The sequence below is a fragment of the Nothobranchius furzeri genome, chromosome 5 (genome assembly GCF_043380555.1).
Source record: "Nothobranchius furzeri strain GRZ-AD chromosome 5, NfurGRZ-RIMD1, whole genome shotgun sequence".
Classification (NCBI taxonomy): Eukaryota; Metazoa; Chordata; class Actinopteri; order Cyprinodontiformes; family Nothobranchiidae; genus Nothobranchius; species Nothobranchius furzeri.
This window is the reverse complement of record NC_091745.1, coordinates 6,128,237-6,272,415: the sequence shown is the minus strand read 5'-3', so window position 1 is coordinate 6,272,415 and position 144,179 is coordinate 6,128,237. Positions and strand designations below refer to the sequence as shown.

Here is a 144,179-nt window from a genome sequence, read left to right as displayed (position 1 = left end):
CATAGGACCTTGGGGGGTGGGCAAGTCAGGGAGTGCGGGTATGGACCCCATTTCCGCATTCCTGTGGCAACCTGCCCCCCAATTTTATTTGCACCTTATACACTTCCACTGACGACATTCCACACAAACACACACTTAGGGCCTTGGGAGTGAGCACATTCAACGGCATTTGGCAGGGGGATATCTCAGCCTCCTCCCGGGTGCCGGTGCCCACTTGCAATTTTAAACCGCACTTAGACACCGCTGGCTGGAGGTGTAAGTGGGGTGGTGCGGTGGCATCAGCTGGCATAGGCCGTATGATGCCCGCACTGCCCACTCACCACAGCCATGGAATACACCTCATGATCACACAACACTATATTGGAGCAGGTGGAGGGAGACTAGGGGTCTTAGCCACCTCTGTTGTTGCTTGGCTTCCTGGGGCTGGAGGCTAGGAGGGAGATCTGGCCGTCTGGTTGGGGTCTGGGGTGGTAGGTTGCTGTGCTCAGCGTTGGGCGGGGGAGCCGGCTCATCAGCACCCCAGCAGAAAGGGTCAAACTCTGGTTACCGGTGATGGTTGTACCCAATGTGCAGCAGTACCGGGACCAGAGTGAATAGGGTGTGTATGGGGAGCATGAGTGGGTGTCCGGCGTGCATTTTTGTAAGTCTTGGGTTGTATGTGCATGTGTGAGCATGAGGGAGGGTGTGTGTGACTGTGTTTGTGTATGACTGTATATGTCAGGTGGGGCCTTTGACTCCTCCCCTCTCCTGGAACTTCTCTTGATGATATAGATCTTCGTCCCCCCTCCCCCTGCCACACCTGGTGTGAGGGGTTGTACCTTGGTCTGCCTGAGTGTTCGTGGTAACCGGGTCTGGGGGTTTAAGATTTTGGCATCTGCCTGATAGATCCCGGTGGCTGCCTGGTGGGGTCTGGGTCCCTGGGCTCTGCTGGGTCCCCGGCGGGGGTGGTCACCTCTGGGTCCCGGGTCGCTGGGTCCCGGGCTCGGCCGGCTAGGGGGTGGGAGGCTGCGGGCGGGCCTGTGGGCTTGCCGCTGATGTCTCCCGGGACTCTGCCGGATGCTGGTTGTGGCCCCCCTGGGGCGATCCTCTGTGCCTCTCGAGGGGGGCGGGGGCCTTTCTGGTTGCAGTCTCCTTGGGGTTCCTATGTTCTGGGGCAGCGCCTGGATCTCTGGGACTTGGAGCTCCCCCCGTCTCCTGCGCATCTTTGGGGGGCGGATCTGTGGTCCCTCACACTCTCTGTTGGGCGTTCCTATAGAGAAACCTTAAATAAACAAGCGCATGTACACACACAGGTGCTCACATGGTGCTCTCAAAAGTATGGGTTTGGGCACGTTAAACACAGGTCTTAAGACTATGGTGGGCACTTATTGCATTGTGATTTATTATCGTGATTCTTCAGTTAAGCAATGTTGATTATATATTTTTTTCATCAAGTTGACGCAGTGATAGCTAGATCTTGTTTTATTGTTGTTGTAACTGTCCCTGAGACAGTTAAAATAAAGTTGTTTATTTCAAATGTTTCTGTGATAGAGAGATGCTTAATTTGGTTCATTTAATTACTAGATAAGATGATAAAAGTGTAACATTGATTTAAAAAACATGTCTAAAATATGTGATTACAAAATATGGGTTTGTTAAATATGTAACGTGCTGTAAAGTTTGTATGAGGTAGAGTTTGTAATGGTCACATGATCAGAGTTTGTTTGACAGCGCTACCATAGCAACCATAGCATGGATACAGATGCGTCTACAGCCTCGACGTTAATGTCATTCTGCAAGTGGTCCAAGAGGCGCACACGGTATGGTTTCATGTATAATGTTTGTATAATGTTGCATATGTGTTCTACACTGGTAATGAGAGGACATTTGTGTGATTCATTATTGCGCATTTTCTTTCTGTTCTGCTTGCTCGAGACTGTTTATGGACAATGACATTAGAGACTGATAAGTTCAAACAGTTATGGTGTAAACTTTGTGTTTCTTCAGTTTTCACAGTGTCTGAAGACATTAAGAGAGAGAGAGAGAGCAAAATAAACATCCGAAGACATCAGTATGATGCGTGGCCATTCTTTGTTGGACCCCTGTAGTTACAGTTGTTGTGTCCCTTTTTTTGTCCTTTTGCTTTTTTTTGTCTTTTTCTGCAGGTCTAGAAGCAGTTGTGGACCCCCCCCCCCCCCTCTCTCCCCACCTATTCTTTTCCTTTCTCTTTCACCTCTGTCTCTGTGTCTGGTCGGAATTACAAAGCATTCAACAACAATAACAATAAAGTTTTAAGTATCAGGCGTGACATTAAAAGCAGACGCTTTGATACTCCACCTGAGAGTAAATCTGCAAGGCTTGTCACCAGCATTCAGACATCAATTCTGCTTGCTTCACAGCCAGACAGGACACGGTAAAAAAAAAAAAAAAAAAAGGTTGTCCTGGGGTCTTTTGTGACCTCTCGGATGAGTTGTCTCTGCACTCTTGGGGTAATTTTGGTCGGCCGCCCACTCTTGGGAAGGTTCACCACTGTTCCATGTTGTTGCCATTTGTGGATAATGGCTCTCACTGTGGTTTGCTGGAGTCCCAAAGCTTTAGAAATGGCTTTATAACATTTACCAGACTGATAGATCTCAATTACTTTTGTTCTCATTTGTTCTTGAATTTCTTTGGATCTTGGCATGATGTCTAGCTTTTGAGGTGCTTTTGGTCTATTTCTCTGTCAGGCAGCTCGTATTTAAGTGATTTCTTGATTGAAACAGGTGTGGCAGTAATCAGGCTTGGGGGTGGCTACAGAAATTGGACTCAGGCGTGAAACACAACTGTTGGGTTGTTTTTTTAACATGGGGGGCAATTACTTTTTTTTTTTTTTTACTTTTTCACACAGGGCAATGTAGGTTTGATTAGCAGCAGATGGAGGCACATGCACACAAACAGATGAACTAGTAGTAGCACATTCTATGGTAAAGTAGCTTTCCTGAGTTTTCCCCTTTCAGAAATTATGTATGATTTTTCAGAAATCCGTAAAAGTGATTATCTTATCATGTACTGTGACAAATTGTAAGCAATATACATCTTTTTTTTTGCTAACCATGCCCCCTGTCCCGCAAAGCTCTGTGCAATAGGAAACTGAGTGCCGACCAGAACTAACCAATAGCGTTAAGACTACCGCTTTCTTTCTTCAAATTTAAGGAAGTACCTCGGCTGATGCAGAGTTGAACTTTTCACGGACAAGTGAGTCTTTCAAATATAAATATATGAACACATGACATGAGAATAATACTTGTCAAACAACATGTTTTAGCTCTGTTTGTCGGCTACAGAAGCACATTCAGTAACAAGAAATGTGAAGTCGCCATCTTAAAAAAACGGATCGACTGACTATTTGTGCAATATGCTTGTCAGCCACTAGATGGTGCCATTGGATAAGAGAAATACTCTATACTAAGAAAGTAAAAAGTTAATATCAGGAGAGGGAGAATGTTCAGTGACTGGCAGTAGTAACTATTTTTTTAACTAAATTAACTTTCGCCCGTCTTGCGCTTCCTTGCCATTTAAAATTTAAAACGTCTTTACAATTCAGACAATATATGTCAAATCCATGGCACATATCAGATGGGATCAGAAAATAACTATTGCTCCTTAGACTTGTTCATATTTTTTGACTGAGTAGATTGGCGCAACAGTAGATTTACTCAAGATTTTTGTAGGAAGTGCAAACTACCTGTTTTTAAATGTAAACAAACTATAGACTGGTTTCTACGGCATGAAGCAAACATGTTTCCAATAACAGACGTGTGTCAGGACAACCTCTAGTCTAGTGTGAAAAAAAAGCAGGCAGACTAAATTCATAGTTGGTTTATTGGAAAACTAAAGATGTAACAGCACGTTTAAAATAGCAAAACTAAACTGAGTCTTGTATCCAGCTACATCCTCTGTGCACACACTTAACAGACACATCAGCTGCTGCGTTTCCTCAGAAGGACGAGTTAACAGATGTAGACCAGGCACTTGGAGGACGGGGGGACAAATAAAGTACATTCAAATAGGAAGACAACAGATATAAAGTGAAAACATATTGGTAACACAAGTACTTTGGAAGACAGCTGGCCAGATTTCACATCAATATGAGAATAAAATAATTTAAAAGCCTCTTAAAACTATTTGTTGCTTTACATTGTTTCCATGAAAACACACACATACTAGTGCAGGAGTTTCTTCTACAACGTTCACTTTTCCAACCAATCTATTTTCAGTGCTTCCATCACAAATAAAACCAACAAACATATTTACTTTTTAAAAATAGGTGTTTCCTCTCAACGATGTCAGTGCAAACTCCAGCGTCAAAGTGACGTGGCCCCATGGGAGCTGCAGGATTGTTTTCTATACAACAGTAACATACAGGTACACACCAGCTACACAGGTAACAGTTAAAAATTCTGAAAACACCACGGGTTCATCAATGCTGTTAAATAGATTTACGTATCTATATATTTGTGAATGAGTGTGGGGCTTCTAGTGCAGGCTACTGGGGTTTTCACCGACTGCAATCAGTCCCAAACAGTAGCTTCTTAGTCAATAATCTACTAGACCACAGACAGATGTCTGTTTGTGCCAACTTTGTTTCAGTGAGGCTGAAAATGATTGATTAATGCTGCCAATAATGAGCGTTCTACTCATTATCATTATATGCGGAATAACTGCCCAGGTTATGAATACTTATTGTTTTTCTAAATACATAGCAGGTTACATTCAAACCTCCTTGAGCTGCTGAGTTAACCAGGATGTTGTAGTGGTCTGTTGGTTGTCCAAACTGGAATCATGGGACAAAACTGTTGATAAAAGTGGGATGTGCAAAATCAGCTGCTTAGGCAACCACTGGTGCCCAGTCGCTTGGTGTCCGTCCATACTGGGAGAAACAGGGGATCCAGAGAGCAGAGGATCAGCCAGTCAAACAGGTGAAAGTGTGGTAATGATAATAATAACAATAAACTTCATTATACAGCACCTTCAAACAAAGAGCTGCACAGAGAAGTGCTGAAAACATCAATAAATGCAAAAGATGACGACGCAAAGCAGAGGATAAGAAACAACGTGAGTGTGTGTTAAGAACAAATTAAAATCAACAACAGATCTAATGAATAAAAATACTAAGATGCGGTGAAACATAAAAAGCAAATCATTAGTGATAGTTATTCAGGGTAGCTGTGATAAGCAGGTCTTCAATCTGGCCTTGAAGACCTCAACAGAGGCAGCATGTCTATTGTCCGAAGGGAGCGCATCCTAGTGCAGTGGAGCACAACATGCAAATGCACGACCTCCACTCGTCTTGCGCTTTATTTTAGGAACGCATAGGATCCTGCAGCGTTTGAGCGCAGTGATCTATTTGGGAAATATAGCTTCAAAAGCCCCACAACATAGTGGCGCCAGGTTGTTCAGCGCTTTATAGGTCAGCAGTAAGACCCTGAAATCTGCCCTGACATCACATTGAAGCCAATTAAGTGATTTAAGAACCGGTGTGATGTTATCAAACTTTTTCTTCTTTGCCAGAATACGTGCTGCAGCTATCTAAGCCATTTGAAGACCATGGAAATGATTTTGTGATAGAACTGATAGTGAAGCATGGCAATAATCTATGCTTGATGAAGGGCTGGGCAATAAATCGAAAATGTATCGTTATCGAAATGTCTGACTCTTATCGGGATGATTATTCCCATGTCAATAAATATGATAATAAAAAAATGAAAAGATGTGTGCAGGTTGGCAACGTTCATTTCCCTCATAAAAGAGCAACCAGAGACTCTGAGTCGTTAGAGTATAATCACTGATATGAGCCAACACTGTTAGAGTCCAGCCATGTCTGCCCTAACAACTAATAACTCCACGGTGCATGACCCATGTGACCTTCAGTAGATGCAATTACATCATCATAAAGTTAGCTTAACATGATAAGATTTTTTTTTCTCTGGACAAGAAATAAACTATATGGACCACCTCTAGATGAAATTTAAATAATTTTACATCAATTATAAATGTATAATTAAAAAGTGCCTGTGGGACATTTGATACACCTCTAGCTCTCAACTTTGTGTGTGTGTGTGAGAGTGTGTGTGTGTGTGTGTGTGTGTTAACAGACAGCTGTACCAGTGTTTCTAAAGCTCAAACAGGTAGAGAGGAGGCACTAAGGCTAAAGTTTGACAAGAATGAATCAATACATTTTTATGCAATTAATCTACTGACTTATGTTTATAATCTCTCAGGACAGTTGAAGTGAATTAACTTGTAAATATTTTACAGGGGGAAAATATCGAGATATATATCGTATATCGGAATTCAGTTAAAAGATAGAGATATAAGTTTTGGTCCGTATCGCCCAGCCCCACTTACACATGTAACAGACTTACCTGAATATCAGTAAGCTCTGTGTAGAATCTCTTAGCGAGATCTGGACCGTTCTGCATGGTGGGGATCTGATAAGTCTGAGGGGAGAAACTTCAGGTGTAAGCGCCTCATACATTTGTATTTCACTTACAGCCATTAAAAAAACCAACTCAACTTTGCACACACTGTATTTTACACCCTATATCATCACATATGATATTTCAGCTCTATCAAAAACAATTGTGATTTGTCTGGCTAAGACATAAGAAATATACATGGCTGCCATTCCTTCAAAAATACATCAGTAGTACACATTTTAGTTCTGCGATGAGCCAAGGAAACTAACGGCAGGAACACAGGAATGAAAATAAAATTGAAAATAAGAGCTGAATTATGACTTAAAGGCAAAGTGTGACCTCATACCTTTCCTTTGTAAAGGAGGCTGCCAACAGGACATACAACACAGGCCGTCCCCGCTCCAAACATCTCCAGGACTCTTCCAGCATCCAGCGCATCCAGCAGTTCCTTCATGTTCACCGTACACTCCGTCACTTTAAATTCACCCTGACACAAACAAGCACCAGGAGCAGATCAATATTCTGAGGACAAATGAACTCTTCTTAACGTTTCACACCGATAGGTGAGGATTGTGACAGTGGTTGTCCTTACCCAGGACCTGCTGAGGTCCAGCAGGGACTGTCGTGTTACTCCAGGTAGGATAATCCCATCCAGAGGAGGAGTAACCAACTCTCTCTCTGCAGACATAAATCATTTCACTCATACAGGAAGGAAAAGCTGAAACCTTAAAGACTTTTCTGAGTCTCACCTCCTTTGGTGTTGGTCCAGTAGATGAAGAGGTTCATGGTGCCCACCTCAGTGATCTGCTCTTCCTCTTCATACAGCCAGAGGACCTGCTGACAGCCTCGCTTCTGCGCCTCATTCTGAACAGCTATCGTAGGTCCATAATTCCTGCAGGAGAGACACCAACATACCGTAAATCCTCTAATACAGGCCCGGGCCTGTATTTGACTCAAGCTCATCAATCTCCAGGCCTTTATTGGAAGGAGGACCAGAATTAGAGGCAGGCCTCAATTTCTATTTGAGCAAAATGAACTAATGGTTTGCTGGAGTTTTTGACAATTAAAATTGCGCCCACATTTTCTAAGTTAAACACATTTCTTTTAACAACGGTAGTTTCTGCTTCAGCCCTCTCCCCCCTCCCCCTGCGCAGCGGCCGCAAACTCACTGATGCACCTGCAGCCTCTCGGAGTTCCTGCTGCTCTAAACATTAAAATAATTATTTCATTTTCTGTTCCTCACTTCTGATTACCTTCAATGGTGTCTGTTTGTTGCAACCACCAGGTACAAAAACTAACTTGTTTTTATTTGACTATTTTTCTGTCCTGCCTGTTTATCTTCCTGCATCTCCTCTCAATCCTAAAGAAAAACTGCTACCTGGGTTCATTTATATTCACCTTATGAGTTACCTTTGAACTGCAGTTCTAAAAGAGCTACCGACCGCAAAAACAGCGGAGTGCTTGCCGGCCACATCAGTTAGGTGCGTCACCTAGAGCCCTGCACGGGCCTAAAATCTGAGCCCGTGTCCGGCCCGGCCCGAGGGGGTGGAGCTCCAGCCCGACCCGGTCCTAAAAGGTTTTCAGGATTCTCTGGCCCGGCCCGACTTTTTTTTAACCAACTAAATGAAAACAAAGTGCGTCAATCCTGACCAATGTGTTAAAAGACGAGCAGGATCCGATCAATTTGTTTTTCCCTCGTTTACCGTCACGGAGAAAACGGCGCACTGGCTTTGGTGGTAATTAAGTTAAATTATATCTCTTTGCAACAATTTTCACAAGAAAACAGAACAGTTAAAAGCAGGGCTTGTGTTGACCGGATAGTTCCCGTATTTGACGGTTTATTTTGACGGAGAAAGAATAGAAAGAATTACCCCGATGCATGCAGACGAACTGACACTTTATTCATTAGACACATTGCAGATGTAGCTAAATCACCCAAGAAAAGATTCCCATCTGAACATCTGAGCTGCTCAGCGCAGCTCGCTGTCAGCGCATATGTGCACAGCGAGCTGAAGTTGTGGAGATTGGCTTGGAGCGCGTTGCAGAACCAGAGCACATGCGGGAAGGTTCCTCCCACTGAAGCGAGCGTTTTCCAAACCCTGTCGCTCAGAGAGACTTGTCACTTAGAAAATGTTCCCTGATTATGAAACTTTGGCTGAATAGTGCTTGTTCCTGTCTCCAATGTGGCGACACATCCAGGAGCCGTCTGAGAAGCCCAGAATCTCACATCTTCAGCTCAGAAAGTGCATATGATTACGCACAAGCGTGACCCGTCAACCCGGTCTCACAGTAAGACTGGGTTGGACCTGTTCAGGTTTACGCAGACAATCTTTACATAGAATTGACTTACAGATATAAAATTAATTCAAAATATAAAGCATTTTATTTAAATATCCATTCATTATTTTACAAGCACAGAGAGCCGCATCAGATGGATGGAAGAGCCGCGGGTTGTGACATGTTTTCTCCAGGACTAGAGAGGACGCAAACTCAATACATCTCTTTTATTGTGAGGTTATAATTTCTCCGAGTTTTGCGGTTGCGGGCGGGAGTAGACATGCAGGCTACGGGTGCGGGCGGGAGTGTAACACACACGTTGCAGTTGCAGGCGGTAATGGTCAGAAATTCAGCGGGAGCAGGCAGGAGCCGGATGAAGAAAACAGTCCCGCGCAGGGCTCTACTGCTGCGTTTGTGTTTCAATTTTTTTTTATGAATTCGATTAAAAATAAAGGCGCCCGGCCCGTGTCCGAGGTGATTACACAGTCGTCGGCCCTCGGGCCGGGCCGACCCGAAGGCCTAGGGCTTCAGTGCAGGGCTCTAGCGTCACCGAGGACAAAACAGGTGATGCGCCCTGATCCACAGCAGCGAAAAGCATCAGGCACAAATAAAAGAATAAAAGACAGAAAACATAAAAGGAAATGAGCCGACATGAACGATCGCGTGTTAAATTAGTTTTTGAGGTGGCGACACCTGATTTGATAATGTTACTGTGGTCGTGCTCAGGACGCAGATGTCTGGAGCGCGTCAACAATCAGAGCTTTGCATGCACAAACTGGTTAAGGTTAGGATGGGGGTGAGGGGAATGTTAAATTGCAAGAGGGTAAACGTCACAAATTGGTTAAATGTCCGTTTTAGGGCGGGTGTCAGTACCGACGCTCTGGCACAGCGCGTTGCGTCCCGACGCGCTGGAGCTTGTCACCTGCTGACAGCAGGCTGCTGTCTTTTCCGTGGACTGCATCTTGCCGGTCATTATCACGTGACAGCGACTAGTCGATGACAGGCATAAAAAGTCACTATAGAGCGTAGGGCTGGGCGATATGGCAAAAATAGAATATCACGATTTTTCCAATATTTTATCACGATTTCGATTTTATCACGATTTTTTATCCATGATTAGCATAACTTCAATTGCGTATTAAAGAAGAGAAACATTGAATAAATAAACATTTATTCATATTAGGGATAATCAACACAGTGCTAACACACTTATATTTTAAACTCACACCAGAGATGATAAAAGCCCTGAGAGAAACAATTACAAAAATCGGTTTTTCTCGTTTTTCAAGTAACTTAACATAAATTAAATTCGTAAACATATTTAAAGTGCAAACATGTCAATTGCAAACATATTGTGCAAACATTAACTTGTTCAAAATACTGTGTAGCTCCCAGTTGCTCATGTAGTGGATAGTTAAGCTCAAATACAGCTCTGATGTGCGGCTGGGCCAGAGATCGCTTGTGGTAGCAAAAAACTGCGAATTCTGAATATTTTCTGCAACTCTCACGTTGCATTCAGCGTACATGCGTGGAATGGCGGTGTTCGAAAAATACTTGCGGCTGGAAAACTCATAGCGTGGATCCAATGTTTTTATCATGTTCTTAAATCCCATTCCTTCTACTGTTCGCACGGGACACAAATCTTTAACCAAGTGGTACGTCACTGCATCGGTCACGCTGTTCCATCGTCTGCTGTCTCTGTCGTAAGGAGTGAGTTTTGTGAGTGTTTCAGTTAGCGTTTGCTGCCTGGAAGAAGCACTAGCCGCTGCAGCCGCAGGCTTTTTAGCTTTAGCTGCCAGCTGGCTCTCATTGTATTGTTTGGGATGCCTTCTTTTCAAGTGATTAAACAAGTTTGTGGTGTTGCCATCACTTGCCTTGACGCTCTCCTTGCAAATGACGTTTCGCTGCGCTTTGTCATCTGGTGAAAAACCAAACCAGTTCCATATAATGGACGAGGCGTTCCTCTTCGGAACGAAAACCTCGTTGTCGCTCTCAGCCGCGGCCGAAGCCATGTTTGTTCACACACCGGTGAAAACAAGCGGGGCACTAATATATTACTATGACTCACTCTGATTGGTTAAGGGTCAAACAAAGGCGTGTTTAGGGATGGGTACCTTTGACATTTGAATCGATCCGGTACTAATTCCTGGTACCTACGAATCGATACCGGTACTTAACGGTACCAATTTTCGATACTTTTGAGTGTTTATTATTTTAATTCTCTTTTATAATTAAATATATATTTTTCTCATATAACCATATTTGATAAATATCACGATAAATAACATTCAACTGTTTGTATTTTAACATCGTCCTTGTAGTTTTATAAGCTAATAATTAAACTGAAGCAAACATCTTTACTGTGAACTAAATTTACTGTCTATCTTCATTCCTTTTGCCGTTTTTTTTCATTTGACTTTTTCCTACTGGGAAGTTAGAATTTCCGAGGAGAAAGCGAACGCACCATCAGATGATAACAACGGTGGCAATGGAGGCTAACATATCAAGCTAACGTTATCTTAAACAGTTTATTTAGCTGTTGGAGCAGATTAAAACGATGATGCCTCACACTTAGATCGTTGTCGCTGGTTTCATCTTCACCCAATCACCCGTCGCATTTAGTAAAGTGAAGCCAAACTTTAGAGCGCGTTCATGTTCTTCTAGTCAGAAATTCGGAGTTCCGAGGAGAAAGCGAACGCACCATTAGCGAAACGGAAGCTAACATATCAAGGTAATGTTATCTTAAACATTTTATTTACCTACCGGAGCAGATTAAGATGAGGATGTCTCACTTAGATCGTTGTCTGTCGCTGGTTTCATCATCACCCAGTTACCCATCACATTTAGTGAAGTGGACCCAAGCATTAGCGTGCGTTCTTTCTACCCATGCTGCTCTGTTTACAACTCGCTCGCAGGGACCGACGACATAACGCTCTTGCGCATGCACAGCTGTCTTGGCAAGTTCTCGTTATGAAGGACGGGTACCGAAACGAGGCACCGTTTGAAATGACGTGAATCGGTGCTCGGTCGGTACTATAATAATAATAATAATGCATTGAACTTATATAGCGCTTTTCTAGACACCCAAAGACGCTTTCACACACTCTCACATTCACACACTGCTAGTGATGAAGCTACTTGTAGCCACAGCCGCCCTGGGGAGGTCTGACAGAGGCGAGGCTGCCATTTGGCGCCGTCGGCCCCTCTGACCACCACTAACACAGGCAAGTTGGGTGAAGTGTCTTGCCCAAGGACACAACAGCGGGATACCCCTGGCGGGAGCTGGAATCGAACCCATGACCCTCCGATCATGAGGCAACCCGCTCTACCACCTGAGCTTCTGCTGCCCCTATGGAATTTGGTCGATACCATTCGCCTGAGGTAAGTTCCCTTTTCATTCAGAGGCAGAATTTCAACAGCAGAGCTGTGAATTGTGATAAAAAGGTCTCTCAAAAATGACAGACCGTCAGATGTGTAGATCGTAAAACGGTCTAAAATCGTCATATCGCCCAGCCCTAATAGAGCGGTGAAGTCGACTAGTGACTAGTTCATACAACCCCTGCTACTGCTCCGCAGAGTGTTCTGCAGCATAATCAGCACGTTCTCTTTGAACTTGATATCAAATTTTCGCCTCCTCTTCGTCTCCGCACGGTTAAACTTACCCTCGCGGTCTATCACTGGCAAATCAAAAGTGAGACGGTTGACACAACCGCCCCCCGTACTTGCTTGTTACCACATTCCACCTGGCCACAATAAAAAACCGGCCGTTATACACCTCTGCCGACTCCGACCAAAATATGATACCCGGCAGTTTATTAAATACAGGCTAATATTAGAGGATTTACAGTAAATACATAAACTGATTCAAACAGTTCAGACTAGATTTAATTTGTTTATTTGACTACCTGACATTTTTACTGTGCAAACTATTCAAACAGACCCAAAAAGTTTCCTGAATATCCATCTATCTATCCATTTATCTTCTTTCACTTATCCAGAGTTGAGTCGCAGGAGAAGCAACCTAAGCAGGGAAGCCCAGACTTCCCTCTCCCCAGCTACTTGGACTATCTCTTCCGGGAGGGGGAGACGAGGCGTTTCCTGGCCAGCCGAAAGACACAGTCCCTTCAGCATGTCCTCGGTCTTCCTTTCAATTCAATTCAAAAATACTTTATTAATCCCAGAGAGAAATTGATTGCTGTAGTAGCTCAGAATAATAATAATAATCAAGTCATCAAATAGTTATTGTATATTACAATGGCTGTTGCCATGAAGGATCTCCATTAGCAGTTAGTGTTGCAGCGAAACTGAACAAGCCTCTGACTGAAGACACTTTTCCGTTGTCGGACAGTCTTGTGAAGAGAATGCTCAGGGTTGTCCATAATTTTCTTGATTCTCTGGAGAATACTTCTTTGCATTATCTCCTCCAGTGGTTCCACAGTCGTCCCCAGAACAGAACCAGCCTTTTTTATTAGGCTGTTTAGCCTTTTCAGGTCCCTGCTTCTGATGCTGCTACCCCAACAGACGATGGCTGAAGAGATGACACTCTCAACAGACTTGTAGAAGATCTACTGCATCTTGCTACAGACATTGAAGGACCTAAGCGTCTTCAAGAAGTGCAGTCTGCTGTGTCCCTTCTTGTAAACGGCTTCGCTGTTCTTTCTCCAGTCCAGTCTGTTGTCCAGGTGAACTCCAAGGTATTTGACTCCAAGGTATTTGTACTCCTCAAGCACCTCCACTTCTTCTCCAATGATGGAAACAGTGTTTGACTCCACCGCGTTTCTTCTGAAGTCTAAAATCATCTTCTTTGTTTTGTTCATGTTCAAGGTCAGATGATTATTTCCACACCACGCCACAAAGCGCTCGACCAGCTCTCTGTACCCAGCTTCCTGTCCATCTCTGGATGCTGGGTTTGTTCCTGAACTGAACCCATTGAAGAACTTGTTCAGTTCATTGGCTGTGTCCAGGCTGCCATCTGTGCAATCCTTCCTCTGCTTGAAGCCTGTGATCTTCTTCATCCTTGACCAGACATCTCTGATATTGTTCCTCTGTAGTTTGTTCTCCAGCTTCTTCCTGTATGCCTCCTTGCTGTCTCTGATCTTGATCTTCAGTTGCTTCTGTATATTCCTCAATAATTCCCTGTCTCCCTCCTTGAAGGCTCTTTTTTTCCCCCTCATTTAGCAGATTCTTCAGTTCACTGGTGATCCAGGGTTTGTTATTAGTGAAGCATCTCACTGTTCTGGTGGGTATGATGTTGTCCACACAGAAGTTTATATAGTCAGTGACACATCCAGTCATGGCATTGATGTCCTCTTCATATCCTTGGCAGAGAGTCATCCAATCTGTGGTCTCAAAACAACTCTGCAGGGCTTCTTCAGCATCCTGTGACCATTTTCTCACAGTTCTTCTTGTCACACATTGCCTCTGAACAAGTGGTTTGTATTTTGAGCAAAGAAAAACAAGATTGTGATCTGATTGTCCCAGAGGAGGTTTTGTTTTGGACCTGTATGCATTCTTTACATTTGCATAACATAAATCCAATGTCTTGTTTTCTCTGGTGGAGCAGCTGACCAACTGTTGAAGTGTTGGAAGTGTAGCAGAGAGCGAGGCATGGTTAAAATTACCAGATATAGCCACAAATGCATCGGGGTGCTGGGTTTGTAGCTTATCGACAATGGAACTGATGGCATCACATGTATTTTCAGCAATGGCTGAAGGTGGAATATAAAAGGTTGTCAAGACAACACTGGTGAACTCTCTTGGCAAATAATATGGGTGACAACTAACTGCCAAGAGTTCAACATCTGGGCTGCAGAGGCGACACTTCACTGAAACATGACCTGGATAGCACCATCTGTTGTTGACAAGCACTGCCACTCCACCTTCTTTTCTTTTCCCGCTCCTCTTCAGATCTCTGTCTGCTCGTACAGTCAGGACTCATGGCAGAGAGACGCTGGAATCAGGGATATGGTCCTACAGCCACGTCACTCACTGAAACACATAACACTGCACTGCCGAAACTCTGGCTGAGTCCTTGAAAGGGTTTGGAGTTCCTCCATCTTGTTGGCCAGTGATCTCACATTGCCCATTATGATCGGTGGAAGAGATGGTTTGAATTTCCTCTTTCTCTGTCTCCGTTTTGCTCCCGCTCTGCACCCACACTTCTTGCGTTTTAGCTCATTTGGGATTTGTGGCTTCAGTTGAGGTATTATTTCAGCCTTTTCAATGTTAATCAGCTGCTCCCGATTGTAAACCAACTTGTTGCCATGGTTACGCATCATGACAAATGCTCAAAAAGTGAAAAAAGTTTAAAAAATAGCAGCAAAAATCCTCCAAGCTTCACAGCACCAGAAACAGAAAAGCAAAACATCCAAAAAAATAACACTGTTCCCCTTGAGAAACTAGAAGAAAAAATGTCCAAGAAAAGGCAAAACTTACATATAGTCAACAGAGCTACTCCAACGTGCAGCCACCCAGAGCAGCGCAGTTCCGGAATGGTCTCCTCCAGGTTGGACGTGCCCGGAAAACCTCACCAGGGAGGCCTCCAGGAGGCACCCTGACTAGATGCCCAAGCCACCTCAACTGGCTCCTCTCAATGTGAAGGAACAGCGGGTCTACACCGAGCTCCTCCCGGATGACTGAACTTCTCACCTTATCTTTAAGCGAGAGCCCAGCCACCCTGCAGAGAGAACTCATTTCAGCCGCTTGAATCCACAATTTCGTTCTTTCAGTAACTACCCAAAGCTTGTGACCATAGGTTAGGGTAGAAACGTAGATCGACCAGTAAATCGAGAGCTTTGCCTTCCAGCTCCAGCACACTCTTCATAACAACAGATCGGTAGAATGCCCACATCACTGCATCCAGCTGCGTATCGATCTTGTGCTCCATCTTTTCTTCACTCGTGAACAAGACCCCAAGATACTTAAACTCCTCCACTTGGGGCAGGACCTCATCCCATCCCTGACCTGGAGAAGGCATTCTACCCTTTTCTGACTCAAGACCCTTCTTCCAGCCTTTTCTTGGAGTGTCTTGTAAAAAATAGCCAAAAAAAGTCACCACCTGGATTTAACTAGGCAAATAGGTAGGAGCTATTTATCCTGTTGTTGTTTAACCCCAACTGGTGCAATGAGTTGCTTCTAATTTCTTAAACAAACACGTGGAAAGACAGTGAAAGAGTGGTTCAGCGAGCATGAGACATCATTTTCACACAGATTGGCCACCACAGAGAAGAAGAAGAAAATATCATTTCTATAGCGCCTCTCAAGATAAAAATCACGAGGCGCAGAGTCCAGACCTTAACCCCAATGAGAATCTTTGGGATGGGCTGGAGAAGGCTTTGTGCAGCGGTCAGACTACCATCATCAAGATCTTGGTGAAACATCAATGCAACACTGGAAGAAATTTGAAAATGGTCTAATTTTATTGTTTATGTAATATATGTATGTGTGTGTGTGCTATGGGGGGTAGATGGCCTCAAATCAGTATCACTATAAACTGAGCAGCTCACCTCTATAACGATAAATAGACAATAATAACCTGTACAGCGGCTGTTAGGGGGAACAGCGGTAACTTTAGTGATAGTTCAACAACCATTTGGCAACATTTTGGATTTGGCTGCCATCACTGGCTCCTACTTGCTGTCCCAGCCCACTACAACATTTGAATCATCCTCCATTTTCTCACCGTCTTTCCCTTCTTGTTACAGACCGGAAGGGTTTGGGTCATGTGACTCCACCCTATCCAGCATCTTAAAGGATCATGATCATCAGGACGTTGGTGCTGTGTTGAAAAAACAACTCTGAACTGATTCTTTTACAAATTCCCAAAATCACATTGAATCAATGTGTGAGTTCAAAAATGGATTTAATCGTTTAACGCAGTTTGATTGTTTTACAGCTAAAATGGGAAGGACTAGTCCAGATGACCATTTTAAGGTTTAGGTCTGAAAGGGTTAACGCACTTTTTCCCCCGAAGCACCGTGACTCACCCAAAGCTGCATCATTGAATTACAGGCATATAATTAAGGTAACAGCTAAAGATGTTTTAATGACACTGACTCTTATGAATATCACATTAGAACAGATTGGATTGGATCACGACGGTCGATTCTAACTCGTGACAACTGGAATTGAATCTTGAAATTTGAATAGTTACCCAGCTTTAGACATACCTTACATTTCCAGTATATCGCCCACCTCTACCCTGAATTACTTTACTGTTAAATCAGGCTCTAGGATGACATTTTCTCTACTGTAGGGGGGAGGAGAGCTGACGTTTGTTGGATTAGTGGGTTGACAGGGTGTTCACTGTGATTACGTAATCTTACAGGAGCTGAGCAGGTGCTACATTAGGACAAGCAGAGTCATGTGGAAGCCTGAATGATCGCACACAGAGAGGAATGAGGAAAGATTAGAGAAGAGAAGAAGGGAACCGGTGATGCATAAAGATGAAGAGGCTCAGTGTTTGAAAACAGATCGGTTCCACATTTAAAACTCTTCGCTTCATACAGTAAAAGCTCATATGAATAACAGATCTTCAAGCTCTTGAGCATTCTGTTAAATCAGGATCAAATCTGATTCACAATGAAACCCCTACCCACCCAGAACAGTACTTTAATATCTAATTACATTACTGTCACATGATATCTGATTTAGCTCCAGCACTCCCTGAGATTAGCCGCCCCGCCATGCAGGAACTTTGAGGGAGAAAACGAAGAGCCTCAGGCGTTAAACCTTGAGATTCCAAACTAAATGAACCTTCTGACCTCAGAGCTTCAAAGGTTCTTTGACAACATGTCCACGGGACGTCCCGAAGGCTCAAATGCTCAGGATTCAATGATGATTACTGATTTTACCAAAAGGCTGATTTTGACTTATTTTCTCAGCTCCTTCTTCGCTCCAGTTTTAAAACATTTTTCTGATCCTACCTTTGACAGCAGCCTCAGGTCTGCTAATCTAATGTTAACGGAAACCCCTTAAGCCAGCCAGTCAGCGACTGTAAATAAACTCATGACCTCTTGACTCGTTTCTTTAGGACTAGCTCTTCCTCCTCACTGTTCTGATTCTATTTTATATTATTAAAGCTTTACTTGCATTACAGCTGGTATAAAAAGGTGCATATACTCACCCTCCCATCTTGTACGCCCCAACGCCTCCTTTCCAGGCCCGGACAAACGACGGGTCTGCCAGCAGGGAAACCGGGTTAAAAGACCCAGTGGCAAAGTAGGGTCCCACTGGGCCGACAATCACAAATATCATTGCTTTTCCAGGCCGAGCCACTCCAAGAGAAGGCTGGAGGAAGGGTGAGAGGACGTTACTGCAGCAGTTCAGGAGTATCCACCACATGAGCTTGTGGCTGAAGCTCACCTCAGTTCCTATGAAAGTGGGTCGAATGTAGAGGCTTGCAGTCTGGGAGTAAGGAACCCACTCCTGGTCCACCTCCACCAGCTTCTTGATGCACTCCAGCAGTTCATTCTTATCAAATAGCTAAAAGACATGTCAGGAAACGACAGTTTGTGAATAAAAACACTGAATAATTAAAAATGAACTGGAACATTTTTCCAAAATGAATAAAAAAAATGATGGGATGTTGTTCTTAAAACAAAATCTCAGTCTGGTATTTTCCTTTTTTTACTTTGAACACCATTACAGGGTATCTGCAGGTTAAAGGGAGCCAAATTTAAGACTTTTTAAGACCTTTTTTAAGGCCACTTTGACCAAATTTAAGCTATTTTTAAAATTAAATTTAAGCTATAATTTCCAGCTATTGCCTGGAACCGGTGCTAACCACGTCGCGAACGTGGGATTAGCCATCCAGTTACCATTAAACTTCCCCATGGTGCAAGCTCCCACTAGCTTAACCAGCTAATGCGCTCATCTAAAAATAGCCCCCTTTCACAACCAACTGAATGTGTACGGTTCCGCTTACGCCAATATCACACAAAAAATCCTGAACGCTAACTAGAAATTCACGAAATTTCTATTGAAATAAAAGAATCTTGTTTAGTGGGCATTTGGTAATTTAAGACCCTTGGAAACTGTATTTAAGGATTATTTGTCATTTTTAAGGATTTTTAAGGCCTTAAATTTTGAAAAGCAAATTTAAGACTTTTTAAGACTTTTTAAGGACCCGCAGATACCCTGCATCAAGCACAGATGGAGGATGAACATGTGAACACAACATCATAGGCTAACTTATGTATAAACAGTGATATTGTAGCTGTGTTGTTATTAATGTTATTGGTCCAGATCAGACATTGAATGCACTTTATAGCTACGCCACATTCATAGTGTTTTAGATCTAACAACGTTTTCTTTTCATGTACTTCAAGTTGTTTTGGTACCCATAAAATCTTTCTTAATGTACTTGGCTTTAACTTAAAAAAAATCTAATTTAGCAGATCTGATCACAAAAATGTAAAATAGAGATTTTAGAATTATGGGTCTGAGCGTTTAATGAGGATTATGATAAACTGTAAAGAGCCAAGGTTTTAAAAAGAGGTGAAATGTGTGACAGCCTCTCACAGCTCCTTCCCAGATTATTACCATTGCTTCGCCAGATGACCCAGCGTTTTTCTCTGCCTGCTTGGCAGCCTTTCTTCAGCCCCAGACTGACGAAGCAACATTTTGTTATGCAAAAGCCGCGGTCGGCCTGAACAAGGCTCCATGTGTCCTCTGGGTCTTTCAGGCTTGTTTTTGATCACATTCAGTGTGTTTTCATAAACACCTACTGTACATCAAGCTATGACAATAATCAGGCTTATATGTTAACCAGAGTGGAAGCCTTTTTCCTAGTTTACATATTTGTTAGAAATGTTTATTGAGTGAAGGGTGGTTAACTCCACAACCGCAGGTGGCAACGTGCGCCCGTTTGTGTCGGCATTCCTCCGGTTAACCGTATGGCCTAACACGGAGTAAGCAAATGCTGGCGAGAGTAAAGCAGACAGAGTGACAGCAGGATTTGCACACATATATTAAATGATTGAGAATATTTATTTGTGTTACTGATGGGTTTTTTTGTGATGAGTTGCCTTACATCTGGTTTGGCTGTAAGTGATCTCTGTGGTCCAGAAACTTCCAGAAAGGTTCCCAGGCTGGCCAGTTTGGCTAAGCTGGGATGTTGTGTACATGCAGAGAACTTTTGTTCTCTAACCGCATTATCAGGGTACTAGGGTTGTCACGGTAACCGGTGTAGCGGTAAACCCCGGTAAAAAAGTTGACAATAATAATAACAGTCTTGTTTTTTAAAAAAAACTATATTATCTCGGTGGATTACCGTGGCTGCGGTGTAGGCGCGGTGACCCTTACCAGCCACCGTATCATCTGCTGAAGTTGCCGGCGGCACATGCGCGCTTTGTTGTTTACAACCGAAACTTTCTTGAAGCTAAAGCTGAAATAATGGCCAAAGGAGGAGACGGCAGCACTCAGGAGGACATTTTTTATCCCTCAAAGAAGACAAAGTGGGAAGTACGGGCATCTTTTGGATATCTGAAGAATGCCGAGGGACAGTTGATAGAAGACGGCTATCCTGTTTGCAGCAGTGCAGAAAAAGTGTCTGTGAAAGGCAGCAACGCTTCAAATCTCATGACACATCTGTGTGACCCTCACCCACAACTCTACAGTCAACGCAAGGCAAGCTAACGTTAGCGCTTTAGCTAAAATGCGTGATCCGAGGATTTGGGTTGAGGGAGAAAGCAACGAGTCGCTATATAAAGCAGCCGCAGCGCCGCTACCTGCATATAAACCGTGTCGCGGACACCCCCATGTTGAAATGACGCTATGCATTACGGGGCTCCCAGGGACAGATAAGAGTTGGTCTCTCTCCGAGAATATTTATGAATGTAACAGTGATTACTGCCTGATGACATTTTCCCACATCTGCAAAGCTCACTGGAACACAAACCGAGGACAATATTTTCCTGATATAGGGTTTATTACTCAAGTAAGGGTAAAAAAGTATCTGATTAGAAGGCTACTTGAGTACTGAGTATCATCTGATCTAATATTTTTTAAATGATGACATCAAACAGACATAAAATAAGAAGTTATGGGCAAATATTGTATTTTAAAGACTAAAGGGGAAATATGTAAACAAATAAACAACATAATTACAAAATAACACATTTTAGACTAAATTTAGACACAAACTGAGGACAATATTTCCTGACATACAGGGTTTAGTTGTCTGAAAATGTAACGCGTTTAAAAAAATACCACGATAATACCGAAAACCGTGGTAATTTTGGTCACAATAACCGTGAGGTTACATTTTCACACCGTGACAACCCTACAGGGTACCTTAGCTCGATATGGAGTAGGCCAGTTCGGTTGTACTTGAGCTGATACCCCAGTTTCCTCTTACCCACGGAGTTGAGCACTGTGAAGAAAACAACATGAACTCACGGGAAGGCAGCTCCTCTCTGCACTCCGGTGCATCCTCTCCATGTTCAGCATCGGTCTGAACAAACGAATATGGTTGTCAAATCCCCGGAACGCCTTCATGCCCTCAAACAGCTAAAGAGATGACAGAGACGTACAGAACCTCAACACCAGTTTGGTACGTGTTTATGACATTCTTTCGTACTTGATTAGAAGTAAATGTTGCATTGTTCATTCTTAGAGTACCAATCTTCAGGTGCTTTGTTGTGCTGTACCGTTTTTAGTTGAATTGGGTGAACAGTTTCTGCATCAGACGCCAGTAGACGTGATTTTTACCTCGATGGAGTAGTGCAGGGCTGAGGTTGCAGGATGCAGTGACAAGTTCTGAAAGGGTTTGATCTCCGGAGCCTCCCAGCCGCCCTTCTCCGACCAACTGATGGTCAGCATGTGGTCGGAGAACTGTTTGCCAAACAACAGCGTGGATGGGTCGGGCTTCGGCTTGCATGCTGGGTTGCGTTCTATGGTGAGATCTGCAGCCTGAGGTGAAGTCGGAGCAAAGGAAGAAGACGACAGAAACGCAGAGCAGGCGGCGAGTACAGTGATTGATCTCAAATCAGTTATTGACAGAGTTACACAAAGTCAGGGGAGATGCTGACTCTCCTGGCCAATTAGTCAGGTTCAATTAAAGGTTCAATTAAACTGAATTAATTAATTACAACAAGAAGATAGTGACAAGACGACAGAGGAGGAAAGGCATTTCAAACGTTCTTAGTAAAATTCTTTAAGTACAATAAAAAAAAAAAAGAGTCACATTAGAGAGTAAATCAGTAACGTTAACCCCGGTCTCACCTGCTGAGCAAATAACAAACATTTTCCTCTTTACCTTGAAGGAGCTGGCGAGTCGCAGTGAGCCAAAGGAAAAAGGGAGCGTCTGAACCAGTCGTGCATGGAGGGCCTGCAAATGGAACGTGATGAAATGAAACACCGTACCAGCTTACATAAAAGATGTAAAACTTTTAGCAGACACTTGAAAGGCTCTTTTACTTCAAGGTGATCATTTATCAAGCCCACATACAGATTGACGGTGGGAATGAGAATGTTTGGCTGAGAATCATTTGTTTCGTCTTCGTTTCACAGAACGTTTCCCTTGATAACCGCCTGTAGGACACAGCTGAGGGCGGTACTGTAAACATTTGGGGAATGAAAGTTTGGGAAACTGAATGGAAAAATGAATATAAGTTAAGTTTAGACATGTTTAAGACAAAACACATGACCATTTGTTCATGCCACTGACTTAAGGTAATAGACAAGTTTTCTTTGTTTATAGCATCAAAAATGGTGAGATTTTATGATCGTACTTGTAAATTATATTCCATTAGCATGTACCGTATTTTTCGGACTATAAGCCGCTACTTTTTCCCACGCTTTGAACCGTGCGGCTTATAATGAGGTGCGGCTTTAGTCAACCAGAAAGGATGGATGCTGGAAAGTCTAATGAAGGAATGGTTAAAGGAGTGCTACGGAAAGCGCCCAGGAGGATTTTTTTTATCACAGTAAAACGGCGCTGCTTGTTTTCCCAGCTTCACCCCGGGATGATGACAGCAACACGGAGAGCGACACCGACATCGCCACAGAAAAGGTGTGTGACGAAGTTCTTCTGAGGCTGTTCAACTCCGACACTGACGAAGATGATGACTTCAGTGGTTTCAGTGCGCAGGAGGACGATGAATAAACTAATCAATAACTTTTATGTTTTGTTTGATACTGATCAGTTCAGTTACGTTCAGTAAAACTACGTTTTCAGTTCAGTAGATATCTGCGGCTTTTAGCCCGGTGCAGCTTATACTGAGGTGCGCTCTATAGTCCAGAAATTACGGTATATTTATAATATATCACTGGACTCAGTTTGCGCTCTGCTGAGAAGGTGATTGGCTGCAGCCTTCCATCTCTCCAGGACCTGTACGTCTCCAGAACTCGGGGGCGTGCAGGTCGGATAGCAGCTGACCCTTCGCACCGGGGTCACAGACTTTTTGAGCCGCTCCCCTCAGGCAGGAGGTTACGGTCCATCCGGACCAGAACCTCCCGCCATAAGAACAGCTTCTTTCCATCTGCCGTTAGACTTGTGAATAGATTATAAACACACAACCATGCTGGTCTTCTGTACTCGACACAACGTCACGTTATCGGCCATGTTACCATTACCTGCCATTTTTTATAGCTGAAAGTTTTATTCTAGTTTTTTTAATTATATTTTATTCTATTTTTAATCTTATTATTCATGTTATATGTAGCACATTAGTACCGAAGCAAGTTCCTAGTTTGTGAATTTTTTGTTCACTGACAATGGCAATAAACCTATTCTGATTCTGATTTAGTCATAACATTATGACCAAATGTGGAACATTACTTTGTCATTTGAGTTGAGATTTTGAAGAGAAGGAAATATAATTGACGGTGTGTGGATTTCAGACACTTTCATGACTGTGAGATATACAGCTAGGTTGCATCCTCTGCACAGCTGGAGCTCATTCCAGATGTTTTTAGTTGGCAGCTGCCTGGAGATCCCAAATCTAATCCATGAAAGAAAAAACAACTAAAGCAAAACCAGGTTTATAGATGGTAATGGTTTCTGTGAAAAGAGAAGGTTGTTCTGGTTTATAGGAGCTAACAAAAAGAGCTAAACTAAAAAAAAAAAAAAAAAAAACAGTAACAAGATCTGATAGAAATACAGCACAGCACATTTTAGGTGCTGTGTCCACTGCAATAAGAATCTTAACTACCATAACACGAAAGAATAGAGAGTGACCTGGTCTGAGAAAGGAATTTGAACACTCTGTGCATGTGCATCAGCTATGCTGAAAAGGGTTTCCAGGACAAAATCATGCTCTGACTGCTGATCTACTGAAAAACTTCTGTACTTTTGACCCTTAACTGAACAACTGTGGCTTTATTGAAATGGCATTAGTTGGTGACAGAAACTCTGGCATGCTGCAAACATGTTTTGTAATGGTCTGAAGACCCCAACAAATTCTCCTCCATTTCTCAATACCATAGAGCACATGGGCATGTCGGAGAAGCAGATCACTGGGTCCCAAACTTGTAACTGTTAGGAGTCGATTATGGTTAAATAATGCTGCAGATCTGTAGAGAAGTCCATGTCTGAACAAGGCATGGCTGTTCTGGAAGCAAAAGGGGGTCTACAACAGGTCATAATGTTTTGACTGACTGGGCTATAATAGCATGGCTGTCACATGTCGAACAAGATTACAAATCCATGTAAAATCTGCACACTGATCTCTGTGTGTTACATGGATGATGCAAGTCTTCAGTGCTGTTGCACATAATCCAACTGTGACAAAAACGTGTAGTTTTCGTGAATGACGTGTCACCTTCCAAAGGATCAACACACTGAGAAAACTGGACAACCCAAAGTCAGCGATGCATCGTGTCTGACGTCATTAATATAAACAAACGCGGAAATAAAAACTCATTTGGTGTTAACTGTAGCTAGGTGGGAGACTTGGATGACACATTTAGAACATTTTGTTCACGGCGTAGCCACAAAACAACTCTTCAGTTAAACATGCATCAAAACGACGTGTTTTATATTTAGACACGTTTACAAAAAAAACTAAAAAAAACACCATTAAACAGTTTAATCGTTAGATATGATGTTATAAAATAAATAAATATTCTACATTGCAGGCCAGCCGAATTTTACGCAAACATTTAAATAATGAAAATGTTCCTACAGCGGTCGCGAATGCCAGTTATTTTGACCCCGAACACTAAAATTAATATTTCCAACTCCAGGTTCGGTTCTCCTTTTTCCAGCGAGCGGGATAGACTGCAGGCGCGTAATGCCAGGTGATAAACAGGGAACGTTATCTTATATTGTGGTTGGATACACATTTATCGATGAATCAAATTAATCTTTAACCCAGGTTATCAGTCAAAACAGATAAACCCCAGACAGACATAAGTGAATGAACTCACGGTCCGGAGAGCAGCCATCTCTTCTACGTAGCGCTGATAAAAACGAGATTATCCGTTCGTGTGGAAACAAACAAACTAAACATTAGTTCCGCCCAGCTGCTGTGGTGCCAGAAAACAGCAAGGCACCTCACATAAATACTCATACCAGGTTTATAAACAATATGTTACTGGTACTTGTTTTTATTTTAACTATTTACACCATATGTATAAGAATGCCAGTGGGTAAAAAGGGGGACAAAGTTAATGAGACTGTCAATTTTTAAGGCTTTATTAATGTTGAATGGTCTTAGCTAGGAAGTTAACAGAGGCGTGCCAAATGCATGGCATCTGATTGGGCTAGAGGCAGAGAGGTTACTGTAGGTCAAATATGTTTAATACTGATTGGTCTAGCATTGGAGGGTGGTGCAGGTCTAGTTACAATTGGCCTGGATGCCAACATAACCCTAACCCATAAACTCAACCAGGCAGATAAAATAAAGGGACACTTAATTTTTTTGCATCACCAACCTCCCTGTTTTATGAGCCATTACTGTTGATTTTAGTATGTAAACAGGTGATTTTTCAGTTTGAAAATAATTTCCAGCTGCTCAAAAGCCACACGATGCTGTAGAGGTCAGAAAGATCAGGACAGGATCTGACTCTTAAAGCCGTAGTTGAGTTCTGCCCCTCCGCTGAGCAGCAGGTCGATCCCGGTGCAGAAAGTGGCATCTGCAGCCAGATACAAGGCAGCAAGTCCACACTCAGCCTCTGTTCCCATACGACCCATCAGCTGTTGGGAGGAGAAAGCACATGTGACTGGTTGTACCAGGCAGTTTCTTCTGCCATCAACAGCTGTTCACACAGCTACTGCTGTTAAACAAGGAAAATTGGTACAAATTTGATATCAAGAAACATTCTGTTCCTCTATTCTGTCTTGTACAGCTGTTTGTTACATTAACACAAGGCAACTTCTGCTGCATCAGCAAAAATCATCTGCTACATGCTCTTGACACAAAAACTGTACCTAATGAAAAGCTTTTGCTACTTTCCTGAGCTAACCTGAGCATTTTCTCCCACTCTGATGGCCTCTGCAGCATCTGGCGTCTGTGCTGCAAGTTCTTCCCAAAGCGGCGTCATCACGTTACCTGGAGAGATGCTGAAACAAATCAGCTGTAAGCCATAATCATCACAGTTATAACAACTAAAGGCTTGAAATGTCTGGCTTTGCATGCACTGAGTCTATATCTCATTTTAGTTTCACCTTTTAAGTTGAATTACTAGCAGAAAAGAATTTTGCACATTAACTTATTTTTTTCTAATTTCACATGTAGTTTGAGAATCACGATTACTGAAACCGTTGCTAATTATTCCTCAAGCAGCAAGGAAATCACAAAAAGCCATAAATCTAAAAATAATGTAAAATTTCACTGTTTGGCTTCTTTAGCAAATAACATTATTACCCTATTGGATATTTAACTGGTGACATCAAAGAGAGGTTTGCCTCACCAGTTCACTCTCACATTGCATCGACTCTCATCCACAGCCATGGCCTTGGTCATGGCGATGATCGCTCCCTTGTGGAGGAAACGTTACATTACAGAGCAGCTCTGCTGGTTTTTAAAATATTCTTCTAGCATCTATTAACTCACTTTAGTGGCAACATAGGGTGCAGCATCTTTCTGACCAATTGTGCCCACAAGACTGGAAACATTAATAATGTTTCCCTGATGCTGGCGCAGGTAGGGTAATGCAATCTGCAGAGAGAGCCAGAGCTTTCACAAACACACACACACACACACACAAGCATGATGGGAAGGTCTTTGCAACAACGCAGGAGTATAAAAACTATATTATTACACAAATGTTACAAATCTAAGCTGTTATTGGGGGTAGGTTTTATTTATAAAATAAAAATGAGAAAAACGTAATTTCACATATGTGTCAAATTCTTTTTCTCATGATTTTTTGTAAGTTTGAGGTTTGAATAAACTTTATTAATAATTCAAGTTCTGGAGATGACACATTCCCTTTATCAAGTTGTAGTTTTGTTATTTTTATGTAATTTTGTTTTCCCAAATTTCATGAATCAGATTTTAAACTCCAATATCATTTCAAGCCTTCTATTTAAAACAAACGTCTCCATTATCAGACAGTTTGACCTTAAATCGTACATTTTTTAAAATGAAATTCCCACAAAGTTTTAGGACGTGACCAAATAAACTATTCACTTGAGATGTTTTGTATTTTTTAACTTTTCCCCCTTTCTCTTGCTCTCAACTCTGATATATTTTCTAAGGAAAAATAAATAATATTTTTACACTATTTTCCTATTCATAGGTAAAAAAAATTCCTGCTAAATTATTTGTTGACGCACGTATAAAACTTTACTTTAGAAGCCAGGAAGTAACTGATGAGGTTGAGATTCAGCAGCTCTCTGAACTCCTCTGCTGTTGTTTCATCGGTGGCTTTGTGAGGAGGGTCTGAGGATGAAGATGATCTAAAAATTAATCTGCAGCTTCATTCTCAAATACGTCTGCAAGAATCAAGAGGGCGACTCACGCCAGCCAGCGTTGTTGACCAGGCAATCAATGTGTCCATAAAGCTGCACAGTGACTGAGATCAACATCTGAAGAGACAAATAAGGACAAACTAATATGAATAACAACTAAAAGTTCACATTAAACAATTTCCTGTTAAACCATGGGGCCCACTGTTGCTGCAGCTCTTAAGGTTGGTTTATGCTTGACGCATCCGCGAGGTCCGTACGGCTCCGTGCGGAAAAGTTGCGTCATTTTGCGTCATTTTAACAACCACGCCCCTCCACACGGCCCAAAATTTCCGCAACGCGCACCTAGGAAATTTTCTAACCACGCAGACGGTCGGACGCAGAAAAACATGGCGGACCGGCAAGAACTAGTATGGCAGAGGTTCGTAAATACAGACATTTGTATGATTCAGCTCTCAGAGATCACCGTGATCAACATGTTGTTAATAATTCTTGGAGAGAAATAGCTCGCACTGTCGGAAAAGACGAGGACGCTGTTAAAAATGCTGGAATGCCGTGTTGTAAACAGTCATTGTTACTTCTACTATGGTGTAGTGTTGGATGCATGCCGTAGAGCTCCATGCTGCCCCCTACAGTTTGGGAGAATATTGGCTCACCGCAGAGACGAGCCGCACGAACCATAAACGCTGCGAGTTGTGAAGCGCGTTCCATCTGCGAGCCGCATCACCGCGCGGAAAGTGAATGTGTCAAGCATAAACCAAGCTTTATGATCGCATTAGAGACTTCATGCAGATGTGGACATGTTAACTTCATTAAACAACCAAAGAGACACGCATAAAGCTGTAATTCAAGGTGATCTGTGAAACACAAAGTGAGGGTCTTAAGGAGATCGCTAGCCTAGTGAACTAGACCAAATGCGTGCTTTGCAAAGTTTGGTCTAGCAGCGCTCCACTGGAACCTCTGCAGCCCCAACAGCATTCTGGCTGGCCAATCACAGCTCTCTAGAGGGGTTTCAAACACATAAAGAGCTGTGATTGGTCCATAATGGTGGGCCAATCATAGTGCTCTATCTGCTTAGTGAACAAATCACAGAGCTTTATCCGCTTTGTGGGCCAATCAGGGCACTCTATATGCCTGGTGGGTGGGATGATGCAACAGAGTGAAACAAGAGTATGTCACATTCATTGTCCAGTGGAATGCGGAGATCATTTGAAAGACAACGGTAGAACCCGCCCCACAACCGAGAGCCGTCAATGGAGCATTGCCAGACTAAATAATACATTAATTTAGTCTGGCTTGCCAAGCGGAGATCGCTACATGTGAAGCTAAATTACAAAATTGCATGACTAGAATTTGTTATCACATTCATATATACAAAATAACATCTTCATTCATAACTTTTAACGTTTCTAAATAGTTTTTTGAGTGTTAAGGCAGTTTTATGTTGTTTTGTTCTTATTGAACTGTATTTTTAGAGCTATTTAAAAACTCAAACCAGATACAGATGTTATTTTATGGGTCAGAAGCTCAAACATCTGGGATCTCCAACTTCAATCAATCAATCAATCAATCAATCAATCAACTTTTAATTATATAGCATCCTACAATACATGCAACTCAAAGTGCTTAACAAATTAAAAAGGCCTCGCTTACCCACATTCCCTCCCATCCCCAGAATTTTAAAAACAGTCTGACAATAAAAACCCCTTCACGACACTCATCCTCTGGCACACACGCACACATACACGCCCCCTTCCCCATGGTAAAAAAAATACGATTGACTGAGATCAGATGAGCCAGACCAGCTAAGACAAGGATAAGGAAACGCCATCAGGGGAGCCATCCGCCCCGGCAGCAGCAGCCGAGGCACCGACACAGGGCGCCCAGGGCAGGGAGGGCAGAGACCCCCACCTCCACCTAGGCACACCTGGAAAGCATCCAGGCCACCACAGCCGACCACCGCCGCCGGGGCAGAGGGCTCCCACAGAGGAAGCAATGGTAAAAGGTTAAATTAGGGTTAAAATATAAAATCAAAAGAGCTAAAATGAGAATTATAATATAAAAAGTTATATAGATATTAAAATAATGTTGATCATAAATCATGGTAAAAACTGTTTAAAAAGCACAAATAAAGAAAGAATACATTAAATAAATTAAAAAAATAAATAAATAACCTAAGTAATTAAATAGTTTCAAAAGTGATAGTATTCAGTTAAAAGCTAAGCTAAAAAGATGAGTCTTGAGCCTGTTTCTAAAAACATGAACGTTCCCAGCAGCTCTGAGGTCCCCTGCTTCACCCCAACTAGCTTCTCATAGATGCATAATTTCTGTCAGTTCACCCATATTAGATTTATTTTTACTTCTTGCATACATACATAATATGAACATCTTTATAATATATTGTGCCTGTTATTGAGAGTTTAGTAACCTAGCTGAATGTGGAGGATGAGGCATTTGGATTTTTCTAAAGCATTTTCCTTACCTTTCACAAAGGCTGTAGCAAAAATCTGGATTGGCCGCATGGTTACCTGTTTTTAGAACTGGATGCTTTGTTGCAAGATGTCTGCAGAGCTCTTGTTTCCCAATGATAACACATTTTACAAGGTGTGGTAAAATGTCCACAAATGTTATCTCGCCTCAAAATGTAATAATACAACCTCCATTTGGTCTGTTTTTATTGGTGGAAGCTGAGGGTCAGCATGCTTTATTAAAACTAAATTTACCTTAATCTCTTCTTCCTTGGACATGTCACATTTGATAAATTTGCATGAGCCCGGTCCTGCTGAGTTGAGTTCCTCTTCCAGAGCTTCACCTGCAGGACCTAAAACACATGCTTGACTTTCATTAAATACTCTGGATTTGCTTTTGCAGACAGAAAAGCAGTTAGTCACATTAAGGAAACTGACCTCCTCTCGCACAAAACACCACTTTGGCTCCATTTTCCACTGTAGAAAAACAAAAGCACATTAAAGCTGTTAACGCGCCCACTTACTGCTGAAATCACAACAAACGCACTGCGCAAACACGAGTGACTGGCATACCAAAGGCTCTGACGATCCCTCTGCCGATCCCTTTGGATCCTCCGGTGACAATAACAACTTTGTTGTGGTATCGGAGGGACATTTCTGCCAGCGGCTGAGCAGAAAGCCCGAAATGTTTCACTACTAAACACCAAAAAGGCTCCCACTTCCTACCGCAGGCCACTTCCACCCAGTCAGCTGACCGCCGAGTCACCGACTGTTTTGGTTTGTAAAGTGCAAAGTTCCGCAAAAAAAGAGTTTTACTATGATGCGTCCAAGTGCTGACTCAACAATCGGAAATCTGAAATTCAGCAACACAGAGATGAATACTGTTGTAAAAATGTTAATAAAATATAATTTAGTTGCATTATTTTGTGATATTTTTTCACTTTTACATTGGATATTTTCTGAGAAAGAAAAGTTTTTAAATATAAGGCACGAGATGTGGTGCAACAAAGCTGTACTATGAACACATAAAAGTCAAGGTTTTCAAGAGAGAAGAAGCACAAAGGTTATTTGACCTGTAGATGTTTAAAAAGAGGACTTGAGTTTATTAGGTAGAAAATGGGCAGCAGGATAAAGACTGCAGCAGGATCCTTGAGCTGTTTGGTTCTGATTTGAGCATCTCCATTAGTGCACAGCACCTTTCCACACATAGCATTTGTGAAACATAGTACATTTTTATGATTATTATAAATTAAATGTATGTAAAGCAAACACTAGTATAAAGTAAGTACTAGTATAAGTACTAGTTTAAAGTAAGAACTAATATAAAGTAAATAATAGTATAAAGTAATTACTAGCTTAAACTTATGGGCCATTCCCATCTGTACCTGGTCGGCCCGGCCCGGATAGCATAGCTTGCTTACATATCTTGGTGGCCTGCCTTTTTTCAGGGTGCAACGAGACTATTTTTCAGCCCTCTTTCTGAGGTGGTCTGCTTCAGGCTGACCAGGGCCAACACACCCACTGCTGACTGATAAACCAGCTTATCAGTCAGCAAATTCACACCTTCCATTAGAGCAAGCCTCTGATTGGTGGGTAGAATCAGCCCACATGGGCTTAAGTCATGCTCAATTCATTATCATTCATTATCATGCTGATTACCTAGAAGCTGAAAATGTCTCTGACTGCATTCCTTGCATAGCTAAGCTAGGATGTGTGGAACACATAGCAGTGGAAATCCACTGCTATTTGTCAGTGGATTTCCAGCTTCCTGACAAATAGGAGCCAGCATGTGCGGTTGAACAATGTTACGTCTGGCACAAGGTTGATCAGCACCGGTACACCACAGGGGTGCGTCCTTTCTCCACTGCTCTTTTCATTGTACACCAATGACTGCACCTCTAATGACTCAGCTGTAAAAATCCTGAAATTTGCAGATGACACCACTGTCATTGGGCTCATCCAGGATGGTGATGAGTCTGCTTATCAGCGAGAAGTTGAGAGGCTGGTGGTCTGGTGTAGTCAGCACAATCTTGAGCTTAACACCCTTAAGACTGTGGAGATGGTCGTGGATTTTAGGAAGCTTCCCACAGTGCTGCCCCCCCTCACAATATCCAACAGCCCAGTGTCAATGGTGGACTCATTCAAGTTCTTGGGAACTATCATTTACAGGGATCTGAAGTGGGAAACAAACATCAACTCCATCATCAAAAAGGCTCAGCAGAGGATGTATTTCTTACGGCAACTAAGGAAGTACGGCCTACCACAAGAGCTGCTGATCATCTTCTACACTGCTGCAGTCGAATCCATACTTTGCTCATCCATCACTGTCTGGTTTGGGTCAGCCACAAAAATGGACAAATGCAGACTACAGCGTATTATTAAAACAGCAGGAAAAATCATTGGTGCCCAACTGCCCTCTGTCCAGGAACTGTACATCAGCAGGACCAGGAAAAAGGCAGTGAATATTGTCCAAGATGCCACACATCCTGCATCTACTCTCTTCCATCTCCTCCCATCTGGCAGACGCTATAGATCGCTGTACACAAAAACTACCAGACACAAGAACAGTTTCTTTCCTTCAGCCATTTCTCTCCTGAATCTGTAGATTATTTTACCATCCTTTTATCATAGGTTTTAATACTTATTCAGTATGCTTATGGATATGTGTGTGTGTGTGTGTGTGTGTGTATGTGTGTGTGTAAATGAACATGTGTGTGGGTATACATGTTCTTATGTGTTTTTAGGTATTTTTATTCTCATTTATTTTGGTTGTTGTATGTTTTAGAGAGCGAACATCTACCGAAGACAAATTCCATGTAAATGTACTTTTACTTGGCCAATAAATCTGAAATCTGAAATCTGAATTAACCGGGCCAGTCTGGGGCCGACTGGAGCTATCTGGGCAGGGCCGACCAGGTACAGATGAGAATGGCCCATGAGTACTAGTGTAAAGTAAATACAAGTTTAAAGTAAAGACACATATAAAGTACTAGTATAAAGTGGACTAGTATAAAGTAAATGATAGTTTAAAGTAAGTATTAGTAGAAAATTAGGACTGGTATAATGTATGGACTAGTGTAAGGTAAATACTAGTATAAAGTAAGTACAGTATTAAGTAACTGGTAACTCAAACATCCCCAAAACATCAGGAAACTCCACCTCCATTTCACAGTAGGAATATTGCACTTTTCACTTGTTGACTCCTCTCCAAACTTAACGTTTATGGTTTGGTCAAAAAACTCAATTTTGGTGTTATCACTCCAAACGATTTTGTTTCAGAAATGTTGAGGCTTGTCGCTGTGCTGTATGGCACATTGTAAGCAAGACACTTATGGCATTTGCATAGTTATGGCTTTCTTCTGTCAACTCTGCCTTGTAGCCTATTTTTCTTCAAGTGCATCCTTTTGTGCCACTTGGAACAGCCATGCCACTTTCTTTGAGGGAGTCCTGAATGTCAGCAGAAGTTTTTGAGGGGTTTTCCGTAGGTTGTTGTAGAAATCTTTGTTGGTCTACCTCACCGTGGTTTAGTTTAAACAGAATCCCTAAGTTTCCACTTCAGTGAATATGTTCTTATAGTCCTGTCTTGTTTTAAAGAATTCAATCACCTTTTCTTGTAGATCTTGTGACAAGTTTTTTGCTTTCTCCATGACTCAGGAACTGGAAACATCAGTACCGCTCTGGATGGAAGATGCGAGGGTTTGCACAAAAACTCACTAACTTTTATAATCACAGACTGACTGTAAGGAAACATCACAGATGAGGATGGTAAGCAGCCATTCAAACCCATTTCTGTCAAGTTGTGTACATTTTTCAGGCCAAAATTATTGGGGTGTGTAAACTTTTCCACAGGGTCACTTTGGTATTTTATTTTGTTATGGTGATTTGAAATGAGCTGTGGTGGACTGCCAATCTGTCCAGGTGTACCCTGCCTGTTTGTCCGAAGACTGCTGGAGATAGGCTCCAGCTCCCCGCTACCTGCGTGGATAAGCGGGTACAGACAATGGATGGATTTGAAATGAGTTCAGTTTTTTTTTCACAAATAAATGGCTTCAAAACATCATTGACCATTGGTGAAAACAAAAAGGATTTTGTATTTTCAATAATATTCTTTTAGAAATGTAAAAAAAAAAAAAATCTATAAATCCATGTGTTAATTTATTGGCCCTACTCTATTTAACATCTGCAGTCTTCAACTTTTCATCACTTTTCATGCAAAACATATTTTTTTAACATTAACACTGTTGAATGTATGAAGTTGGCTTATCAGCCTGGTGAGCTTAAACTCATTTAATCTACAATGAGTTACTTACTCAGAAAAATACTTCAAAAATGGCCAAAATCTCCATTTCAACAGTATTGTCATGACACTATTTTTGCAAACATGCCTGTGACTTTAGTTTATTGTATTGCAAAGAGGAAAGAGACAGAAATTGTTTAAACTACCTATTTGAGCAGGGCCGCTGTTGATACTGCCACCCCATCCTGATTTATCATAGTAGGGTGGGGCCCCGATGTCAGTGCAGTGGCTCTGCCCCAAACTATTATTGTAAATAATAAAATGAAAGCAAATGAAAAAGTCATAAAAACTTTTTTTTAACTATATTAATGTAAAAAATGAGACAAAGCGTTTTGCAACATAAAGACGGAGATGTGTGTTTTGAGACATGTGCTTTGAAAGTAGAATTTTTTGGTAAGTCTGCAATTTACAAAACAAATGTTTCATACTACAAAATGAAAGATACATGTTATAAAATGAGAATGATAGTAGTTATAAAACATGATACAAGTCATGTGACAGAAAGAAAAGATAAACCTGGGCAGCTGAAAATAAGAAGAAAATATGATTTTCATTACGCAGATGAAGAAACAGTCAATTACAAGAGCTACAGTAAAACAAGCAACATGCATTTCATAAAATAACTTAGACCAATGCAAGATCAGTAAAATTCAATTAAAATAAATCAGCAATAATAACAGCACATTTAAAAATAAAAGGAATATTATAGTAAGTGAAGTTTACTTATATAGCACTTATCACAGAAAGAAAAATCACAAAAAAAAACACCAAAATAAATCATAAAGTCATAAAACAAAATGAAAAAGTAAATAATAAAATATCATAAAATGGTGAAAGGTAATTAAAGGGACTTTACGGACTTTTGAATTTTTATGCTTGCGATTGCCCCCTCAGGCCAAAAGCGTAATGGCAGCTTCAATAGTAGGCTCGTGCACAAGGCGCGCATGCTGTACGTGCACACTCCTTAACGAAAATAACAGCTGAGACAGTCCCGTGTGTGTGGCCTGGAGGACAGAGGACAGGAGAACGCGCAGCTAATTAATTAAATAATTTGGTTCTGTACCTTTCTCTTCAGCACAGCGACAAAGGTTTATGATGGGTCAGTCCTCCTGCATGCTCAGATCAGTCCCTTCCCTTGCTTGAAAAATTGTTCCAAAATGAAAGTTGAACCCACATCTTTTTTATCTGTGAATTCAATGCCGTTCGGCGAGTCTCAATTAAAAATTTGGACATCTTACTGTAAAAATATATACCATTAATGTAAAAAAGAAACTCTAAATAAACTATGTTCACACCCAGAATCAAACCCAGGTCTTCTACTTGAGAGTCAGACGTCTTACAAGGTGAGCTACACTCTACTAGCAATCACAGTATCTGTAACTTATTTCCTTGATGACACCTGAAACAACGTCAAACCAAAGAACGGTTCAGAGCGAAAATGGCTATTTCGTTGTTAATTTGCAGGAAATATCTAGAAGAAAGTTCTACATAAAGTAGCTAAAGGTCCTCAGGAATGTAGCTAGGTTCATCACTAGGCGTTAGGAACAGCGGCAATGTCGCTGAGTTGGCACTGCCTCTCTCTCTGCTGCTAAAGCTACTGATAGCAAATGCTACGGGCTATGCCTGAGCGTGAACGCGCATGAAGCTGCCTGCTCGACCCGAGCATCTCTCTTTTTCTGTGATTTTACAGAAAAACAGGCAATCACAGTAAAAATGCCAGGGCTCATTCTACAGGACCAGGGCATTGCAGGAGAATATATGAAGAAGAAATTTATTATTTCTATACATGTTTTGGCTGTCGAACTTCCATAATGCCCCTTTAAAATCAGAAAACACAAAATATTTAGACATTTAACTCATTCACTGCCAGCCGTTTCCTGATCGCTAAAGGCCTTCGCTGCCAGCGTTTCTCGCTGTTTTTACAGTTTTTTTAAGAGTCACAGAACGTTGCGAGCAAGGATGATGTTGACACCAAAACAACCAAAACAAAGAGTAGACTCACTTCTTACATCAGGAAGAATCAGCGTGTTTCGAGCGTTATCCGTTCTTTCATAATCCGTTGTCGATTTGTGATCGGCAGACGCTTTTCCAGTTTGCGCCTCACTTTATTTTACAGCAGCGGCCCAAAATGATCTCCTAACACATGGATGTTCTGCTTCCTGATCATGTGACGTGTGACGTATGCGGATGAAGATCAGCTTCAGAGCTGAGATGTTTGTTCTCTCGGCGCAGGGGCTCTTTATGATGCCCGAACAATAAAAAAATGCAAATGACGACTTTATTTGTCATTGGCAGTGAGCGGTTGGATTTAAAATGACTACTTTAATCGTCAATGGCAGTGAATGAGTTAAATAAAGTTACATAAAAATAACACAATTATTAAAATGATCATAATAAAACTACAAAAACATCAAAACAGCAGAAAGTTAATTAAAAAGTCATTTTACAGGTGAACCCCCCCCCACTAAATATTAATATATTATATAATTATGAAGTCATATAAATAATGAACTGTTCTGCGTAAAGAAATGTGTTTATAAACTAAAACTGTAAAAAAAGATGTGAATGAACAAAATAGTTTATGCTATTGAATACAAATAATCATCAAACTGAAGACTGAGACTGAATTTAAGGGATTAAATTAATTAGAGATGAACAAAAAGCAAAATTTCATGAATTTTCACCAATTTATAAATATAACATAATTTACTTTGCAGTATATAATCTATGAGACACAAAATGGCAACATTTACTTCTGGAATTTATATTTTCTGTGCACTTATTAATACTTTTATTAACTATTTATTATTATTATTATTATTATTATTATTCAAGTACGCTGATTAGGTTACATGTAGTAAAATATGTACAGTATGTTTAGGGGTGTGTGGGGTGGGGGTAAGAATTCTTGGACAAGGAAGGGTCGTTGGGGCGGCGGGGGGGTGGGGGGGGGTGGTGAAAGAAGAAGCTGCAGCGCTTTTGGAGCAGGGTCAAAGATTAAATTTCAACCCTGCAGCATTCCCCTCAGCGCTCTGTAACAGAGCGACAAGCCTAACTTCTCCACGGGCAGCAGATTAACACCACAGCGGTCCCTGACGGAGACACATGGCTCCCCTCTGCCTCCTCCTCGTAGATCATGAAGGAGGGACAATTGGGAGGTCTTTTCTGGACATCAAGAAGACGAGGGAACCGATGCAGAAACTGTTGCAGAAAGAGGGAAGGGTCAGCAGGCACCTGGAGGTGGAAGTACAACAGCAGGGTCATGGCCACTGTCTGTAGGTGTGATTAGCGGGAGCAGGTGGACACGCAGGTAAAGACGGAGACTTTTGTCACTAGAGGCTAAAGTTTATAGAAAAGTTTCAGAATAATTAAACATGTTTTGCAGGTTTAATTACATTATTTCCTAAACCGTATGGCTCATAAGTGATAAGTAATTTCTGTAAACACAAAAATGATGTGCCAATAATTTTTTATTGCAGCTTCCACTAATCCTCTTCTGTTCAGCTGCGTCTTTGCAGCAGGTTTAACCTTGATTCTTCCTTCTTTCAGCACAAAGACTCAACAAAATTTACAAGCAAATAAAGCCTCCAAGGCTGAGAAATGGATAATCAAGACAAGCAGAGAGTCTCAGACAAAGAAGGGGAAAAGTCGAAGGCTGAGGAGGTCAGTGATGAACAAAAACAAAGCAAAGACAAACACAACAAACTGGAGAAGGAGAGCAGTGAGAAGGAGGTGAGGGGGGAGAACCGTCGCCCCTGGAGGAGTAACTGGGCACTGGCTGAACGTCTGGCCATCAACGTTTCTGGGATGCGTTATGAGACCCAGCTCCGTACCCTTGCCCAGTTTCCAGACTCCCTGCTGGGTGACCCCCAGAGGCGCCTTCGCTACTACGACCCCATGCGTAATGAACTATTCTTGGACAGGAACCGCATCTGCTTTGATGCCATCCTCTACTTCTACCAGTCAGGGGGAAGGCTGCGGAGGCCCGCTAACATCCCCCTGGACATGTTCCTGGAGGAACTGCACTTCTACGAGCTTGGGGAGGAGATAATCGACCGCTTCAAAGAGGATGAAGGCTTCCATAAAGAGGAGGAGAGACCATTACCCCCCAAAAAGTGGCAGCAGGACATCTGGATGCTGTTTGAGTATCCAGAGTCTTCTGGTGGAGCTCGAATCATTGCCATCATCAGTGTTATGGTCATTATCATCTCCATTCTCATCTTCTGCTTAGAGACTCTGCCGGAGTTCAGACATGAGAAGGAACGAAGGGAGGTGAGGAGGAAGTGGAGGTTGTTAAAACAGATGAATGAAAACAAGTCACTGAGAACAGTTAGAAAAGAAAAGAGGGCTAGAAACTCATCTGGTCCTACAAGTTTGTCTCCGTCAACAGTATTAAACAGAGGCTAACAGCAGAGAAGAGCTTAGTATGAAGGCTGAATGTAAAGCTAAATTCACTGTAAGAAATCATCTTTAGAAAAACAGCTCTAACTCAATGCCATGGCATTTTTCATTCGGTAAACAGATATTTGCATTTCTGCTGACGTAGATTTTATTTTAATAACTAAACACACAATTAAACAACAAAAATGTCCCTCAAGTATGTAGTCCTACTTTCTTAGAGGTTTAGTTTATAGCCTAGAGAGAAAGGAAGAGCATTTATTTTCTGAGATTTTTATTAAGGCTGAATGAGATGAAGTTTATGAACAGTCAGTGTCTTACCTGCAGTAGACAGCTGTCAGCAAAATCTTAGTCTGGGGAACCAGGGAGACATTGTTTACTTGATCAGTACGCTAGCTAAACACATTTATGTTGCCTCTTGTAATTATGTGGTTCGAAGCTGCTTATCCTGTCGTTGGTTAGAAATGAGTTGTTATTCCACTGGTCTTGTGCCAGACAACACACAGAGAAGCTGAGTTGCTGTGAATACAAAGACAACTTACTTTGCTTGAGAAAAATTAGATGAAACAACACCATTGTTTAGAAAATATAAAATTCTGATGAACTTCGTTTATTTATGGCTAACTGAGCAGCAGGAGTGCACGCTGCTAGCACAGCGTGCTAACAGAAAAACAGAAAGCAAACAACTGTTTCAAAGAGATGAACTGTAAAAACATTTAACCCAACATTCATTCAAACATCTAGAAAACCTTATTTAGAGCTATTTTGCATGGTAGGACTTCATCCATAAATTGGTTTCGCTCTAGCTGTCAGACATGACCTCTTTCTACAAACGGTAGGAAACTGATCACTACACCCTGCTAGACAAAAACAATGCAATAAAAGCCCATGCACCATCTCCATGGAGCAGTTGTTTACATTCATAATACTCGATGCTCTGAACGTCTGTGGTTAGATGCTGTGGTTCCATTACGAAGGGCGTAATGAAAACTGAGTTTTCACTTCATAATAAACTTTATTTTAACTACCATTTTGAACAATATTAATAAATATAAAAATATGATATTAAAATATGTTTTTTTCCTACTCAAGGCCTAAACTTAATGCCTGGTGACCTACACCCCAATTTTGGGAACTGGCGCCGTACAGCATCGATGGAAAAAGCATGGATCTCATGAAATGTACTGTAAAAATGTAGGTTATTATTGTTGCTATAAATCAAAAGTCAAAAGGAAAGAGAGCGTTTTGCTGTTGGGGGTGGGCCATGCAGACGACATGCGATGTCTCATACACCTGCCGGAGCCATTTGGATGAAGTGGATACTTTAAAAATAGTTAGAAGTGAGAGTGAATGAAAGGACTTAGAAGTAGAAGCAAGTGTGAATGCGGAGAACGAGAGCTTGTCTCACATTACTGCTTGGAGACCTACAGAGCTATTCATAGACGGACAACCCTTAGAGTGCATCAACACATAAACTAATGTCCATATTAATAAAGGCTGTGACTCACAGGCGTGGAAGAGACGGTGACAGGTCAGTTTTTCTGATGACGACTGCAGAATGAAATTAGCTGGTGGATGCTTGTGTGGCCAAGAGACAAGACGGATTCTGGGTTAAAGGAGCAGAAACGATATGTACCGGCACCCAATGAGTTTCTGCTTCATCGTTTGTTGATACAAATCACACTGTAGGAGATCTGAGCTAATCTGGGCTCCATCCAAACCTGCATACACAGCTGTTCCAACCCAATCAGATGTCCACCAGCTGGAACATCTTAAAACAATCAGTTGGTTTTCTTAGATCTTGACAAATGATTGCTATTGCTTTTTTTATTTGACACATAATTGATTAGAATTATGTTAGCAACAAACCAATCAAGCCGTGTTGTTCAAGGAACTTTGGTCCAGAGCCAGACGTCCAGGTACTCAAAAATGTGTTTTTTTAAGATAACAGGAAAAAAATAAGGACTGCCCTGCACAGTCATATCCATGGAATCATTTTTTAACTTTTATTGTAAAATTGAGAAACTGCTGGACAGCAACTGGGAAACAAGGCTGGAGAGAAACTAAAAAAGTAAATGGCTCGGTTTGCAGTTTATTGGGTTGATCCAGCTGAAACTCATTTAATGAAATACCTCAGACCTGCATGAAATCCTCCTATCATCAAGGCTATAATGTACACCAATGGCTTAGGAGAGGGATGTTTATTCAGCTGTGCGGTTAACTTGGACTGCGTAATGCCTGTATCTGAAGTAAATGACAAAACCACCTATCTGAAAAGTTAAATGAGGCGTGTAAAAACCTCAATCACCTCTTTCGAAATGGTCACTGGGTTGATCGACCCAACTAGGTCATTAGATCAACTCTCAGTGAAGAACAGTTTCACTGCAAAATGTTCAAACACTTTGAGTAACTGTATCTAACTTATTAAAAGACACTGATGCTCAGTCATCTGTCCCTGATAAAAACAAACGGCTGCGTTAAACGAAGTGCCAGATGACTGTAACACAAGCCGTAGTCACTTGAACTTAAGGTTTATTTGTGTATTTAAATATAGATAAAGTGATTTATATAAAAGTCTCTGGAAAAAAAATGAACGCTGGGAGGGTGAAAAAGGAGAGGAGTGAAAAAGTTAGCACGGTATCACGGTATCCTGATGACCCAAATGTTTTCTCTCCAGTAAACACCGTCTCCATGGAGCTACTTACTACCAGTCTACTCTTTTATTCTCACCTTTCTGTCTCCAGGTCATGTTTGATAAGCATAAAATGAAAGGAAATTATTTAATCAGAGTCTGATCACTTGTGTTTGCCTTACAGCAATTCACCACCACGCCTCATCCCACCATCCCCAACGAAACCATCTTGATCCCACCAAAGTTCACTGCCTTCCACGACCCCTTCTTCATAGTAGAGACTGTCTGCATCTTCTGGTTCTCCTTTGAACTCATCATGCGCTTCATCAGTGCTCCAAACAAGATACGCTTCTTCAAAGACATCATGAACATCATCGACTTTTTGGCCATTTTGCCCTTTTTCGTTACACTGGGCACAGAGCTCGCCAAGGACAAAGGCACACAACCCTCCGTGTCCCTGGCCCTCATCCGGATCATTAGACTGGTGAGGGTCTTCAGGATTTTCAAGCTTTCTCGTCACTCCAAAGGCCTCCAGATCTTGGGTCAGACACTGAAGGCTAGCTTGCGAGAGCTTGCCCTACTGATTTTCTTCCTTTTTATTGGGGTCATCCTCTTTTCAAGTGCTGTTTACTTTGCTGAGGTGGACAGTATTGGCACATCATTCACCAGCATACCCGAGGCTTTCTGGTGGGCGGTGGTTACTATGACAACAGTGGGCTATGGGGACATGAGCCCGGGGACGGTTGGGGGAAAGCTGGTGGGCTCTATGTGTGCTATTGCTGGTGTGCTCACCATCTCTTTGCCAGTTCCTGTCATCGTGTCCAACTTCAGCTACTTCTACCACCGAGAGATGGAGTGTGAGGACAACAGGGTGTACAGCCACGTTCCCACATCACTCTGGGAAAAGGACGGGGAGAATGAAGACGAAGGTGAAGAGGAGGATGGATTGGATGAAGGTCCGGAGTACATGGGGGATTATGCACTCCTGTCACAGCAGAACAGGGCCACGAGCCCTCCTCTCAATGGGCGTCTACTAGGTGGACTTTGTACAGAACCGGTTGCAGGTGATCGGCAAGGGATTACGTTTAGTCTCAAAGAACCTATGGTCACCCAAGTTTGACGGACAAGAGACAGATTGGACACAACAAAGAAAAAAATGCAAGTCTGGTGTAAAATATTGATCAAAGACGCAGCTGGGTGTAAGAGAAAGAATAAAAAGGAAGATGGACACAAACCAGGTTCGTGACTATAGTTGAGGCTTTGTGTGATTTTGTTGAACATACTTATGAAATAAGCTGTTTGCCCCAAAAATAAACACAACTCTTTGTAACTTGTGTGTCCAGATCTCTCTGCACAATAAGATCAGCTTTAACCTTTATAGTTATTTAGTTTCATGTCAGGTTGAAGTTCATTCATTTCATTTTGTTTTATCTAAACATTATTTAACCACAAAGTCCGTTCAGAGCAGCATTGCTTTCCAAAGAAAACCTGATCAAGATGGCACACATCATTAAAAGCTATGTGCACAACAAAAACATTAATATAACAAGTGAAAACCAACCAATGTCTTACAAGTGGTGCATTTTAAGAGTAGCATCTGCAACCTCTCGGTTATACTTCAGAAGTCTTTGAGATCTTAAGCAACAAATCAACAAGTCATGTGGACAAATCAAATAGGACAAGTGAAATAAATAAACGGGGGTTAAATACTTGATTAAAGAAGTATGTTTTTAAAATTTTATTTATTTCTGGAGTGAGTCTGAAGCACAGATATGTTGGGGCAGAAAGTTGCATATGGCGGGAGCTGGCATAGCAAAGGTTCTGTCCCTAAAAAAGAAAAATATCTCAGAAAACGTTCACGAGTATGGACGAATCCCTTCCTGGTTTCCTCAACAACATGAACGCCAGAGCTTGGTTTCTAACATTTTTTGTTTTGTTTTGTTTACTCTTTTCCAAATTGCAGTCAAGGAAATATCGCAAAAGCTGCATATTTTTGGTAGAAAGCTAAATCTAAAAAAGAAACTAAAAAGTCCTTGCAAAGCATTTAGAAAATAAATAATTAACGTACATTTTTAGGTCTGAAAAAATTAAAACTTTAGATTTTAACCCTTTGATGCATGAATTATGAAATCTTCAACCATGATTTTTTTTAACAATTTTTTTCATTCATCTTTAGGTGTGAATGAAACAAATTTCATATTTACATATTTTTTGTAAAATGTAATTTACAAATAATTTATTACATGTCCACCTCAGTGGACAGTGTGCAATCTGAACATGAAATATGTTGGCTTGACTTACTAAAGTACAAATGGGGGGTTCAAATGCAATAAAGTCTTCAACAGCTGTGCTTAATAGCAAAAATAAATAAATAACAATTTTAAGAACCTGTCCACTGTAGTGACCATTATGCATCAAAGGGTTAATGCTGTAAAAATTGACCTAAAATCAAAACATCAACAAAAAAGGCACCAATAAGTGTTTTTATCGGATTTACAGTCAGATTTAAAACTAATTTTTTAAGAAATTGGACAATTTTATCCTTGAAGTTTGTTGTCAGAACAGTCATGTGCAATATTTACCAAGGAGTCATGTGAAGGTTTAAGGTTTGGGATTCATCTTTAACTTTAAAATTGATTGAACTGCATTTTTGTGCAAAACACAGGTTTCATTCCAGATGGATTAAAATATCTGGGGGGTTTAAATGAGTTTTGAATAAGTTCAAACTTTAGCTTTAAAGCTTCCTTCTAGAAAAATATAACTGATTTCAGATTGCTTTTGTATGTTATGTGGAAGTTGTCGTCGTCTTCCTCCGCTTATCCGGGTCCGGGTCGTGGGGGCAGCATCCCAACTAGGGAGCTCCAGACCGTCCTCTCCCCTACCACCTCCACCAGCTCCTCCGGCAGGACCCCAAGGCGTTTCCGGACCAGATTGGAGATGTAACCTCTCCAACGTGTCCTGGGTGGACCCGGGGCCTCCTGCTGGCAGGACATGCCCAAATCACCTCCCCAGGGAGGCGTCCAGGAGGCATCCTGTCCAAACCACCTCAACTGACTCCTCTTGATCCGGAGGAGCAGCGGTTCTACTCCGAGTCCCTCCTGAATGTCCGAGCTCCTCACCCTATCTAAGGCTGAGCCCGGCCACCCTACGGAGGAAACTCATTTCGGCCGCTTGTATCCGCGATCTCGTTCTTTCGGTCACTACCCAAAGCTCATGACCATAGGTGAGGATTGGGACGTAGATCGACCGGTAAATCGAGAGCCTGGCTTTCTGGCTCAGCTCCCTCTTCACCACGACAGATTATGTGGTTATGTGGAAGTTCTATAACTAAATGTCATCATTTTGTGACACGCTCTGCTGCTCTCAGCATGCTGCGGGCGCTGCAGGTGTCGACGTTGTGCGCATTACAGTTACGGCAGAGATGTGGCCCTCTAATCTCATTCCGACGAGGACAACAAAGAGATCAGTCATCCACTGGTGGAAGTGCACACACGGTTAACCGTCACACATTTACGCAGTGTAACTGATACAACTTAGACATTAGCAAATGCTGATCTCAGGTCAGGGCCAGCTGACACTGCTGTCACAAGGCTGAGGTCTTATCTACTGCAGGATGAGGCAACCACCATGATCTATGGCTCAGTAAGTTGTACTACAACTGAATTTTACAGAATGAATTGAGATTTTTACTTTTAAAGTGTTTTGATAATCAATTATTCATAATTGACCACAATATTTTCAGTGACCATCCTGACTTTTGGTGGAATAATATTTATTATAAAGACAACCAATTAAATCAAGCAGACCTCCACTTAGGCAACGCTGAATATTGCATACCTCTCTGGCAAAGTCAGCAAGTTCAAGGAAAGCGTATAAAAATAGATGGATCAGCATTTCTTCACCTGCTTTTACTTTAAAATGTTAATCTTAAAACCTTAAAATGGAAAATGAAAAAGATATAGCTATTCAAATAAGCCCTCACATTTTTGAAAATGTTGTTATGCAGTCTCGCGCAATACAGGAAAACCTTGTGTCATGTTAGCTTGGAGTATGTGCCGTGGATGTCTCTCAGCTCCTTCCACATTCAGTCTTAGGAGAAAATCTGTTGCATTTACAGCGTTATAGGATTTTTTTGTGTTTTTAAAATCTGATTCACTGTGGAGGTGATCCTAAATCATGTTGAACTCAGAGGTCAACAGCTGTAGGTGTTCATCCAACGAAGGCTGGGAGTTTCATCGAAATCCATCCAGTCGTTTATAAAATGTTATGCTGTCAAACACACACACACACACACACACACACACACACACACACACACACACACACACACACACACACACACACACACACACACACACACACACACACACACAGCACAGTGGCAGAAAAGAATTACAAACTCCAGTTCTGTCTGAATTTATTTTAACAACTAAGATATTGTTTCTGCTTTAATTTAATGACCCTAAATTAGTTTTACCGCCTAACCCAACACATTGGACAAAGGTTGAGCCTGCCTCAGAGTCTCAGCTGATGCCTCTATTTTTAGGTACTTCTATCCTCCAAAATAAAATGGTGTATTTATAGAAAGTGGCAAAAATATTTGTTGTTTACCAAAGTGTTTTTATATTCGTCAATAATTTATTAAATTTAAGATGCCCACATCGATTTAAGTCCATAAAATGAAATTTTGGTTTCATAAAAAGAAAAGTGACGCTAAAATAAATATGTATGATTTGTTTGACAGTGTGGACAAAGTGTGGCCTGCATACTGTGCACAGATGTGGCTGTGTGTGTGTGTGTAAACGTCTTTCTTTACCTAATAAAAATCACGTTTTACCTCTCACTTTCGGGATTTCTGCATTCCTTCCACATGACTCAGTCAGGGGTGGCTCTCAGAGGATGTGAAGATGAAGATGAAGATGTGAGCTCAAACCTAAACCTCGAACACTCTAGGTTTTTGATCCTTGTAGTCTTCTGGTGTTAAATGTTGTGAAATCTCAGGATTTATTTTGACTTACAGCTGTCTGGTGGTAACCTGTGTCCGATGCACCCTGCTGCTGCATGTGATGAGGGATTTGACCTCTAGATGTCACACTGAGTTATAAAACAGCAGCAGCAGCACATAAAACATGACGCCTCCCACTTTCATGCTGCTAGTGAGCTGGACTTATGGCTTTGTGACTTACTTATTACTGAAATAAAACATCTGTTATTTAGAAATAATGCTGCTCAGTTACAACTAAAGACAAAGGAGATTGATATAAAGATATAAAACCTCTACAAGCAGTCCAAAAGGATTTAGATTCTGGGCCATGGAAGAACACGTGTGAGACATAATGTAAAGCTGAAATACTTCTTTAAGTCGTGGTGATTTCCAGATGTTTTGCTTTTGCTCTGTAAACCTCAACACAGCTGGAAAACAATAGTACAAGTATTTTCATGGAAACAGTTGGGAAATCAAAAGGCTGCATCCCACTTACAGACATTTCTGGTTTTGCACATGTTCAACTTAGTTTGCACAGAGTCAGAAATGGAATGCGGCCCTCATTAATATCTCTGGTTACATTAGAGCTAAATAAAAGTAAGACATTTGAAACAATTTAAAGTTAAAAAAGAAAACAAAAGACCTGTAGGGATTATCCCAATTTCTTTTTATTACTAGACATATTTTTGTTTGAATATTTTTATGGTAATAGTTTAATTGCCTTTTTACAGTTCTTACATTTTTCCATTATTAAATACACTTTTATTCAGTTCCTTATGTTCATTTTACTACTGTTTTTACCATTTTTTATTTTAATTTCTATTTCAGTCTGTTTTCCTTTCTGTTGCTGTTGTTTGTCTTCAGTCACTGAAGTAAAAGAAATGCTAAGAACAGTTTTGGTCTGTATTTAGATTATAGGTAGAGATCAGTTCAGGGTCGGTAACACCAGAAAAAAAATACCCTCAATGTTTGAGATATTTTAAGCTTCTACAGGCTTAAAAGCAAAAACTAGAGCAGCATTTCTTACAAATATACTTAAACTTGGTGTAACTCCACATTTTAGACACCCACACAAGTGTGTACATTAATTTATTGGTTAATAAATGTGTTCAATCCTTGTGCATTACCAGATTTACATATGTCTGTGTCATTTACAGTATGCTGCATAGTGCTGGAACCCAATTTTCATTTTTTACTTGTGGGCATTAAAGTTGTCGAAGGTTACAATACTAGCGTACCGCCTATGTGCATAAGTACCTTTGTTGTTATTTTATCTTCACGTTATTCTCTAAGTGTATGTGCTGCTGTAACAAGTGAATTTCCCCACTGTGGGATTAATAGTCTGTTCTATTCTATTCTATGAATGTATGTAATGGTATAATTTTTTTAATTTTGACTATGTAAGCTTTTTTTCCAACATTCACAGGAACAATGAAAAGAGTGAACATGCTGAGATCCAAATGTAAGAAAGGTGAACAGCTAGTTTTCCAGTTTTTAGTGCTCAAAATGCTTTATTGTTCTATTAAAACATTAAAGCTGCAATAGCAAATTTAGATGGGAAATGTAGTCAGAATGTCTGTTGTAACAAATTAGCTTAAAACATTTTTCATGCCTCCTAACAATGTTCTAAAGCAGGGCTGTTCAGCTCTGGGCCTCGAGGGCCGGCATCCAGCAGGTTTTAGTGGTTTCTCTGCTCCAAAACACCTGATTCAGTGATTTAATCACCTGTGCGGCAGCTCATTAGACTCTGCAGAAGCCTGTTAATTACCTTCTGATTAAAAGCAGGTGTGTTAGCAGGGTTAAAACCAAAACGTGCTGGATACCAGCCCTCGAGGCCTGGAATGGCCCTGTTCTAAAGTATAGCTATACACTTATTGTGGAGATAAAAGAATAAAATGAATAAAGTGGTTCTCTTGCAACTATTGGACTCTTCGGTTGTCGGTTTCACCGAGCCGTTGCGCTTCCAAACTTCACTGGGTCCTCCACTCATAACGCACTCACGCATTTAGCCACAGAGCACCACTGGTGAGAGGTTCTCTGCTCAACAACATCAGACAAGGAGAAACAGCCGGCTGCTACCACTTCAACTTTAGGACAAACTACTAGAGTCCCAAAAAGAAAAACGCCATTGGAAGTCACGGACAACAAAAGATGTTTGGACCTAGGAAATGGCGACTGGTGTTTAGCACTCTCTTGTTTCCTCTGGCCACACACGTTTCTGGGTAGAAACATCTCAGGGAAGATACCCGAGGGGAGGGGTGAGCCTTCTGTGACCATGTTTGTACGTTTGCCATAACAGCTTTAAACAAACAGCAAGATTTCACAAAAACACACAGATGCTTGAACCTCAGGCATATCTACCAATATACCTACATATAACACACACACACACACACACACACACACACACACACACACACACACACACACACACACACACACACACACACACACACACACACATACACACACACACACACACACGTCCCTCTCAGAGATGATTGCTGCAGTGATTAAATTCCTGACCCCCTGTTGCCTCAGATATCCTCATGTCAGTTGTTGTAGAAGCAGCACTTTTCTGTGCCGTGGAGCAGATTAGTGTTTTAATCATAAACCATCGGTCCAACAAAACACCAAAGATTTCTATTTCCTAAACGATGACATAAGTTCAGAGACACAGGTAGCTGCTGAGCTCCAGCCTTCAGCACCTCCACCTTCTTGAATCTCTGACACAGCGACCCGAAGCTAACGGCATCCCTGCTTACAATCACCCACAATGCCCTTATGCTGTCTGGGAAGAATGAAAACCATTGACGTCTTTCACGCCATCTGCCGCCCCACCATTCCTCTCCCATCCGTCACTGCCTTGCCCAACTCTGACTCTTCTTTGAGAGGATTACGAGCATTGGTATCCCTGCGTGTCTTTGTCTCATCAACTGTAAGGGCAGCCTCGTGTGTAATTTGTGCATTTGGTCTGAATGTCTGTTGCATCCTCTCCATTCACTAATATCCTTGCCCAAGGGATTTTTTCCCCAGTTTTAGTCAGCACACACTGACGCACGACCTGTTTTTGACAGCAAATCTACTGATGGTACAAGCTACCTAAGCAACATGAAAACAAGACAACAAATCATAAAGCAAAACAAATCTCCAAGATTTCATCATATGTGAATCTAAATGAATAATTAAAGATGTATGGGGAGGGGGCAGTTGATAAACTTTATTTTGAAATGAAAGGCAGTTCATTGGGAAAAGGACATCAGTTCAGCTGTTTCACAGCGATCAGAAATGAAAATAACAAAAAACTAGCTATAAACAGGCAACAAAATAATAACAACGTGCTTAGTATCCATCATTTCACACATACCAGAGAACCACAACAATCTTACATATTATAGACAATATTAACAAGAACAGTGAGTGTTGTCTGAGGGAGATGAGGAAGAGCACCAAGGATGAAAATAATGGGGGAAGAAGTTCAGAGAAGAGTATAAAAATAACTTCAGAGAGCGGTTTCCTTAATTTACCCTTAAATTTAATCACGTTTTAGCCAAAAGGTTTTGAAAAAAGCTCTCATAGGAATGTTATTATTGAGCAGCTAACTGGGTTAGCATGCTTAGGGGGAGCTGATAATTAATCGGTTAGTAGATCTACAAAATAAATGTTTGGTGTATTAAAGCCAAATCTTAGCTGGGACCAAAAACTAAGCAACCACAATTAAAGTTTAGGTTATAAATCTGTGGCAGTAAAATCAGATACCAGGAGTGTTGAGAACCATGCCAGGTTTGTTTAGCACAGGACAGCTGGGGGAGACGAGGAAATGAAGCGTCTTCAGCTAGCTTCTTCGTTTCGTTTCAAAGTAAAGATTGTCACCGCTCAGGAACGTTTCACGGCAATGTTTCAGATTTGTCCACATTAAATCTTTTGTGAATTTACAAATAAGTCAGAAAATAACCGTGCAACCAGCTTGAAATCCTTCTCGGGGCTGTGCTGGAATGTTAGCGCTCAGTGAAGCAGACCGGAATAATCTGCTGTAAAATAAACACACACTGATTAAAGCCTTTTTCCTGGTTAAATACAGTTATGGCAGATCAGCAAGTGGGATGGCGCATCTCCGGTCGTAAGCGGTGTCATCACTCTCCTCACCATCACTCACTTCACTCAGAACCCTATCTCGGTCCTCCTCCTCCTCTGTTTCACTTTCTCGCCTCAGTCGCTCCCGTTCCCTGTCCCGGTCTCGTTCTCTGTCCCGGTGCCGGTCTCGTTCCGGGTCTCGTTCCCTGTCCCGGTGCCGGTCTCGTTCCCTGTCTCGCTCTCTGTGGGAGCGTGGAAGTGTGGAGACCTGAGTGCAAAGAGAAAGGTGTAAGATTCTGCAGCTTGCATTCAGTGTGCACCTGCTGGAACCTTCCCAAAGGTATTGTATGTTTTTATTAAACTGAGCTGTCTAAATCAGTTTTTAGTAACCAGTGTCTTGCCTGCAGTAGACGGTACAATCTCAGTAGGATTTCAGTATGAATAAAATACTAAGAAGTAAACAACTGTCTAACGGGCTAGGACCCCGACAAAAACTTGGATCGAGGGCTGACTTTCAATGGATCGCAGCGAGGTAGCTGCTCTGCCACGCACGAAACCCTGACCCAGAATCAGGTCGTCTGCAAGTCATTTAGCACCACGTCCTCCACAAACGTGCAGTGCACAATTGGAGAGGGGCGGCCATCATCTGGCCGCACCCCAGCCCAGTCACGAACGGCTCTCCGCACCGGCCCGAGGGCCAGCTATCCGGGACCAACCGAAGATTCGCGGCGCTACGGTATCATTACGTCTAGGCGGGATTCTGACTTAGAGGCGTTCAGTCATAATCCCACAGATGGTAGCTTCGCCCCATTGGCTCCTCAGCCAAGCACATACACCAAATGTCTGAACCTGCGGTTCCTCTCGTACTGAGCAGGATTACTATTGCAACAACACATCATCAGTAGGGTAAAACTAACCTGTCTAACCTGTCCTGGTTGTAAAAACAAAACATCTCCTCAAGCTGCTCAGACAACTTCAACTAAAGTTGTTTCAAATTGTGGGATTTTGGTCCCTGTTCCGTGGAGCTGTTAGCTTATCCTCTGCTCGAGAAAGTCTCCCTGATTCTCTGAGATTGTACTGATGGTTTTCTTTGCAAGTTATTTGGAAATATAAAAAGCCACATTAATAAGCTGAACTATCTTGTAATTAAAAAATACAGAAACATTTAACACAAATAAATCAGTCTAAACAGAAAATAACACCAAAAGTATGCTTTAGCTGTTATTGTTTTATAAGGAGAAAAGGGTCTGCTTTAATTTCTAATAAATGAAAGAAAAAGAAGCAGCCGTGTGGGTTGAATACCTGGTTATCGTGGCTGGGAAGAGGGCAATAGCCCGGCTCCGTTCTATGGAGGAGACGTGGAGAGTGAGTACGGAAAGGTCGGGGGGAATGGGAGCATACGGAACGTGGAGAGGGAGAGCGGACAGAGTGTGGTGATGGAGACCGGATTGAACAGGAAGGTGAGTGAGTGATGGACTGGGATTGGGAGAAAACATGGCTGTGATGGTTTAGTTTGGGTGGACGAGGAGATCGAGGAGGCAGCTCGGGCGGTTTGAAAGGGTCAATCAGGTCCATTTCTGTAAGGATTGGTGGTGGAGGGATGAAATCCAGCTCCTCCTCTGTCGGGAGCTTTTCCACTGCATCAAATTCTGCAAGTTCTGCCTTTGACAAGTGATCCACGATACCGGCACCGAACGAGTCACCCACGACGTTGATGGAGGTGCGCATTCTGTCACTGAGCGGACAAACAGAGAGTCAGGAAGTAAAATGATATCTCCACACAGCCATATTTTCACAGCCCATCAGAGGCGTTTAGGCTGCGACAGTCACTGCCCTAACATAAACCGCACAGCAGTGATTTATTCCCCCCCGCTATTCAGACACCTGACTCACAGCAGCCAGTCGACAGCGATCAGGAGACTGATGTCCTGAGTGGGCAGGCCAACAGCTGTCAGGATTAGCAGCATGGTCACCAGTCCGGCACTGGGAATACTGGCAGCTCCAACACTGGCCAGGGTGGCAGTCATACTGGAGAGAAGAATGTGTGTTTTATCTAATGTAAATACAGATGTTTAGTTTCAAAGTCAAGCGTTACGAACCTAACCTAACTTGCCTTACAGAATTGGCTCCAGCTGAGAAAGAAACATTTCTTCACAATGACCTTTTGCTGCTCTGACTACTTTGTTTTTCCTCTGTCTTCACCAGCATCCATACATGTGGTGTAGTTCTTAGATCAAATGCATCAGTGACAGGGAGGGTTATTAAAACACATTTAAATTACTCTTAACTTTCATAAGAAGATAATTCATTACCAAGAGTGAAAAAGTTTAAAAATGTTTAAAAACTACTGTTTTATTTTATTTTATTTTTTGAAAATTACTGAAGCAAAGTACCCCATAACACATTTCCCTTTGGTCTCTAATAGCGATAAAACTGAAGAGAAAACTCTTCATTATCAACGATAACATCAGATACGTTTGAAAGGTTACAGTCAGTCAGAGAGAGAACAGCAACACAAGAGATGAGTCCAGATTAGCAGGGAACAGTGATACAGAAAGAAAAAAAAACTCTTCTGTAAAACAGAAAGGACCCATTTACACATTTATTTTGTTTTTATATTGTAGTTTTTTCTAAACATAAATATTGCAGATCTGCAAACATTTTAATATCGGAGTAGTTTTCACTCGATGGTTTCTATCCACACCGATCTGATCCTGTGTAAATATCTCACTCCATCATGAATGGGTCAAAGGTCAGACATTCTCCTTCAGAGGTTGCTGCTAAAACAGTTAATGGTTCCATCAACAGCTAGTGAACCAGGTCAGAAGCCGTACAGCGGCCCCGGACCATCACACACTGGTGGTATCTATTTACAACGCAGTGTTAGTTTTCCTCCAGATATAATGGCACACACCTTCCAAAAAGCTCCACTTTTGTCTCGTCAGTTCACAGAATATTTGTCAAAAGCCTTGTAAACCATTAAAGTATATTTCGACACATACAAGGGTTTTGGCCTCAAAACTCTTTCATGTATGCCTTGTTCAGTATACCGTTAGGAGAGTAAAAGAATACAGCATCTCTAGTATTAACTAGAAAGACCCTTTTATTTAGGGTTAGGGTTAATAAAAATACAGAGGATGACAGAAGCATCCTTAACACCATCTGGAAATGTAAAGTGAACATTTCCATCGCTCTCAGAAATGGAGAAACGACAGAAGAATATTTTTGTATCTATAGGTACATATTTTAAAAATGTTGCCCCAAAGTTAAATATTGGTCTTTGGAAGGCCAGAAATGCCCCTTTAACACTAGAGCTCCCAAGGCAATGGTTCTGACGGTTGTCCTGACTTTTCGTATTTTTATGTTATAATTTCCACAAAATAATGTATCAAAAAAGAAATATAGCTGTTTTTGTCTATGTCTCTCACAAGCAGTCAGTCTGACAGCTCTATTGCTTACATGGATGATGGACAGCGTTGCTAAGCAACCAACTTTGTAGCCCACACTCGCTCACTCTCCGTTCAAACTCCGTGTGGAATTGCTGCTAATGCAACTTTTAGAAGATTGTTCTCAGTGAAACAAGCATGAGGATGGATGCCACTTCAGGCAGAGAGGGATGAAAACTGGTCAGAAGGAGGAGGCAGAGACTCTGACAGCAACGCGGAAGATGATCTCCAAGCCCTTCCATGGAAAGGAGCAGTGTCGGTCACCCAGCGAACGATAAAAAGGTATGGATTAAAATATTTTCTTACTATTTTATTAGGTTCACACATCAGTAATGAGTTACTTATTAGTGCACATCGTCAGACCTGCACTTAATGGTCAAAATGACAGACGTCAAACTGACGGTTACAGAAAATTTTAGTGTTTTGGGTTCAGTTTGATATAAATTACACATTTGAACCATTTTAACCTGTTGCACCTGCAAGCCTAGCTTAGTCTGGTAAATTTCCATTCTAATAAGTTTCATTCATAATTTTAAAATGTTTTAAATGTTGTTTTGGCCTTTAAAAGCATGACATCCTTTGACTGCAGGGGCGGATTTAGGACTGAAGAAGATCCGGGGCTTAACACACACGCGCGCGCGAACACACGTGGCACGCACTAGTCAACATCATATATGTCTTGCACCACATAATTTTTAATCTGAAGCTACATATTAAGCATTTTCTGGGCAGAGTATTGTTCCTGTTAGTGTTTAGTGTGAGATGATAGTAAATATTCCCTTTCTTTCTCCAACAACTTTACCTGATGGGAAGCTAACTTTAGGCAAACCAGCAGCACAACAAATATTTTCAAATAAGACTCACAAACCTGAGTCAGCACCAGTCTCATCAAAGCTGGGGTTCTGTCGTTGCACTTTTGGTCTAAAAAACGTCCTTATGTCCATCTTCACTCATGCGTTTCAGGCAGAGAGTGTAGAAGAAGCCGGCTGCTGAAGGGCTTCTTCTTCAGTGGTGGAGGCTCAGGCAGGCTGTATACAAACTACTGCCAGCTGCTCCCTCTCTGTTGGACTTTGGTACTGCACGTTACTTCCGCGATTTAGATCTGGGGCTTTTCATGAAACATCCGGGGCTTCAGCCCAAGTAACCGGGCCTAACGCCGCCCCTGTTTGACTGTCGTGTCAGGTCATTAACTTTTTCGCTTTTACAACACCCTAGAATTCATTATGAGGTTTCTATGGAGTTTGCAACATTAAGTTTAACCAAGTTCTACTAAAGTCACAATGTCGAGCAGCTTTTTATTTTACGATAAATTGATTTTGCAAATTACCAAGTTATATAGTCCCACAAGACAGCAAAGCGGTTTCTAAACAACCGTGCATTAAGCCAAGGGTCCCGAAAGAATGAAGAACAAAAAAATGAATGCAAGTCAACGGGGCTAAAAGAGCCATTTCCTAATCCGCTTTGTCTTACACCCTGGATCACACATATGTTGTACTTCAATTTAAATGAAAAGTGATGATGGGTGTTTCGACCACACCAGTCACATACTTTGCGATTCATCGGCTTGTAAATTTTTGTAATTAGCATGACTACACATCAGACATTGGTACGTTGTGTATATGACATCACCACATAATCTCCTCTCTCCTAGCATAGCTGCTACTTACCAAATGGCCAGAATGATGGTGTTTTTTTCCTCCTGAACAAACGATTTGAAGTTTGCTGAACTTACAGCCATTTTTCCTCTGTTTTTCTCCGTGTCTAGTTCAATGACGTCAATTTAATGAAGACTGTGTGCCTGAGGTATTGTTTCGATGCTTTGATGTGATTTTTTTCAATGAAAATAAACAGTCAGACACCAAATGTTGTGGACAATTGGGGTACATTTTTGGTCTCTTTTAAGTACGAAATAGGTTATCACTGGGGGGGGGGGGGGGGGGGGGGGAATACCCTTCAGTACCCCCCCCAATTCAAATGTCAAAGGTTGGGTACCTTTGACATTTGAATTGATACGGGACCAATTCCCGGTACCTACGAATCGATACCGGTACTTAACGGTACCAATTTTTGATATTTTTGAGTGTTTAATAATTACATAAATCAGTTATTTAATTAAATATATATTATTTCCACAATATATAACCATATTTGATAAATATCATGATAAATAACATACAACTGTTTGTATTTTGTCATCGTAGTGTTGTACAAAATTCTTCTATATGAAAACCTTTGACAACAACTGTTTCTAAATGACGCAAAAACAAACCCAGCTCCACATACTCCTATTCCTCTTCTACGCCCTCTGGAATAACTCTGATGAGGAGACCATGTATTATAAACTACAAATGAAACTAAAGCAAACTTCCACACCATACAACAGTTTGTATTTTAACGTTGTGGTGTTTCACAAACTAAACCCAGCCCCATGTACTCCTTTTCCTCTCCTTTCTCCTCTGGACAAACTGTGTGATGGTGGGTCCTTGTAGTTTTATAAACTGCAAATTACACTGAAGCAAACACCTTTGCTGTGAACCAAGTTTACTGTGTATCTTCATTCCTTTTACCGTTCATTTTCAAACTGTTTATTTTTCCTACTCGGAAGTTGGAATTTCCGAGGAGAATACAAACGCACCATTAGCTATGTAAAAAAAACAAAGCTGTCAAGCTAACGCTATCTTAAACATTTTATTCTGCTGCTGGAGCAGATTAAAAAGCCTCATACTCAGATTGGTGTCGCTGATTTCATCATCACCCAATAGCCCATCGCATTTAGTGAAGGAAACCCAAATTTTAGAGCGCGTTTGCTTTCTTCTAGTTGGATTTTTGGTGTTCTGAGGAGAAAGTGAATGCACCATTACCATAACGGTGGCTAACATATCAAGCTAACGTTATCTTAAACATTTTATTTACCTACCAGAGCAGATTAAGATGACGATGCCTCACTTAGATCTTTGTCGCTGGTTTCATCATCACCCAGTTACCCATCCCACTTAGTGAAGTGGACCCAAACATCAGAACGCTTCATCTCTGCCACGCTGCTTTGTTTACAGCTCGCCTACAATGACTGACGACAGTACGCTCCTGCCGGCACACGGCACCAGTACCGAAACAAGGCACCGTTTCATATGAAGTTAATCGGTACTCAGTCGGTACTGTGGAATTCGGTCGGTGCCTTAGAAAGTACTGAATTCAGTACCCTTCCCTACTTATAAGTACTGGATCGTACCATTTTCAAGGGATTATTTTGTCTTAAAGGTTACATGATTGTACTTCAAATGGTACAACTTCATGAGGTACAAAAATGGACCAGGACTAAAGGGTACAAAAATGTCTGATAAAAGGAACACCCCCAGTGACAAGCATTAGTACCATTTTAGTTAAAATGTGGTACCCCTACTTCTGAGAGTGATCAGTGGATTCTTGAACCAGCTGAAAGGAATGCTGCAAAACCTCATTTAATTATGGGATCCCTTATTTAATACAGCCAATAAGAATTCAGTGTTGATTTGGTGTATTTTATCAGTTAAATATCCTAAAATCCAGGATTCAAAATCAGTGACAGGTCATAGAGTACCAACAACATGGCCTTGTGTTGGTTTCACCCTTCATGCAACAAAGAGGAAGTGGTTCTCCTTTTGTTCCCAACAAAACCCATGGGAATGCTTGTTCTCATGACCTGTCTGCAATTAAGGAAATGAGCCGTTCCTGTCAATCGTTGAATCCTGTTCTTACCCATGAGCTGTTCCTTTAATCTCAGGGCTCCGTGTCACATCTTAATTCCCTTTTTTTTTGACAGTCTGCAGCTCTAATAATTGACCACCGTGACTAGAAGGGTTAAAAGATTTCCTCTCCACATATAGATCATATTTAAGTAACAGATTTACTTCAGACGATAAAATAGCCATACAGCACATTTTCAGAGTTAGATTTAGGAATTTGGGTGGTAAACAGACATTGCTGAAAGGCACACAATGAACTATTTCAAAGAGCTGAGCATTATTTGTAACCCACAGCCGTAACAGACCCAGTCTCATCCAAGCAGACTGGTTCCAGTTAGACTTAATGTTAAGCTAAAACCATCAACATGGGAATAAAAGTATCTGATTACTTCTTTACAGCATAGACTTTGAAGCTGCTATTCATTTATATGTATCATAACAATCTGCTGCGGGTCCTGTTTTAGTTATATTCAACATTAGAAGGTAATGCTTTACTCACTCACAAATTTAAGCTAGAAGCATTATATCAATTAGTGACCTAGTTAAAATATTTAGGAAAAAGCAGCAGCTTAGAAATTTAATTAGACATAACTGTTGTGAAAAATGTTGTGTTAAACTTGATCTAAGTTCCCTCTGGAGTGTGGGACAGACCTCTTCCCAGGGTTGTGAAGCATTTCAGGGGAGGTTAGTGAACGGTGGTGAGGAAATATTACAGTGATTATTAACAGAGTGGCATAAATGGTCTCTTCTGAGGTATTTATTTGTTTTTAATCATGGAAAAAACTGTCAAATTCCCTCAGAAGAACAGTTTCTCATCAACCACAACAATATTTAAACATTTAGTCCAGCAGCTCATTTTTCTATGAGGTTAAATCGTGGTTTTATGGTTGTTGAGGAGTTTGGCAAAACAAAGCAAAAACATGGAGTTTGGGGTTTTGTTTAAAGTTATTTTTAGTTAGTTTCCTTTTAGATGGTTTGGGGTTGTTTTTAAACTCAGATTTTTAACCAGAACAAAGAGAACTTTTCTCACCAGTAACTGCAAAGCTTACACGTCAGGTTACACACAGGGCTTCCACGCTAGTGTTGGCTCTACTCCGCCTGGACTGGGTAGAGTGTTCACATCTGGGTAAGCTAGAATTTTCTGCACACCACCGGTCGTTTTTTTAAGCGCTTTTCCCAAGGCGGTCTATTTTGGGCTGAACTGGTCCAACACACCCACTGCCGACTGATTCGTCAGCTCAAATTCACACTACCATTAGGGGGAGCCTCTGATTGGCGGATAGAATCAGCCAGCGTGCGTGATTAATTATCAGTCTGGTTACCGAGGAGGAAAGGTTCCTCTGACTGAAGCCGTCTCTGTCTGAGGAGCATGCACACACAAACACAGACAGCGTCTAGCTGCACCAGGACAGACACAGCAGTCTGGATGCAATATTAGAGTCAGAATCTCAAAAAGCAACACTGCTCTTGGTCACCTTTGCACAGTTTAAAGGAGACATCGCAGACTTCTTTGCGCATCATTTGCCCCACCCACCGCCCATTTGCTCAGTCACGTCTGCATTCCCAAGGGTGTGTGTGTGTGTCATCAACCCAGCCAAGCTGGGGCGGGATGGGCAGAGTGGAGAGGAGTGGAGCCAGCACTAGTGTGGAAGGGGCTTAACAGAGTTGGTCCAGGATTTGTTCGTGCCAGGAGGTAAAGATTTTCACCAAGCAGAGGTTATTTCGGGTGTCGCATCACATCTTAAATACACCAGCTGATCAATCAGCTATTTCCTCGTATTGCATTTAGTAGGTAAACCTCACAGAGCCGTTGTTTATCATTTGCCTCTTTGCGGCCCACCACCAGCCCTGCTCCCCCCTTTTGAAAGCCATGCCTAACTTAATCTGGTCCTGTCTGTTATCACTGATGCTGATCTGTTCTGTTCTGTGGCCAGCCTTTGCTGCTGCTGGCCTCTGCCTCAAGCATTTTACGTGTGAGGGTTGAGTATAAACTAATGCAAATTGCCTCTGAAATTGCACATGGGTTGATTTTATTTATTTATTCACTAAAGCAGTTCTGACAGCATTAATAGTGTCGTTAAACTGCAGCAGCTGTAGAAAATGGGGTGAGATATTTAAACGAAGAAATAATGGTGATCGTTTTTGTTCCATTTTGGAAGGCATTTATACAGTTGCACTTTGTGGTTGAGAAATAAAACCCCTCGCTTTAAACCCTGGCTCCCTGTTTGCTTCAGTCCAGCTGGCCACAACGTGGTGTTTAGTGGGTGTAAAAGTTGGAATGTTTATTTCTACAGAAACTGTAAGAGCCTTCAAATATTCTTACTTGGGATGATGTGGAAGCTGCACACTTAAAGAGCACGTCACCCCCAAATCAACATTTATTTTTTGCTGATAAATTATATAAATGAGTGTCTGATCACCCTGTAGACACGTGCAGTCAATAATTTGGCACTTTGGTGCATCTTAGTTAAAATTTAAATATTCTGTCTAAAACTGTCAGTGTTGTGCCCTCCTCAGGTAAAAACTCGGCAATGCATTTGAATTTAAATCTGCCATTGCTAATGGCTAAGAAGTATTATATGATATCAGCTGGTACCATATGTGTGTATTTGTTAGCAGCTCCGCCCTCTCGGTCTGCTAGGCAACAGCATTTGTTGCATTTTTCAAACATTAAGTGGGAGTGGAGTAAAGCCTGATTTATGCTTCTCCGTCTGCGTCAGTGCGGAGACACGCAACGCCATTATCCGTCCTTGCGTAGGGCTCCGGCAGGCACGCAAGTACGTACGGAGTCGAGCCCACTTTTTTAAACATCCGTCGAACGAGACGGATTACGCAAGCTTGTGATTGGTCAGGACGCCGCTGTTGTTTACAGCGCCGCCATTGCAAAGAGAGCCGAGTTTAACTAGCGGCAGACACGGAGACGCTTGAAGAATGCCTCACGAAAAAACTCTAAAAATATGAACGTTTAATTCTCCCGTGACTGGAGGAGTGAAAAGATGCGCAGCAAGCGTTTTATTTGTGGACGGAAATGACAGGAAACGTGGGTTTAGAGGTGGGGAGCGCATGAAGCGGTGGGAGAATGAGAGACAAATATGTCCGTGTTAAAAGTCTCTTATATACACAAAAAACACAATATAAACACACGATCTTGGACCGATACATGACAGGATACCACAGAACAGCACTACGCCCTCTGTGGTCCTGCCGGGCAATTGCTTTGCAACACTCTCCAGGAGACGGAGAAGTATGAGAGCAAAACGCTTCCGTCAATCCGTGCGTGTCTGTCCCTTGCGGAGCTGACGGAGAAGCATAAACCAGGCTTAAGATTCTGGTAGGGGGTGACTTGCTCTTTAACGTTTCAAAACAGGAATATTGATAAGAAAAGGAACAGACAGGACTGGGCTGTTAATAAAAAATATAACTATCTGACCTGGCCTTTTATAATAGAAAATCATAATAATGAGTGATTAATGTTCCATTTTATTATTGTTCTGTTCTCAATCTGATTATATAGCCACACTCAGTCAAGTGTTATGTTATTTTTCCCCTGCAGCTGTAACCCGAGTATGGAGACATCTCCAATGACATCATGTGCTTTCCCAATTATACACACATACCTGACTGTGATGATCTGACCAGCGTCCAGCGCGATGTCATTCATCTGGGCGATGAAGATGGCTGCCACAGCCTCATAGAGGGCGGTGCCATCCATGTTGATGGTGGCACCGATGGGCAGCACGAAGCGAGTCACACGTTTATCGATCTTCAGGTTTTCCTCCAAACAGCGGAAGGTGACAGGCAGCGTCCCTGCACTGGAAAAACAGGAAGCGCCATGAAAACAGCCCGTTGAAACAGCCACGTGTCTGTTTGGGGACATAAAATATGCAAACAGGTGGTGGGAGACAGACGAGCAGAGGTGGGGAAGAAGGTGAAGGGGTAACAGGGAGTGTAAATACAAGGCTGCAGACATTTGAGTCGGTCCACAGCCTCATCCTGACAGCTGGTGTAAGGCCACTGTTTCAATCCCTCAATATGTGAATTAGAGGAATTTGATTCCTGGTCCCGTTAAACTCGGGTCATAATATAATTAGAGAAAATGTTGATAGGATTATCCATTTTCACTAAAGCCTCACCGATTTGCCAAAATGACAGTTGGTCTCAGCAGAATCCCAGGCAGGCCGAGCCAAGCGGGGCAGGATACGGTGGGGCCGGTTTGTCTAGTGACAACTAATCCATAGGCTTAGACGTTTACAACATGGGATCTGTCTGACATGGACTTGTCTACGATAGCCTGGACTCACACACATTTGGCTCTGCTGTCCTCAACTGCCACTGCAGTTGTGTAAACAGAATGTAGCCATTAGGCCTCTCAGGTTAAACCCAGATCAGCAAGCAGAAAACAACTAAAGCAGCTGCACCTGGAACATTCTGCTGTATGTTGTGTTGGACGTTGGAACGACACTTATACCTGCTGGCAGTTCCCAAAGCTGTGATCCAGGCCTGGAAGATGCCAGAGTAGAATATGATAGGGCTCTTTCTGGTGATGGCAAAGAATATAGCCGGTAGGATCAAGCCGCCGTGGATCACCAGACCAACGATGACAGTCACCATGTACATGCCCAGCTGCCTGGCCACCACCTCCAAGTCTCCGATGGCGGCAATCTTCCCTGCAATCAGAGAGGCGATGCCAACAGGGGAGTACCTGTGCACGGAGTTAGGAGTAAAAAATAGACTATTACTGAAACTGGGTTAAATTCAGGACAGTCTTCATCTGGTCTTTGATGTGCCTAAGAGAAAACAACAAAACAGTTCATGACAATCAGGAAAATAAATCTAAACTAAATCTAAAGCTTTTGGCCATGCAGATGCCTACAACTACTGTTTAAACAAGGCGTTAACATGTAAAAATGATTATTTATTATTAGCAGAAAGATGTCACATCATCTAATTAGTCTTCTCAATGGAGTTTTTCGGACAGGACACATTCTTGGATCTCTGGTTTCCTGCGTCGCAGCACAGTTGTTCCATTCATAAATTCTGGCGTCTCTTTAGTGAAATCAGAATTAAAGCTGTGCTCTCCTGTAAGCCCCGCCCCCTCACAGGTCTCCCCATGACAAGCAGCCAGCTTCCTCCAGGTCAGCTGTGTGCTGCTGAAACCTGAGACTGGCATTCGCTGACAGTTGTTCAGCGGAGGAAGCAATGTATACAATTCAATGGATGATACATTTTTCTGTATACACTGAACTCTGTGTTTGGCTCGCTGCTCAGACCCCTGACTAACATGTTTATACTGATTGAGTGATGTGAACAGGACACGATTCCTTTGGTGTCCAGTTGCACACATAGTCTTTCTACACTCATGGTACTAAACAGCTTTTTGTGACAGTCGAGGACCCTGCAAAGCCTCAGTTTGTGCACACTCCTCTCTGAAAGCACACTTCCACGTCTCTTCTGCCTGCGTCTGCTTTTTGCTCCTCCGCCCGTCTGTGTTACATTTTGGAGATCTTCCAGTTCAACTCTCCTGGGAGCCTATAGCTCCTGCTACTCCCCAACATACCACAGACTGCAGCATGTCCCAGGAAAACTCAGTCTTAGTCCATCTGTCTGTGTCTTACACCAAAACACGTCTCTCTCCATTCTCTCTGTGAACAATGCTCACTGTGGTACTCCTGCATCATTTCCTTCACCGCTGCAAACCTTGCAGAGAAAAGCAAACACATATCTGGCATGACACACCAAACACTGACCACATAATCATGGAGACCATAGTCATGATGATTTCATTGAGGATGTTGAAGAAGTCACACATGATCCTCCCACGCTCGCCCATCCTGCCCAGACAGATCCCAAAGGTGATGAAGAATCCAATCAAGCCTTGATGAAGACACGAAGCAGCATGTCAGGGGAAAGTCAAACAAGCAAAAACATCAACAGGTGTGCAGAAATGAACAAAGATCGACTTACCAAGAACATTCATGCCCCATTTGTATTCCAGTTTTTTTCTGTTCACTAATAAGGGCTCGCTTTGGTTCGATGCTGCGACTGGCACCTGCTTCAGGACCGTCTGGACCTAGAAGAGGATCACAAAGTCAAGTTAAAGGGGCAATGTGTAGTTTTAATCGTTAATCTGGAAATATCCACAAAAACGTTGATGAAATGGAATTAACTCATTCACTGCCATTGACGACTAAAGTCGTCATTTGCATTTTTTTACTGTTTGAGCATCGGAACGAGCCCCCGCGCTGATAGAACAAACATCTCAGCCCTGAAGCCGATCTTCATCTGCATACGTCACAGATCACATGATCAGGAAGCAACACATCCATGTGTTTGGAGATCGTTTTGGGCCGTTCCTGTAAAAAAAGTGAGGCACGAACCAGAAAAGCGTCTGCCGATCACAATTCGACAACGGATTATGAAAGAACGGATAAAGCTCGAAACACGCGACTTCTTCCTGATGTAAGAGGTGAGTCTCCTCTTTGTTTTGGTTGTTTTGGCATCGACATCATGCTAGCGCGCAACGTTCTGGGACTCTTAAAAAAACAGTAAAAACGGTGAGAAACGCTGGCAGCGAAGGCCGTTAGTGATCAGGAAACAGCTGGCAGTGAATGAGTTAACTGATGCCCAGTTGTTGAAAACTATTGACGGCTTCGTAACATACAACCATAAAAATCTGGTCGTAGATACTTGGGAGCGGGTCTAAGTCTCTGGGCAACGCAATTTTAGATCCTGTTTCCTTCTACGGGAGCCCATGAGGACAAAATGCATTTACTGATTTGAAACAAATGATTACAAAACTTTCTTCATTCTAAAATGTTGTTGTTTTACACAATTACCTCTTCACTCATTGCCAGTGCAGTGTGTCCTCTAGACATTGTTCCAGCTGTGGTGCGGACCATTTCACTGCCGTGTGTTGTCCATGAGAGCGTGTGTGTGTGTGTGTGTGTGTGTGTGTGTGTGTGTGTGCAAATGCAGACTGTTTCAATACCGTGGGTTGTCCCTGAGGGCGGTTGTGCTCGAAGTGTTTCCCTTCTGTGCATCTGTGTGTGTGTGTGTGTGTGTGTGTGTGTGTGTGTGTGTGTGTGTGTGTGTGTGTGTTGGGGGGGTTGATCTCGTGGCGCTGCACCACGGCTAAAGTTCCAGTGCCACACCTGAGCTTATCACTGCAGTGATGAAAAGGAGTTCTGATGTGTTTGTCATTTTGCTGAAGTTTGAACTCTCTAGGCCTTTTTGAGCCTAATGGGCATCCATTGGTAAAGTCTTACTCCAACACAAAAACACAGTTTGCTTGCAACGATTTAGGTATCTACTGCCCCCTAATCGCCAGGAAAAATACACAATGTCACTTTAAGACTCACTTTTACTTTGTAAGTTTGTTTTCATGCAAGCAAACACAGTCTTGGCAGCTGGAAAATTACTTTTGATTTCAAAGCCAAAAAACAAATAAAGTTAACAAAGGGACAGAAAAATAGATGAAAAGGGGTGAAAGGGAAAGGATGGCTCTTTCCTGTTCAGCAGCATAGCTTTTCATGACTAATGAATCCCTGATGGAAACAAACAATAGAAGCAGTGAAACAGAAATGTGAGCAGAGCTACAGAGAAATAGGAGAATGGAGTCTTTAAAGTAATCAGAGAAGAGTAATAAACAAACCACTAGTCTCTGCTCATCACTCTAAAATGAAAACTCAGAGGGATTCATTTGTTCTACTGTAAAACTAGATGAAGTGGTTAATGGAGGAGTGGGATTAAAAACCTAACTCTGCTCGTATTGCGAGAAAAAAAACCCTAAAACTTGTCGGAAATTAGATTCCTAATTTAAATTCTGTAAAACCCTTACATCACATAAGGCATTTGTCAACATCTGTCTGAGCCTTCACTACTTCAAACTACTCCTAGACCTAGAGACAGGAAAAATATCCAACTGTAAATTAAAACACAAAAAAAGTGATCAGAAATGTCAACTCAAGATGCATTTGAGATCCATCGAGCAGATTTACACCTGAGGTGGTCAACTCTTTTTAATCATTTAAAAATATCTTGCCCTGTGACCTGAATCCTTTAAATCAGAATTATGCACACAATAACATCAGAAAACGCCATCCTGAATATCTGCAAATGCACACACACACACACACACACACACACACACACACACACACACACACACACACACACACACAAACTCATAAACACGCACGCATGCATGCACATACACAGGTACGCACACAAACTCATGCACGTACGCACACACACACACACACACACACACACACACACACACACACACACACATACACACAAACTCATAAACACGCACGCATGCATGCACATACACAGGTACGCACACAAACTCATGCACGTACGCGCGCACACACACACACACACACACACACACACACAAACTCACAAACACGCACGCATGCACGCACATACACACACACACAGAGTAAAAGCAAGTAAACAGCTTGGAACAAAAGAAGAGTAGAGAGTTTCTGAAAAGCTGAACAGCTGTTTTCAAAAAGACAAAAACCCCTGAAATCTTAAAACTTTGTCTTTAAGGTAAATGACCTAGTGGACTCCAGTAGAAGAGCATTTACGTAAACATGCAGAAACACAACCTACAGGGATGCTTTAAAAGCAAAAATCAAGGTAAACAGGTTTAAAAGCTCCAGCGCCTTGTTCGTAATGAATTCATAGTTTAAATTAGCAAATCATCTTTAACACAGCATGATGGCCACTTTGTAAAGTAATGCTCACATGATAAAAAGAAGAGTCTAAGACAACAAAAACGGTTCCAGAGGTCTGGTACTGGTGTGTTGAGTACCTGTTGGAAGCAAGCCTGCATCAAGTTCTCAGGGAAAAGGTTACGGATCAGATCCAGGAAGGCATCCAGGCTGCTGACCTCCTGGTTCTTTGGACCCGTGGAGGTTGTTCTGCCCCTCAGTTTGGGGTTACCTGGGTGGATTCCCAGCACCAGGATGACCCCCAGAATGGCAGCAATTACAGTGGTGGACATGTAGTACACCATGGCTCTGCTACCCATCCTGCCACTGGAACGAGCGTCAAGACCAGCGAGCCCTGGTGGACATGGAGTTAAATAATTAATTATGGACATTTATGCTTCAAGGGGCTTTTGCTAAATGTTCCCCAGTTCTACAATTAAAATCATCTGGCCTCATATTGTCTGAGCAGTACACCGTCTAAAATTAAATACCATTACAGCTTTTGTTATCTGACCTAATTTTTAATAACACCTGCAATTATTTTGGTTTAATCAGTAATTGTCAGGGATTTCTTATGAATTTTTACTTTTACAGACTCTTGAATGTGTGTCACAACCTTCCCGCCCTGCTATTTTTATTTCTGTCAGACAGTTTGAATCTGAATGCACACATACCCACCCTCTGAAAAGTAATTTGAGCAAGGCCTAGATTTCCTATATTAAATCTTCAGCAAGCTACTGACATCTGTGTGGCCTCCAGCATCCCAGAATGCAAATGGCCATTTGTTTCGGACCTCCAGGTCTGATTCCATTCACACTGGAAAGGAACAAGCTCTGGAGTTTGTTAGGAACTGTGCAGAAAGCATCTCCTCCAAAGTGTTTTGGCACAGTGGTTTTGTTGTGACAGGGAGGCGTCCAGGAGGCATCCTAAGCAGATGCTTGAGCCACCTCAACTGGCTCCTCTCATTGTGGAGGAGCAGCGGGTCTACTGTGAGCCCCTCCCAGATCGACTTTCTCACCCTATCTCTAAGGGAGAGCCCAGAGAAGACAAATTTTGGCCGCTCGTATCCACAATTCTGTTTTTTCAGTCACTACCCAAAGCGTGTGCCATAGATGAGGGCTGGAACGTAGATTGACCAGTACAGGAGGGACCGGTCGCGCCTCTGTACAGCAGGCTCGCCTCTGTCAGTAAGCCCCAGAGCAGCTGTGGCCACAATGTAGCTCATCACCACCAGGGTGTGAAAGTGTGTGAATGGTTGAATTGATGGTGTTGTAAGGTGCCTTGGGGGGTTTCCAGGACTCTACTTGCTACGAGGCAACATTTAATGTCAGTCTTTTTTAAAGGTGCATTTATTCCAATAAAGCAGATATCTTGCAATAACAAAGATTGTCTATAGTCTGCACTAACAAGGATTACAAGCTGCACTAATAGTTTGACAAGGTAAACACTTTCAGCTTCCCCGCTGGGTGTGGCTGGAGTTCTCACCGCATTGTGTGAGGGGATAAAAGTATATTTGGGTGTATGTTGTGTTTAAACAACAGAAGTATATTGTATCCAGCTTAACATTGTATTACACAGTCTTTACCAGGAGTGTCTGCATTGTCAGGTGGTGAAAGAGCATGCAGCTAAGTGAGGCAAAGGTCTTCTTTTTCCTTAATTATTCTGGAAATATAACATTTAAAAAATGTGTCAAATGTTGCTTTAGCGGTTTTCATTCACAAACAGCTCCAATCCCCCAAAAAGTCACCGCCCGCATTTAACTAAGCAAATAAGTAGGAGACGGAGTCTCCTCTTGGATAGTTACTGCATGGGCATTTCTCTTTCAGCTGGCAACGAGTTTTTAACCCCAACTGGTGCAATGAGCTGCTTCTCATTTCTCAAACAACCATATCTAAAGATACATCTGGTGGTTGTGGAAAAGATGTTAGTCTGTTTGAGAAGGGTCAGCTCACTGGCGTGCATCAAGGAGAGAGAACATCTAAGGAGATAGCATAAACGACCAAAACTGGGTTAAGATCAAGGGGCAGCCTTTGTCTGAATTTTGTGCAGCCAACCCTGAAGTGACCAAAACTGCAGTTCCCCCCAATCTGCTATGGGGCTGGCACCAGACAGGAGCAAGTTACCATTAACTCCCGTGTTAAAAACGCCAAAGAATATAGGTAGTTTATACAACAGTGATGTAAAACAGACTACGCAAAACTGTCCATTTAAAGAAAGCGTTTAAAGTTCATGTTCCCTCATATTTTTAGTATATTTGCAGTGGTCTATAGCAGGAATGAAAACCTGGTAAGTCATTCTCTGGGGATAAAAACAGATGCTTCTGTTTGAAGACGTGGAAGTCAGCCAGAGTAGAAAGTGGCTGCAGAAGGCAGGATTTGCAGTCTCATCTCCTGATATTCGGACATCTCGCCTCCGATTGGCTAACAGCAAGGCGATTACCTCTGGTAGGGGTAAAGTAGGGGTGGAAGACTGTTTTCACAATCAGTCTGCATGTTAAACTCTGAGTGACTGATATTTTAAAAGAATAATAAGTAAATAATGGTTTCTCAGTGAACTAGCTCTTTGAATCTTTGGTGAGCTTTGTTTCATCCACTGGAATACATATTTTCAGTTCTGCCTAAAAAGTGTAAAAAATGACTTGCAGTGGTAAACCTATTCAAAGTATTGATGAGCTCTGATTGGGTAAACATGGCTGACCTGTAATAAGGCTGGATATGATTAGAGGCAGGATGAGCATCTTCAGCATCCTCATGAGGATGTCTCCAGGAAAGGAAACCATGGTGAGGGCAGCATTGTCCTTCACCATCATGTACCGCAGCAGCATCCCAAACACTGCTCCCATGACAACACCTGAAGAGCAAACACATGGCCCAAATAATTCAGTTTTTGCTTCAAATGCAAGGAAAATAGAAACAAAATGTTCATCTAGTTCATTTTATGTCTTCACATCATTTTTCTTTTTCTTTCATCTTGGAGAAAAAAGTCCTGTGAAGTACCTATTTCTAAAATCTCAGAACAAAACACTTTTTGCACTCTTGTTTTGCTGAAAAAATGCAATTTTTGACGCTGATTAATGAGAGCCATCTACTGTAACATAAACAGCTTCATATCTGAGTTTAAATCTTGGTGATGAATTACAGACAAAACATAAAACACTTCTCAAACTTGCTGGGCCTTTTTTTTAAGAACACAGTCATGGTGAAATATACAAAAGTGTTTACAGAAGCAGACTCAAGACAACAACAAGTCTACCATGTCTTGTGGGAACACGAACATGCAGTGTGGAAATGTCAGTTTGCATTCAGTCATTTGCTGCAGAACACATACATCTGATCCTAAACGCAGTTCTCTTCAACTAGTACAGTAGAAGTCTGCTTCTTAAACACAAATACAGATTTTAGGGACATCGTGGGCCTAATGGATACCGAGCACAGTGAGTCCCAGCAGCAAGTTGTGGGTATTGCGGCTGCAGTGGCCAGCATCTTTGAATGCAAGCTCTGTGTTGTCGTCTCGTAGGGTTTCTTCTTTCTCCTTCTGCTTTTTTGCGTTGGATTGATTGTCTGTCGACTGGTTTGTCATCCTGCCTGTAGAGAAAGTGGAAAAAAGGGTTTTAAAGGTGTTGAACGATTGTTTAATCATTACATTTGCAGTGGTCTCTAGTAGGAATGAATGCTATGTAAGTCATACTCAGGGGAAAACGCACATATACACTTGTATCAGGAAGCACAAGTTAGCTGGAAGAGAGAGTATACAGACGGAAAGTTTTGGAGTCTTATTTCCTGATATTTGGACATCTCGCTTCGGATTGGACAACAGCATTGTGACTCTACCACTGACTGTTTGAGTCACAACATTGATGTTTTATCTCCACAATGGAGTACAGCAGTAGCTCAGGAGGTAGAGTGTAGAGCCCTGCACTGAAGCCCTAGGCCCTCGGGTCGACCCGGCCCGACGGCCCTTGGGCCGGGCTTCGGGCCAACGACTGTGTAATTACCTCGCACACGGGCACCTTTATTTTTAATTGAATTCATTAAAAAAATTGAAACACTTAAACCAGGGGTCGGCAACCTGTTCCCATCAAAGAGCCATTATTACCCGTTTCCCACAGTAAAGAAAACACTGGGAGCCACAGCAGCCGTGGTGGCGTTGTGGGCGGGGCCTACCGTCAGACAGCAGAGAGCTGCTCACAACAGGTGACAGCAGCCAGTACCGGTCGCTCGTGTACGTCAAAGTTATCTTTCATAAGACGATAATCAATAAAACGATTTATATAAAATGGATCCAGAAGTTGTAGCCCGTCTCTGCCTACAATATTTTGATATTTTTCACCCTGTTGGTGGTTTTACTGAGCAGGTGCCAATTTGTCAAACGTTTCTTTTTAAAACATGTTTAGACTGTTCAGAATACAAATCCAGGCTCTGTCATGTTTGACTGTTGTAATTAAACTTTGTAGGTGGGGGAGGTCAGAAAAGAATCTGATCATTTTGTTTTTCCCTCATTTACAGTGACGGAGATAACGGCGCAGTGCGCCTGGCTCTGGTGGTAATCAAGTTAAATTATATCTCTTTGCAACAATTTTCTCAAGAAAACAGAACAGTTAAAAGCAGGGCTTGTGTTGACCGGACAGTTCCCGTATTTGACCGTTTATTTTGACGGAGAAAGAATAGAAAGAATTACCCCGACACATGCAGACGAACTGACATTTTATTCTACGCACATTGCAGATGTAGCTAAATCACTCAAGAAAAGATTCCCATCTGAACATCTGAGCTGGACACTGCTCAGTGCAGCTCACTGTCAGCGTGTACTACATAAGGTCCACAGCGAGATGTGGAGAGGGACTTGGAGCGCGTCGCAGAACCAGAGCGCATGCGGGAAGATTCCTCCGACTGAATTCAGTCGGAGGAATCTTCCCGCTGATCTGAATCTGATGCGGCTCTCTGTGCTTGTAAAATAATGAATGGATATTTAAATAAAATGCTTTATATTTTACTGAATTAATTTTATATCTGTAAGTCAATTCTATGTAAAGATTGTCTGCGTAAACCTGAACAGGCCCAACCCGGTCTTACTGTGAGACCGGGTTGACAGGTCACGCTTGTGCGTAATCATATGCACTTTCTGAGCTGAAGAGGATGTGAGATTCTGGGATTCTCCTCAGACGGCTCCTGGATGTGTCGCCACATTGGAGACAGGAACAAGCGCTATTCAGCCAAAGTTTCATAATTAGGGAACATTTTCTAAGTGACAAGTCTCTCTGAGAGACAGGGTTTGGAAAACACTCGCTTCAGTGGGAAGAACCTTCCCGCATGCGCTCTGGTTCTGCAACGCGCTCCAAGCCAATCTCCACAACTTCAGCTCGCTGTGCACATATGCGCTGACAGCGAGCTGCGCTGAGCAGTGTCCAGCTCAGATGTTCAGATGGGAATCTTTTCTTGAGTGATTTAGCTACATCTGCAATGTGTCTAACGAATAAAGTGTCAGTTCGTCTGCATGCGTCGGGGTAATTCTTTCTATTCTTTCTCTGTCAAAATAAACGGTCAAATACGGGAACTATCCGGTCAACACAACACAAGCCCTGCTTTTGACTGTTTTGTTTTCTTGTGAAAATTGTTGGAAAGAGATATAATTTAACTTGATTACCACCAGAGCCAGTGTGCCGTTATCTCCGTGACGGTAAATGAGGGAAAAACAAATTGATCGGATCCTGCACGTCTTTAAACACATTGGTCAGGATTGACGCACTTTGTTTTCATTTAGTTGGTTAAAAAAAAGTCGGGCTCAGACTTGGGTTGGGCCAGAGAATCCTGAAAACCTTTTCGGACCGGGTCGGGCTGGGGCTCCACCTCCTCGGGCCGGGCCGGACATGGGCTCAGATTTTAGGCCCGTGCAGGGCTCTAGTAGAGTGGGTTGTCCAGCAACAGGAAGGTTACAGGTTCAATAAGGCAAGGCAGCTTTATTTATATAGCACATTTCATACACAAAGGCAATTCAATGTACTTTCCATTAGCAGGAATATCAAAAACATTAAAAACAACGTGTTAGAAAAAAATGAAAAAGAAAGAAAGTTAAAACGTAAGCAAACACAGTGCAGAAGGTGCAGCATAAGAACATTTATTCAAAGGCTGATGAAAACATGAAGATTTTCAATTTTGTTTTAGAAGTTTCTTGAGTAGGGCCACATTAGAGGTCATGAGGAAGCTGATTCCATCTGTGTGCTGCAAAGTAGCTAAAAGCAGCTTCACCCTGTTTGGTTCTGACCCGAGGTTGTACCAGCTGACCGCTTCCTAAAGATCTCAGAGCCCTGCTGGGCATATATACAGAAAGGAGATCTGACCCCATGCCACTGAGTGATTCATGAACTAGTAGAAGTACTTTGAAATAGATTCTGTAGTTTACTGGTAACCAGTGTAGAGATTTAAAGAGCAAGTCACCCCCTACCAGAGTATTACTCCGCTCCCACTTCCTGTTTGATAAATGCAACAAATGCTGTTGCCTAGCAGACCGAGAGGGCGGAGCTGCTAACAAATAGACACACACACACACACACACACACACACACACACACACACACACACACACACACACACACACACACACACACACACACACACACACACACACACACACACAGGCTCACAATGACAATGTGACATCATATGGTACCAGCTAACATTTTAGGGCACCTCTTAGCCAATAGCGATGGCAGATTTAAATTCAAATGCAGTGCAGACTTTTTACTTGACAACGCAACACATTCTCACTCCCAGTGCGTCAAAAACAAACACTTGGTCAGCCACCCTCCGCCTCAGACCCCTGACGCCAAAAGTGCCCTTTTTCGTTACTTATGTGCAAAAAGGGGTTTTTCCCTTTTCTAACTGCAGATCCCAATGCAGCGTAAAACTGACGTGATGGGATATCTGCTGATGCGGCACCGAACCAGCTCATTTAACCGTACCTAAACCTTAACGTAATCTTCCCCTCTCCCTAATCCTAACCTTAACCCTCATTAAACCGCACCTAAACCTTAACGTTTTGTTATTTATAACCTTCCCCTCACCCTATTCCTAACCTTAACTCTCTTTCTACCTAAAACGTTACTCTCACTGTGATCAAGTGTCTGTTTCCCATGCATTCTGACTGTGAATTTTCGTATATGCCGCCCAAGGGGAACGTTAGAATAAACCATCTGGCGAGGGGGAGGTTACAAATACCCTCTACTTTTAACCTCCACCTTGGTAGCTGAAACCTCCCCCTCGCGTTGCCTCGGTCCAAACCCGACCAATGACGAGGCGGCTCCCGCCTTTCACTTCATAGAGCTGGCTTTTAGAGCGACCGACACATCACTAACGTGTTCACTAGCAAGATGGTTAAGGTTAGGATAGGGGTGAGGTGAAGGTTAAATAAGAGGATAAGGTTAGGATGAGGTACAATAAGCTTGTTTGGTGCCCTGGCTGCGGACATCCCATCGCGTCAGTGTAACGCTGCATTGGGATCTGCAGTCAGAAAAGGGAAAAACCCCTTTTTGCACATAAGTCAGGGGTCTGAGGCGGAGGGTGGCTGACTAAGCGTTTGTTTTTGATGCGCTGGGAGTGAGAATGTGTTGGACAACGGCACAACACTGACAGTTTTAGGCAGAAAATTTAAATTTAGACTAAAATGCACTAAAGTACTAAACTATTGACTACACGTCTGCAGCACGATTAGACACACATTTATATAGTTTATCAGAATAAAAAGTAGATTTGGGGTGACTTGCTCTTTAAGAACAGGAGTGATGTGCTCGGTTCTCTTGGTTTTTGTTAAGATTCTAGCAGCAGCATTCTGAATAAGCTGCAGTTGCTTCGCAGCTTTTTTTTTGGGAAGACCAGTCAAAAGACCATTGCAAGAATCCAGCCTGCTGTAGATGAACGCGTGAATGACTTTCTCAAGGTCTTGTCTGGACATGAGACCCCTGAGATAACTGCTCTGACCAGAGAATGTTGCTGGTGTGTCCTTAGGCAAAATACTTAACCCACCTTGCCTACTGGTGGTGGTCGGAGGGACTGGTGGCGCCAGTGTTTGGCAGGCCTCACCTCTGTCAGTGTGCCCCAGGGCAGCTGTAGCTACATTGTAGCTCATTCCCACCAGCATGTGAATGGGTGCATGACTGATTGTGCTGTGAAGTGCCTTGGGGGGTGGTAGAACCCTAAGAAGGCAGTATGGAAATACAGGTCATTTACCATTCCACCAACAATACACTCCAGCCGGAGGTCTGCTGTGAAGTTGCTAATGCTAACAGTTAGCTTCTACTAGCCAAGACGTTCTCTGCGGTTTCCTGGACGCCAAACCAACAACAGGCTTCCCTGTTGTGAGTAAAGATGGGTGAGTCCATGAATGTTAAGTGACAGTGTGACGTAGATCTGTCAAAATTGTCAAATCCTAAAGTTTCCCCATCTATTTTCTATCTGAAACTAATGCAGGAGATGGGTGTAGGAGACTATTCTCCTGTTACACCTGCATGAAAAACTCAGAGAGACTGACTATAATCAGGAATAATCATTAAAAAAATGGTTTTCAGTTATCCACACCTTTAATGTTGCTTCATAGCTCAGAATCGTGCAGACCTGGATGAACTCTTGATTTGTAAAATAAACGTTTGCAGTTGATTTGTTTTGAACATTAATGAACGAGTAGGAACAATAATGATGTCCTTGAGTGTTTGGCTCCTGAGGGGGATACATATGCATGACTGCTTAAACACAACAGGCACAGGCTATACTGGACATGAAGAAACTAATCCAGAAACGTAAAATGTGCATTATAAATATAAATGAAAAATGGAAAAACTGCCAGAAGCTAGAAGTTCCTGGAAGACTTTAGCCAAGTACAGTGAGGACGAGCCAGCAATGAGACACTTGGTTTTGTAAGAAAGGCCTCCTGGAGGAACCTTGAATACCAACGACTCATCCAAACAGAAAAGATTATTATGTTGGCTCAGTTTTTGTAAATGATTTACAGTTAAAATGTTGTCAATGTCCAGAGTGCTAAATGCTTTGACCAGGATACTCATAATGGTCATGATAATCCTGGATCCTTACCAACTTAAATGGTCCCCATCCTGGTTACAGATTTGCTTGAATCTCAACCAAAGACTAATGGGAAAAATGACCTCACCATAACAATTTAAATTATGCAATTACATTTTTTAAAAAACCAGAGATAAATAATGCTTCATTTGGCACATTTTATGTTTATTTTAAACCAGTTTGTTGCAGATTTATGACATCAAGCCTACAATTATGTGTTGATTATTGAGGCAATGTTCAGCTATTACAGACCGCAAACAGATACTTGTCTTCTCTTCTGTTTTGTTTTAAATACATCCTGTGGTCATGCATCCAGGTTAAGAGCTTGTAACATCAGATGAGAAAAATACCAACTAACACTATATACCGTAAATCCTCTAATACAGGCCCGGGCCTGTATTTGACTCAAGCTCATCAAGCTCCAGGCCTTTATTGGAAGGAGGGCCATTATTAGAGGCAGGCCTCTATTTCTATTTGAGCAAAATGAACTAATGGTTCGCTGGAGTTTTTGACAATTAAAATTGCGCCCACATTTTCAAAGTTAAACACATTTCTTTTAACAACGGTAGTTTCTGCTTCAGCCCTCTCCCCCCTCCCCCTGCTTCAGCCCTCTCCCCCCTCCCCCTGCGCAGCGGCCGCAAACTCACTGATGCGCCTGCAGCCTCTCAGAGTTCCTGCTGCTCTAAACATTAAAATAATTATTTCATTTTCTGTTCCTCACTTCTGATGACCTTCAATGGTGTCTGTTTGCTGCAACCACCAGGTACAAAAACTAACTTGTTTTTATTTGACTATTTTTCTGTCCTGCCTGTTTATCTTCCTGCATCTCCTCTCAATCCTAAAGAGAAACTGCTACCTGGGTTCATATATATATTTACCTCATGAGTTACCTTTGAACTGCAGTTCTAAAAGATCTACCGACCGCAAAAACAGCGGAGCGCTCGATGTTTGGCGGCCGTATCAGTGATCAGTGCGTCGGAGGACAAGGTGATGCGCGCACCGCCCCGCTCCACAGCATGCAGCAAACGCATCAGGCGCAAATAAAAGACAGAAAACATTAAAGGAAATGAACTGACATGAACGATCGCGTGTTAAATTAGTTTTTGAGGTGGCGACACCTGATTGTTACTGTGGCCGTGCTCAGGAGGCAGATCTACCGACCGCGAAAACAGCGGAGCGCTCCCTGCTTGCCGGCCGCATCAGTGATCTGTGCGTCGGAGGACAAGGTGAAGCGCCCCGCTCCACAACAGCGATACACATCAGGCGCAAATAAAAGACAGAAAACATTAAAGGAAATGAACCGACATGAACGATCGCGTGTCAGTACCTACGGTCTGGCACAGCGCAGGAGCTTGTCACCTGCTGATAGCAGGCTGCTGTCTTTTCCGAGGGCTGCATCTTGCCGGTCATTATCACGTGACAGCGACTAGTCGACGACAGGCATAAAAAGTCACTATAGTGAAGTTGACTAGTTCATACACCCCATACTGCTGCTCTCCAGAGTGTTCTGCAGCATAATCAGCACGTTCTCTTTGAACTTGATAGTGTAATGACCTGGCTGGGGTTGTAAGCCAGGTGCATTCTGGGTATTGTGTTATATGTGTTTCCTATTGTTCTGCTAGTTCCTATGTGCTGATTTGCGTGTTGTGTGAGTGTTATGTAAGCCACAGGGAAGGTGATGTGTGTTCTGTGGAACGGGTTGAATTAGCATGGTTAACTGACACCGTGACTCTGTGTGGAAGGAGCATGATAGAGGATCGTGCCTGTAGCGTTACAAAGCGTAGAAGAAAAAGCCTAATAAAGGTCTGAACCTCTCCTGCCTCCTGCTGGTTGATTTGGGGACAATAACCCTGCCGCTGAGACGCTCATACTTGCTTGTTACCACATTCCACCCGGCCACAATAAGAGACCGGCCATTATTTACCTCTGCTGACTCCGACACCGGCCAAAATTGGAGACCCGGCCTTTAATTGAATACCGGCCTGTATTAGAGGATTTACGGTACATTTTATGTATTAAAAGCTACATATCATTTAGGCTGATGATCATAAGTTGAGACAGCTCTATCTTCTTGTTTTTTATGCTCTACAGAAAAATGGTTGTAGAACTACTTGGAAAGGCTCTAAAGCCTCTTTTAGAAAACAATGTTGGCAATTTGTCGCAATGAGCCTGCACCAGGGAACCTTGGCATGGCGATAATATGGCACAATTGTGTCCTTTTTACAAAAGATTACACTAAGGTGGATATAAGGGGTTATGGGGAGGTCTCGGCGCTGCCACAGACTTCAGTTTAACTTGAACATAACTTGCTTTTCACTGCGATCATCATCAAGTTTTTGTAACAAGCCGCTTAAAGATGTCTGTAACTCACAGTCCCCGTGAACGGTCAGGTGGAGCTATGCATTACTCCATTTTACTGTATTAGCTGGTTCTCACTTACGGCCCATGTTTACTTTCATTTTCAATATTGTCGCTGGCCAGAGCTTGGCGGTCAATGGGATCATGACACCACCCTCTGTTGTGCCAAGGTGTAATATGCATTCACTAGTCCAGTGTTGCAGCAATAGCATGGCGCCACAAATGCTGCAAAAATCCCACATTGTCAGGGTGCCACGGCGCGTTCAGAAGACACACCCTGGCAGCAGTATTGCGCTGATTAACCAGCATGGTGTGTCTTATAAAATTGGCTTAAAAATTATTTGAAACTTTGGGCTGACAATGGCCCAGGATAATTGGACAAATACAACACCATTCCAGCCAGGACATGAAAATAAAACTAGTTGCTTGCTGATTGGCTGATTTTCCTCGACCGCTCTGAATGTCGGACGGCTCCACCCTAACCCATCTGCTATGAAGAAGAAACAATCTTTGATATAGCACCTCTCAAGATAAAAATCACGAGGCACTTCACAAAAAGAAACATTAAAATATAAAGTAAAATAAAAAGTAACAATAATTAAAAATATCATACAATTGGGAAAAGTGAAAAATTGTGATTAGAACAAATAACATGAACAAAGGGAAAGAGAACGTGAATAAGTAAGATCAGTGGATAGAATGGCAGAATTGGTATAGGGGGATCTGAATAAGGAGAGGGTGGTGATGAAGAATGAACCGAAGGTCACAGCAAAACCAGCCTGAACAAGTGAGTTTTCAGCTGCTTTTTAAAGGAGTCCACTGAGTCCACTGATCTCAGGCTCAGGGGGAGAGAGTTCCAGAGTCTGGGGGCCACAGCAGCAAATGATCTGTCACCTTTGGTCTTTAGCCTGGTGCTACACAACCAGTAGGCTTTGGTCACTGGACCTCAGGGACCTGCTGGGGGTGTAGGGACTAAGAAGATCACCAATGTAAGATGGTGCTTGTCCATGTAAGGCCCTATAGACCAGAACCAGGATCTTGAAATGAACCCTGAAGTTGACTGGCAGCCAGTGAAGCTGGAGGAGAAGCGGGGTGATGTGGGTGTGTTTGGAGGACTTGGTCAGAAGCCGAGCACAGGCATTCTGAACCACCTGTAGACGGTTCAGGGAGGTTCTGCTCAGACACGTGAAAAGAGAGTTATAGTCTAAGCATGAGGAGATGAAGGAGTGGATAACTGTCTCAAGTTCAGAGCAAGACAGAATGGGACTCAGCTTAGCAATGTTCCTGAGATGGAAGAAGGAAGAGCGAACAAGAGAACTGACATGAGAATCCAGGGTGAGAGCTGGGTCAAAGGTCACGCCAAGATTCCTGACGGAAGGTTTAGTGTGGGAAGCAAGCTGACCAAGAGAGTCTCTGACTTTGGGAACCAGCTTGTCTGGGGCACAGATGAGGATATCAGTCTTATCTTCATTCAGCTGAAGAAAGCTCCCAGCCATCCAGGTTTTGATAGAGTCTAAGCAGGTGTATAGCAGCTGCAGCTTAGACATCTCATGGGGCTTAAAGGAGATGTACAGTTGGATGTCATCTGCATAAAGATTGTAAGAGATTCCTTTGAAGGAGCTCAGGATGTGCTGAAGAGGAAGCAGATAGAGGAGGAAGAGCAGAGGCCCCAGCACAGAACCTTGTGGGACACCATGGGTAAGAGAGGTGGTGGAGGACCTAAACTTGGAGACGGCCACAGAAAAGGAGCGCTCAGAGAGATAAGAGGAGAACCACTCCAGAGCAGATCCTGATAGGCCTACCCAGTCTCTGAGCCTCTCCAGTAGCAGGTGATGGTCAACACTGTCAAAGGCTGCAGTCAGGTCCAGCAGGACCAGAAGAGAACAGTCCCCTGCATCACTGTGAGCCAGAAGGTCATTAGAGACCCTAAGAAGAGTTGTTTCAGTAGAATGAGCTCTACGAAAACCTGACTGGAAGCTATCATAGATGTTATGTTCATCAAGAGCAGCTGTGAGTTTTTTAGCCACAGCCTTTTCCAAGATCTTTGAGATGAACAGAAGTTTAGAGATGGGTCTGAAGCTGCTATGGAGAGAGGGGTCGAGACTCGGTTTTTTAAGAAGTGGGTGGATTACAGCGTTCTTAAAGTAAGCAGGGACCTGACCAGAAACCGGAGAAGCATTAATTATAGAGAGCACACTGGGACCGATTGACTGAAAAGTACTTTTAAACAAAGATGAGGGTAAGATGTCGAGGGGGCATGCAGAGGTCTTCATAGAGTTAACTAGTTTGGTTAACTCAGGCAAAGAAACAGGAGCAAAGCTATCTAGGATGATGGGCCTGGTTGGAGTCGGGAGAGGCAGCGATAAGGCTGAAGGAGAGATGCTAGATCTAACCTTATTGACTTTGTCCACAAAGAAAGACAGAAAGTTTTCACAGTCTGTAACCGAGTGGATGGAGGCTGTAGGAGTGGCAGGAGAGACGATGCTGCTGATGGTGTTAAACAGCACCTTGGGGTTCCCTTTGCTCTGGGACACCAGGTTGGAGAAATAGGAAACCCTGGTGTCTCTGACTGCAGAGTTAAAGGATGACAGAAGATCCTTTAGGTGTAGCAGATGGACGTGGAGATGGGTTTTCTTCCACAAACGCTCAATTTTTCTGCATTGGCGCTTCAGGCTGTGAAGGCTGTCATTAAACCAGGGAGTAGGGTTCACTGCAGGAACTGATCTGGTTCTGACAGGACAGATGTTGTCCAGAATGGAGAGGCAGTGCTCGTTAAACTGAGAAGTTAAAGGGACTTTACGGAGTTTTGAATTTTTATGCTCGTGATTGCCCCCTCAGGCCAAAAGCATCACGGCAGCTTCAATAGTAGGCTCGTGCACGAGGCGCGCATGCTGTAGTGCACACTCCTTAACGAAAATAACAGCTGAGACAGTCAGCTCCGTGTGTGTGGCCCCGAGGACAGAGGACAGGAGAACGCGCAGCTAATTAATTAAATAATTTGGTTATGTACCTTTCTCTTCAGCACAGCCGACATAAGTTTAAGATGGGTCAGTCCTCCTGCATGCTCAGATCATTCCATTCCCTTGCTTGAAAAATTGTTCCAAAATGAAAGTTGAACCCACAATTTTTAATCTATGAATTAAATGCCGTTCGGCGAGTCTCAAATAAAAATTTGGGCATCTTACTGTAAAAAAATATACTGTTAATGTAAAATAGAAACTCTAAATGAACTATGTTCACATCCAGAATCAAACCCAAGGTGAGCTACAAGGTGAGCTACACTCTACTAGCAATCACAGTATCTGTAACTTATATCCTTGATGACAGCTGAAACAATGTCAAACCAAAGAATAGTTTGGAGCGAAAATGGCTATTTTGTTGCTAATTTGTAGGAAATATCTAGAAGAAAGTAGCTAAGGGTCCTCAGAAATGTAGCTAGGTTCATCACTAGGTGTTAGGAACAGCGACAAAGTCGCTGAGTTGGCACTACCTCACTCTCTGCTGCTAAAGCTACTGATAGCAAACGCTACGGGCTATGCCTGTGTGTGAACGCACATGAAGCAGCCTGCTCGACCCGAGCATCTCTCCTTTTCTGTGATTTTACAGAAAAACAGGCAATCACAGTAAAAAGGCCAGGGCTCATTCTACAGGACCAGGGCATTGCAGGAGAATGTATGAAGAATAAATGTATTATTTCTATACATGTTTTGGCTGTCAAACTTCCATAATGCCCCTTTAAGGAATCTGGGTCGTTATCAGAAGAACAGGGTGGATCAAAAGCAGCAGAAAAATTGCTAGCTGTGCTCTCATTAAGAAAACGAGAACTAACCATACGGCGAGCAGGAGGTGGGGACGCAGAAACTGACAAGTTAAAGAAAATGAAATGGTGATCTGAAATATAAATGTCCTCAGGACAAACACTGTCAGCGTTTAGACCCATGGTAAAAACAAGGTCCAGAGTGAGCCCTCAGATGTGTGTGGGGCCAGAAACATGCTGGGTAAAGCCGAAGGAATCCATAAAGCTGGAGAAATTCATGGCAAAGAGATCGGAGGGATCATCAACGTGGATGTTAAAGTCACCAACAATCACCAGTCTGGACAGCTTCACAGTGGAGGATAGAAAGTCACTAAACTCCTGAAGGAAAGAACTGTTTGGACCAGGTGGACGATAAACCACAGCACAGTAGAACGGGTCCTTATGCCCGACTTTAATCAGCTGCAGTTCAAAGGAAGCAAAGTGACCAGAGGTCGTAGAGCTACATGGAAGATGGTCTCTGAAAACAACAGCTAGGCCTCCACCATGACCAGAACCCCGGGGCTGGCTAAGAAAAGAATAACCACTCGGGCAGAGTTCAATCAGACCAGAATAATCAGAAGTTTGCTGCCAAACTTCAGTCAGAAACAGATAATCCAGGTTTTTAGAGAGAATTAAATCATTGAGCAGGAAGGACTTATTGTTAACAGAGCAGGTATTTAATAGAGCCATGCTGAGTGAGGTGGAGGAATCAGAAACTACAGAAACAGCTGGAGTTAGTGGACGTAAATTAGCAGGGTTAGATCCACGGTGTTTATAAAAACCACTTATGGAGGGAACAGGAGGAGAAACCACTGAGGAATGAGGATAAACCGACCTTAAAAAACTTGGACGGATGAACCGCGCTGCAATGCTGCCTGGCAGGAATGCAGAAGTGGCGCTCAGGTCACCAAACAAAGGACAAGAAGCTAGAAGATCGCGCCGATGTTTACTCGATAAACCACGCTTTAAGAGAAGTCTCATTCTCATCTGGATTCCTGCTCGTTTACCTCTTTTCCTCCGACGTTTTCCCAGGACCGGACAAACATAGCCGGAGGCGGGCAGCTCGGGACCGTCGTTTGCCTCCAGGCCAGTGCGCCACTCAGGTAAACAAACAGGATGGTATGTCCTCGGTGCATCTTGGGCGATCGTGAACGAACGGAAGGACAAAAGAGTCTGGCGATCATAGGAGATGGTAGCAGGGACACTACTGAAGAGGATTGCAAACAAGAGCAAGGTGGAAAAGAGGAGGTTAGTGGAGGAAAGTTTGAAAAAGTGGCCGGTGACGGCGGCTAAGCCAAGCACAGGCGCCATCTTGTTGCCGACCGGAAGCGGAAATCCAAGAAGATTACCAATGTATGATGGTGCTTGTCCATGTAATTCCCTAAAGACTAGAACCAGGATCTTGAAATGAACCCTGAAGTTGACTAGCAGCCAGTGAAGCTGGAGGAGATGCGGTGTGATTTGGGTGTACTCTGACGACTAGATGAGAAGCTGAGCACAGGCATTTTGAACCACCTGTAAACGATCCAGGTTGCAGTTGTCTTAGCGTGAGGAGATAAAGGTGTGGATAACAACCTCAAATTCAGAGCATGACTACCTGAAGCTGCATGCAGCTTTATCTAGATAACTTAATAGGCAAGCTATGAATACATCTGGATACTACAAAGTGAGTAACTGGTAAATATATATATATATATATATATATATATATATATATATATATATATATATATATGGCCTAGTGGTAGAGTGTCCGCCCTGAGACTGGGAGATCAGGGTTCAATTCCTGGTCGGGTCATACCACAGACTTGGATAAAAATGGGATCCAATGCCTCCCTGCTTGACACTCAGCATTACGGGGTTGGATTGGGGGGTTAAACCACCAAATGGTTCCCGAGCGCGGCTGTGTCTGCAGCTCACCGCTCCCCCATTGTGGGTAATGTTCTCTTGCGTTTGTGAGGGTTTTGTCTCCCTTTAAGTTTCATTAGAAACAATGCTGAATTTTGGTTTGTGTTAACTGGATATTTTCTGTATTTGACCAGTTTTTTTTTAACGGCAACAGAAAAATCTGAAGGCGCCACTCACGAGTTACAACAAGGCCAAACATCCAAACTTATTTTAATATTGACAAAAAAAAACACAGCTAAGCATCATTTTACCTGCAGTTATTTACTAGTGAAGAAAAACTTTACTTTCATGAGCAAAAAATAAAAAAAACAAAACAAAAAAAAATAAACAACCAAAAGAACCCCTAAAAATCATTTAAAGAATCAGGAAAGAAGGAAGTAATAGTTCTGAATTTACATATGGAATTTTGTGTTTTCATCAAATTTAGCTTGTATTATATTTAAAATGTCTTCAGCTTTATTTATTTTATGAGAAGTTTTTTTGTTTCATTGATTGGAAAAAAAAGTCATAACACAACATAATTACTAAAAATGTTTTCTATTAATGTCCTTCAAAGAACATTAAACTTAAAACTAAAGTGGAATAGAAGAGAAAATGCATTTATTGTCCCTCAACAGAGAAATGTTGTTGTAAAAGCAGCAAAGTAGATTCAGCAAATGAGACTGTCTACATGGATAAGAAGTTGTAAGTCTCCTTTCTGCAAACCATTTTCCTTGACTTACTCTGTTTACTCTTCAATTAAAAAAAAACAGGGTTCTTTGTGCATCTCCAACAAACACTTGAAATAATTTTAGTGTGCAAAACAATTTTTCACTAATTAGCTCATAAAATAGGTGGACTGTTTAAGGTATAAATTTCATGATGAATAGGACCAACATATCTGCACTAAATTTCATATGTACACCTGATATTTATAAAATCATCCAAGCTACAATTCCTTGTAATACTGAAAATATTTAGTTAGAAAACAAATAAAGGTTGATTGGTCATGACATCTGTGGTTTAATCCATGGACATCATGGATCTCTGCTCCAGATTTTACTGAATTGTGGTTGAGATATTTCACAAATAACAGGATTATCGTACAGGTGTTAGATGAAATTCTGGGCAAGGAGGCGCCATCAACTGTAAACCTTAGACGTGATTATCTGTCCACAAGTGGCAGACTGACACGACTGACGCTGATTCTAAAACGGATTAGCTGTACATCCCAGAATACTCTGTGTAAATGCTGATAAACTGTGTGATTAAGATGCTGACTGCAAAAACATGGAGCCCTTAACCAACACAAACTCCTCTTAGTTTAACATCTGTAGACTAAAAAGTCTCACAACCTTTATCTAATGAGCAGAATACAGGAACTGTTATGAAATCAATAGAAAATAAAAATAATATGAACTTTGGTTAAAAAAAACACAACAAAACACTTCTGTTTTCCAACAACTAAACATGTCTTCATCTCAGAGAGATTTCAGTCCATTCCGCACCTGTAAACATGAATCATATGTAAACACATCTGGGGAGCTACGCTGTTATGCCAAATACTCATTTCTACTATGGATGTCACGTCCTAACAGTTTGACTCACAATCAGACGTAGTTATAATCCATCATCTAAGTGGATGGCATTGTGTGAAGCAGAAGCACATCCAGGTAAAGCACAGAGCAATAAAAGCTCACCTACTGGTTTATCTCCCGTTATGGTTTCATCTCATCTTCTGCATTCTGCAGCCATATCTCTACTCTCCACATGACAAAAGAGTTGCTGGTCCGAGCACATAAAGCTGGAATGCCAGTGTGGTCAGAAACTACGTATATTAGGGACGGAGAACATCCTGCCAAGTTTCAGTCGCAGAAACGTAATCCTCGGTGAATGGAGTTACGAGGAGAGGAGGGGGAGGAGGGGCAGTCGGAGGACCCACTGTTAAATTCATCACAAATCCTCTTTCCAATCTTTACATCATTCTCAGCATGAACAATGTTCGGTGATGTCATTTGGCCACATGGTTATATTTACACAAATCTGAGCAGGATAAGAAGGGAGAAGTCTGTTACCATGAAAATAACCTTCAGATGAGAGAAGCCAGATTGGACAAATACAATCTGAGCAAATATACAAAAGGTGATAACACCAGAGAGGTTGTTCTCGCAAAAACGAACACTACAGAACAAGAATAATCCACAAAGAACGTCAGTAACAGCTAAAAACGAAACCTTTGTTTAACAATAAGGGTCCTGATATAATAAAGTTATAGCACGCATCCCGCAGAAGGGTCTTCCTTCCCCAACAGACAGATTATTTTGTGTTAGAGCTGCCTCAAGACACTCAGAGAATACATTGCTTGTCCTGTTGCTCTACTTAAAGGTGCAACACTATTTGACTTATTGAGATTTTTCATTTTACAAGAAAAATCCCAAACAAGAAGAGCAAAGGAACAGATCAGAGAAAAGACATACCCAACAGCCTAATAAAAAAGGCTGGTTCTGTTCTGGGGACGACTGTGGAACCGCTGGAGGAGATGATGCAGAGAAGGATTCTCCAGAGAATCAAGAAAATGATGGACAACCCTGAGCATTCTCTTCACAAGACTGTCCGACAACGGAAGAGTGTCTTCAGTCAGAGGCTTGTTCAGCTTTGCTGCAACACTGACCGCTACTGGAGATCCTTCCTGCCAACAGCCATTGTAATATACAACAACTCTTTGATGACTTGATTATTATTATTATTCTGAACTACTACAGCAATCAATTTCCCTCTGGGATTAATAAAGTATTTTTGAATTTCATTGAATTGAATTGAATGAAATTCATAATTACTATAATTAGGTTTAGAATTTTGTCCTAAGATTAGACTAATTTTACAATTGACAAAGAGGATGCTTTTACTTTGAAAGGAAAGAAGGATTGACTCCCTGTGTGAGCTTTTAGAAAAAGGATGAAAGCTGTGAAACAAGGGTATGCAAAATAAAAATAAAATGTTTCAAATGGGCTGAAAGGAAATGAACTGTCGGCTTTGCTGGGTGAAGCGTGGTGGGAGACAAGGATGATGGTGTATAGCGCCTTTCAGAGTCATAGGACTCCAAAGCACTTTATGGGCCATTCCCATTTGTACCTGGTCGGCCCGGCCCGGATAGCATAGCTTGTTTACATATCTGGGTGGCCTGGTATTTTTCCGGGTGCACCAAGGCTCATTCTCAGCCCTCTTCTCGAGGGGTCTGCTTCAGGCCGACCAGGCCCAACACGCCCTTGTCTCCACCGATTGGTCAAGTGATGCGTTACCCTCCCCTTAAATCGAATCTTCTGATTGGCCTTGCAGTGTTTACATTTAGTATGAGTAGTGATGTCACAGAATCGCGACAAACTCAGTCTTCAGCATCGCCATTTCTTGCTTGTGTTCTCCAGCATCGACATGTCTTCTCCCTGCTTGCAGACCTCAGCTTCGAATCCCTGGAGCAATAAGGAGGTTAAAATCTTCCTCTCTTTGCTCGCTGATGACAGAATCCAGCGCAAACTGGACGGTTCTGTGCGAAACGAAAAGGACTTTCAGGGACTTGCACAAGCAATGTCCACCAATGGCTACGAACGCACCTCCAAGCAGTGCCCTGAAAAATTAAAAAAAACTTAAAGCTGAGTACAGGTCCGTCAAGGACCACAACAGCAGGAGTGGGGCAGACCGGCGGCACTGGAAATGGTTTGCCGACATGGATGCCATTTATGGTGAGAGGCCTGTGAGCCACTCCAGCTTACACTGGCCCTCAGGACAATGGTGAGTGAGCACTTATCATAATAATTAATAATATGACCTCCCGTTTGTGCTACACAGTACTATAGTGCGGACAAAATGGTAGCGCTGATATGCGAACAAAAGGCTAGGCTAACTCCAGGCTAGTTGTGGTATGCCTACTTGTGGCCTAGCTTGCCCATTAACGTCTTCGGTTAGTTATTTAACCCAATTTGTGTTTGTGCATATTAAGTTATTTATTGTTTTCTCTTTGTAAAAGAGATAACTCTGGAACTGTGCGCCGATGAGAGCCAGGACGTGCCCGACACTGGGGACATGCACGCTGGGCCCTCATCTGGCGACTGCGGCCGTAGCTGCAGCCCAAGCGTCTCAGCGTCATCGATGGACAACAAACCACGTTACGGTGAGTTCATTTGCAACAACAACATCAAAATATGACAAGCACGTGTAATTACATTTACATCGTTTTGGCGTTCATTCAGGAAAAAGGAGGAGGGGGAGTAGCATCGCATCACCGTTGTTGGAGACGCTGGTGGAGAGTGACGTAGGGTTCCTTTCCTTGAGACTGCGAGGAAGATGAACTGTTTAATGGAGCAGCACACTGAGTCAGAGATGGAAGACAGATGCCTGCAGAAGGATGAGAGACTTGAGGGATGAGAGACAAGAGGAGAGGATAGAACAGCGGGAATTCAACCAAGCTTTCTTGGATGTGCTGCGTAGTTTGGTGTCTGCGGTCGAAAAATCTACTAAATAAATGACCTGAATGTTTTTTGTTTGTTTTTTTAAAATAGAGGTGCAATAAAGTGTTTGATAATGCAACGTGTAATGATATCACTGTGTCCATTTCACAGAATGTGAAGTGGAAGGGTCCAATTATAGTTTCAATATAAAAATATATGTGCTAAAATAACATAAACCAGCCTTTGATATTTGCTTTATTCAACTTTGAGATTTATATAGGAATAAATACCAGGTAGGTGTCATTGTAGACAAGATTAGGTTATATGTCAGCAGGAGGGTAGAGAAGGATCAGAAGCTCAAATGTGCACTCCACACTTGGCTAATAAGAACTTTTGTCAGTCAGGCATCAATGTAAACAAGAGTCCAAATATTTATTTGCACTTGCCTTAATAACCAGACTTGAGACATATGGCGAAGCCTTGGATGTGCATAAAAACAATTTCTCAAGTCAACTTTATCTAGCTGATCTGCATTAATTTGGACATGATGTCCATATAATTTATTTGGATTTAAAAGATGGTAGTTTTATTTTTTTATTCTTTTTGTCAGCAGGCGTGTTTAGAAGGATCAGAAGCTCAAATGTGTACAGTCCACACTTGACTTAAAACAAACTCATGAAATATATTTGCTCATGTTTACAATTTTTAGGTGGTGGTGCATAAAAGAAAGTTCAAAGGTCAAACATTTTCTGAGTGGATAAAACTTTATTTGAGCAAAACATAAAGTCGGATGTACTCCAATCACTACTGCCCCAGCAGGTGCATCATCAAAGCATCACACTTTGCTGTCCCTCCCACATCTCCTGTGTTTTGTGGCGGTGGTGGTGCAGCCACAGGTTCAGGGTATTCCATTTCAGTTGTCCACACATTGTCATAATTCTCCCCATGGCTCTCACACAGATTCTGCAGGGCACAGCAGGTCAGAATCATGGAACGCACCAGACTGACATCACAGTCATTCCTTTTAAGTAGGCAGCGCCACCTTCCCTTCAGCCTACCAAAGGCATTTTCAACCACCACACGTGCCCGGCTGAACTTCTTGTTAAAAAGAAGTTGCTGCTCTGTCAGTCGCCCAGTTTCTGTGAATGGTTTCAGAAGCCAGTCACATCGGGTAAGCAGAGTCACCCAGGATGCAGTATCCAAAGTCAACGTCAGCAATTTGGATTGAATGGTCAGGGAAGAGATTTCCACGGCTTGCCAAATCCCAGATGGAGGAAAGTGGCAGTTCCCTCGCATCATGCATGCTCCCTGTAAGCCCTGCAAAAATTTTCCAAAACAGCCCCTTTCCATCAGCCACAGCTTGCCACCCTTTCCGGTTGAAATAATCTGTGTGAAAGTTTCTGGGTGCTAAGATGGGGATGTGTGAGCCATCAATAGCACCCACACACTGTGGCAACCCCCACCTGCTCTCAAAATAGGATGCTATCTCCCGAAATTTACTCTCATTGGGTAAATGAATCAGTTCTGGCAACTCGGAATTGTGTGTACTGAAACTCTAATTTCCCTCTGGGATTAATAAAGTATCTTTGAATTGAATTGAACAACAATGCTTCTGCAGCAGCACAAAAGTCCTTGACACACTTGGCAACAGTTGAGATGCCAACACCAAACAAAACACAGATGGGTCTGTAATCTGAACCTTTAGCAAATTTCCATAACGCAATAGCCACAATCTTCCTCAGAGGCACACACTCACGGAAGAAAGTGTCTTTTCGCTGCAATGCTGGCCGTGGTTTGTTGCACAAGAAAATTAACATCTCCTCGGACATTCTGAAGTGCTTCAACCACTGCCCTTCCGTATAACGATGCACATATTTATCCCACCAGTCAGAGGATTGGCTGAGTGACCAGACTGCGCGTCTGCAGCTGGAGCCTTCCAAAATAGCCATCTAAAACAAATGAAACGTATTTTATTAATTTGAAGTGTATTAAACACGCACCGTGCGTGACGCTCGTTAGAATTTGAATTTTAGCAATTACCAGGATGCATCGTCTGCGTTGTCGTAATCGCAGCAATGTGTTGTACTGCTTCAGAATGGCTTCCAGCATGACTCGGCATCGCTTTGCAGATTTAACCCTCCTCTCATCCCTCCTCAGCTGGCGAAGCCGACGCCTTTCGGCCAGTCTAGCGCGGAGTCTGGCCCCCAAAAAGAGCCACAAGCGCAGATCCATGAAAAATAACACCACAAAATTCTCCATTGTTTACAACCCTACACACATATAAACACAGGGCGGCTCAAATGGTCGCTGATATACGACATCACTGACATGTTCGCGCCAACTTCTCCCGCCAATTTCTGGGGACCGCCCGCATGCTCAGTCACGTCCGCATTCCAGAGCAAGGACGTGAGGAAAGTGAGGAATCACTCAGGCCGGGCTGGGGCTGGCTGGGGATGCCCGGACCATGCGGAGCAGGTACACATGGGAATGGCCCATTACACTACAGTGTATCATTCATCCATTCACACACACATTCACACACTGGTGGTGATGAGCTACGCTGTAGCCACAGCTGCCCTGGGGCACACTGACACAGGCAAGGCTGACAAGCACAGGCGCCAACGGTCCCTCCGACCACCACCAGCAGGCAAGGTGGGTTAAGTGTCTTGCCCATGGACACAACAGCGGAATTCTCTGTAGAGAGCAGCCGCCCAGTCCTCGGTATGCCCGGTTAGGAGGGAGGTCAGCAGAGCCACCCTGGGAACAGCTAAGGTATACAGGTGCTGGCCAGTAAATTAGAATATCATCAAAAGGTTGAAAATATTTCAGTAATTCCATTCAAAACGTGAAACTTGTACATTATATTCATGCAATGCACACAGACCAATGTATTTCTGATGTTTATTACGTTTAATTTTGATATTTATAGGTGACAACCAATGAAAACATCAAATCTGGTATCTCAGAAAATTAGAATATTCTAAAGGCCAATGAAAAAATGTTTGTTTCTCTAATGTTGGCCAACTGAAAAGAATGAACATGAAAAGAATGTGCATGTATAGCACTCAATACTTAGTCGGGGCTCCTTTTGCCTCAATAACTGCAGTAATGCGGCGTGGCATGGACTCGATCAGTCTGTGGCACTGCTCAGGTGTTATGAGAGCCCAGGCTGCTCTGATAGTCGTCTTCAGCTCCTCTGCATTGTTGGGTCTAGCGTATTGCATCCTCCGCTTCACAATACCCCATAGATTTTCTATGGGGTTAAGGTCAGGCGAGTTTGCTGGCCAATCAAGGACAGGGATACCATGGTCCTTGAACCAGGTGCTGGTGGTTTTGGCACTGTGTGCAGGTGCCAAGTCCTGTTGAAAGGTGAAGTCTGCATCCCCATAAAGTTGGTCAGCAGCAGGAAGCATGAAGTGCTCTAAAACTTCCTGGTAGACGGCTGCATTGACCCTGGACCTCAGGAAACAGAGTGGGCCAACACCGGCAGATGACATGGCACCCCACACCATCACTGACGGTGGAAACTTTACACTGGACCTCATGCAACGTGGATTCTGTGCTTCTCCGCTCTTCCTCCAGACTCTGGGTCCTTGATTTCCAAAGGAAATGCAGAACTTGCTTTCATCAGAAAACATAACTTTGGACCACTCAGCATCAGTCCAGTCCTTTTTGTCCTTGGCCCAGGCGAGACGCTTCTTGCGCTGTTTCATGTTCAAGAGTGGCTTGACACACGGAATGCGACACCTGAATCCCATGTCTTTCATGAGTCTCCTCGTGGTGGTTCTTGAAGCGCTGACTCCAGCTGCAGTCCACTCTTTGTGGATCTCCCCCACATTTTTGAATGGGTTTGTCGTCACAATTCTCTGCAGGGTGCGGTTATCCCTAGAGCTTGTACACTTTTTTCTACCACATTTTTTCCGTCCCTTCGCCTGTCTGTTAATGTGCTTGGACACAGAGCTCTGCGAACAGCCAGCTTCTTTAGCAATCACCTTTTGTGTCTTGCCCTCCTTGTGCAAGGTGTCAATGATTGTCTTTTGGACAGCTGTTAAGTCAGAAGTCTTCCCCATGATTGTGGTGCCTTCAAAACAAGACTGAGGGACCTTTTAAAGGCCTTTGCAGGTGTTTTGAGTAAATCAGCTGATTAGAGTGGCAGCAGGTGTCTTCTATATTCAGCCTTTTCAGAATATTCTAATTTTTTGAGATACCAAATTTGGAGTTTTCATTAGTTGTCACTTATGAATATCAAATTTAAATGTAATGAACATTGGAAATACATTGGTCTGTGTGCATTGCATGAATATAATGTACAAGTTTCACGTTTTGAATGGAATTACTGAAATATTTTCAACCTTTTGATGATATTCTAATTTACTGGCCAGCACCTGTATGTAGCGGGGTGGCATTCAAATATCATATCCAGGGTGGCAAACACACCACCAGGTTTTCCGTCCAGCCCATCCCATTTGTCAAGTAGAGAGATTCTGGCTCCTGGGGTGGAGGCAGGGCGTAGCTGGAGGCTATGGACTAGATTGGCCTGTCTGATGTGGGCCTCCGAGATTGCCTCATACTTAGGTTTGACCTGGTTGACCACTGTTTGGAGACGGACCACTTTCGTTCTGAGGGATGCTATCTTGCTCGCATGTTGCTGGTTGAGCCTGATGGGTTCCTGATAGGAACACACCAACGCTTGCCAGAGATGAGTGATGATAAAAGTCTAAATGCAAACCAGGGCCGGAGTGGGACACATTTTCAGCCCTGGAGTTTCAGACCCCAGACCGGCCCACTTAACGAATTATTATTAAAATCATGTTAGAACTTTATATGTATAGTCTACAAAAGCACACTACTCGGTAAAGCCTTGTAATTCAGTGCAATAAAGAGTTGCTTTACAATGTAGGTTTATTTGAACATCAGTGCACATCTCCAACATTGTTCTTTACAACACATTCTCTAACAATATAACAATCTACCTTCTGTTCAAACAGCTGTTCTGAGATTTTCAAACCTTTAAAATGAAATGACTCAGCACTCCCTTTCACACTTTTTCCAGTTTCCCTATACTCACCTGCACACAATTAAAATAATCATCTGTAAAGCTTTAGCACATTTGATATGGAAAACACATTTTTTGTAACCAATTAAAATATTTTCTATGGCAAAATATGCAGGCTTATTTCATTTTACTTTCATTCTAATAGCGATCTGTTGTGGGCTTTGTGCATTTACTAATAAAAATACATCAGGTCACTACTATTATTTGGACATTAAAATTATTATAATGAAACTGATGTTTGCGCATGAGTTGGCTCACCTTCTATCCCAACAGGAGCAATACCCTCACTGCTGGCTCCTGGCTCTTCTGACACTACATTGTGTGAAAATTGTCACAATTCAGCATTCATTTTCCTTTTTTACACGCTTTCTGATCAATGCTGAATCATCTAGCATTTTAGAACACTTTCATATAGAGCCAGGATAGTTTTCATCATATAAATTTTAATAATATTCAGTTCACTGACTCAATAAGTAATCCTACCTGTACATGCCCGCTCTGGAATTGTGGGCTTCTGCCTGGTGCTTATTAGGCCTACTGGATCTTGTGGGCTACAAGACAGTTTGGTGGCATCAGTCACATCATACTGTTAACTATATTACATAACGTTATGTCTTGACGCCATATAATTCATTATTGATGCTTAATTAACTAGAATGGTGATTTGCAGCCGGTAAAGTTTAACATCTTGACTTGCCTTACCCGTTTTATCTTCATTTGAAGTTAAAGACCGCAAGCTTGTTTGAGAAAAAAAGGTGCTCATTTTTGCACATTTAGCTGCATCTGTTTCCAGCGCTTTCCTCTTTTTAATTCTTGCCTTCTCCGCGCCACCCTTGCTCTTTCTACTTTCCATATTTCCGTCAACTGCGTGGTCACGTGGTGCGCACAGGCGCATATAGGGGAAAAAGAAAAAAAAACGAGCTGCAGCCTGCAGGTAGAGACAGCCGGGAGGAGCGTAGGAGATCAGCCCGGCGGCCTCAGTGCCATGACTGAACACCGGCACCAAAAAATAAAAATAAAATGATAAAAAACAAAAACGAGAGCACCGGCCCATGCGGCCCAAACATCGCGCGGCCCACCGGGAATTATCCAGACCCTCCCGATTAGCCACTCCGGGCCTGATGCAAACACAACATCAAACGTCTACAACAAGAATTTATAAAGTACAAGGAACATTAATCTGAACTCCTTCAGATGTGTAATACCTTTACAATGCATGACATTCCAAACAATTTGTCACCATACGGCCATGTCCTTAAGACACATCTTAATATCACCAGTTTCCAGGACGACTGCTGCAGTAAAAGTATGGGTTAATCTCCCAGAAGAGCTAGCTTTGATCATTGTAAGTGAGCCCAAACTGCACGTACCACCAGAGCCCGACTTGCTCCAGTCTCACTGTCACAAACTCACAACATCCCCGTCTCCCTGACCAATTCAGGCATTCATGTTTTTAGTGAAAAATCAGCCTCAAACCTATTATTTACAGTAGAGTTACAGTATATATGCTTAACCAATACAACATTTCATATTTGCTGTATCTTGATTTTCTTGAGCCAAATGCAGAAAGAAGACAGGTTTGGTATTTGTTTTTTAACGTTAAAATAACAGAAATCTATTTAAATATTTACCAAAACAAGCTGAATCCAGACTGTAGTAAACTAGTCAATTTGCCTCTAAATCTTCATTTTCTATTGCTGTCAAAAAATGCTGTTGGCCGAACCTCCAGACAAATAAACAATATAATTGTAAATCAATTAACTGTAGAGTTAACAGAGGAGTTCCTTCTAAATGTCTGTATGGGTTCTATTAATATACTGCATGTTGCAATACATCTGCATTCATGTGGATTTGTATCGACAGGTGTGTTCGGGTGTCTGTGTGTCTCAGAGGATTATTTCCAGCAGTTGATTGTTTGGCGTGAGCTTTGCGAAGGGATCGAGAAATAATCCTCACCCCGCCTCTTGGCTAAACTCATTTACCATCAGGGGAGGAGGACGGTCAGTGTGGCACCGCAATGCTGCACTACAACGCTCTGCAGGACACGTCTAAATAAGTATCAGTGAGCAGAATTAGAAAGTAAAATTATGAACCAGTAATCTCAGTAGATGTATTTTTTAAATCTTGAGACCAAAACATTAGACATTTTTGTGTGTTACAACAGAACAACAACTAATTTTCATTATTGTTAAGACAGCGTTTTTTTCATATTTAATGAGGTTAAAATTTAACGTGTCAAAGATGGGAAAACAGCAAAAACAACAAAAACCTTTAGGTCTTTCAACCCCATATTACACATGTCATAACTAATTCATATATTTAGGGATGTCTGATATTACCATACCATACCACTTTATTTGTAGAGCGCTTTTAACACGGCATTACAACCGACCAAAGCGCTGCACATAAAAAGAAATAAATAAATAACACAAGCTATATCATATGAAGTAAAAAAGATAAAAGAGTTAAAAGAACAACAAACTAAAACCAACAAAACAAGTAACACCAGAATATAAAAACACTAATTTAAAGTCAAATATTAAAATAGAATCGATATTATTGGTCTACTGGAAGGTGGTCCCGGCACTAAACCAACTTTTACATACCATACACTTTTTAAACATTGACCTCTTCAGCTACTTTTCAAAATATGACAGATCTGAAGTAAAGGTTTTGAGATTATTTAGTTTATTTGGCACAACTTGTAAAGTAGACATTTGCCGTGTAGTGAACGTCTGCAGCATATAGACCCGTTGCATGTTATTGATTACATCTGAGAATCTGCGCAAATCCACACTAGTTGGAGGGCAAGAACGTCGTCTCCCGCCATTATCCAGAGCTGTATCTCCGCAATTTAAGCTAACAAAATAAAACCTAGAGATTTAGATATCATTACTTTAGATTATCTAACACATCTGTAACGTCACGAATGGCCTGATTTTGAGATCCCACAGGTCAAATGCACAGCCAGGTCAACTTACCCTGGCTGTAACACATCCTACAGTATATTTTCCCCTCACAGGAGTCTGGGAGTCTACACGTAGTCTCTTTAATCAGAGCCTACTTCCTCACACCAGCTGGACTGCAGAGATAATGAACCATAAACAATAACATTTTGTCCTCCAAGGTCCATCAAAGAGGAACTCTTTTAAATGAACTCTGTTATTCCAAGAAGAAGAAAGAAGATTTTATAATTAAAGATAATCATTAAAAATTGCCATTTATAATTATAAATAATGAAATGTTTCATTAATATGTGCTCAATGATTGTTTTAGTATGTTTACTTGACGAGGTCATATCATTTGCTCTCACAAGTAAGGTTAAGTTAACGTATGAGACAAAAGTTAACCTTTTGCCTAGATTCGGAGTCTCCATCACAGAGGCTGTGCCTCTGAGATGCTTGGTAACCCTCAAACGTGCCAACTTCTGGCTGGCTAATCAGTCCATTGAAACTAGTTTTACACTGGTTTTTCCCTGAGTTCAACTTCAGACAAAACAGTTCGAATAGTTCAACAGTTCGAGGGTTCTAGAGAGAGCTTCAGAACAGCCATCTTTAGCACCTCTTAATCCAGCAAGGAGTTTGACATGTCGTCAAACTCTTTTTAAACCTTTTTCGCACCCGCGAAGCTGAACCAACAAGATAGTTTCCTGCAGAACAAAGCTGACTCAAAACTCCTTCAGAGTTATTTTTAAGATGCTTCGTTTCATCTATCGTTGTGACCCAGGGAGACATCCCAGGACTGATTTGGGCGCATCAAGGTTTTTCTACAAGCCAGGTGCAGTGGGGTCGTTGATCCTGGGATATCTTGGATCCAACAGGGAATTTCCAGAACGGGTGAGGTAGACACAGTGAGATAGCATCTGCACGTGGTTCTGATAATAACATCTTTCTAGCTTATTTGCAAACCAAATTATTTCCATCCAGAACTCAGCTCTGAGAAACGGAGGTTCTGAATATATTATATTCACACATAGGAGCAAAGATGTAGAACCAGGCCTCATCACCCATGTTGAGTTCAGAATGTGAGGCCTTCTGATCGCTGATCGGTGAAGGGTGAGACAAAGAGTGGGGGACATATCCGGGGGACGAGAGGGTAGCTTCCCTGCGCCTTCGGGTCAGGGAACGGGTCCTGACTGTTGTTTGTGCTTATGGGCCAAATATCAGTTCAGAGGACCCACCTTTTTCGGAGTCCCTGGGACGAGTGCTAGATAGTGCTCCATCAGGGGACTCCATTGTCCTGCTGGGGGAATGCTCACGTGGGCAATGACAGCATGACCTGGAGGGATGTGATTGGGAGGAACGGCCCACCTGATCTGAACTCAAGCGGTGTTTTGTTATTGGACTTCTGTGCAAGCCATAGTTTGGCCATAACGAACACCATGTTCGAACATAAGGATGCCCATCAGTACACTTGGTACCAGGGCAGCCTAGGTCGCAGGTCGATGATAGACTTTGTAGTCGTATCATCTGACCTGCAACCTTATGTTTTGGACACCTGAGTGAATAGAGGAGCGGAGCTGTCAACTGATCACCACCTGGTGGTGAGTTGAATCAGATGGCAGGGGAAGATGCCACGTAGACCTGGCAGACCCAAATGCATAGTAAGGGTCTGCTGGGAACGCCTGGCAGAAGAACCTGTCAAGATGGTCTTCAACTCCCACCTCCGGCAGAGCTTTGACCGCGTCCCGAGAGCAGTGGGGGACATTGACTCCGAGTGGGCCTTGTTCCACTCTGCGATTGTTGAAGCGGCTGTTGCAAGGTGGTCGGTGGCAACCCCCGTACCCGCTGGTGGACACCAGAAGTTCGGGGAGCCATCAAGCTGAAGAAGGAGGCTTACAGGGTGTGGCTGGTCTATGGGTCTCCGGAGGCAGCAGATAGGTACCGGATAGCCAAGCGGGGTGCAGCAGTGGCAGTTGCCGAGGCAAAATCTCGGGCGTGGGAGGAGTTTGGTGAGGCAGACTATCGATTGGCTCCAAAGAAGTCCTGGCAAAGTGCCCGGTGCCTCAGGAGAGGAAGGCAGCAACTCGCTCACACTGTTTACAGTGGGGATGGGGAGTTGCTGACGTCAACTGGGGCTATAGTTGGACAGTGGAAGGAGTATTTTGAGGAGCTCCTCAATCCCACCTATGCGCATTCCGAGGAGGAACCAGAGCTGGGAGACCTGGGGATGGACTGTCCAATCTCGGGGGTAGAAGTTGCTGAGGTAGTCAAACAACTACACAGCGGCAGAGCCCCGGGGGCGGATGAGATTTGTCCTGGGTATCTCAAGGCTATGGATGTTGTAGGGCTGTTGTGGTTGACACGTCTCTGCAACATTGCATGGTCATCGGGGGCAGTTCCTGTGCAGTGGCAGACCGGGGTGGTGGTCCCCATTTTTAAGAAGGGTGACCTGAGGGTGTGTTCCAACTATATAGGGGATCACACTCAGCCTCCCTGGAAAGGTCTACTCCAAGGTACTGGAGAGGAGGGTCCGATCGATAGTTGAATCTCAGATTGAGGAGGAGCAATGTGGTTTTCGTCCTGGCCGTGGAACTGTGCACCAGCTCTATACCCTTGCAAGGGTGATGGAGGGGGCATGGGAGTTTACCCAACCAATCCACATGTGTTTTGTGGATTTGGAGAAGGCTTATGACCATGTCTGCAGGAGCACCCTGTGGGGGACGCTCCAGGAGTATGGGGTGGGTGGCTTTCTGTTAAGGGCCATTCAGTCCCTTTACCAGAGGAGCGTGAGTTTGGTCCGCATAGCCGGTAGTAAGTCGGACCTGTTCCCGGTGGGGGTTGGACTCCACCAGGGCTGCCCTTTGTCACCGGTTCTGTTCATTACCTTTATGGACAGAATTTCTTGGTGCAGCCGTGGTGTGGAGTGTGTCAAGTTTGGTGGCAGGAGAATCTCGTATCTGCTTTTTGCGGATGATGTGGTCCTCCTAGCTTCATCCAGCTCTGACCTTCAGCTCTTGCTGGGTAGGTTCGCGGCCGAGTGTGAAGCGGCTGGGATGAGGATCAGCACCTCCAAATCTGAGACCATGGTTCTCGACCGGAAAAGGGTGGCTTGCTAACTCCGGGTCGGGGGAGAGGTCCTACCTCAAGTGGAGGAGTTTAAGTATCTCGGGGTCTTGTTCATGAGTGAGGGTAGGAGAGATCGGGAGATCGACAGGCGGATTGGTTCAGTGTCTGCAGTGATGCGGATGCTGAGCCGATCTGTCATGGTGAAGAGGGAGCTGAGCCAGAAAGCCAGGCTCTCAATTTACCGGTCGATCTACTTCCCAATCCTCACCTATGGTCATGAGCTTTGGGTATTGACCGAAAGAACGACATCGCGGATACAAGCAGCAGAAATGAGTTTCCTCCGTAGGGTGGCCGGGCTCAGCCTTAGAGATAGGGTGAGGAGCTCGGACATTCGGGAGGGACTCGGAGTAGAACCGCTGCTCCTCCGGATTGAAAGGAGTCAGTTGAGGTGGTTTGGGCATCTGGTCAGGATGCCTCCTGGACGCCTCACTGGGGAGGTGTTTCGGGCATTTCCTGCCGTCAGGAGGCCCCCGGGTCGACCCAGGACACGTTGGAGAGGTTACATATCCAATCTGGCTCACATAATTCGCTTCACATAGCACATATAGGCACATATAGTGCTAGGTTAATTTTTCTTTGTTATTTTGCATCAGACGTCTGTCCATGTGGGTCTATATTGAAATGCCCTGTGTCTGCTCTTCTCCTCTCCTGAGCTTCGCCATTGGTCTTCGCTTCCTTGGAGGACCTCTCTACACCATCGCTGCCTGCTGCCTGAGGGTCCGATTTGCTTGGGTCTGGACGTCCTGTGGTTCCTTCCGTGGTTGCGGGAGCTTTCCAGTTCGCCTGGGGCCTGGTCTGGTCCCTACTCTTATTCTTCCTACCTGTGGACTACACTATGTGGAGACACAGAGCTCATTTATCCTTTTTGAAATAGTCACTTCAAGGAATTACAAATGATCGATTGCAGTTGAAATTCTTCCCGTCACGGGGATATACAAATGATCTACAGATTGTTGACTTAATCACTTCTTAAAGACATGATCCGTGACTGTTCACCGGCATGGGGAATGCTTCCTCACTCCTTCTGCCTTCAACTGGGACATAACATCTGCCATCCCTCCCCTAGGTTCCAGACACCATCCTTAGTTCCATCCACTCACAGTAAAATAGTTTAAACAATTTGTCAAGTCTTAATTGTTTGTAAAATAAATTCTTATTTTGTTTATAAACTTGACTGTTTCTTGAATCAAAGCAAAGTGTGTACGATCCCTTAATGAATAAAAGAATCTTAGAATCTTCTGACTAAAACAATAAGACCAAGCAGGTGACATTCTAGTTAAATAGAGTATCACCACTTATTGGTCACAAGTAGTGGTAATAATATCAATAGCTTTTCAAGCTAATTACTTTACCCAATTTACCCTCTATTATCATTACACATCTTTGTGTAGATGAACAAAAAAATAAACATCTTAAGGCTAACGATGTTTAGCACAAAGCTTTCAGTTGCGTTTGAAATAACTAGCTAGCTGTGAGATGACAGTCCTCAGAACCAGAGTCACTGGATCTCGTCTACGTTTTGCAGGTTAATGCTAAACAATCGCCATGACACAGCTCATCTTTGGAGGTTATTGGACGCTGGGTTTGTTCTGATGAGCAACGTTAACAAAAGCACAAATGACATTAACGGCTGCCCACTCCAATTACACAGCACATTTTGTGTAATTGTCAAAAAATTGTTCATTGCACACTGAGTTTTTTTCATTGCACATACAACATATTTGCCTCTCTCATTCTGATCTGCCTCGGTCTGCATTGCTGCCACATACAGATGAGCTGCGCGCATTGACTGTTACATAAAGGTTGCACGACACGAAAAACAAGTTGCACAACACAACGAATCGATAAAAATCAAAGACGAAATGCATTGTTATTTTTTTGTGGTTAATTTTTATCAATTTGATGTTGCAGCCCAATTATAAAAGCATAAAAGTCCTTAGATGGCTATAATGTTTTTCTTTCTGGACAGGTGGGGCAGATATTTAACTTTTTGATTCTGTCACAAGACTTTGTCTGCCACAATGTGGGTGGTTTATCCACTAGAACTGGTCATTAACCACTGCCTTCAGCGTGTTTTATCAGCTGGAAACCTGTCAAATGTAACTTTTCATTTCTTCACTCGTCTACTTGTGCAGCTTACAGGACTGTGTGTGTTAACCATGCTGATAGACGGGGTGGACTGGCCTATCTGGCATTCTGGCTGCTCTAAAACTGGCTAATGATTCGTAAGAATGCCAGGGTCGAATTTTAGTCCCAGTCCAGCCCTGCCTCCAGCTGGGAGTGTGGGCATGTGACGTCATGCTACAATGGGTCCATATCGGTATCGGTTTGTAACAATATTGAAAGTGAAGTCAGACAATATCTGTATTTCAGAAATCAGTTTAAAAAAAAGCCATCATCGAGGATCCCTACCCATTTTTCATTAGAATCAGATGCCATTTCTTTGAAGACTAAACAATCAATAAAACATGTGAAATTTATTTTAAATTTGCAGCTGGGTAACAATGAAATAATTGTTTTTACTTTTAAAATCACGTAAAGAAAATATTTAACTTAAATAGATTATCTTTTTGACTAAGCTTTAATCCTGTTTTAAATATAAATTTTTTAAAATCTTTTATTTAATTCAAAATGTATAAAATAAACACAAACAAATACAACATATTGAAAAAAAACATTTAAATGAAAAGGAGCAGACAGAAGACAAAATCTTATAATTTCTGCCCCTTTTTACGAAATAAAATTATCCGTCAAACAAACACAACATAACCTCAGTCACTTACTAATATTTTCATGTCTAATCTTTGACATTATAATTCACCTTTTCATAATTACTAAATACATTAGATTTAATACATTTTTTAAATATAGCAAGTGAAGTTGATTCTTTAAATTCCCTGTTAATGGCATTCCACAATCTTACACCATTTACAGAAATGTTACATTCCTTCACTTTGGTTCTGAATCTAGGTTTCTTAAAGACATCAGTTCCTTTCAAAATGTACCCACTTACTCTCTTATGAAACATTTTCTGAATATTAGTTGGTAGATTACTCGTATTCGCTCTGTACATTATTTGCAATATTTTCCACTCTACCAAGTCAGGAAATTTCAGTATTTTGTATCTAATGAATAATTGATTAGTGTGATCTCTATAGTTACTGTTGTTAATGATTCTTAATGCTCTTTTTTGCGAAATGAACAACGGTTGTGTAAAAGTTTTGCAAGTGGCTCCCCAAATTTCTAAACAATAAAATAAATATGGTTCAATCAGTGAGTGATACAATGTTAATAACCCCGACAAATTTAGCAGAAACTTGACTCTATATAATACACCTATGGCTTTGGCGATTTTCCCCTTTATATAACCTACATATGATTTCCACGTGAGACCCTCATCAAACATGACTCCAAGAAATTTGGTTTCTTTTATTCTTTGAATTTCCATTCCATCTATCATTAAAGATACATCACAGCTTCTTCTGTTGTTAAACAGTATAAAGTTTGTTTTGTTCAGGTTCAGTGACAGTCTATTTATATCAAACCATTTTTTAACCTTGACCAATTCACTGTTTATCATTGCTTCATGTATATTTATTCCTGAATAAAACAATGTGGTATCATCCACAAATAAAACTGTGCCAAGTAAATTAGATACATTTACCAGGTTATTAATAAACAAAATGACCAGTTTAGGTCCGAGGACTGACCCTTGTGGCACACCATAATAAATATCTTCTCATTCAGATTTAGCATTATTTATTTGAACAAACTGTTTTCTATTGCGTAAATAACTATTAACCCATTGATGAGCCACCCCTCTTATTCCATACCGGTGTCATTTAAGAAGTAACCTTGAATGATCAATGACATCAAATGCCTTCTGTAAGTCAATAAAAACACTAATGAAAAAGTTTTTATTGTCAATTGCTGATGAAATTGTATCTACTAAATCCATAACTGCCATTGCTGTTGAATGTTTGGCCCTAAAGCCATACTGTTCATGGTTTAAAATTGAATTTTTGTGAATGAATTTGTCCAGCCTTAATGCAAACACTTTTTCTAATATTTTGGAAAACTGTGGAAGCAGTGACACTGGCCTGTAATTAGTGAAACTCTGTTTATCACCACTCGTAAAGAGCAAGTCACCCTCAAATCAACTATTTTTTTTCTGATAAACTATATAAATGTGTGTTTAATCGTGCTGCAGACACGTGTAGTTAATAGTTTAGCACTTTAGTGCATTTTAGTTAAAATTTTAATTTTCTGCCTAAAACTGTCAGTGTTGTGCCGTTGTCAGGTAAAAACTCTGCACTGCATTTGAATTTAAATCTGCCATCGCTATTGGCTAAGAGGTACACTATGATGTTAGATGGTAGATTATGATGTCACAATGTCATGAGTGTGTATATTTGTTAGCAGCTCCGCCCTCTCGGTCTGCTAGGCAACAGCATTTGTTGCATTTTTCAAACAGGAAGTGGGAGCGGAGTAATATTCTGGTAGGGGGTGACTTGCTCTTTAAATAATGGAACCACCTTGGCAATTTTCATTAAATCAGGGAAGACTCCTGTAGATAGTGACAGATTACAGATGTAAGTGAATGGTACAATAACAGATTCAATTATAGCTTTTACAGTCACCATGTCCAGATCATCACAATCAGTTGATCTTTTGCTTCCCCAGTTTTTTACAATGTTTCTTATTTCTTGTTGATCTACTTTGTCAAGCAAAATACTATTGACATTTCTAGGTATTGTATTCATTGTATCGTGAATTATTGGTTTGCTTTCCACCAGACTCCTTCCTACATTTATAAAAAAAATTATTGAATTCATAAGAAGTTTCTTTAACTTTATAAATATCTTTATTGTCCTTTACAAAGTAGTTTGGAAGTCTTGCATTTGTATTATCTCTGTTAATCACATTATTTATTATTCCCCATGTAGTCTTGATGTTGTCTTTGTTCTTATTCAATAGCTCACCATAGTACTCTTTCTTCTGTTTCCTAATTATTGTTACTAATTTATTTTCATATTTTTTATATCTATCTTCGGCTTCCTTTGTTTGTAACTTTAAGAATCTCATATACAGACTTTTTTTTTGCACATTAATTTTTAATTCCATTAGTCATCCATGGTTGGTTGTCCCTTTTACCTGTTATTTTAATTAATTTACAACTACTGTTAAACGATTTCAGCAGTATTTTCATGAAGGATGTATATGCAGTGTTCACATCACTGACATAGACTTCCGCCCAATTCTGCATTTTAAGATCTTTATTTAGGTCCTCCAGGGCTTTAACTGATTTATTTCTTTTATAATTAATAAAATTATGTTTTATGATATTTTTATTGTTATTGTGATATTAAGACACTACAAAAATAGGTAAATGATCACTAATATCTGTCATCAATATCCCAGTTTTAACAACGTCCTCCTTTCTATTATCAATTATTGTTGCACTTTGGGTTGTGATCCTGGTAGGTTTGTTTATCAAAGGAACCAAACCTAAACTATATATTATATCAAAAAAATCACTTGATGTTCTCAGATCCACAGGATGTTTTAAGTTCATGTTAAAGTCCCCACACATAAACAATGTTTTGTTTTTAATATGATTCACAAACTCATTTATTTTATCTGTAAGTGACCCGATGTAAGAACCCGGTGCTCTATATACACAGCTGGTTATTATATTTTTTGATGTGTCATTGATCATTTCCACTGTTACCATTTCCATAACATTATCTTCCATTATAGTCATTTTCTTATCTAATTTACATTTTAAATCATTGTTAATGTACAGGGCAACGCCACCACCCCTTTTATTTATTCTGTTTACAAAATGAAGTTCATACCCTTCTATTTGTACTTCAGTCATCCTTTCATCATAAAGCCAAGTCTCAGTAATGGCAATGACTTTGAATTTACTTTTAAATTTACCTAAATAGTCCTTCATTGTTGACATCTTGGAAACTAAACTTCTACTGTTTATGTGTATGATTGATAATGAATCATTGTTAATTAACCCACTATTTAGCTGATCTTCTGCATAATAATTACTATTTATATTTAACTCAAATAAACTTTCGTCTATTTTACTGTCAAGTTCATATATTTTCTCACGGGAATCCATTTGTTCTTTATGAATTCATTTGTACTTCCATATCCATAGTTAAACTGATTCCACTATCCATTATTTAGTCAGTGCTACACAATAAATCATCTTTTACCCTGCAACACTTCCAGATCTTTCAACTCTTTGATCATTTTTGCATTTAGACCTTCTTGCTCTCTAATCCATACAACACCATTTCTTGTCCACGTGGCTGTGATTTTTTTCTGTTTTCTCAGCACCCTTGCTTCTTTGGCTATTGTTTCATTCTTTTTCGTCAGGTGTTCATTTAGTACACATTTGTATCTTTCAGTTTTTTTTTTTTGCTTGCCTCAACAACTCATTTCTGTACTTCCTACTGGTAAATCACACTATGATGACTGGTTTTAATGTGACTGCCTTTCTTGGAAGGGTATGACAGACTGATGTTGCTTCACTTTGGATATTAATGTTCTTACTGTACAAGAAGCTCAACACTTGTTGTTCTAGTGACTGGAGTTCTTCCTGCGGAGCATCCTCAGTAGTATTTTCATCTCCAGTAACTCTGGCATAAGTCCTATGTCTTGTCACCAAGTCATTTATCACCAAGTCATCCCTTCTGGTATACTGCTCCAGTTCATCCACCCTCTGTTCCAACACCATGATCTTCTTGTCCTTTTCTGCAAGCTTGAATTTCAGTGTCTTGACCTCATCCATTAATGACAGTAGTTGATCCTGTTGTACTGTTAGCTTAGACAGCTCGGCTGACATAAAATTCAATGATTTTTTAATTTCTTCCATATCTTCCTCGAGATTCTCCGTTTTTCTAGGAGGGGCCATTGTATTAGGCTTACCTCTCTCTCAGTCCTGGTTGCCGGTGAATCTGGAGCCTGGAGCCCCAGGCTGAGCCTGATGGTTGGATCAGGTGGCTGGTATTGAGGTGATGGTGGAGCCTGGCTGCTGGGCCTGGAGGCTGCTGGGCCCGGAGGCTACTGGTGAAGGCAGGCAGCTGTGCCTGGAGGCTGATGGTGGAGCCTGGCTGCTGAGCCCGGAGGCTGCTGGTGTAGGTAGGCTGCTGGGCCTGGAGGCTGCTGGTGGAGCCTGAACCTGGCCGTGACTTGTGGCGGAGACTTTCTCCTAGGAGGAATGGAAGGAAGCTCCGACCAACCCCTCGGAGCCTGATCCCTTTTGTTTTCACGAATGGGCACTAGGGGGTTCTAAAAGCAAGCCAAAACTGCCTAGTATCCATTTAATCTTCCTCCGTCTCATTTCACAGGAATAACCTCCTTAAACTAATCTCAGTGTCTCTGATCTGGTTTTATCTGAATTCACTTGATCATTCTTCATCTGATCTGATTTCATGCAATCTCATGCCGGGGTCAACAACTCTGGTTCTCCAGTGGTCCCCTGTTTATCGCAGGAGTTACATTCTAAAATAACTTGCAATAGGCGAAATCCGCAATGTAATCAGCTTCATCCTTTATAATTATTATACATGTTTGTAGCACATCCAGCTTTTATTGTTGGGAGCACACGACAACACGCCAGAATATGTTTCTCAAGTTTTATTTCCAGCATGCGTGCAAGGGTGAACAGTTTCATTTGCACACTCACGCCAGCGTTTCCCTCATCGTCATGTTCTAAAAACTAGCATCTTCTCCTCCTGTAAATAAATGTACTCCAGCCGTGGCACAGCACGCTCCTCTCCTCCGCAGACGTGCTCGTCTCAGCGCAGGGCCATGATGTTGTACAACCCCTCACTACACACTTGATACACTTTTCTCACACAGGCGTTAACATTTAGGGATAACACACTTCTCTCTTGTTTAAAGGGACTTTACGGAGTTTTGAATTTTTATGCTCGCGATTGCCCCCTCAGGCCAAAAGCGTAACGACAGCTTCAATAGTAGACTCGTGCACGAGGCGCGCATGCTGTACGTGCGCACTCCTTAACGAAAATAACAGCTGAGACAGTCAGCTCTGTGTGTGTGTGTGTGTGTGTGTGTATGTGTGTGTGTGTGTGTGTGTGTGTGTGTGTGTGTGTGTGTGTGTGTGTGTGTGTGTGTGTGGCCCGGAGGACAGAGGACAGGAGAACGCGCAGCTAATTAATTAAATAATTTGGTTCTGTACCTTTCTCTTCAGCACAGCCGACAAAGGTTTATGATGGGTCAGTCCTCCTGCATGCTCAGATCATTCCCTTCCCTTGCTTGAAAAATTGTTCCAAAATGAAAGTTGAACCCACATCTTTTTTATCTGTGAATTCAATGCCGTTCGGCGAGTCTCAAATAAAAATTTGGGCATCTTACTGTAAAAAATATATCATTAATGTTAAAAAGAAACTCTAAATAAATTATGTTCATATCCAGAGTCAAACCCGGGTCTTCTGCACAAAAGTCCCACATCTTACTAGGCGAGCTAACACACCAGTGATGTCTCTTGTATCTGTACCATTTAAGAACGGTTCGAAGGGCTATGCCTGAGCGTGAACGCGCATGAAGCAGCCTGCTCGACCCGAGCGTCTCTCTTTTTCTGTGATTTTACAGAAAAACAGACAATCACAGTAAAAATGCCAGGGCTCATTCTACAGGACCAGGGCATTGCAGGAGAATGTATGAAGAAGAAATTTATTATTTCTATACATGTTTTGGCTGTCAAACTTCCATAATAATGCCCCTTTAAAGACACTCAAGTTCAAACCTTTGTACCTTTGGATGCAGAACACAATGTGCTGTAAAAAAAACAAAAAGAAGGCATAAGCAAAATTGCACAAAAAATCTGCGAGGTCGTGAAAGGTGAACAGCGTTATAGCGAGGGACCACTGTGTATGTGTATGAAGGTATTTTTTCTGTTATGCAAATTTTAAGCCTCAATTCAAATATTCTCTAGGTATTTTGAACACCTAACTGAATTCTGACTGAATTCTGAAACCAACCAAATTTGCCAGAGATTAAGATTAGTTAAAACCAACCACTGTGGTCCGGATAATCTCAGCAGGATACACATATGCACTCCCAAGCGCAGCAGCCGTAATTCCTTCAACTGCCTTCAAACACGTGGCTGGAAATATGACTTTACCAGATCACTTCAGGCGAACAGGGGTGGGGGGTAAACGGTGTTTATTGACTCTGTCGGTGTCAATCAGATCAGGACGGCACCCAGAGGTCAGAATGCTTCTGCTCTCACTTTAGTCCCCCTATCTGTGATAAATAGACTTTCCCCACAGAGCTCTGTTTGATTTGGGATTATTGTATCAGTTTTACAGATTACAGTTAAGGGACTTTCTCTTTAGAAATCAGTTTTTTTTCTGTTTGTGAAGGGTTTCAACAGGTTCTTGAAAGACACGTGTGTTTGATTCAACTGGATGGAGGTGTGAAAGTGAGAGAACGACCCGCTGGCGGGCTGAATTTCACTGCCTGTGGTTTATTAGCAGCAACGGAAGGTTCCAGCGTGACTCTCAACAGGTCACATCTGTGTGGTTAAAAAATTCAAGAGATCTCGCTTGTGTTTGCTGGCATGACAGATTCATATCACAGGTTCTTGCAGGGCCCACCAGGGTCCTGCTGCAGATTACGCTTAAGATGTTTGGTTTGGGTAAGAAAATTGCTCAAGGACATGTGGATTGAAGTGCTGATTTCTGATTGGGGGACATCTACTCTGTCTCTTCAGACCCAACCCCCAGAGCTGAATCTCACATTTAGCGTCTTCTAAACCAGGAGATTAAGCAGCAAAAAATGTTTGTGTCTATGGAAGATCATACATCATATTGTAAAGTAGGTTTTCTGTTTTTACAACAACAATAAAAACAACAACAATCATTTATTCTATTTAGACTGATATAAAGATGTACAGATACCTTCAGGAAAGGGACAGATTGTTCTGATTTAAGGCTGAATGTCGTGTGAGTGCAATGAAATGTGTGTGTGAGAACACATGTCTAAAACACACCCTCCCCTCTCTCTCAGATGATAATCTCAGTGTATTAATCTGTTGTTTGAACTCCTTAAGCACAGACTGTCTATCACATCTGCTCTCTTCGCCCTTCTAAAGCCCTGCTATTAATAAACTCTCTTTCTCCTATTTTCTCCTGTTTGGCTTGCCGCTGCTTTAGTCTGTTTCTCCTCAGTCCAGTGAAATCAATTATTCCAACTATAAAATAACTCCATCTCCTCATATGGCCAGCAGCCATTCTGGAATTTACTCAATTCTGCTTCTAACCGCTCTGAACTCTTCATTAAAACAATATGACTTTACAGATGAAATGCTTATAAACACTCAGCATATTTGATAGTGTTGTCTCTCAATAATGTTACAAAGGCAAATAAAATTTCTAATGCACTAGCAATCCACTTCCTCCAGAGATGAAGGCTTACAATCAGAAGTTATAATAAACGGTTTAAAATGACTGTCAGACTGGATAAGTCGTAAGCACTTGTTTATGTCAGTGGTAAATGAATGGAAGTACAGAGATGAAAACAGACCATAGAAAAGAGGGGGCCAGGCTTACCTGCTGTGCGTCGCTGTCTCCCATCCGGCAAGAGCGAGGCATCGGGAGTGACCTGGAGAGGAGGGATGGGAAGATAAAGAGGGATCGGGAGGCAAAGTCACAGTCTTTGCGTCATCTGAGAAAATTTGCAGATTAATACAACAGCTTGGCGGTCCAAGCTCCCAATCCCCCACCTCACCCCACTGCATCTCTTCTTCCCTACCCTTTTCTCTGTTATGTTGACTTGTTTATTCATATCAGGTGTTTTATTTTTTTTATTGGAAAACAAAAGTTTGATGATGAATAAAAATACTTAAAATGTGAATTTTAGTTGGTTTAACTTACTCCTTTTATGCAAAAATGCATCAACAAGATTTTGTATTGTTTTTGGGTATGAAAAGTTTTAGGCAACCCTCCCTTCCACAGGAGGGCGCTATGACCCCCTGTACTAGTAGGACAAATCTGCACAGTAGCTTCCCTCTGAGGTGTACTCTGACAGATATCAGTGTCAGTCATGAGGCCTCAAAGTGCTCGGAGGCCCAGGGTGGAGCAGCAGCACACTGCACGTACAAGGTTCTCGCATTTTCCATAAACCGTGACACTGCAGAGGTACACAGAAATAAACTAATAAAAAAGCAGAGGAGTTTCAGGTTTTAGACAGAGACACTGCTCATAAAAATTGTAGACCTACTGGCTTCATAAGCTTTAAGACAGGTCATGGATTGATTTATGACTGTAACATCTCAACTGTCAAATGGGTAGTTGTGCAACAATGTGGCTTTCCTTCATTCTAGAGGCCACCAACGCAGAACTGAATATGGTGATGAGCAGATTTATTTTTTCTGCTGACAACAACAGGGCGTCTTGAAACACTGCTGTGTGACGCGAGCCTCCTGAATGTCACCACTGGCTGCTGAGCTCATTCTAACTTTCGTTACAAAGAGGACAGACACATTTTACAAAGTTTAGAGCAGTAAAATGTTCTGAATGTCAGGAATGCACCTCCCTAAAACATTAACTTTTTACCATTCAGTAGGAAATGGAATTGATGTATTCTTTTATTTTTATTTTTGGGAGACTAAAGAATCATCTGGTCTTCACCATGTCTTAAATACAACAACAAAACATTTGATAAACAATATTACATGACAAAAGTAAGTCAGAATATTTGAGTGTGTATGGAAAACAAAAAAAAAGCACATTTCCAGATTAAAAAAATGCTGCATATATAATTGCTCCATTTACTAGTCAGAAATTCGGAACACCGCTATGAAAATAATGAGAACGTTTGTCAGTTTGCTGCTGTAGAACATTGAGAATATTCTGTGTTAACACAACAAAGAAAAAAGACATCAGCAGTGATCTTAGAGAAGGAAATGTGAATCTGGAAAAAGATCAAAAGACCATTTCCAAACAGTCCGGGTCCATCATTTGTCACAGGGAAAGATTATTTTTGGAAAATGTTCAAGGTTTCTAATCATCTCAAGAGTGGACATTCGAGTTCATTCTGAGGTTGGACTGTACAACGCACAGACAAACTCCATCTTGGACTTTACAGGATTCAATATGTTAGTCTTACAAGTTTGTGACAGCACATTTAGAAAAAGACTGAATGAATGTGGTATGTTTGCTCTTATCTTACAAAGAACATAGCAGCATGACTAAAGCCTAGTTTATACTTCTTCATCCGCGGAGGAATGAAGACAAATACTATCTGTTGTTGCAGCTCTCCAACAGGCATGCAGTTGGATGAATGGACATTGCAAGCCCGTGATTGGTCTGCATGCTGCTTCCTTTTACTTCTTCAACAACACTGCCATTCCCCCTCAGAAACATAGACAGCCAAAGATATCTAGCAGTAGAGACTAAGCAGATTGAAAAACGTCTCGCGGACAAAGTCGGATAGTATAAAAGTTAGAACCGTGACTGATGGAGTACAAAAATAAGCAGCAGACTTTTTATTCGTGTCAGGGAAATATGGGAAACGTGGGTTTGACAGTGGTGACTGCATGAGGAGGTGGAGGAGAATGAGGGACAAATTTGTTTTTCGTAAAAATCTCTGAAATACATAAGCACAATGTAAACACACAACAGTAATACACTAGAGATGTGGCTGCAGTGATGGCAGGATACCCCAGAGAAGCGCTATGCCTTCTGTTGTCCTGGCGGAGAATTGCTTCCCAACACCAACACACAACCAAGAACAAAAGGAGAACGACTGCCAATACGTGTAGTTAGTGCAAACTTCCTGAAAAACATCATCTGAACAAATCACATGACTTCTGAAACAACCCCAATGTGGACAGACAAGACTGAAGTAGAGATATCTACCCACAATGCATAGCAGTACATTTAGAGAAAACCAAACCCATCATATCAGCACAAACCGCCCATCCCAGCTGTCAGCAAGGTGGTGGAGGATTGATGATTTGGGAACCTTGCAGTCACTGGGTTTACCATGAACTTTAAATGCAAGGCCATCTGTCCAACAGATGTTGCTTGTATTTTGGAGTGAATTAGGTTAGTAAAAAGACAAGATCACAAATACAGCAGCTTGGCTGATTAAAGATCTCAACTTGTTTACACCTCAAGGACTGGACCTTGGGAGAGAGCTGCAAAAATCATTGTCTGCAAACATCAGTTAAGTAAAGCAAACCGGGCCATAATCTACCATCACTGATGTGAGAGAATGATAGTCACAATGATGATTAATTAAACTTTCTGCTTCTAAAAATGGTTCTTCAAGCTGATGAATCATTTTCACACTATGTCAACATTTTGATTTAGGCTTTGTTAAATAAAGAAAAAACACTATGTCATATTTAATATCAATCTCTTGGAATGACAGAAGATTTTTCATTGTGTCTTGATATGCAAAACTTTAAAACTGCAAATGCGCATACTAACTTTTTCACTATGACTATAAACACCACTGGATTGCTCCCGCTATGCCTTTAACTCCTAACTTGACAAATGTGCACTTGGTTAATTTCAACACAAACAGTCAAATTCCCTCATAAACATTTGGAAACAAGAACTCAAACATTTAATTCCATTCACGTTCCCCTCAGTCCCACAGGAGTGACAGATGGAAAGGGGCAAAATGAGAACGGGGGTTTGTACAACTGGGATGGTGCCTTTATTGTCCAGTAGGTGCTCTGTAAGTCTATCCTCTACTAATTGCCAGAGCAGTTCAAACACAAAGTCTGCCACTGAAATCCAATCCTGTGGTTGTTGTACAGTGGGTAAAGTTTACAAAGTGTAACATTTTCCCCCTGGCAAGAAAATGGACCAAAACGTTATGTATGGAGGAAGAGGTGAGAGGACTGCAAGACAGATGAGTTTAAGAACGCAGAGAGACACAGGAAGGTGTGAACTCTGCTGGTGACATGGAAGACGTAACTGTAAATAGATCATTCACTATTTAGGCTGCCGGTCTAATGTGGGCGGGTGGAGGCTGCAACAAATCTGCAGCAAGTGAATGAAAGTGCAGCCGCTGTAGGTGGACTGAGTCCTGTAACGGGACACCGAGGACGGACAGATAAGGACGCAAGGAGGAATGATTGAGAGGTAATCTGGAGAGAAACAGTGAGGTGCTGTAAGAAGAGAGCGCAGACGATGTAAACAAGACGTGCAGATTGTGCTCATTCTACGTCTGACGCCATTTTATAGATTCCAAGTTGCACCTAACATAAAATATAAACAGACCTGAAAAGAGGCAGAAATGCAACCTGTTTCTAATCAGACATTAAACAGATTTACCTAAGTCCTCCCTTCCTCTAATGAGGGCTGTACAGCTCTGATGGTCAAATTCCCTCTCCTTCCCGACGGTGAACATTCCATACTCTAATTTCAGTTTCATGCAGGAAAGACTTGTAGGCACATGTGTTGTTTGTTTGTCAGAGCAGCAGCGTGTCACCATGGGAGTGCATACTTCCTTCAGTTCGCATGTGAGTATTTGTGTTTATGTGTTGTTTGGCTCAAAATCCAGCCACATCATTCTTTGACATTTAGTAAACTGAAATTTAATTTCAGGCTTATTTTTCATTTTCTTCACAGACCCTTACACCTGTGCCAAACTTGTCTGCAATCAAGCTGGACAGCAACGAAGGCCTGGCACAAACTGGGCTTTCTACGATAGTCCAAGGGTCATGCAGACAGACAGACAGGAGGTGATGCCTTCATCAGAGAGTCTGATCCGCACCAGTGAACGGCTTCACCTTTGACCTTTTACCTTCTTGCCACCAGGGCTGGCGACTGGGGCATTTCCAGGAGGCTCTGGCTAATTGAGTCAGATTGCACGAAGAGCAGCATTACGCCTGAAATTGGAAACACATGGAGCTATACCTAAACGTGTACATGGTTATGGTGACAGAATTCACTCGAAAGAATTTTTGGGAGGTAGAAAGGTGGATAAAGCAGACCTTTGTGAGGGTGCAAAGTGATGCTGGGAACAACAAAAACAACACGCGAAAGAAACGGTTAAAGAAAAAGATGTGAGAACGGAAGACGAGGCATCGAGACGCGTACCGCCTTACATCAGAAAAGATCTGTAACATCTGACTTGGTGGCTCTGTTTTGGACAGGCAAACTGTTAGCCTGATGGTTCAGCTCAGCTATTTGCAATAATTACCATAATAGCTACATTCCAGTTATGCTGAGATCCAAGTTTCATATGAAGCAGGATGTCTTAATGCTTTTGCAATAATTTGATGGCTGATGGCAGTGTGTGTGGGAAAGGTTTCATCAAAAGGGCCGATGGGTGTAAGAGGGACATCTGCAACCTTCCAAATGCTTGTGAGTGTTTTTGTTTCATCAAAAAATCAGAAGCATTTGAGGACGATCCAAAAGGTGGAACATTGAGGTTATTCTAGTGACAACGCAGATGCCTGTGCACAATGCGCTGCTGAAACAAAACATGTCTCATTTAGCTTTTTAAGAGGCATTTTTTTATAATCCATTGACACACACACACACACACACACACACACACACACACACACACACACACACACACACACACACACACACACACACACACACACACACAGTATAAAGCCTGTGATCTTGTCGATGAAAATGCTGAATTATCACTCTTGACTGACCATCACTTTTGTCCACGCTCAAACAACTTTCTACTGCTTTTGTCACGTTCTGCATCCTGCGTCCCCCTCATGTGTTCCCCAGCCCACTCCAGGTTTTCCCCTTAGGTTTCTGTGCCTTTTTAGGTCTCCAACCCCTCCAGATGTCCCTCTAGGATCCCCCTCATGTCTACCCAAGCTTCCTGTGCCCATTCTTGTCTCCAGCTCCCACCAGGTTTCCCTCACGTTTTCCTTAGTCACCCCACTTATCATTAGGTTTCTGTTATGTTTGGATTATTTAGTCAGCATCTCCCTTTGGTTCATTTATGCTTCCTTCCCCAGGTTAGGTCTGGTTTCCTCCCCTACTCCGTTCTGCTCCTCCTCTCTGTTATTAGTCTCACCTGTGTCCAATTCCCTTAATCACCCAGCCTCTGTGTATATAACCTGTCTGCGCATCAGTGTGTTGTTGGTTCATTGTCTTTCGTCAGAGTTGCTTCCCCACAGTAACTATAGATTCTGGCTCATGAGTGAGCTTTTGTTTTGGACTTTTTGAACTTTAGAATTTTGGCTTAGAGTCCTGCAGTTTTTGTTTTTGAGTTTTTCATCCTAATAAAGGGATTTTTTTTATTTATACAACCTCTCCAGCCTTGAGTTGTGTGGTGTTCTGCGTTTTGGGTCCAATCCTCCTGCGCTCGCAGCGTGACAGCTTTATTTCTCTCACTCAGACTTTTACAGATGCGCCCAGAGGTGGAAATACTTAAGTACACTCGGGGCAAGTTCAGACAGAGAACTAGATAGAGAGTATGGGTGGAGGGCTGCAAAGATTTCAAGTGAGTGACGGTACAAGCAAAGTAGAATACCACAAGGGACAAACCGGGGAGTGTATTTGTGTGTGTGTGTGTGTGTGAATTTGTTTGAATCAGTGGGAAAGACAAGCTTGCAAAAGATTTTCATTAAACTGACAGTGGTTGGGATATGTGTGTGTGTGTTTACGCGGGTTTTCACAATCAGTCACTGAGTGCAAGTATATCAACGCTTCCTTCCATCTGAGAGTCTGACAGTGTTAAATGTCTCCGTCCCTGAGTGGAGACTGCACTTTAGTCTGTCTCTCTATACAGAAGTGACCCGTTTTAGGAGCTTGAAAAACCTCTTTTCATGATCCCCCCTCGTCTCTTTCTGCGTCTCCTCTCTGGTCCCTATCTCTCCCATCCCTAAACTCTTTCATGAGCAGTCTCTCAGGGGGAGGGTTGTAACACAACCCAGCACTCTTTTGTCTCCATTCTTTTCCTTATCCTTTCATCTTTTTAAACATTCAAGGGGAAAGAGGGTTTGGTGAGATAGAAACCACTACTTGGTAAAGGAAAGAAAGAGATAGCATGTGAGAGAGTGAGAGAAAAAAGAGGGAGGCAGCATCTCACCCCCTTTCTGCTCATCATCCTGTTTATGGCTCTCCTTTTCAACAGGGCCATTCAAGGTGGGGAGGCTCCGTGGATTGGCTATTCTCGCGGGTCAACAGTAGTGAACCCTTGTCTGGTGTGTGCTGCACTGAGGACCCGTTGAACTGTCTGCGGGCCTGTTTGTCCTCCATAGACATCTCTTCTGTCTCCTTTTCCGACTTTCCCCAGAAGACTTGTGGATGCACTGATCAGCCATTCACCAGCTCCTGTTTCCAACCTTTTAACTTTAAAGTTGAGATGTCTGAACTTATCCTACACACACACTGCAGGAGAATACGTGAATACATGCGAACTGACTTCTCATCAAACCAATGCAGGAACATACTATGGCCACTAATGATGGTAAAATCACTAAGGTGAAAACAGTTTCACCATGCCTTAAATTCTAGAAATAGATATGTGTGAAAACAGATATGAGATTAAACAAAGCAAATGCAGAAATACAATATGTAAAAAATGTGCTTTAAATTAATACATAGCAACAGCTTAGACTGCAGTGCTAATTAATATGTTTGATTTTACGATAACATAGCTTTCACTTGACTTAGGTAATGTGGAAGAATATGTTGTTTGGTATTTACATCTGGAATAAGTGGCTTAAATTGACTCAAAATGTTTTAATATTTAACATTTCTTGTTGACATTTTCTAGCTTAGGCAGTAGACAATGTTCAGAATGCATATTTCACTAATGAAATACTTTACTGGTTACATAAGAATACGGAAACTAAACCTGGGCAATCTGACAATATTAGATCACAGGGTTGAAGAGCACGACTGAACAGGTGTAGTGTGTTTAAGGATCTGTCCAGTAAAACTGCTTCACACACTAAACCTGAGTGTGCATTCATGCGTTCATAGCTACTGAAATGAATAAATACTTTGTTGACACTGTTCAAGATATAACTCAACAACTCATCCCGTCTAACTGCATTTTTGATCCTGTAAATCCTTGTCATGCTGTTTTCAGGATAGAAGAAAAAAACAGAAAAAGTGGACAGCATTATCAATTTCCTCAACCAATCAAAGGCAAAGGATGTATATGGTCTCAACAACCATGTTTTAAAACTGCACAAACCTATAACTCATTGAATTCATCTATCGTTTAAAGAAAATGTTGTGCCTTTAGCTTGGAGGCTAGCTGTAGTCACGCTAATTCTTAAGTCTGGTGACAAAACTGAAATGGCAAATTATCGGCCCATTGGCATTCTCCCCACTATCTCTATGGTTGCAGAAAAGTGGGTGGCAAAGCAATTGAATGCATATTTAAACTTTGGACACAAATCCCTACATCCAATGTTATTTGGATTTTGTAATTACCACTCTAAAGAGAATGCAAATTGTGTCTTTGTGGAAAAAGTCAAAAGTCTCCTTGATAGGCATGCATGTGTAGGAGCTGTCTTCCTAGACCTCAAGAAGGCTTTCAACACTGTCAATCATCAAATTCTTCAAACCAAATTGAGTCATTTTAATTTTTCACCTGAGACGTTCTGGTTTCAGTCTTATTTGTGTGATGGTGTTTGTCCTTTTTGGCAGTAAATCCTCCTATATTAGTAGTCCAATTGGAGTCCCCCAAGGCTGTATTTTGGGGCCCATTTTGTTTAGCTTTTTTAATAATGATCTCCCCGAAGTGTGTCCACAAGTAAACATTCAAATGTATGCAGATGATGCTGTTATTTTTACTGATATTAAAAGTCCTCAGGAAGCCTCCCAATTGTTGACAACAACCATGGCCCATGTACAAAATGGGTCAAGAATTCACACTTAAAGCTGAACACAAAGAAAACAGTTTATGTTTTTCAGAAAAAATAAATTAATAAAATAAAAAAATCAAACATCTTTCTTGAAGGGGTAAAACTTGACATTGTTTAAGAATTCAAATATCTTGGGTTAACTCAGGATCCAACGTTAACTTTTAAAAATCACACAATACAACAACAAAAAGCTGTCAATTTTAATGTGTAAAAATGTAAACAAGTTAGACCTTTTTTGCCCTTCCATGCTGCTAAGTTGATTTGACATTCTATGTTTTTGTCTCACATGGAATACTGTGTGACTTCCAGGTCACTTGCTGCTGGTGCAACACTCAAACCTACAGGAATCCCTTTTTTAAAAAGCTGTAACAATCCTCGATAAAAAGTCATTTAGTTTCCACCACTGCGTTGTTTTAGATCAGCGGTTCCCAAACTTATTTAGCCGTGCACCCCCTTCTATGTCCCGACCATGTCGACGCACCCCCCCAGCCCCCACATCAGGGCATGGCTATATATATATATATATGTATATATATATATGTATATATATATATATACATATATATATATATATACATATATATATATGTATATATATATATATGTATATATATATATATATATATATATATATGTATACATATATATATATATATACATATATATATATATATATATATGTATATATATATATATATATATATATATATATATATATATATATATATATATATATATATATATATATATATAATCAGACGTCAAGCTAAACAGACAGGGTTAAAAAAAATGATCGACCTTTTTCCCCATCACTTTCATTTTTTAAATATGAATTAATAAACATACGATACCATTACAATTTCCTTTGATTTAATTTTAAATAAATATTTAGAGTGCCCAGGTAGCACATAAAAAAATGCAATTTAACAGTTTTCTTAAAGTAGGAACGTTCAACCTGTGCGGCCAGAGCGCTCTCCTTCCTTCTGCTCTGCGTAAACATGAACTGGTCACCTACTTGTGCGTAATCAAATGTCTATAGGGGAAAAGATGGAAAATATATTGCCATGAGGATCACTTTAGCCTCAGACCGACTTTTTGCTGTTTTATGGTGTGGCTGAATCTGCGATCCGCTGCCACGTGGACTGGAATAACAAATGCTGCAGTAACATGAGTGTGGTCAGGTTCATGAGGAGTCACTGGCTGGAGCGGACCCGACTTTAATACGTCATCTCAAAATAGAAGCTAATATCTTAATTTGACCTGGAATGAAAAATGTTGTTATAAAACTTCTTAAAAGTTTTTATCACGGAGGAGGCAGCGCTCATTTCTGTCTTCAGTCTGACGGCGCGCCGGAGTTTGCGCAGCGTGCACGCTTATTGAAACTGTGTGTGTGTGTGTGTGTGTGTGCGCGCGCGCGCAGCACAGCTCCATGAGCCGCTCAAGTCACCGCGTCTCATTATTGGCGCTATTTAAACCAATGTTGTAAAATTACTTCTGTCCAGCCCAGATGTGCTCACTTGTGCACCCGTGAGCCGTGGTTCCGCTGGAACGCGTCTGACCTCTGACAGACGCACTCTGAACTTCAGATCTTCAACGCGCTGTTAATAGCCTGAATGGGAATCATTTCTTGATTTATTTTGTTACATCCACAATGTTCTGTGTGTGAGGTTTACAATGTCAGAACACCTGCATGAGACAGGGTGTTAATTACAATCTGCCAGAATGACTCGCCACCTTCAGATTCCTCCAACACCGTTAAAAATGATCAAATACGGAACATATCGTCGTGCGCAGGCCAGAGTGCTGGAGCTCGGCGCATTGTTATTATGAAGCTAGGGCACATGCGGAGGACACACACACGCGCGCGCGCAAAAATATACTTGTTTTCAATTACATTTATTGTGCCCACTTACTTTTTCTTTGGCCCACCCACAAATGAGTTTCTGGCTACGCTAATGGTGACATACGATAGACTTCTCTGAGCTCCGCAGCCATTAAACTTTTCACCTCGCGCACCCCCTAGCGGCAGCTCGCGCACCCCCGGGGGTGCGCGCACCACACTTTGGGAATCCCTGTGATAAATACAGACTTCTTAATTTTAGTAACTTTGTTAACTTCAAGAATGCTTGCTTGGACTAGCCCCTTCCACCCTAACAGATTTACGGTCTATCAGTGGAATGTCCACCAGGGCCACAGTTAGAGGAGACTGTGAGGTGCCTTACAGGTGCACTAGTTTCGGAAAGACTACACTATCCGTTAATGGGACTAAATATTGGAACAGTCTACCACTCAGCACAAGAGACTTGCAATCATACATTTCCTTCAAATTCCAACTTAAACACTGGCTGATGGAAAACCAAACCTGTATCCATCAGTAGTTTGTGATGTGTCTACAATGGTGGACCAATAACAGTGCTTTATTTGTGGGACAATCAGGCCCTCTATTTGTGTGGTGGGCGGGATGATGCAACAGAGTGGAACAATTCAAATCAATTCAAAGATACTTTATTAATCCCAGAGCGAAATTAGAGTTTCAGTACACTCAATTCTGAGATCAGACATACATTCATACATAGGCATAGACACAAGACAAGAATTGGTGACTGTGGTAATTCGCAACCCGAGTCGCGCTACCTTAATAGTGATCAGAGGGGTTTATATGAGGATTGGGTCAGGTGGAGGAAAAAAAGGCACTTCAGACTTACCCTCCACAGGGAGGGCAGCTTTGCTATGCAAAAAAACACCTCAGACAGAAATGCAACAGACTTCAGACATTACACAACATAAGTGTCCACTAGGTGGGGAGGTAGGATTGGGGACTCTCCTCACATCAGTGCATGCAGCCGCGATGAGCAGCGCTCGTCACTAGCGATGGGTACCGAATTCGGTACTTTTTAAGTTACCGACCGAATTCCATAGTACTAATTGAGCACCGATTCACGTCATTTGAAACGGTGCCTCGTTTTGGTACCCGTCCTTCATAACGAGAACTTGCCTAGACAGCTGCGCATGCGCAAGAGCGTTGTCGTCGGTCGCTGCGAGCGAGTTGTAAACAGAGCAGCATGGTAGAAAGAACGCACGCTAAAGCTTGGGTCCACTTCACTAAATGTGATGGGTAACTGGGTGATGATGAAACCAGCGACAACGATCTAAGTGACACATCCTCATCTTAATCTGCTCCAGTAGGTAAATAAAAAGATAACGTTAGCTTGATATGTTAGATTCCGTTCCGCTAATGGTGCGTTCGCTTTCTCCTCGGAACTCCAAATTTCCGAATAGAAGAACATGAACGCGCTCTAAAGTTTGGCTTTACTTTACTAAATGCGATGGGTGATTGGGTGAAGATGAAACCAGCGACAACGATCTAAGTGTGAGGCATCATCGTTTTAATCTGCTCCAGCAGCTAAATCAACTGTTTAAGATAACGTTAGTTTGATAAATTAGCTCCATTGCCACCATTGTTATCAGCTAATGGTGCGTTCGCTTTCTCCTCGGAAATTCTAACTTCCCAGTAGGAAAAATCAAATGAAAAAGGACGGCAAAAGGAATGAAGATACACAGTAAATTTAGTTCACAGTAGAGATGTTTGCTTCAGTTTAATTATTAGCTTATAAAACTACAAGGACAATGTTAAAATACAAACAGTTGAACTTTATTTATTGTGATATTTATCAAATATGGTTATATATATATTGAGAAAAATATATATTTAATTATAAAAGAGAATAAAAATATTAAACACTAAAAAGAATCTAAATTTGGTACCGTTAAGTACCGGTATCGATTCCTAGGCATCGGGAATTAGTACCAAATCGATTCAAATGTCAAAGGTACCCATCCCTACTCGTCACCTGCGTTTGGACAGGGGAAGGAGGTAATTGGGTTAGCGTGCACAGTGACTCCTGGAAACGATTCAACGGCCTTCACCGGTCGCAGTCCCACCCAGGTTGGGATAGGGAGACAGAGTAGCCATGGCGACGGCAGCATTCCATATTTCTTCTGAGGGGGAGTAATCACTTCAGCCTCACAGGCTCAAGGACACCAGATTCAGTTAAGAACTTGTTTTGGGGCCAGACAGAGATAATTTCCTCTCTGTCTTAAAAGTTCTGTTGGTCTCCAACCATTTTAAATCCAATAATGGCATAAATTAATCTATTCCCAACCGTGCTGTCCCGTCCACTTTCTCCTTGATCGAATCCACCTTCTGTGCCAGAGTCTGAATCTCAGCCAAAGTTCCAAGTTTATGACTCATCTCGACAATTATATGAGTTTGTGCGTTCACAGCGCGGTGACACATGATGGCGACAGCCCGTTTGAAACGGCTTTTACATCAATGTTGGACTATTTGGACTTGGGGTTAATTAGATTAAGGAGCATATAGGTGTATTTAAGTTCTTTTTCAGAAAAAAAAGGATGTATTTTTGCCTTCTTCAATAGCGGACCGCCTCGTTTACTGACATCCGTTGCGGTGAGTATGTCACGTTGTTCAATGTCTAGTAGCATGTGGAGATCTATCAGACAATGATAGAACCCGCCCCACGATCGAGGGCCGTCAATGGAGTGTTGCCAGTCTAAATAATATATTTATTTAGTCTGTTTTGCCAGACTACCAATTTCTTGTATTCTGCCTGTCTTTCTGTCCTCAGCCTGGGCACCTAAGAAGTTTTTTGTCTTCTTACTCATCCTGCAACACCTCTTACATTGTGAGCAAACAGTATGCTGCACACTTTGATGTGATTTCCCGTCAGCATGTAAAGGTGCTTTGAGCTCCTGAGGTGACCACGTGAGTTAAGCCTGGTTTATGCTTCTCCGTCAGCTCCGCAAGGGACGGACACGCACGGATTGACGGAAGCGTTTTGCTCTCGTACTTCTTCGTCTCCTGGAGAGTGTTGCAAAGCAATTCCCCGGCAGGACAACAGAGGGCGTAGCGCTGTTCTGTGGTATCCTGTCATGTATCGGTCCAAGATAGTGTGTTTATATTGTGTTTTTTGTGTATATAAGAGACTTTTAACACAGACATATTTGTCTCTCATCCTCCCACCGCTTCATGCGCTCGCCACCTCTAAACCCACGTTTCCTGTCATTTCCGTCCATAAATAAAACGCTTGCTGCGCATCTTTTCACTCCTCCAGTCACGGGAGGATAAAACGTTCATATTTTTAGAGTTTTATCGCGAGGTATTCTTCAAGCTTCTCCGTGTCTGCCGCTAGTTATCCTCGGCTCTCTTTGCAATGGCGACGCTGTAAACAACAGCGGCATCCTGACCAATCACAAGCTTTCCAAATCCGTCTCGTTCGACGGATGTTTAAAAAAGTGGGCTCGACTCCGTACGTACTTGCGTGCCTGCCGGAGCCCTACGCAAGGACGGATAATGGCGTTGCGTGTCTCCGCACTGACGCAGACGGAGAAGCATAAACCAGGCTTTATGTGTCGACTGAACCTCGTTGGCCCTCTCCAGCTGCATTGTGTTAAGGGTGCTGCTCTGCTGAGTACAGGCCCTGTCACCGAGGGGATTTTCATTCACCCACTCACTGATAGCCACTGATGAGACATCTGCTCACTCACCCTCTCGCACCCTTGGAGGCAAACACAAACATGACAGCGGCAAACAAACACAAACATGACAGCATGTTGCATTAGCTGCTGGTCTCTCTGGTAAAGCGCTGTTAGACTGGAACTAACTACCAGCTGATTTAAGGTCTATTACTTCCTTGTGTCAGTTTAGAAATGTGACTTATAAACATGTCAAGCCTACTTGTAACTGTTTCTGATTTTAGTTATAGATTAATAGTTATGCATGCTCAGCTACATTTTTTTGGTCATCATTTTTGAATGTGGTCTGCAAAGTTTTTATGATAGTTTTTATGTGAATATACATTTATGTATAAACATGAATACCAAGATTTTTGGTTCGTTCTTTGTTTTAAAGTCTTGTTTTACACCTAGCATGTTGACGGCAATCTTGTTTTTTTCCTGTTTGGTACTTAACGAAGACCTACTTGAAAATGTGGTTTGTATCATCTGAAAACATAAGTAAGTAAGTAAACAAATAAACACAGCATACAGGCAAAAGTCAAAAAACTAGAATATGGTAGTAAAGTTTGTGTACTTCAGTAATTCCGTTTAGAGTGCGAGACCATTTAATAACTCAGGAACCCTTTTTGGTGCTGTGGATAAACTGGCTGATTACAGTGTGACACTTTTTCATGAGCTGTAAACCATAATAATCCAAATTATAACAAGGAAAGGCTTGGAATATCTGGCTTTGCATTTAATGAGTCTTCTCATATGTTAGTTTCACCTTTTGAAGTAACAATAGAAGGTTTTTTAAAATATAAGCGTGGGGTATCCAATTCTGAGCCTGGAGGGCTGGTATTCCAGCATGTTTTAGTGATTTCTCTGTTCCAACACACTTGATTCAGTAGTTGCATCACCTGTGCAGCAGCTCATCAGGCTCTGCAGAAGCCTGTTAATTACAGGGCCCTCATTTATCAAATGTTTGCAAAAACGTCCTTTAATCCCTCCTATGACTGAAATTTAGAAATTGTGAATAAACAATCAAAAGACTGATTTATGAAACATGCGGTGGCCTCTCGTACGCATGTTCCTCCACAATCATCTGATGATAAATCCCACCTGTGCGTACTCAGGTGCTCATATCCGTTCTCAGTCATTTACGTACAGCAAAATCCCAGTGTTGGGAGCAACACGGTACAAAAGTAATTAATTACTGTAATGCATTGCTTTTTGCAGTAATGTGGTAATGTAAGGCATTACAGGGAAAGAAAATGGTCATATTTACTCTGTAGTAACGCGGTAATTACAATGCATTTTTAAACCCAGAATAAAGATGTGGGTTTCCTAAAAATTCAAATTGCGGGAAGCCTGAAAAAAGATCCAGTATCCACATATATAGATATTTGTAGATATTTTTTACAGATAGATATTTGTGTGCTAAAAAAAACCCATTAACTTAAATAATTTGTCATTCTTTATTTAAAAACAACAAAATATAGGTATACAGAAAGTGTGGGAAAAATATCATGTGAAAGTATTGCTCTTTAAATGCAATACTATTTATCTTTAAAAAGAAAAACTCTAAAAATGTCCTGTACAGCAACATGACAGACGAGAGGTGGTCTGTCTGTCAGAATGTGCTGAACAGATTTGCTCTATCAAGAGGAGCCTTTTGTGTACGAGTTTATGTTATTGTAATATTGGTTTGGGTTATGTATCGCCACATTAGCATGTAAATGCTGAACCAATCTGGAATAAAGAGGGTTGATAGAGGACAAACAAGTAAATAAGAGAGAAAAATAAAAACAACTAGGAAACCAACATAAAAAATCTGCAACCAGCTGCTGCACCTGTAAAGAAAATTTTCTAAGAATCATCAAGAAAATGTGGGATGAACAACTATAAACATGTAAACCATGAACAACAAACATCAACAAGCATGTGTCCGTGCGTGTGCTGGGATGTGAACTGTGAGACCTCCAAGGATCAGGTGCACTCTGGAACCGCCCCAAGCACCAGGAAACCAGCAGCCACCACAGAGCACAGAACCAACTCAGACCGCGAGACAGATCTCAGACAGATCCTGAGACGCTCCTCCCTGACATATTTATTTTATTCACGAAAAACAATCAAACTAGTGATTTCTCTTGGCGTTCAGTTTATACATTCAAACAGTACAGCACTCTAGTTAAACTACTTACGTGTAAATCTGTTATTTGTCCATCCATTTTCATCCGCGTATCCGGAGTCGGGTTGCGGGGGCATGTAGCGTCAAGAGGCCCAGACTTCCCTCTCCCCAGCCGCCTGAGCCAGACACCAATTTTGTTAGATTTGAAGAAGGTGGGGGGGGGGGGGGGGGGCAACTTCACTTACGTGTGTCTGAAGGACTCTGCACAGGGGTTTCTTCGGAAGTAGGAATAGGAATAAAGTTATAGAGGTCAGCAGGTGAAAGATCAGCTTAAATTAATTTCACCATTAGAACAAAAGATGTTTTTGTTTTTGGCGTGAGATCACCAAAGACTGTGATGGACTGGCTCTCTGTCCAGGGCGTACCCTGAATACCTGCTAGGAACAAAATAGAATAAACAAACCAAAACCCCCATACTGCTGGGATTCAACAATACAGCTTATCTGTGCAATAACATATCAAAATGACTTTAGTTTTAAGATGAGATGAGAACAGGGAACCTGGTCGCAGCTCTTTGTGGACAAATTAGTTATTTAGTCGCTCCCCACCACCAATATTTTACAAATATGCAAAAAATATAAAAAACAAGCAAGTTTATCTGATGGCATACAGACTTCTGGAGACAAACATCAAGCACTATCAACCAACTCAACGAGCTGCAGTATTTCTGTGGTCAGGTCTCTCTCAGAGTCCACTCCACAAGCGGTCAGCCCGCGTGGCAGACAGGCAGCGAAGCGGTCAGAGATGCACCGGGCTGACCGCTGGGGAGAACCGGGTGGAAGAATGGAACACAGATGTGTCCCTCCGAGAGCTCCGTCATATTTCAACCCATTTTTATGTTAGATACACTGGGTTTTACCATGGTTTTACCCATCGACATATACCCTATTAATTATTTTACCGTACATTACATCTAAATTTCATGGTACAGTACATGTTAAAATGGTAGTTAGCTAGCTACTTTGATAAGCTCAGCTAGTGCAAAAGCGGCAGTGACCTAAAATACATAAATATAAATTTACTTACCGAAAAAATGAAGTGGAGACTCCTTGGACGTTCTATTAGTGCAATTAATGCCACAGCAAGTCATTTTGTCCAACAATTGCACAAATAATATCCAGAAAAGAATGCACAAATACTACAACTAATGGTCTAAGTCAGGGGTGTCAAACTCATTTTAGCTCAGCGGCCACATTGAGGGAAATCTAGTCCCAAGTGGGCCGGAATGGTAAATTAAAAACAACTTCAGATTGTTTTCTTTGTTTTAATACAATCAATATGAAACAAGGCTGGAGCCTGAGGACAGTGTATCCAAAATAGTACAAGTACAACACCTGAAGTGTACTTGAAAATTTGAAAAAAAAAAAAAAAAAATTAAAATCAATAAATAAAATAAACATTCCTTAGTGATTCAAAGAGCTTACAGATCACATGGCTAGATTAGTTTCATGCAGCACTTAAAGTATATTTGACTCATTTTACTTAACATCTTTTAGCTTTCACCAGAACATCAATATCAGAAGTCACATCCTGAGTGGCGGCCAACTTCAGGATGTGATTCAAGTTCTTGTGTGAGCCTTGAGCGCAGCTTTGTTTTATTTATACTCGTTACAGAGAAAACTTGCTCACAAAGATAAGTTTATTTTCACTCTACATTGTAAAGTATGAAAATAAAGTTTACACAACCATCTCGCGGGCCGGACTTAACCCGCTTGCGGGCCGGATCCGGCCCGCGGGCCGCATATTTGACACCCCTGGTCTAAGTTGAGAGACTAAAAATCACGGAACAGTTTCCAGGCCAGACCGAGGCTCTACTGAGGCCTTTCCACAGAGCTAGCTCTGCGGTCACGTGGGTCTGATGCTCATTAATTATACAGAATTTTAGGCATTTAATACACTTAAACAGAAGAGTGAGAAAAAATTCACCCCCCTCAGAGTTGTCATGAGTGTAAAGTAGATCATTTAAACAAAAAAACATGTTTTGGTACCAGGCTGTAAACATGTTTATTTCTGCTGTGAAATTGGTATTTTTAACATGGGAGTCAATGAGGATTTGGTCGCTTCTGACACCAGCCCCTAGTGGATGAGGGTGGAACTGCAATTTATTTTACTTCCGCATTGGCCTCAATTTCTGTCCTGCATTGTGGGGGCTTGGACACACCTGTCTCATTCACTGTGTTTTTATTTATTTATTTATTTATTTTACCGTGTCCTGTCTGGCTGTGAAGCAAACAGAATTAATGTCCGAATGCTGGTTACAAACTTTACAGATTTACTTTCAAGTGGAGCATCAAAGCTTCTGCTTTTAATGTCATGCCTGATATACATTTCACACATCACATTAAATCACTCCATAAACACAAACAATCAATAATGAACAAGAGTCTGCTTCTAGACCTGCAGAAGGAGAGAAAAAAAAGAAAAGGGACACACAGCAATACAACAGGAGCAAGCTATCACTGCGTCAACCTGATGAGGAAATATAAAATCAACATTGTTTTACTGAACAATCACGATAATAAATCACAGTGCATTAAGTGCCAACCACAGCCGACATGTGATGAACGTGCCCAAGTCCATACTTATGAGAGCACCTGTGTGCGTACCCGCACTTGTATATGTAAGGTTTCTCTATAGGAGCATCCAATAGAGAGTGTGAGGGGCCACAGATCTGCCCCCCAAAGATGCGTAGGAGATGGAAGGAGCTCCAAGTCCCAGAGATTCAGGAGCTGCCCACAGGGACCCCAGGGAGACTGCGACCAGAAAAGCCCCAGCCCCCCTCGAGAGGCGCAGAGGATTGCACCGGGGGGCCACAACCAGCAGCCTACAGAGTCCCGGAGGATATCAGCAGCAAGCCCACAGCCTCCCACCCCCAAGCCGGCTGAGCCCGGAACCCAGCGACCCAGGACCCAGGGGCAACCAGCCCCACCAGGGACCCAACAGAGCCCAGGGACCCAGATCCCACCAGGTAGCCACCGGGATTAACCAGGCAGATGCTACAAATCTTAAACCCCCTGACCCAAGATCTGCGAACACTCAGGCAGACCAAGGCACGCCACTCCACACCAAGTGTGACAGGGGGAGGGGAGGCGAAGATGTGTAGCAGCAAAAGAAGTCCCAGGTGAGAGGAGGAGTCATAGGCCCCACCTGACATATACAGTCATCCACAAACACAGTCACACACTCCCGCCCTCATGCTCACACATGCACATACAACCTAAAGTCTGATTCCTGCTTCTCCGTCTGCGTCAGTGCTGAGACACGCAACGTCCTTGCGTGCCTGCTGGAGAGCTCCGCAAGGACGGACGGAGTCGAGCTCTCTTTTCTAAACATCCGTCAGTCAAGACAGACAACGCAAGCTTGTGATTGGTCAGGACGCTGCTGTCGTCTACACCGCCGCCATTGCGCCCTCAAAAACATAAAGACAGCCGAGGATAACTAGCGGCAGACATGGACCAGCTTGAAGAATACCTCGCGAAAAAACTCTAAAAACATGAACGTTTAATTCCCCGTGACTGGAGGAGTGAAAAGATGTGCAGCAAGCATTTTATTTGTGGACGGAAATGACAGGAAACGTGGGTTTAGAGGTGGCGAGCGCATGAAGAGGTGGAGGAGGATGAGAGACACATTTGCCTGTGTTAAAAAGTTTCTTATATACAAAAAACACAATATAAACACACTATCTTGGACCGGATACATGACAGGATACCACAGAACAGCGCTACGCCCTCTGTTGTCCTGCCGGGGAATTGTTTTGCAACACTCCAGGAGACGGAGAAGTATGAGAGCAAAGCGCTTCCATCAATCCGTGCGTGTCTGTCCCTTGCGGAGCTGATGGAGAAGCATGAATCAGGCTTAAGACTCACAAAAATGCACGCCAGACACCCACTCATGCTCCCCATACACACCCTATTCACTCTGGTCCCGGTACTGCTGCACACTGGGTACAACCATCACCGGTTCCCAGAGTTCGACCCTTTCTGCTGGGGTGCTGATGAGCAGGCTCCCCCACCCAACGCCGAGCAAAGCGACCCACCACCCAGACCCCAGCCAGACGGCCAGATCCCCCTCCTAGCCTCCAGCCCCGGGAAGCCAAGCGACTACAGAGGTGTGCTAAGACCCCTAGTCTCCCTCCGTCTGCTCCAATACAGTGTTGGTGCGTGTTGATGAGGTGTATTCATGGCTGTGGTGAGCGGGCAGTGCGGGCATCGTCTGGCCTACAAAGAAATGTGTTTTCTTTATTTTCATGACCATTTACTTTTGTAGATACTCTGAAGGCATCAAAACTATGAATAAACACACGTGGAGTTATGTACTTAAACAAGGTGAAATAACTGAAAACATGTTTTATATTCTATCTTCTTCAAAATTGCCACCCTTTGCTCTGTAGTGTTTCCTCTACATAGGCTCAGGCGTGGCACTGTGCCATAGCTTAAATTCCAGCGCCACGCCTATGAGGTAGAAGAAATGTTTGGCCTGTACTGAATATTACGCCCCAGTGCAGCAGAAAGACTTGAAGAAGTCAAAACTATTTTACCCAGTCACAACATTAACGGAAATTAACTCATTAACTATGTACATCCCTAAGAATATTGCATTTTCTTTGTGTTAAATATTGGCCTACTTTATTTGATATAACAGAATTATTAAATTGATAAATAAATTAAATTTAATATATTTTCTCTTTACAGTAAAGCACACCCTCAGAGCTGTCGATGGTCCCCTGACTGCTGACATGTGGACCAGCCGTGTTACAGAGGCATATCCTGGTGTGTTCAGCCATTTCCTGAGTTAAGACTGGAAGATGAAGTGATTTCTGTGTACAATTGATTTTTGGTTTTAGGTGCCCACCTCCATCTGACTGTAGCATTTGTATTAACAGGTTACAAAGTTAAATAAAGTTGTTTGATAAACTATCATCTTGTCTTTATTATTAGATGGCACATAGCTGATCACACTTCAGACTAGAAGCTAATGATGGGTGTATTAGAGCAACCTAAGCTAAACTTTTATGAAATACACAATTAGTTGACTGATCCTCAATACAACTGGTGATTAGTCGAGTACTACAGTAGTCATTTGTGGCAGCCCCACTTTTAAGTAATAACATTTTTGTTCAACAGTGTGGACCTTTTAACTTTGTGGTGAAATTTAGTTAGAAATGCACAATATATTGGCATCAGTGTGTGTTTTTTTAGTCATGTGACAGTGATTGTAATCATCTCAAGTGTAAATGTGTGTGATGTGTGTACATAATAATGTAAATTCTGCTTTAATAATTTTCATTCTTTACAAATTCTGCTGATTGCAGAAGCATTAATGTCAGTATATCGGCAAATATTGGTTATCGGCCGTAACATTGATATTAATGTTGGATATTGGTATCGGCCCAAAATTTTCATATCGGTGCATTAGTATTAGTTAGCTGATGTTAGCTTTAGCTCGTTGGTAGCACTAGCTAAAATCGGATTCCTGTAGGGTTGTTTACGACAGCTGAAATTTCTCTTTCAACCAGCAGGATGGAGGAGCAGGAAAGTCTCTGTTTCTTTAAGTTGAATTACTGAAATAAAATAACTTTGTTCTAATTTTTTCTAAAGTTTCACCTTCACCTACTCCATGTTGACTGCCAGCTGTGGTGATCCATTCCTCTGTGCTGCTTCACTTTTCATTCCACTATTGCAAATAGCAAAACCTAATCAAAATCTTTTCCAGAATGTTAGATTGGTTTTAGTTTTCATTTTATGGTTATTGTTTTCTTCAGTGACTTGCAAGATCATTAAAAAAGCAACAAACCAAAAAAAATTCCCATAATAAATAAATAAATAAAAATTAAAAAGTAAAATTCTTCATTAACCCTCTCAGGCTCAAAACAAGTTTTGATAAAAGGACGAACAACTAAGTCCTTCAGGGGTACTTCTGAGTTATAAAATGCTCATGAAATACGTTTGTGGTGTAACCAGGTAGGTCGGTTTTAACGTTGCAAATCTACAACACCTGCCTCCAGAGGGTTAGCTTTTGCAAATCATAATAAAAGTCTCATCACAACTTCACTAGAGATTATCATATGATATAATACTTCTGCCATATTTACTACCCTAATTGCTGCAACATGTTTCTTGTCAACTTTAATGAGACAGTTTGATCTACAACTGATTTTATTTTTGTCCAGCCAGTAATTTGGAAGTTAAACTAATTTGATTATCTATCTATGACCATAATTCATTCATGACTGGAGTCTTGTAGTCTGAACATGTGATTATTCCAGGACACAGCGCTGACAAGTGTCAGGGCTGGAGGTCAGGGGGCCTAAATACCTCTCAGGGACTCCAAATTTTCAAGAACATCTCAAACTATGTAGTTTGCTAATGCCTGCAAATGACAAAAAGGCACATGTTTAACGTTCTACAATCAACATACCTAATGCAAGTCTGACTTAAGAAACCAAAAAGCAATCCGGAGGCAGACTTGGCTTCAAACCGCAGATTACATCCTCAGGTTTGCTTGTGCCAAACGGAATCATATTGCACCTCTTTGCACTTGCAGATGAGAACCTTAATGAATTAGACCAAACAGCTCCTTAACAACTTGTTTGTAATAACTTACACGTTTACAAGCATAAGTAACTTGGACACATATCAGATACTTACCAATCATTGCTGTGAGTTTTTCTGTGAATTCAAAGGTGGAGACATAAAAATAGAGAGGCACGTGTAGCAAAGAAATATGACTTTTTGGTCATTTCTACTACTAACAACTACTTGAATGCCTGTTTAATACAATGTTTAACAAATGGTCTCATAAAATTTTAACGTTTGATGTTGTATAGTATAGAATGTAAGCATTTTCGTTTATTTACTAACCTCGCCTCGTTTCTGCGCTTCCAAAGCGGATAGCTGGCTGCGTCAAAGTAGCACAAAAAACACCGGAAAGAAGTTTCTTGACTTTAAAACAAAAGCATTGCAGCTCATTCAGCGTGAAATTTCAAGAGTAGTTTTATTGTGAAACTCCCTAACAGGAAGTTGTCACGCTGACACATTCTAGCTTACTTTACGCATTTCAGGCGGAGTTCAGGTCATAAAACTTAGCGAACTCCTTCGCCGCTTCAGTCGCTCACATTTTTGAACTCAAACACACTTTTCTCGACCCACTTTGGAACAGTACCAACTCGTGGAATATTTCTGGGTTCAGCCCCATTTAAAAACAATTTATTTTCTAATCAAACATTTTTTTTTGTTCTTCAGAGAAATCGCTCACTGGACTGGACAGGAGAGAGTTTTCTAGTGTGTTACTTCTTTATTTTTTATATTTTCTTTCCTTGTCAGGTTCTATTGACATATGCAATGCCACGGTCGTCTAAAAGGGAGAGGAAATGCTTGCGCTGAGGTTACTTGAAGCCGCGTGAAAGTGATTTTGAGTTTATTATTTAAACCAGTTGAGCAACTGGCGACAGGACGCTATAATCAATGTGGTGTCAGCTGGAAGGACGCGGGGTCCGGATCTCACCTAAACGGTATGGCTTTAACCCATGCTGGTAGGCCTTACACACACACACACACACACACACACACACACCTGACTGTTTTACTAATGAAATGCATAAAACACTTAAACTTATTCATTCGACAAATAAGAAAATGGCCTCAGAGTGTTTTAACTGGTGGAAAAACTTTTATTTTGTAGTTTCAATTCCATTATTTAGTTAAATTCAAACAATCAAACACTAACATTTATGCATCGTGTGTGTGTGTGTGTGTGTGTGTGTGTGTGTGTGTGTGTGTGTGTGTGCGCGCGCGCGTGTATGTGCGTGCGTGCGTGCTCCAGCAGGCACTTGTCTCACTTACGTTCCCTCTTCATCCTGCATTTACCTTGGCAGTCTCACACTAGTAGGCTATTGGACATTTTGTTATCTTTGGCAGTCACTCAAGTGAGGTGAGAGCTACCAGCTCACAATCTAAACCCGCAGGTAGATCACACAAGCTGCCATGTAAAACACACACACAGCTGATCTCTAAATGAGATCTTTTGAACAGATGAGGGGCAGAAGAGGCGCTGTGGGTGGTTTTATCTCTGTGAAAATATCACAAGAAGACAAATCTTCTCACTTTGCGGAGATATTTCTGTTAGACGTGTGTGATCAATGTTTGTTAGGACCATTTCTTCAAGCTTTGCATGTGAGACAATCACAGAGCTGGAACTAATGGACTGTTTGCACAGTGGGAGAGCGAGGCCGCAGTGAGTGAGCTCAGCTTTTTACTTTCTGTCCTCGCACACAGGGGGAGCAGAGTGGAGGATAAACATTTACCTGGATGTGTTTCCATCTCACACGGTTTCACGGCCAAACAGACCGCTCCAACGTGTAACTTAAGGGAGCAAACAACTTTTTAGGGAAACTTCTTCCTGTCAGCTCGCCTCCAGACATCTTCCACTCCTGGAGGTGTTTGGGTTGAACTACTTCAAAGACTCAGGATCCAGACGGGACGGGGCGCAGCCCTAACACTAACACAGGGCATTATCCCTCAGTCGTATTGACATGCCTGACATTAGCCACGCATACGGAGTGGGATTGCTTTGTAAACAGGCTATTAGCACAGTAGCTGCTGCCAGGTGTGGAGCTGCGTTATGACATCTGTTCCCTGGTGGGGGACTAGCCAGGAAGCCTGCACCAAATTCAGCCCCCCCCCCTCCTGACTCCTTATCCTGGCTGTAATCCTAAATGAGTTAATGATCTACCAGGTTGCAGATGACATCTTATTTCATTACTTACTTACTTACTCGTTTAACTTTTTATGTTGTCTTTGATACATAAATGTAATATGTTGGCCCCAGATTATCAGAATAAATGTTAGCCAGGCTGTCTAACAAGCCAAGAATGTAAACATATTTCTGTGGACTTATTTGTATTTGAGCAGATTTCTGATGTTTTGAGTTTACCAACCAACCATCTCACGCTGTTACGTCATTTTCTGGATGCCGTTTATTTTAAAGATAAGAAATTACCGTCTAGGATGAAAAGGAGAGAGTATTTTTGAAAAAGGGGAATAATGAAACAACGGATGATTTTAATAGTGGAACAGCGAGAGGCTGAAAACAGGAATGCTCAGTTGGACCCTTTAGGAGCGAGTTGTAACTTCTGCTGCTGAACATAAAAGGCACAAAAAAATCTAAGCTATTTAATCATTCTGCAGTCATTAGTCGTGTTGAATAGAACGATAAGATCACTGGTTAATGTCGTAGTTTAGACTGTTTATGCGTGGATTTTTGCCCGATGACGTGGATGATTTCTGTTTGTTTAGGCTGTGATTCCAGGGCATTCTTCCCTCGTTTAGAAAAATATCATTGGATGGAAATGAGGGCCTAGATAAGTGAGAGGACTTGATTTGACTTGATCTCAATCAGAGGTTGGGGGAACGCTTTGGTCCTCATTTAGCCGTGCAGTCAAATGATGCATGTCATTGTAACAAAGGAAACATGGCTGTGAAGATCTGCTCCTGCTGCACGTTTCCAAAAACACCAACTTCTTGTATTCTGCCCGTCTTTCTGTCGTCGGCCTGGGCGTCATCCTGCAACTCCTCTTACGTCGTTTTGCGTTTTCCGTCCTTTCCCGCTTCGGCTCAGCTTTAACTCTCAGCATTCTCAGTCACGAAGAATTTGCCAGCAGTTTGCCTTTATATGCAAATTTCCCTCCGTCAGACGAGACTTTTTTTGGGCAGGCTCAGTTCTTAGATGGATACCCTGAACAAACAGGATGCTGAACACTTTGATGTGATTTCCCGTCAGCGTGAAAAGGTGCTTCGAGCTCCTGAGGCGACCACGTGAGTTATGTGTCGACCGAACCTCGTTGGCCCTCTCTCCAGCTGCATTGTGTCCAGGGTGCGGCTCTGCTGAGTACAGGCCCTGTCACCGAGGGGATTTTCATTCACACACTCGCTGATAGCCACTGATGAGACATCTGCTCACTCACCCTCACACACCCGTGGAGGCAAACACAAACGTGACAGCGGCAAACAAACAAACCCAAAAAGTCATGACGACTGCTGTTTCACACTTATTTAGCATCGCCCAGCTTGTTTCTTTCTCTTACTCCTCACTAGTTCTGCATCACTGACATTCTAATCATTCCACGGATCTCAACTCGGTCCGAGTGACCTCTTCCCTTCTTGCAAACAAATAACTAAATCTGTGCTTACGTCGGCTGCGTAGGCCGCTGTGCGTTTGCTGAATGCCAGCCCACTGTAACCGCCACAAGGACGGGTGACTGGAATATTTTTCTGGTTAGTCAGAGGGCAACCTCTCACTGAAATGTGGATGAATCATCTCTGGCAGCCACGCTACTTAGAATTTTATCCACACAAAGTCAGAGATTAAGGACCTACCTGAAGCCCCTTTCATGCCTGGAAATGTTTACATTTTTTATTGCAGTGTAATTTTATCATTACGCTCCAGGTTGTCGTGAGAGATGCACTTTTAACATCGCCTGGACATTTTGTACAACTCTTGTCTTCTCAAGACTTAAAGAAACGGTGCAAAATAATTTAGCTTAGTGAACTTTCAGCTCTTAAAAGCCTGTTTTTCCATTAGAAAAAGCTTCAAAGCAGGTTATGGCATGTAGAATATTTACAGTCGTGATCTCTCAATAACTGAAACTCATTCGGTCTAATTCATCCGTCACTGCCGTTCCAAAGAACAACAAATTCACCCTCAGGTGACATTTAGAGAATAACATCACATTTATCTCCTGTAATGGCAAGGCTCTATCTAACGAGGGTGCTTTTACTGGTAGATACCACGTAAAATGTAATAAATGTAGGAGCTACCGTTGTTGGAAAAATCGAACGCCATCTTTAAATTTTAATGTGGGTAATTTGTTTGCTGCAGAACACGAGTGTTAACGTGTTCAAAAGTCTAAATTCCTACTTTGTCAGTTGTAACTTGAAGCAATCTTCTTTTGCTAGACGTCACAAGTTCTTTAAATAGTTTCAGAGAGAGTTTGACTCCCTGTCCTTTGCAGCATTTCTTCTTTTCAGGCAGCTATTGGCATACAGAAGGGTTCGTGTTCGAATAAGATCCCAGGTGTTGTTCAGCACAAGTCCAAATGACCAGCCCTCCACCACCCTGCTGTCAGTAGGAGATACTTGTGCTTGTATGCTGAGTTAGGTTTACTGTAAATATACTCATGTGGGTTATCTGGTCTTCAAAGTAAACATTACCTTTACATCAGCACAAGTATCAAAAATTCTTTATGTAAACATGTCAATCGGAATATTCTGATCCCATATGGGGCGATCGGAATAAAATTTATTCCGATTAAGAGAGGTGGTTATGTCGATCATCATTCCGGTTGACGTCCATGTACACACCCATCCAGATTGGGGTAAAATGATACCCACTGCGCATGTGTGCAACTTCAGACGCTCAGACCAAGCTCAGGACAAGTCGATAACATGGCGGGTATTAGAAGTGGTCTGGGGGTGGGGGGGGGGGGGGGTCAAAACTAGATAAATAAGACAGTAAAATGCGAGGAAAAAACATGCGGACTAGATGGCGTTTACAAATAATTTTTCCGGGAAAGACGACTGCACATGCTCAACCTTTTTAATCTGATTGAACGCTTGGAGTACACTCACGGCATGATCGGATCGTTTCAGTCGGTGTCCATGTAAACAGGTTTGAATCGGATAGGGGAAATTTGGCGTGTGTGTGTGTGTGTGTGTGTGTGTGTGTGTGTGTGTGTGTGTGTGTGTGTGTGTGTGTGTGTGTGTGTGTGTGTGTGTGTGTGTGTGTGTGTGTGTGTGTGTGTGTGTGTGTGTGTGTGTGTGTGTGTGTGTGTGTGTGTGTGTGTGTGTGTGTGTGTGTGTGTGTGTGTGTGTGTGTGTGTGTGTGTGTGTGTGTGTGTGTGTGTGTGTGTGTGTGTGTGTGTGTGTGTGTGTGTGTGTGTGTGTGTGTGTGTGTGTGTGTGTGTGTAAACCTGTAACCTGCTAACTAGGCCTGCATTATTTCAGCTGTAGCTCTCAGGTGATTTGTAATTTAGACTTTGAAGTGAGCTTACTGGGACGTCCCCTCCTGAGACGTTTGGCAGATATCTTGGATGTTTTCCATTTGAAAATAACCGTTCTCATTGTTGGACAATGGACTATTATGTTGTTTGGAAATTCCAGTATAACTTTTTTCAAGTTGATGAGCAGCAAACGTTTCTTTATTCATCTATTTCCACCTGGGAATTGAGATAACACACTCACACATGCTCCAGAGGCTCAAATGTTTCATTTATGCATCTGATCAGCTGCAAGTACCTGCTCTCAAATTACTTTTTTCTTCTTTCACTGTGTGTGTGTGTGTGTGTGTGTGTGTGTGTGTGTGTGTGTGTGTGTGTGTGTGTGTGTGTGTGTGTGTGTGTGTGTGTGTGTGTGTGTGTGTGTGTGTGTGTGTGTGTGTGTGTGTGTGTGTGTGTTAAAATATTCTGTAATACGTCTTGTGCTGTTTGGCTGTGGACCTATTTAACTTGGTTATAAGGCCTGGTAAGGACAGATGATGTTTTATACACACACTTGCAAAATGATGGCACTGACCTTTTAAACAAAACACAAAAAGTCAAGCCCTTAAGGGCGTCGGGGAGTTGCTTATTTTATTACTGCTGTCTTTTCAAAGACAAATTTCCTTTGTCTGATACATTTTTGACTTGCAAACATATCTTGTCATCGGTGTCTTTGAAGATTAGTTACCCCAGAAAGCAAAATCACCTAAATTCTGTAAGGTCCACTTCAAGAAACCGGGCAATTTCACTGTACTCTCCTGATTTTCCACAAGTTCTGCCAAGATTTTAGGCCATGCCTCAGCAGCTAAAGCTCCACAGTTGTAAAGCTGTGGGCCACCAGTAAAACTGTTCATTTCACAGTCTAACTGGAGCACTTTGTTTGACTATAAAAGCTTCCATTTGAATTGTATAAAATAACATTGTCTCTCTTCTGTGTCTGCTCTCTGAATCATCAGCTGATACGTCTTGGGAGTGATGCACTGGCTTCCCCTGGTTGCCATGGTGATAGCCTCGGCCCTGCCCTTCCCTCATAACCCCGCAACTACTCCGCCTGACTCCGGCAGCAGCAGAGAGCATCGTCGTGACCCAACCGCTCACCTCGCTGCTCTTTCTGTCCGCTACAACCTCAGAGGAAATGTCTCTCAAATGGAGGACGAGGCTGCTCCTCTCAACCCAGACCGCACGCAGAATCTCAACGACCGTAAGGACTATGCAAAGTTCTCCACTCGTGAAGAGACTTCCACATTAAAAATGGAGAGTCAAATAACCTACCAAGCATTTGGCAACTCAGGCACCGATGACCGAGGCAGAGTCCGTTTGGATGTTGCATCAGAAGCAGGAGCTCTCAGGACCGGGGGCATTTCCAAGGACAATTCTCTACAAAAGGACTACAAAGCCGATGGCTCGATCAGCAGGAAAGATTTCTCCAGATTTTCAGACTTTTCCAAAGATGACACCCAACAGGACGTTATAGATACACCTGTGCAAGCTTCCACTGCAAAATATTACGATGTTGTTAGTCCTGCAACAATGCTAAAAGGTCAGAGACAACCAGAGCCAACAGTTTCGTCGAGACGAGCTCAACTAGCACCGTCAACCAGGACAGAGGCCAGAACCAGTGCAGCTGAGGACATTCTGACCGTGGAGGCTGGAATGGATCTGGGTGCTGAGCTGGACGGCTTTCTCAAAGGAGACGAGATCTTTCTGGACTCGCATCCACGAGTACTTTTTTCCCCTTCCCCATTACCTCCGGAACATCCACCTCTCCTGCTCATGCTGGAGAGTGGCGGGGAGGAAGATGGGGACGGAGGGGGTCAAGAAGATTTGGATGAACACATAGAGGGTCATGGCGATCGTGCCATCGACAGAATCACAACTCCCAGTTGGGTGGACTACTCCAAGGTGGGCTTCAGGGAGGCTGATCGACCTGTTAAAAGGAGTAAACGCTCACACTTGGTTGACAACAGGAGAGGCGAAAAGGCGGTCTGTGAGTCGGAAAGCGGTTGGGTCTACAAAAAGACCGCCATCAACGTTAATAGAATTAATGTAACAGTCATGGAAGAAATCCAGACCCAGGCTGGACCGGTCAGACAGTTCTTCTACGAGACCCGCTGCCGTCAGGCCGAGCAGCCGAGCGTCTACGACAGGACTAAGGGGACAGGGAGGTCGGTGGGGACGGGCGTATCCGGAGCTGGATGTTTGGGTGTGGATAAAAAACAGTGGAGGAGCGAGTGCAAGGTCAAGCAGTCGTTTGTTCGAGCACTAATTAGAAACGAAAGGAACCAAATCGGATGGCAGTGGATCCGAATCGACTCGTCCTGCGTCTGCGTGCTGCTGTCCAGAACAAAGAAGGAGGTTTTGACCCGGGGGAGAGGATAAAATGGGGGCACAGAGAAACTGAGATGTTCTTCTGTGTACAGTAGCCCTGCTCTTGTTCACTTTCCCCCACATCTCTGGATTTCCCCTCCCTCAACCATGAGACTTTTGCAAAACAACAAGACCTCAACACTAGACCTTAGGGAAATTTGTTTTATAGATTTTACATCAAGAAGTACTGTTTTGTATGACCTACTTTTCATAATCTAAGTTATTTTTGATTAGTATGTAAGCATGTCTTTGATATTAATATATTCCTTAACGTGTGTATAACATGACACCAGTATACCTTTATGTATTTCAGTGTGTATTTATAGAAGACGTCTTCATGCAGCAGTCTCTCCAGTGTCTGATGATAATTCCAGCCTTTGGCTTGCTGTGTTTTTCTAAAAACAAAGAGCGCCACCTACTGACAGTTTATTTTACAGCTCCAAACTCTTATGAATGTTGCAAAGGGGAATGTATTCAGAACAAACTATAATTTGTGTCAGATTGCGTATGTGGGACTCCTCAAATGTGGTTCAAGAACATGAAACTATGTGGTTTGTAAATTAAGTGACACCTGAAGAAAACCTGCTGTTGTGTTCAGTCGGACATGTAATAAAAGATCTTTGTATTCAGGTTTGTCAGTTTCATGTATGAAGAAATGGAAAATGCCATTTTTCTATAGGTTGAGAGGAAATTAATCCTTTATTAGCAATAACTTTGCAGCCAAAGTTGTGTGTAATTTAACTGAAAAAGCTTAATTTATAATTAAATGAATGCAGAGAGGAATCTGCTTTATCACTCGTAAAAATCAGAAATAAATATCACTATTTGTGGTGAAGAACAGAGAAAAATCAAGCAGAAATGATCAGTAAACCCACCTGGACCACTTTAATTTTTACATTTTTTTTCTCTTACATCACTATTTTCATTCTTTATTTTCAAGATGATATTTTATTTGTATTACTATCATTGAATCATGGAAATCTGTTCAATCGTTGCACAGTTTGTTTTCAAAATGTACACATACAGTAGCGTATTTGACCATTTTCAATGTTTTACTTTTAAAACCAGTTCAAATGAAGTGAAGGATGAACCCAACATGTACATACATTTATCCAATACATACCCGATGAAAATAAATAAGTTATCGTAAAAAATAAAAAAATACAACTGAAAAAAATACACACATTTTACAAATTGATCCCCAGGGTCACCCCCCACCACCCCACCACTGTAGGTTTATCATACAGATATATATTTTTTTAAACGACACCTCATCTTCACTACCAAAAAAATGTTTTTAGCTCATTGTCATTATTTGACATGCATCGTAAACAAAGAGGCTAAAGGTTTTGTTTTCTGGGCTTCCTCGGGCCGTCGTCTCTACTCTCACCCCCCAGACAGCTCTTCCTCTCTGTTATGGCTTGTGTGTGCAGAAAAATGACCGACTTTGTCCATCCTCCTTTTGTTTACATTTCTTTCCTCCTACTGAGCTGCTGTTTCATCCCTCTGTCGGCTCTGCCCTCATCAGGATTACCCCTGATTGGGGTGGAGGTCTTCTGTTGCATCATCCTGAACTTTGATTTCACTTTCTCGTCTAACAAACTTAAAACTTGGTCCATCGTTTGCAAAATTGACCTGTTGTTTAATGATCTGATGCCTGTTAACGAAAACGTTTGGCTGTAAAAGACTCTAAAGTTGTGAAAATGTTTGTTTGCTGTCTGGAAATTTCTTGTTTCTGTTTAATCGCATTTCTAAGCTTCTACACTGGATGGATTATTGCTTTCTGAAATATTTGGCAAAACTATATTTTAAACCAAATAAGTGAAATCAAACATTTTATTTTGGAGAAACCTTTAAGACAAAAAGAGTTGTTCTACATGATAAACGTTGGCTTTAATGTTTTTTTTTAATCATTAAGACATTATTAACATATATCAAGTCATTCAAACTGTATGTTATTATTTAGGAGTCAGAATTTCAGAAATATTCATGTTTGTTTTTGGTAAAGGAGGTCAGAGCTGATCTACAACGGGGTTTAACCCAAAATAACATGGAGGTGATTACATTTCACGTTTTAAGTTCAAACAGAAAAGTTCTTCATGTCTAAACAATTAATGCAATACTAGAAATTCCAAAGTCAGCTGCTCATTTTACTTTAAAGAGCAAGTCACCCCCCAAATAAACTTTTTTTTTGCTGATAAAACTAAATAAACGAGTGTCTAATCGTGCTGCAGACACGTGTCGTCAATAATTTGGCACTTCAGTGCATCTTAGTTAAAATTTAAATATTCTGCCTAAAACTGGCAGTGTTGTGCCGTTGTCAGGTAAAAACTCTGTACTGTATTCTAATTTAAATCTGCCACCGCTATTGGCTAAGAAGTATGCTATGATGTAAACTGGTACATTATGATGTCACAATGCTGTCGTGAGCCTGAGTGTGTGTATTTGTTAGCGGCTCCGCCCTCTCGGTCTGCCAGGCAACAGCATGTGTTGCATTTTTCAAACATGAAGTGGGAGTGGAGTTAGACTCTGGTAGGGGGTGACTTGCTCTTTAAGGATATTAGGAAGTAAATTAGCACAGACGGCTAACACACAAAAATGTGATTTTTACCTTTTCATAAGGGTTTTCTTTGTCCTAGCAGCAATAAAATGACATGAGATTGTTTTATTTCCGGCGATACCTTACCTGCTGTGTTTATTTTAAGGGTCTCTAGCCTCCGATGAAGGGAAAATGGCTTTTCTAGCCAATTCTAACTAGCAAGGCTGTACTGAGGAGACGTATGTTGGAACATGCCCAAGTTGTACGCCTACAAGATTTTTGCAACTAAAATTTTTGTAAAGGCCAGTTTCTGACAAAGTGGGACCATTGGCGTCTTAATTGATTTCCTGCCTTTGACATCACGAAGTTGGTGGACATAAAGCCTCCGTGGCGTCTCTGCACCCTGCCCCATTCAGCTCCGACCCTTTGATGTCAACAGCAGATCCCCTTCAAAAGAGATTCCTATCAGCTTTCAAGGTGCCAACAGACAATAGAGCTCTGATGTGGTCGGAGCTAAATGGTGGTCTGAATTTGGACATGCTTTGCTACACCACCTGATCCTGGAGGGGACACAGGACAACTCTGACAGGGACCGACAAAAGGACCGGACACCGGACACCGACCCAGAGAAGAACATCAATGTTGTTTCGAATACGTCTGTCTGTCTCCCAGAATCACTTTACAATCTTAACACCCTCTGAATGCAGACTTTGACAATGGGGTTAACTTCTGCCTTTTGTGGAACATAGCTATCGTTAAGCAGAATTTGTAAGGCGACACGTTAGGTTGTTTCTAGCTGTAAGACGATAAATGGCCGCGAGAAGTTGGCCTCTGAAGGTGGAAAAACGAACCCCGATCATGCCGACGCTGCAGACTGAGTGCAGACACCAACAGAAACCCTGCCTTGACCTAACAACAGTGGCACTGTCCTTTAGTCGCCTCACAGAGGAACGCTCTGAAGGGCAGGAAGAGAGACGGAGAGAGGAAACAGCAGATCCCAATCCAACGCCAAAGTCTGAGAACACATTTATACATTCTTCATGTCATTTTCCTCCTTATTCCTTTGCTACTGTTATTGCAGAATGGTCAGACGGATATTTTTAAGTGTTGCACTCTTTGCTTCTTTCTTCGGTGATGAGTGAGAGCCTCCTCTCAACCCAGTCCAGTCAGCACCCTGAGGGGAGAAACAAAATGTCTGCCACATCAGAGAGCCTGTGGCCGTCGTTCACCTCAACTTAAAGACCTCAGGGAATCCACTAAAACCCCAGACTCCAACTAGTCCACAACAACAAACAAATACATAAAAAAAGGTTCAAAGAATGATACTCAACACATGTGGAAGCTATCAGCACAGAGGTTATGGCCACACACGGGCAAGACCTTGTTAAGCAGTTTAATTGACGGGTTCTCACCTCAGCCGCTCAACAGGAGTACGTCCTCACTGAGGCAGATTCACCCCGGGCACCAGAGCTGGCTGCTTAGGAGACAGACGAGGTTATTATCATAACAGCGCTGACCTTTCTGGAGGTATTAAAGAAGTGGAGCGAGGGCTCGTAGCATTCCTCTGCACTTTATGGAGTCTGCACCTTGTTATTGACAGTTCCTCTTCTGAAGGAAAAAACAAATTCTTCTGGCGAACTAATAGCAGAGTAGCATGAAAAGTACCAACAGTTCTGAGGC

General features: G+C 42.2%; 6 protein-coding genes and 1 long non-coding RNA gene across 14 annotated transcripts in view; 3 read left to right on the top strand and 4 right to left on the bottom strand.

Moving 5' to 3' along the window:
- Nucleotides 1–4,686: 4,686 nt before the first annotated feature.
- Nucleotides 4,687–25,212, bottom strand: bcat2 (branched chain amino-acid transaminase 2, mitochondrial). Of its 2 annotated transcripts, XM_015948645.3 has the most exons (11): nt 25,086–25,208; nt 21,973–22,044; nt 21,426–21,626; nt 21,114–21,224; nt 18,078–18,197; nt 17,839–18,002; nt 7,187–7,329; nt 7,030–7,115; nt 6,784–6,924; nt 6,384–6,458; nt 4,687–4,888 (listed from the first exon to the last, which is right to left on the bottom strand). In XM_015948645.3, exons 1-11 carry the CDS (start codon nt 25,101–25,103, stop codon nt 4,847–4,849), a joined length of 1,173 nt encoding a protein of 390 aa, XP_015804131.1. In that variant the 5' UTR covers nt 25,104–25,208; the 3' UTR covers nt 4,687–4,846. The 2 variants fall into 2 exon arrangements, with proteins under 2 accessions (XP_015804131.1, XP_054596139.1); XM_054740164.2 differs by having other exon boundaries at nt 17,839–18,197; nt 25,086–25,212.
- A 125-nt stretch (nt 25,213–25,337) lies between these two features.
- hsd17b14 (hydroxysteroid (17-beta) dehydrogenase 14) lies at nt 25,338–30,826 on the bottom strand. Of its 2 annotated transcripts, none has more exons than XM_070551366.1 (9): nt 30,612–30,826; nt 30,477–30,515; nt 30,294–30,391; nt 27,624–27,690; nt 27,453–27,544; nt 26,714–26,836; nt 26,571–26,638; nt 26,124–26,220; nt 25,338–25,854 (listed from the first exon to the last, which is right to left on the bottom strand). In XM_070551366.1, exons 1-9 carry the CDS (start codon nt 30,691–30,693, stop codon nt 25,708–25,710), a joined length of 813 nt encoding a protein of 270 aa, XP_070407467.1. In that variant the 5' UTR covers nt 30,694–30,826; the 3' UTR covers nt 25,338–25,707. The 2 variants fall into 2 exon arrangements, with proteins under 2 accessions (XP_070407467.1, XP_015804133.1); XM_015948647.3 differs by having other exon boundaries at nt 26,714–26,818; nt 30,612–30,825.
- Nucleotides 30,827–37,397: 6,571 nt separating this feature from the next.
- LOC107378438 (potassium voltage-gated channel subfamily A member 7) lies at nt 37,398–42,695 on the top strand. 2 transcript variants are annotated; one of them, XM_015948643.3, is made up of 3 exons: nt 37,398–37,645; nt 37,885–38,532; nt 41,550–42,695. In XM_015948643.3, the coding sequence occupies exons 2-3, from the start codon at nt 37,936–37,938 to the stop codon at nt 42,483–42,485; spliced, it is 1,533 nt and encodes a 510-aa protein (XP_015804129.1). In that variant the 5' UTR covers nt 37,398–37,645; nt 37,885–37,935; the 3' UTR covers nt 42,486–42,695. The 2 variants fall into 2 exon arrangements, with proteins under 2 accessions (XP_015804129.1, XP_015804128.1); XM_015948642.3 differs by having other exon boundaries at nt 37,885–38,607.
- Nucleotides 42,696–50,223: 7,528 nt separating this feature from the next.
- slc1a9 (solute carrier family 1 member 9) lies at nt 50,224–132,000 on the bottom strand. Of its 3 annotated transcripts, XM_070551363.1 has the most exons (12): nt 131,980–132,000; nt 109,588–109,639; nt 69,740–69,898; nt 69,012–69,164; nt 66,416–66,669; nt 63,556–63,661; nt 63,339–63,465; nt 62,060–62,293; nt 61,209–61,403; nt 52,317–52,451; nt 51,726–52,158; nt 50,224–50,691 (listed from the first exon to the last, which is right to left on the bottom strand). In XM_070551363.1, exons 3-12 carry the CDS (start codon nt 69,891–69,893, stop codon nt 50,431–50,433), a joined length of 2,052 nt encoding a protein of 683 aa, XP_070407464.1. In that variant the 5' UTR covers nt 69,894–69,898; nt 109,588–109,639; nt 131,980–132,000; the 3' UTR covers nt 50,224–50,430. The 3 variants fall into 3 exon arrangements, with proteins under 3 accessions (XP_070407464.1, XP_015804127.1, XP_054596136.1); XM_015948641.3 differs by lacking the exon at nt 131,980–132,000 and having other exon boundaries at nt 109,588–109,694; XM_054740161.2 differs by lacking the exons at nt 109,588–109,639; nt 131,980–132,000 and adding an exon at nt 85,128–85,238.
- On the top strand, nt 113,439–114,752 carry LOC139070071 (uncharacterized). Its single transcript, XR_011520726.1, has 3 exons — nt 113,439–113,516; nt 113,626–113,738; nt 113,815–114,752. It is a non-coding gene; the product is annotated as an uncharacterized lncRNA (long non-coding RNA).
- Nucleotides 132,001–132,845: 845 nt separating the features above from the next.
- Nucleotides 132,846–140,589, top strand: LOC107378435 (uncharacterized). 2 transcript variants are annotated; one of them, XM_015948639.3, is made up of 2 exons: nt 132,846–133,072; nt 138,550–140,589. In XM_015948639.3, exon 2 carries the CDS (start codon nt 138,569–138,571, stop codon nt 139,970–139,972), a length of 1,404 nt encoding a protein of 467 aa, XP_015804125.1. In that variant the 5' UTR covers nt 132,846–133,072; nt 138,550–138,568; the 3' UTR covers nt 139,973–140,589. The 2 variants fall into 2 exon arrangements, with proteins under 2 accessions (XP_015804125.1, XP_015804126.1); XM_015948640.3 differs by having other exon boundaries at nt 132,863–133,093.
- Nucleotides 140,590–143,535: 2,946 nt separating this feature from the next.
- The window catches only part of ppfia3 (PTPRF interacting protein alpha 3), a 30,477-nt gene continuing 29,833 nt past the window's right edge, over nt 143,536–144,179 (bottom strand). Inside the window, exons 29-30 of one of the 2 annotated variants that reach the window (XM_015948636.3) lie at nt 143,912–143,976; nt 143,536–143,673 (exon numbers count right to left, since the gene is read on the bottom strand). In XM_015948636.3, coding sequence (XP_015804122.3) covers nt 143,921–143,976 — 56 coding nt within the window. In that variant the 3' untranslated portion in view covers nt 143,536–143,673; nt 143,912–143,920. The remainder of the gene's footprint in view (nt 143,674–143,911; nt 143,977–144,179) is intronic. The other variant, XM_015948637.3, reaches the window with a different exon arrangement.

What these genes read in the sequence shown, in the direction of transcription:
- bcat2 (XM_054740164.2), bottom strand. An exon ending in CTGGACCAACACCAAAGGAG is followed by an intron (nt 7,116 to 7,186) that starts GTGAGACTCAGA and finishes TTATGTCTGCAG; the next exon opens with AGAGAGAGTTGGTTACTCCT. An exon ending in TGGACCTCAGCAGGTCCTGG is followed by an intron (nt 6,925 to 7,029) that starts GTAAGGACAACC and finishes TGTTTGTGTCAG; the next exon opens with GGTGAATTTAAAGTGACGGA.
- hsd17b14 (XM_070551366.1), bottom strand. Translation starts at nt 30,693, where the DNA reads ATGTCCCTCCGATACCACAACAAAGTTGTTATTGTCACCGGAGGATCC. An exon ending in AGGGATCGTCAGAGCCTTTG is followed by an intron (nt 30,516 to 30,611) that starts GTATGCCAGTCA and finishes GTTTTTCTACAG; the next exon opens with TGGAAAATGGAGCCAAAGTG. An exon ending in GAGTGGGAGAAAATGCTCAG is followed by an intron (nt 25,855 to 26,123) that starts GTTAGCTCAGGA and finishes TCCTCCCAACAG; the next exon opens with CTGATGGGTCGTATGGGAAC.
- LOC107378438 (XM_015948642.3), top strand. Translation starts at nt 37,936, where the DNA reads ATGGATAATCAAGACAAGCAGAGAGTCTCAGACAAAGAAGGGGAAAAG. An exon ending in ATGAGAAGGAACGAAGGGAG is followed by an intron (nt 38,608 to 41,549) that starts GTGAGGAGGAAG and finishes TTTGCCTTACAG; the next exon opens with CAATTCACCACCACGCCTCA.
- slc1a9 (XM_070551363.1), bottom strand. Translation starts at nt 69,893, where the DNA reads ATGACAAACCAGTCGACAGACAATCAATCCAACGCAAAAAAGCAGAAG. An exon ending in GGTCAGATCATCACAGTCAG is followed by an intron (nt 52,452 to 61,208) that starts GTATGTGTGTAT and finishes TCTTCTCTCCAG; the next exon opens with TATGACTGCCACCCTGGCCA. An exon ending in ATCGCTGTCGACTGGCTGCT is followed by an intron (nt 52,159 to 52,316) that starts GTGAGTCAGGTG and finishes TTGTCCGCTCAG; the next exon opens with TGACAGAATGCGCACCTCCA.
- LOC107378435 (XM_015948639.3), top strand. Translation starts at nt 138,569, where the DNA reads ATGCACTGGCTTCCCCTGGTTGCCATGGTGATAGCCTCGGCCCTGCCC.